Raw genomic sequence first — 144179 nt, 5'->3', positions numbered from 1 at the left:
AATTGATCCTGAAGGCTCTCCCTACCGCTTATCCTCTGGCACTGTGATTGTAAAGTTGGCACATTCTGTAACTCCCCCAATCTTCTAACCACCTCTGCACCGAACTATCATATAGGGATATGTGTAGCAGTATCTCCCTGTGCCTGCTACGTCCTTATCACCCTGCACTGACCTATCATATAGGGTTATATGCAGCAGCATCTCCCTGTGCCTGCTACGTCCTTATCACCCTGCACTGACCTATCATATATGGTTATGTGCTGCATTATCTCCCTGTGCATGCTACGTCCTTATCACCCTGCACTGACCTATCATATATGGTAATGTGCAGCAATATCTCCCTGTACCTGCTACGTCCTTATCACCCTGCACTGACCTATCATATATGGTTATGTGCAGCATTATCTCCCTGTGCCTGCTACGTCCTTATCACCCTGCACTGACCTATCATATAGGGTTATGTGCTGGAGTGGGCTGATACATGCAGGTGTAATATACTGTATAGGTATATGTGGCTGAACTTATGGAGTGAGGGAGTATAGGTACTCACTCCAGGACACAGTGCTACTGCTGCTGCCTGTTACTATAATTGTCCCTCCGCTCAGCTGCTCATATCGGGTGATGATGGCTTTATTGTATCGCTTACCGCTGAAGGAGCCGGGCGGGTCAGCTGCCTGTCACAGCGCCAGTGCTCCGGAAACGCTATCGCAGCATTCTCTGATGTCAGCCACTTAGCCTGACAGCCCAGACTCGGCCTCCACCGCTGTTGTTTTAGTGCTGCTCCACCCCGCTGCTGCAACACTACTCGGACCTCTGCCGCCATAATCTCTCTGCTGTCAGCGTTAAGCTTCCTCCACTGACAGCTGCCGCTAATGCCTCCTCATCGGTTCCGCCCCCCTGCACCCAGCAGCCCACCGCGACTCTGCTGCCTGGGACACAGGGAGGTGGGCACTCAAGGAGGGGAACACCAGCTGACAGCTGTTATATTCCTGTCTATGTACCTGCCCTTCTTTTTCTGACAGGAACCCAACCACTACTGGGCATATCCCTCCACCCCTTCTTCTCCTGTGCATTTGCATCCCACACACTAGGCTCATCCCCACCACAAAGAAAAGAGTACCACATAAACTGTCATATAAATACATGAAACATACACTACCGTTCAAAAGTTTGGGGTCACCAAGACAATTTCGTGTTTTACATGGAAACTGACTTTTATTTATCAAATGAGTTGCAAATGTAATAGAACATATAGTCAAGTCATTGGCAAGGTTAGAATTAATGATTTTTATTTGAAATGATAATTTTGTCCTTCAAACTTTGCTTTCGTTAAAGAATGCTCCTTTTGCAGCAATTACAGCATTGCAGACCTTTGGCATTCTAGCTGTTCATTTGTTGAGGTAATCTGAAGAAATTTCACCACATGCTTCCTGAAGCACCTCCCACAAGTTGGATTGGCTTGATGGGCACTTCTTGCGTACCATACGGTCTAGCTGCTTCCACAACAGCTCAATGGGGTTGAGATCTGGTGACTGCACTGGCCACTCCATTACAGACAGAATACCAGCTGCCTCCTTCTTCCCTAAATAGTTCTTGCATAATTTGGAGGTGTGCTTTAAGTCATTGTCCTGTTAGAGGAGGAAATTGCATACCTCCCAACTGTGCCACATCCATTGGGACAGCCCCGTTTTTCTGGGACTGTCCCACCCACAGGCCTCAGTGTCCCGCGGTGGGGGGGAGTTGGGGAGCACAAACCGCTGCTCAGGAGGATAACAGATGCTGTGCGCATGTGCACGCCATCTGTTCGCATGTGTACGGACTGCCTGGGGGCTGCCCAGCATCTTGGAGAATGCTAGGCAAAGTGACAAAAACGGGGAAGCCGCGAGGCTCCGCCCTAGTTTCAGTAGGAACCGCCCCTTTTGCGTAAGCCACACTCCCTTTTCAGTCACGCGCGACCTGTCCCTCCTTGGGAGGTTAAAATGTTGGGAGGTATGAAATTGGCTCCAATCAAGCGCTGTCCACAGGGTATGGCATGGCATTGCAAAATGGAGTGATAGCCTTCCTTATTAAAAATCCCTTTTACCTTGTACAAATCTCCCACTTTACCAGCACCAAAGCAGCCCCAGACCATCACATTACCTCCACCATGCTTGACAAATGGTGTCAGGCACTCTTCCAGCATCTTTTCACTTATTCTGCGTCTTACAAATGTTCTTCTGTGTGATCCAAACACCTCAAACTTCAATTCGTCTGTCCATAACACTTTTTTCCAATCTTCCTCTGTCCAGTGTCTATGTTCTTTTGCCCATATTAATCTTTTCCTTTTATTGGCCAATCTCAGATATGGCTTTTTCTTGGTCACTCTGTCTAGAAGGCCAGCATCCCGGAGTCGCCTCTTCACTGTAGACGCTGACACTGGCATTTTGGGGGTACCATTTAATGAAGCTGCCAGTTGAGGATTGTGAGGCATCTATTTCTCAAACTAGAGACCATAATATACTTGTCTTCTTGCACAGTTGTGCACCGGGGCCTCCCACTTCTCTTTCTACTCTGGTTAGAGTCTGTTTGTTCAGTTTCTTGACAATTTCTCGCATGGAATAGTCTTCATTTCTAAGGACAAGAATACATGTTTCACATGAAAGTTCTCTTTTTCTGGCCATTTGGAGAGTATAGTCGAACCCACAAATGTGATGCTCCAGATACTCAACTAGCTCAAAGGAAGGCCAGTTTTATAGCTTCTCTAACGAGCAAACCCATTTTCAGCAGTGCTAACATAATTGCACAAGGGTTTTCTAATTATCCATTAGTCTTCTAACGCGCTTAGCAAACACAATGTACCATTAGAACACTGGAGTGATGGTTGCTGGAAATGGACCTCTGTACACCTATGTAGATATTCCTTTAAAAACCAGATGTTTGCAGCTAGTATAGTCATTTACCATATTAACAATGTATAGAGTGTATTTCTGATTCATTTAATGTTATCTTCATTGAAAAAAAATAGTGCTTTTCTTTCAAAAATAAGGAAATTTGTAAGTGACCCCAAACTTTTGAATGGTAGTGTATATGCTTTTTTATTTCATAAATTGTACATACATATCCTTTACTAAAGGCATTTCTTAAAGAATGAATAAATTAGGCATGTTTTACCTCAATATTCTACTATATATATGTTATATATAACATTTGTCAACCCATGTACACATATTACCTCAGAATGGGCCTCATTTACTAATGAGTTTTATCACCAAAACCAGTGCTAAATTTCACTGTGTATGATAAATGGTGCTCCAACCAATCAGCTTCCAACTGTCAACTGTTAGAAAAATGACAGTTGGGAGCTGATTGGCTGGAGCACCATTTATCATACACAGTGAAATTAATCACTTGTTTTGGTGATAAAACTCGTTTGTAAATGGGGGCCTATATATGTTTATTAATACTGTAGTTCTTTTAACCCTTAACCAGGGTTACAAAAGAAACATTTGGAAGGTGCCAGGGAGACTGGTTTAGTAGCGGAGGATGACGGGGTGCTGGCAGCAAAGGACTGGGGCTTTAACTTCGGTGTGCCCTGCAAGCCCCCCTTCTGTATCCCCTGCCAGCTCCCCCTTTCTGTGTACCATGCCAGCACCCCCCTTCTGTGTCCCCTGCCAGCCCCTCCCTTCTGTGTCACCTGCCAGCTCCCCCCTTCTGTGTCCCCTGCCAGCTCCCCTCTTCTGTGTCCCCTGCCAGCCCCTCCATGCTGTGTCCCCTGCCAGCTCCTCCTTCTGTGTCCCCTGCCAACCCCTCCCTTCTGTGTTCCCTGCCAGCCCCTCCCTTCTGTGTTCCCTGCCAGCCCCTCCCTTCTGTGTACCCTGCCAGCCCTCTTCCTTGTGCCCTGCCAGCCCCCCCTTCTGTGTCCCCTGCCAGCTTCCCCCTTCTGTGTCCCCTGCCAGCTCCCCCATTATGGGTCCCCTGCCAGCCCCTCCCTTCTGTGTCCCCTGCCAGCTCCCCTCTTCTGTGTCCCCTGCCAGCCCCTCCATTCTGTGTCCCCTGCCAGCTCCCCCTTCTGTGTCCCCTGCCAGCTCCCCCCTTCTGTGTCCCCTGCCAATCCCTCCCTTCTGTGTGCCATGCCAGCCCCCTTCTGTGTCCCCTGCCAGCTTCCCCCTTCTGTGTCCCCTGCCAACCCCCTTCTGTGTCCCATGCCAGCACCTCCCTTCTGTGTGCACTGCCAGCCCCCCTTCCTTGTGCCCCTCTTCTGTGTCCCCTGCCAGCTTCCCCCTTCTGTGTCCCCTGCCAGCTCCCCCTCCTGTGTCCCCTGCCAGCTCCCCCTCCTGTGTCCTCTGCCAGCCCCAATTCTGTGTTCCAGCCCCCACACTTACCTTCTTGTTATTGCTCCTAATGCGACAGCTACACGGCTTCTCTTGACGGCGTGACGTCATGTGTGCCGGGCCAAGTCTCCAAATGAAAAAACTTTATTGCATGGCATCCAGCAGCACACAAGCGCCGAGCAGCAGGACACGATGGTATGTAGGCGGACGGGCAGGATGGTTAGCGAGTGGGTGATCAGTGGGATGGATTGTGGGGCCCGGGACTCCAGTCGTGCCAGTCCCCCCCTGACGGTGGCCCTGCTGGTGGCTCTGGCAAGTCTGTGCTGAGGTGGCAATGAAGCTGGCTGGAGGCTGGGTGGTGGGCCGTAGACAATGACCCTCCTTCCCTCCTATACACAGTCTTTGACAGACAGTGCAGACAGCGGTACTGCAACGGGACTTTGGGGGAGTGGACGGATCCGCGGTACTTGCGCACTGCTTCTCTGGGAGAGTTGTAACCGGACAGATTTTTTAGGGCAAAGGGGCCCGTCCACGGGCCAGTTGGGACCCACCGGGCCCTAGGCGAGCGCCTAGGTTGCCTTATGGGAAATCCGGCCCCGATGTATGGGAGCAAATGACAGTCCTCCGTTTGCTCCAAAATGCTGGAAAACATAAAAAAATGTCGTTAGTCAAATCCGTTTAATTTAATCAAATTGTTGGAATTACCATTTTCTGGCATTTGTGAGCAAAATATGGGTGTGGCAAAAACTGTATTGGTGTACATTTCCTAAACATTTGGGAGTATTTTTTTTTGCTTTGGAAGCCACGAGTATGCAGGTACTTGTAGTTGTACACGCACCCACATACTCAAACAGTGTAGGGATGCCAGAGCTTGCTAAGATCAGGAGTGTTGGGAGGAGTCCAAGAAGAAGTTCACACAGGGGTGGTTTCAAAATACTTTGAAACCCCCTCTGACTTACCATAATCGGAGCTCCGCCCCCTTGTGACAACATTCTGTGATTCGTTAGTGTAAATATTGCACCGTCCCCTCCAATACACCATAGAGTCTGCATTATGCCACGAGAGGGCTTGGCCCTGCCCCTAACAAGAGCTTTTGCATGTTGCATTGCATATGTATATATATATATATATATATATATATATATATATATACACACACACATGAAGGTGATTCAATAAATGAGGTAACAAGACCTCTTATTGCGCAAATTTATTCAACTGGTACATATATACGTATAATTAATAGTATGGCCTTGATACAGATTATTTTTCCACATAGTCCCCATGCTTGACTAAGCATTTGTTACAACAGTACTCCAAGGCATCTATCCCAGCATAGAAAAAATCATTGTCAAGCTCCTGAAGCTAGGACATGATGGCTTGGTTGCGAATCGCCTTCCACCCAGGTGCTTCTTTAATGGTCCAAAGAGATGGAAATCACTGGTCCACTACTTCCCAATGGTATAACAACTCACGCATGCGGTTAGCTGAGTGTGGCCGGGTGTTATTGTACAGCAATACAATGCCTGTTAGCAGCAACACAGGTTGTTTTTCGATAAATTGCCCTCAATGTGTCACAATGGCAGACAGCATTCACAGTATCTCCCTTGGGGCTCTATTTATTAACATTATTTTTACTAAAATAAAGTGAAAAAGGGTGTTTTCACACCCTTTTCACATTATTTTAGTATCACCTGTAGTTATTACAGGGCAATTGGAGTAGAATTAGTAAAATTCTACTCCAACCCCCAGTATCACTTATTTTTAGTAAAGCAGATCGCATTTCCCATAATTGTAATGGGAAATGTGATCCGACCACAGTTACTAAAAATAAATTGTAAAAAAATACCGGGGGAAGCCCTGTGATAATAACGCCACCTGGAGGTGGCGTTATCCAGGGTCTCCCCCGGTTACCGGGCTCCCACTCTGCTCTAACGGGGAGAGCAGAGGCGGGAGCCAGTACCAGTAATCAGCTATGTGGTCTAAGCAGACCGCAAGCTGATTACTGTAAAAAAAAGCAAAAAAAAATTAAACATTTTTTTTTTACTTACCTGAATCCAGGGACCGGTGATCGGGCCTCCGGTGATGGCTCCTCTCCGGTCAGCTGGTCTCCCATCGTACACTGGGGCCCGGTCATCAGCTGATCGGGCCCCAGTGCAGTATGGGAGATCACCTGATCGGGAAGCCCGGAGAAGATCACTGGAGGCCAGGAGGATGCAGGTAAGTGTAATGAAGGGAGGGGGGGTCGCGGGGGTCCGCGATCGTGGGGGCGGGGCTTAGTGCCAGGGGCGGGGCTTAGCATCGGTGGGGGGGTAGCAGCGGTCGTCGGTCGGCGCATGTGCAGGCTCTTAGTCGCGGTATTTTTCCGAAAATACCGCGACTAGAGTGCGGATGGGATCTGCAGGGACAGAGCTTTATCGCAAGCTCTGTCCCTGCAAGTGATTTATAGTAAATCCCTGTGATATTGCCTGAATTCGCAATGCGAATTCACTCGGTAATATCACACTACAATCCGCATTCAATATGCGTATTGTAGTAAATAGAGCCCATGGTGAGTAAACAAGAAGCTTGTCCTTGTGGTCCCAAAGCACAGTCGCCAGGACCTTCTTTGCTGATGGAGTTGTTTTGAATTTCTTTGAACGTGGGAGCAATGCGTATTTCCATGTCATGCTTAGTCTCTGGTGTAACATGATACACCCACGTTTCATCGCCTATATCAATACACTGCAGGAACTGCACTCCCTCCTCATGGTACTGTGTCAAGTGCAAGAGACCCTTTCCCATCCTATTGGTTTTGTGAACTTCTGTGAGTGGCTTTGGTACCCAGCGTGGATACTTTTTCCTGTACCCCAGTTGCTCATGAGCGATATTGTGCACAGCACCCACTGAGATGTTCAATTCATCAGCAATATCACTAACTGGAATGTGTCTGTCCTTCTGAATCAGACCTTCAATGCAGCACAAATTGTCATCTGTAGTGGACGTGCCTGGCCGGCCAGAATCACCGCTCATCTAGAACGTCTGTCCCGCCGTTATCAAAGGCAGTGCACCAAACCTGTTTCCGTGACATGACGTTATCACCCTACACCAAGTTGGTGAAAATATCAGCTGCTGATGGGCCCTTTTAGATGCAGAAATCTGATCACACTACGCACCTCAATGTATGACCATGTTGATGTATGGAACACTGTGTTATTTTATTTATTTATAAGCGATTGTATATTTGTCCTAACTCATGGTGCGGTGTGAAACGGCTGTGACCTGATGCAGAATGCTCCATGTTCCGGATAAACAGAACAGCGCAGTATTCCAGGAAGGCTTCCCTTTTCTCACAGAAGTGATTCTAATGAATCTTGTGCTCATGGGTATTTATATAGTAATTGCTTAATTGATTCCCTTGATTGGGTAATTGTGGAAAAGGGTGGTTCCTCGTAGTTTAATCAGTTTTGTAATTGGATAGTAAATGGCTTCCTAACTGCTTCTCTGTTTTATTACAGCAGCTATGGCTTAATCGTCTCGTTATAGCAAATACATATATTTTGGGCCCATACAGTCACATACTGTAGCCCTCTTCCTAGTAAAATAGTAAAGTGGCCACTATGGGAAGGATAATGCTGTGAATCATGGGTAGATGGGAAGGGTGCAGGGCCAATATGACATTTCTGTAGGAAAATCACAAATTATTTGCCCCACCCCCTATAGATCGACCATGCGATTTGCAGAATTCCCCATGAGGGGACAGTGCCTAGTGCCGGGCCATGCTTACATCTCCAGCTAGCTGCATCTCACCACCTAAGGAAAGCAGGTGAGCGCAATTTTCTTATTTTGATACTTTTTGCTAATTACCTCAATAAGAAACTTTTGGCCTAGTGATGCCGTTAAAGAAATGCTGAGGTGCCGTGATTCGAGAAAGTTTGGGATCCATTAAGCTACAATATTATTCCTACACATTTTTTTCATTAAAACGAGCTAAAAATACATACTTTATCATTTTTAATTGCAGATTTTATTATGAAAACCTTATCTCTAATATCTTACATTTGGCTATTTTGAAAATGCTGATTAATACCGAAGCAAGCTTTAAAGTATTTTTTGGTGGTGAGTAGGAAAAAGAACATTTTCAGCTCACATTCTTAGAATTTCAATAATTATTAAAAAAAAAACAACACTATGGGCCAAATGTAATAGGATCTGAGTTTACAAATGTGCAAGTATTGAGCTATACTTGCACATTTTTAGAACACACCCTATGTAAAAGAGTCAGAGCCGGATTTAGAGCCTGATTCAGACCCGCTCGTGAGCGCATTGCGCTTGCAAGCGGGTAGATTTTTCCCCCACTGCGCATTCGCCGCCTTCGGCGTGCGCATGTGCGAGCCCCAGCGAGCGACGGCAGCTCCTCGCTCCGGGACTCACTACAAGACAGGGCGGCTGTCGATGTTGATTGACAGCTCGCCCCGTTTTGTAGGCGGGGAGGGGGGAGGCTGCACAAACGCAGGCATTCCCTTAAGAACGCCTGCCATTTGTGGGCGGCCCTACTGACATCACTCGTGATGTCAGTAGTGGACTTCATGCTCTTTTAGAGTAGGAAGTCCACTCCGGCTTGCGGGAGCCGAGATCCTCCTGCAGGGTCTCGACGCAAGCCCGATGGTCGCGATTATCGCCAGGCCGCTCGCACTAGCTGTGGGTGGTACCCACAGCTTTGCAAGCAGCCTGGAGGCCGAATCCAAGAAAAAAACAAAACACCCTGATTCAGAGCGAGCGCTCGCAAACAGCGAGCGCCTCTGAATCAGGCCGTTAGACCTCACAGGGCCCTAGGCAAGATATCAGTTTGGGGCCCCTCTCCCTTAAACAATCCTGTGCATATATGGCAGTAGGTTTTGCTGGAGCAAGATGCACACATCATATTATACACATCGTAATGTTTATAAATATATATGTGTATTATATATATATATTCACACACAGTAATATGATTTGTGTACTGTACCTTGCTCCAGTGACACCTACTGTAATATATGCACAGTTATTATTACAGTAGGTGTTACTAGATCACATTACATTATGTATATATTTATATATACATGGGACATGGGGACAAAGAGGGAGACAGGAGGAAAGGGGGAAAAATAGGGCGAGACGGGAAGAAAGGGGGAAGAACAGAGGGAGATGGGAGGAAAGGGGGAAGAACAGAGGGAGATGGGAGGAAAGGGGGAAGAACAGAGGGAGATGGAAGGAAAGGGGGAAGAACAGAGGGAGATGGGAGGAAATGGGAATGGACAGAGGGAAATGGGAGGAAATGGGAAGAACAGAGGGAGATGGGAGGAAAGGGGGAAGAACAGAGGGAGATGGGAGGAAAGGGGGAAGAACAGAGGGAGATGGGAGGAAATGGGGAAGAACAGAGGGAGATGTGAGGAAAGGGGGAAGAACAGAGGGAGACGGGAGGAAAGGGGGAAGAACAGCGGTAGACGGGAGGAAATGGGAATGGACAGAGGGAGATGGGAGGAAAGGAGGAAGAACAGAGGGAGACGGGAAGAAAGGGGGAAGAACAGAGGGAGACGGGAGGAAAGGGGGAAGAACAGAGGGAGACGGGAGGAAAGGGGGACGAACAGAGGGAGACGGGAGGAAATGGGGACGAACAGAGGGAGATGGGAGGAAAGGGGGACGAACAGAGGGAGATGGGAGGAAATGGGGAAGAACAGAGGGAGATGGGAGGAAAGGGGGACAGACAGAGGGAGATGGGAGGAAAGGGGGAAAGACAGAGGGAGATGGGAGGAAAGGGGGAAGAACAGAGGGAGACGGGAGGAAATGGGAATGGACAGAGGGAGATGGGAGGAAAGGGGGAAGAACAGAGGGAGACGGAAGGAAAGGGGGAAGAACAGAGGGAGACGGGAGGAAAGGGGGGAAGAACAGAGGGAGACGGGAGGAAAGGGGGAAAGACAGAGGGAGATGGGAGGAAAGGGGGAAAGACAGAGGGAGATGGAAGGAAAGGGGGGAAGAACAGAGGGAGACGGGAGGAAATGGGAATGGACAGAGGGAGATGGGAGGAAATGGGGACGAACAGAGGGAGATGGGAGGAAATGGGAATGGACAGAGGGAGATGGGAGGAAATGGGGACGAACAGAGGGAGATGGGAGGAAATGGGAATGGACAGAGGGGACAGGAGGAAGTGGGGAGGAACAGAGGGAACGGGAGGAAAAGGGGGACGGGATGAAGAGGGGAAGAATATGGTGAGACAGAAGGAAAGAGGGAATAACAGGGAGGCAAGAGAAGGTGGAGAAACAGGAAAATAAACACATACACAATAGCTAGTGACTTGGCTTATATATATATATATATATATATATATATATATACACACACATACTATTACACACATACAGTAAATACCAGGTAGAGCTGTGTTAGAATTTTTTTTCAGGTAAACTTACCCAGAGTGCCATGTTTCTGTCTATGCTGGGTCATGTTGTCTTCATAAGCAGAAGACCAGTGTCCAGCATAATCACCCCAATGAAGCTCATTTGGGGGGTGAACCAGTTAGGTGAGTGGAAGTTACCTGCGGTCCCCAGTACAGTTGAAGGCTGGCTGCAATGCACACTGCGGAGAGGGAGGAGGGGCTGCACACACTGTGACTGCGGGAGGGGGGGGGTGATTGGCCATAGCAGTGTAGGCTGCAGTGGAGGTTGATTGGACAGGGCTGCCTGCAATGCACACTGCGGAGAGGGAGGAAGAGCTGCACACACTGTGACTGCGGGAGGGGGGCCATAGAAGGCTGGCTAGCAACAGCAGCGCAGGCTACGACAGTCGAGATTCCGTTGCTTAGAATGCCGACTCCGGAATCTCGACACCTGATAGAGTCCCGGGCCAGGATGTACTAATCGCATATGTACTAACATATGCGATTAGTATCGCAAAGTACAGCTCTTGCGATAAGAGCTGCCCTTTGCGAAGTACCCGACGCGGGGTGACGGGGTCTCCGTGGGACCCCGCCCCCTCCGAGCCCCGGGAGCTTCCTGCTGGTCACATGTGCAGGAAGCCCCGGGCTCCTCCTCCTCCTTCCTGCACCCGGAAGAAGCTTAGGAGGAGGAGGAGGCGGAGGACCCAGGAGGAGCGCAGGCTGGCAACCCTGGACCGCAGGTGAGTGAGGCTAGCGCTGGGCGACGGCGGGGCGGCGAAGCAGCGGCAAACCGGTGGGAGCAAGGTGCGGTAAGAAGCCCATAGGCTACTATAGGGTAACGCCAGGTTTTTCTGGCGTTACCCTATGCACCGATAAAAGTGCGTCCGGGCCTTAGTACATATGGAAATGCGGTAAAAACACAGTTTTCGGGGTTTTTACGGCATTTTGCCTTTAGTACATCCCGGCCCCAGCGTCCAAACCGCGGGTATCCCGACGGTAAGTAGTGGGGATAGGGGGTAGGCACTAGGGGGAGGATTAGGAGGTAGGCACTAGGGGGAGGACTAGGGGGTAGGCACTAGGGGGAGGGTTAAGCCCTGGGGGGAGGTTTAGGCTGTGGGGGGGGGTTAAGTTTCTCACAATACAATCGATTCAAGAATACATATTTACAATAACATTTTATATATATATATTACACACTAACGATAATATAACTTTCACTGTCAAACGTATTGGTCTATTTCCTATTTCTATTGCTGCAGCCTAGTAGTAACCATTACAATCTAACACTTAAGACAAACATTACAATAAGTCACTGAAGGGAGCTTACACTCTTTGGCGAAGTCCCCTTTCGTTGGTGCACATATGTTTTATCCCTTTGCTGAACACTCTAACTGTCCCCGGCAGTCTAATAAATGGGGGACAGTATTTATGCTGTTGGTAAAGGCAATGGGTAATTAATTGTCATTAGTTAGCACAATAACTGCTGTCACTTGGGTGAAAATGGAGACAGGCTGTTAGCATGATGCTCCGTGAAAGTATACACTTTAATGGTGCAAGCCCGGGTCTGATAGTAGCTTATTTTCAGGACATCCTTGAGCATTGAATAGGTGAAGAATATGACCTTTCCAATCTACTTGTAGCAATGACATGGAGGTTTAGGCAATTTTTAAATACACTCGACTACATTATTAAATTAGCTTCAAAGAGAGGCAGATTAAGGGAATATCAGTCACTTGCAGCTGTAGATCTGAACTAATCAGAATTATCTCTCAACCCTCTCAGTCTGACTTGAAGAGAGTAATACCCCTTTTACACCAGAGCAAAAACCTGGGTTATTGCTGGGTCTACCCGGGTCGCAGCTCAGTGTAAAAGGTTCCCTGAAATATAACCCGGGTCAAGTGATCCTGCAATCCAACCCAGGTAGCTACCAGGGTCAGACCCAGGATGGACCTGGGTAATGGTGCAGTGTAAACGGTGCAACCCGGGTTATAGGACCTGGGTCATGCCTAAAATGAGCTGATTGGTGGTTGTGGAGCAGTCACCTAAAACTTTTTATGACCTCACAAGCTTAGCAGGGCAGACCCAGGATCAGTGTAAACGGGCTAACCTGAAAATAACCCAGATCGATGGTGCTGTGTAAATGGGGTCTGACCTGGGTTTTTGGTGGAAAATAATTACTAGTGTACCACTTTGTCTATTTATGTGGGACAGGGTATTGGTGTAGGTATCACTTACCTACTTATTACTTATTATCACTTATTACCTACTTCTGCAATCTAGTTTGAGGGAGATTACAGACTTTAGCAGAATACGCAGAGCGGTGGGGGGTGAGGGGGTGGCATAGAGGGGGCGTGGCCAGCTCCAACCGAAGGGCATGTCTAGCTTCACTTAAGGGGGTATCTATTCCCACTAAGTGGGGTGTACTGCAATGGCAGGTGTGACCTGCTTGTGAGAGAGCTCACAATTTAATGGGAAACAGAACTGGCACAAGAGAAGTGTAACTTTTGCTGGGGACAGTAACAAGGGTGCACCAGTGTCAGTATAGGTGGGAGTATTGTAGACTGTTGTAAAAGGGTGGGCTAGTGAATGTAAGAGAGTTAAGTGTGAGGCTGGGACTGTCTGTACCAACTGAACTGCGTTATCTTGCAGGGATATGATCTCATTGGACAGCTCTCTGGAATGACAGGCAGTCTGCCCTCCCAGTGGGGACTGGCAGAGTGCAGACTGCCTGTCATTCCAGATAACTGTACACAGAGATCACAACCTTGTAATATAAGGTAATCCCAACCTTATCTTATCCCTCGATCCTTTCACCCACAACCATATGCACAGAGCAAAGCATGTAAACAGAGCTGCTTAGTGAAGCTCTGTCATATAGTAAACACAAGTCCCGAGTCCCTGGCTCCCTGCTACTCACAGTTACCTTTTTCTAAGACAGCAGTTTAGAGCTATCGGGAAGGATGAACTGCTGCTGCCTCCAGTCACTGCCATGAGACTCCGGGTGGGAAGTCACTGCAGAGAGTCTGTGTCTGATTATGAGCTAGGCACTGCAGCCTACTCACAAACACCGCGGTGGCCAGTCTGTAGCACTGGAGCAACAAAGACATGCTGTTACATCCTCCAGCCCCGTCCCATCCGGACTCGCGCATGCGCAGTCCGGATTTTTAACTACACAGTGAGGTAACCGGGAGGTTCTTATCACTTTCCGGGGTAGCGGGATCTCCCATCATAAAACGGGAGGCTCCCGCGGAAATCGGGAGGGTAGGCAAGTCTGTATCACTAACCTCACACTGGCCCTCATTCAGAGGCAGTCGGAGGATGCAAGCGGTCGCTCAGAAACTGGGCGGCCGCTTGCATCCTGACCGGCCGCCTCTGTTTCGGTCGTTAGGCTGTGGATTTACACCCACAGCTCTAACGACCGCTAGGGTGATGGTCGCGATGGTCATAGACCATCGCGACCATCAGGGCTTACGACGAGACCCTAGGGTAGGGTCTCACTTGTCGTGAGCCCCGGAGAGCTTCTGGCTCTGTCAGAGCCGGAAGCTCTCCACTGACATCACTAGTGATGTCAGTGGGGCCTCCCCCAAACGGTAGGCGTTCCCATGGGAACGCCTCCGTTTGGGCTGCAACCCCCCCCTGGCCCGCCTTCCAAACGGGGCGAGCTGTCAATCAACATCGACAGCTCGCCCCCTTTGGAAAGAGACCCGCTACGACCGGCGCTGTCGGTCGTAGCGGGTCTCACGCATGCGCACGAGGAAGCCGGCTCCCTCGTGTGCATGCGCACTGGCAAAACATCGAGGTGGCCGTGCGGTCGTAGACCGTACGGCCGCCTCTGAATAAGGTCCTGAGTCTCATCTTGCATCGGCCCAAAGTAGTTATCATGAGCCTTCTTGTTCTGACATCTCAATTCAGTTTATCGTTCAGACAACACAGACTTCACCTTAACCCTCGTCAGACAGACCGCTGGGCATGGGTGTTGCTAAGCTGAAACATCAATGATGCAAAGTAGCAATATTCAGCTTCTCATTACTCTTCCTAGTCAATGAAACCGACTTTCTCAAAATTATGACTTTTTTTTATTTAGTTCAAAACTTTTAAATCTCTAAATGCTGCTGGATAATCCGGTCTCTTATCCCTTAAAGCTGGAAGCGGTCATTGCCCTTGATTTAAAATATCTTTGCCTACTGTAGCTGACAGTATTAAACATAGGGTCCAAAATCCATTATTATTGGACTTAGGGCCTGATTGAGAGTTGTACGGTAACCCGATCTATGCTAAGCACACCTCCGTTTGTTAGAGGGCTGCGCATACGCAGGGGTGCACTCTGCGTGTGCAGCCCTCCATCTGCGAGTCCGCTCGCAGTGTCTCCCAGCCACAGCCTGATTGACCGGCTGCGGCGTTTGGGTGGAGGAAAGGGGGCGTTCCAGGAAACACGCTTCCGTGCAGCTGTGCAATATCGTCCATCTCTGAAACAGGCCTTTAGTTCATCATTTTACTTCTTAAAGTGCTCGGATTCCTGCTGAACCCTTCTTCTAAGCAAGGGTGCACTACTAGTAGCAGAAGACATGCAGTAGGCTTGTAGGAAAGTAATTTGCTTAAATAGCAATAGTACAGTATTAATGCTATAAGTGTAATGTAGTATACAGTAATAATGTTCATATATCCTGACACATCCACTTTAATAAAAAGATAAGTGTCTTTCTATAAGCAAATATGTCCATGGTTTACGATATATCAGTACTTGAATTTGGAGTACAGTAAAAAATCGTCTCTGGCATTAAACGCTTGTAGAGTAGAAACGGTATGAAGTCGGAATGCCGACAGTCTGAATGCCGACCGTCGTCATCCCGACTGTCTAATCCCAGCAAGGGTCTAATGACAGGCGTCAAAACCCAGACGCCAGTCATTTTACCTAAGCCGGGAGCCCGGCACCCGGCATTCCGATCGAAGGTAAGCCTGGCGCCGACAGCCGCAGGGGGGGTGGAGGGTTAGGGGAAGGGTGGGTTAGGCACCCCCGGGGGGAGGTTAGGGTTAGGCACCCCCCCGGGAGGGTTAGGTTCAGGCAGCGGGGAAGGGGGGGCTAGGTTTAGGCACTTAGAGGGGGGGGTAGAGTTGGGCACCCCTAAGGGAAGGTTAGGGGGGGGGTTAGGTTAGTTTATACTTACCTTTAGCATTGTCGGGATCTTCACTGGTGCCAGTCTTATGATGAGTCCTAGTGATGTCAGTGGGGCCTCCCCCAAACGGTAGGCGTTCCCATGGGAACGCCTCCGTTTGGGCTGCCACCCCCCCGGCCCGCCTTCCAAACAGGGCGAGCTGTCAATCAACATCGATAGCTCGCCCCCTTTGGAAAGAGACCCGCTACGACCGGCGCTGTCGGTCGTAGCGGGTCTCACGCATGCGCACGAAGGAGCCGGCTCCCTCGTGCACATGCGCACTGGACAAACATCGAGGCGGCCATGCGGTCATAGACCGTACGGCCGCCTCTGAATGAAGCCCACTGTCCTTCTGTGCTGCACCTAAGCCCCATGGACAGCTCCTGTTTATCCACCCCCTGATATGACACCAGCCTCCCAGGTGCTGCAATCAGCTGCAGCCACTGTCAGTAACAATAACCACAAATAAAATTCAGGCGCTAAAAAGCATATAAAAAAATATGCAACAATAATTAAAATTTTAGGTAGTTAATTTAATTAGTTGCTGCCCCTACTGAGTACCTCTAGAGTACTCTAAATCCAATATGCGAATAAATAGTTTCAAACAAAGAGCGCAATCATTTCTAAAAATTAATTACAATTTTAATTACATGCAATATATAAATTTCATTCAAAAACACACAATACACACAAAAAAACCAATATAGAACATACTAAGGCCCGTGTGACGGAATCGGTATGAAATTCCCGGCAGTGACAGCCCGACAACAGCAGAGTTCCCGGCAGCAGAAGCCCGACAGCGCTGGAAATCCTGATCGTGGATAGATAAGTATATACTAACCTAACCCTAACCCTCCTTAGGGGTGCCTAACCCTAACCTCCTCCCCAAATACTTAAGCCTAATCCCCCCTCTAAGTGCCTAACCCTAACCCCCCCCTTCCCCGCTGCCTAAACCTAAGTCCCCCCGGGGGGGTGCCTATCCCTAAGTCCCCCCCGGGGGTGCCTAACCCTAACCCTCCCTACCCCTAGCCTAACCCTAACCCTCCCGGGGAGGTGCCTAACCCTAAGTCCCCCCTGGGAGCCCTAAACCTAACCCTCCCCCCGGCGGCTGTCCACTCGCGGCGCCCGGCATCCCTTCGATCGGGATGCCGGGCGCCGGTCTCCCGGCGTCGGGGAAATGTCAGGCGTCTACATCTAGATGCCCGGCATTTCATCCCTCGCCGGGATATGACAGTGGGGAAGCCGGCTGCCGGTATTAAGGGAGCCGGCTTCCCGATTGTATACCCAGTATTCAATTTGAGGCGAAAGCTGTTTTCGCGTGTGTTTTGGCGGAAACTTTTCGCCGATGACGTAATTTTCGCCTGTTTTGATTTTACTCCGTATTGAATTTGGAAGACTTTTCGCCTAGGCGGAAAGTCAATGCAATGTAATAGGCGGAAAAGTTTCGCCTATGAATAGCAGGCGGAAAAAAGTACAGAATTGGGGTTTTGGGGTGCAATGTTGCGGGAACCCTCGTGTAGCCTTCAGACAGTCCCCCAGAGGTAAACTGTGTCAAAAAATTTTGAAAAAGACTTAAGATCAGCCCAAAAAATCACTTTGAAATAGGAGGCGGAAAAAAAAATGTTGAGGGACAAAGTTAAAAACTAGCGAACTTGACTCTGGGGGGTCCCCAAGTATGCCCCAGGTGCTTTTTTTCATTGAAGGGGCTTGCGGAAGGTGGATATTTCACGTTTTTTTAAACTTTACTTTAGCAACTTTTAAATATGCTGGCCCCCATTTTCAAGTACCCCAAAGGATAAGTTGTTTTTTTTTTTAAAAACTCCTGAATACTATTCTGCACCACTTAGGGAACCCCCATGTCAGAGCATCTTTTGGGGGGTGTCAGGCTGATTTCCCCAAATCTGACAGTACTTTCCGCTTGTTTAAGTTTCACCGGGTCCCGTTTTCGCGTACTATCAAATTGAATACGGCGATACGCGGGCACACGCGCGATACTTTTCCGCCTGCAAAACAGGCGAAGTAGGCGAAAAGTCCGGGAGGCGAAAAAGTATTGCGGGTCCGCTCAAATTGAATACAGCTCTAAGTATGCATACTTGTTGTTCCAACATCAAAAAAATAAAAAAAATATATATATGTATATATATATAGATCCAAGCGTCCCCGGCACTACAATTGTATTAAACGCTCCGGTGCCCTCCAGGGTCAGAAACAGCCCAATAAATTAACATCCATCAGCGGAGGTACTCATGAGACTGAGCAATTGAAATAGAAAGTTCTTTAATCCTACGTTTCGGGATCAAACTCCCGTCATCAGGGACATACAGCAACATTAAAATCACCCACAACGCACATACATATACCCACAGAGCTACCCCAATCAACTTTAAAATTTGACACACCTGTTGTGGAGTGGGCCAGAGAAGACCTCATCAGCGCGGCCCGACAGTCCAACGCCGAGTGGTGACGTCACTCACCAGCGCCCGCCCCACGTGGTCACCGTCTGACTTTGCTAAGCAACCAGACAACAAACCACACGGCATTAGATATAAATGAATCTGTGCAGTGTGACACGCCACACACCAGTACAACAATAATACTACACATTTAAAAACCTAAACAAACAAAACATGACACCATTTATATTTTTCCCTCAAATTGTCTACAGAAACAGGAACTGGAGGCAGCGTGCATAAACTACACACAATTTATCACAGCAGATTTGTTCCTTCTTTCTTATTATTAGGTAAATGATTAATCTCCATCATAAATCCATCTAGCTTCTACTATATTGTTTCAGCCAGGGACCAGTGGCGACTTAGAACAAGCGTCATCAGAGGATTTGTTTCATTTACTCCTCAAGTGGAGAAAAAGAGAAACTGACTACCTGCTCCATGGATCCTCATTATCAGATTATCACAGGGCCAGAATGATCCCTAGAGGTTTTAGGATCAGAAACACTCCCACCATTGGCCGCAACAGTGCTGAATTTTGTCGTCAGTGGATTGCTATACTTAATAAGTGTAGCTTTGATTTAATGCTATTAGTCATCCAGCAATCAAGTAAAGAACTCTCTGCTACACGGACCAAATTAGTTGAATACCATGCTATGCATAAAACCAGTTTAGAGGATAAAAAATTGAAAGCACTGTGGGACAAACTAGAACCACAATGTGAACAGTATAAACAAGATCTGCTCAAATTTAAAAAGAAAAAATAGATCACTGTGCAAGCAGATTATGAGGACCATAGAGTGTACAATTGGCTAACAGGATCTAGCTCCAGGAACACTAATTGGCCTCGTACCACATGGAGGAACAAATCCTATAAGCGAGACGCATACAAAACCACAAGCAACAGTGATTTCGCTGTGGATGATTCAGACGATCAGGAGCCCACTCGAGTAGTCCCTTTAGGCAGAATCACAAGAGCCAGGCAAGAAAGTCCTGGACCAAGCCCACGAGGAGGGGCAAACAAAACCAAAGACAGCACCAAACCCCCCACCAACAAGAAAAAGATTTAATTTTTAATCTATCTAGTCGTCCATTGTCTGAACCAGAAAGGTCATTACTCAATAAAGGCTTATCTTTTATTCCCACAAATTTACATCATGACCTTTCATGGAAAATCGATTTACATAGATTCAACCGTACACTACGTAGAAAATAATTTTTGTAACATAAATCTGCGCCCACATCTGTTGATAAATTTGCTAATTTCCATCAGACGCATTCTTCTTCAACCTTTGATCCTCCATCGTCTAACGCTTCACTTAAAACGTTTTCTCGATTATTGGATACAGCAGTGACAGAAAGTAACAACATTAATAACAACAAAAAATTTTTCCACAATTTAAATAAAGCAGAAAAAACAGCGTTACGTGATCTGCGCAATGACCCCAATATAGTGATCCGCCCCGCGGACAAAGGGGGAGCATTAGTGGTGATGGACACAAGCTATTACCTTCAGGAGATTGATCAACAGCTATCAGAGCCCAGTACTTACAAACTGCTTTCTCATGATCCAACTGTGGAGTTTATACAAGAATTGGAGATTGTGTTGAATATGGCATGTGAACAGGGGTTGATTAATCAAAAATTGAAAGATTCTTTACTTCAGAAATTTCCTATAATTCCCATCATCTATACCGAAACTGCACAAAAATCCTGTACATCCACCTGGACGTCCCATTATATCCGCAAGAGGGTCACTTTATCAAGTTGTCTCTCAGTTTTTAGACTTTTTAGTTCAGCCTTTGATTATGGGACAGAGCACATTCCTCAAAGATACCACCCAATTTTTACTCAAGTTAAATAATCTAGAAGCTCTTCCAACTGAGATTATTTTGTGCACACTCGATGTGAGGAATTTGTACACAGTTATTCCCCATCAGGAGGGTTTAGCTGTTATGCGTAGATTTTTGGTTAATAACCAATTTAGTCGGTTGGACATTGATTTATACATGAAGTTACTTGAGCTTACGCTCATTAGAAATTATTTTCTGCACAATGGACGATTCTATATACAACAAACGGGCTGCGCAATGGGGTCCTGCGTGGCCCCGTCCTTTGCAAACATTTTCATGTTTGAATGTGAGGCTAAGTACTTCTTTTCAGACGCTAACATAAGCAGTCAAATCAAAATGTACACCAGGTATATAGATGACCTCTTTTTGATTTGGTCAGGAACCGAGAATGACTTATGCAGTTTTGTGTCATCTATTAATTCACTAGACGGCCCTATCAAGTTCACTCTTGAATACAGCAGGAGAGAGATACATTATCTGGATGTTGCAGTGTCAGTGTTTAATGGCATCATCACTACTAATTTGTACAACAAACCCACGGACCGGAATACGATTTTGCACCATAGCAGTTGTCATCCCTCATCCTTGAAGAAGTCTTTGCCTCGTTCTCAATTTATGCGGGCCGCCAGAATTACTAGTGAGTCTTCAGCATTAGATGGCTGTCTTAATGAGCTAGTGAATAAGTTCACAAGCCGTGGTTATCCAAAGAAAGAATTATTGGCTAGCAAACAGGAAGTTTTGCAAATTCCTAGAACAGAGTTGTTAAAATCTGCTCCTAAACATAGAGCGGCCAATAAAATTCCTTTTATTTCTGAATTTTCAACTACTAGCTCTGTTATTAAACAGTCCTCTAAGAAACTATGGCCGATGGTGACAAGTGACAATGACCTTTCCACATTTAAACATACCACTCTCATGCCTGCGTATTCAAGAGGTAAAAACCTCAAAGATCTACTCATGAGAACGTACATTGTTTCTCCACCTCCTGCTTTAGACATCACAATTCAGAAGAAAAAAACAGAATGTTACAGGTGCATTTCCTGCACCACTTGTAGATATTTGGAACCAGGACAATATTTCAAGCATCCACACAGTGGTCGCAAATTTCCTATACGACACGTCCTCACATGTACATCTACGTTTATTATTTATATTATTATTTGCCCCTGTGGGCTCTATTACGTTGGCCAAACCACCCGTACATTCAGAGAACGAGCAGTTTTACATCGATCATCCATCAGAGCGGCCCTGGGTGGTAAAGAGATAGAGCAACCAGTAGCCCGTCATTTTCGGTTGGCTAATCATACTTTAGCCAGCCTCAAATATAAAATTGTGGATCATGTACCCATCGATGTTAGAGGTGGTGATAGGGCCAAACGACTTAATCAGTGTGAGGTCCGTTGGATTCACCATTTAGATACCGTTGCCCCGAGGGGGCTTAATGAGAAAAATATGCTTAATGTGTTTCTATAATTCTAGTTGCTGCTAGGACATTTAGATCTTATGTTTCTATTGATGGCTTGCTTTTTTCTTCATTCCGTTGATCTGCTGTTGTTCTGTTTTGTTCAGCATTAGCTTACTCATCATGTCTATTTATTAAGATAGCATGTTATCAATATTATTAATATTTGCATATTTTGTATTAGTTGGTAACTGATATTTTTTTCACATAGACATATTTTTGTATGTGAATTTTATATGTATACGTTCTTATACACACATGGTTTTATGTTCACATTTCCATCACTTTTGCTGTGTTTTTTTCCTTCTTATCATGGTTTTAGGTATCTGCTTCATCTCCTTTCTTTAAGCACATTTTCCTTTCTATCTTTATCTTAGGGGCCGATGATGCAGCGTACTGCCGGTTGCTTGGTAACCACAGAAACACGTCGCGTCTGAGGAACACTGGCATCCCTGGCGCAAATTCCATAGTGGCCATTTCAGGAAGTGCAGTCTGCCCGAGAGTCCCACAGGAGGCTGCGTCTTCAGTTGCCAGGTAACCACATGGCGGTGTGTCGGAAGGAAGAGTTCCCCACTTCCGGTAGACGCTTGCATCGCGTGGCTCCACACACGGAGAGGAGATCCTTTTCAGCACTTTTCCTTTCTCTACTTAAGGTAGGACAGTTTCACCTTTTCTGCTTCCTTTATATGTCCTGATGAAAAGGCTCTTAGCCTTGAAACGTTGACACATGGATGTTGATATGTCGTTGGATTATTAATACACGTTGATTTGTATCATCTATTGGAGTGCCGCCTTCCTTTGTTGTGTGCTGGGTATATACCCATGCCAGAAGGATCCCGTTGTATATTTCTTTAGGAGGGCACCCATATTGTTTCTTTTATTGTCCTGAGTGCCGGGCTCATTCCTGCATATATATATATATATATATATATATGTATATAAAGCAAATCCTCCTACAAGTGATGAATAGTTCCAATTAGGAGAGATCCTTATAGTAAAATGTCATAAAGTCCATTTATAAATTACTTGCAATGTTTTATATAGCACTGAATTCCGCCTTGCATAAACCCACTGTTGGAAGTAAGTGCAGTATCCTTTATATAATGGCAGATTTAGGTGTTACAGCGATATCACTTCAACCTCCCTCTGTTAAAGTCTTTGATTTATTGACTATCAGCCCCTACTGGGTACAGCAGTATTATGTTTAATTAATAGGAGGAATGTGCTTCTCACTCCAAGATCTTACCGCTCCCAGTTTTCTGCTGTTTGGCTGGTCAAACCATCGGGTGAGGGAGGGAGTGCGCTGTTATCAAGGTATGTTGTTGTCCATTCAAAGGATAAATTAAGTGCACAGCAAGCAGGCAGAGGGCCTAATTCAGACCCGCTCGCAAGCGGGCCGATGTTGGCCCAGTGCGCTTGCACACAACGGAGGCGGCTCCGTCGTGCGCATGTGCGAGACCCGGATAGCGACGGCCAAGCCGTCGCTATGGGTCTCGCTACAAAGGGGGCGTGCTGTCGATGGTGAGTGATAGCACGCCCCCTTTGGTGGGCGTGCCGGGGGCATGGGTGGCCAGACGGAGGCGTTCCCATGGGAACGCCTACCTTCTGGGGCCGGCCCCACTGACATCACAAGTGATGTCAGTGGGAGTGCTTTCGGCTCTGATAGAGCCGAAAGCACTCCAGGGCTTGCGGCAACGAGACCCTACCACAAGGGTCTCATCGCAAGCCCGATGGTCGTGATGGTCTTGACCATCGCGACCATCTTCCTGGCCGCTCGCTATAGCTGTGGGTGGTCACCCACAGCTATACGAGCGGCCAGGAGGCCGCTCTAAAAATTCAGAAGGACGGCCGCTCTATCAGAGCGTCCGGCTCTGACTCAGGGCCAGAGTCCCCTGTCAGTAACACACAGGGGGATGGGAGATCTCTTTCACTGCTCATGCTTCATAAACACTCTGGATGCTGCAGTCCTGGAGCTCTGCCACTCTCTCAAACCCCTAAGCCTGGAGGTTTGTGCTGCGCCTCACAGCTCTGATCCCTTGTGCTGGGGGCTCCCGCTCTGACTGTCACCTCAGGGGAAAAGGGCCCGCTGGTACCTCTAGTTCACCTGCAAAAAAAATATTAAAATAAACATAGGGCACGGACAACAAAGGTTTTACTATTTTATTTCACATACACTCACTCATTCACTCACATTTACACTCACACATTATCACCTTGTTCCACTCCTCTTCAGCCTATGTAGGCATCCACCGTCTTTAGAAAACAACAAACTGCCAATACCCAAGCCCATGGGCATGTACCATCGTGTAAGGACAGTACCTTGCAAATGAGGGCTTAGCAACAGCATTTCCCATAGAAATGCATATGATGAGCATTCGTTGGCTAAGAGAGGCGAAGTTACCATCCTTAGAGGACGGAACATGTCCATGGGCTCAGGTATTGGCTGTTTGTTGTTTTCTGAAGATGGTGGATGCCTACATGGACCGAAGACGACCAGGACAAGGGGGAGGTGAGTATGTGTGAACAAATGACCTCGACTTGCCACCCAATCATAGATTATTTTTGATTCCCACTGGATCTTGAGGTATCAGGGATTCCCTCTTACAGTCAGGAACAGCTTGCTACTGACTCCACCCACTGTACCGTGGGCATGTAACATTCCTGCTACCACCAAACTCCTACCATCGGCATTTGATACTGCTTTGATACCCAGGTTCCTACACTGGCACTTGGAACCACTTCCTCCAGGATCCTACCATCGGCACCTGGAACCACCTCTGCTGCCTATCCATAGACAAACTGCGGCCACACCTCCTGATTGGTGTCGGCTGATACTCAAGGACCACTCGCAATTTACCAGGCTCTGCACAGTAGCTGGCAGAGGGCTTGATCTTGGAGACATTGGGCTCAATCCAGAACAGCCGGATAACGGAATAGCGTTTGGCACAATTCTGTTGTCGCAAGATTCGGATGTAAAGGCAAGATGGTTATTGCTCAAATAGTCTTAAAAAAAGACTCTTCCCCTTGCGGTTATCACAGCATACAGATGTTACAGCAGTTCACTCCTTTTTGATGTTCAAAAACATACACATCAAACCAGGCTCACAGGCCTTCTTTTGTGTCACTCCAATGCTCATTACCACAGGGGGTAAGTCCGCCCTGTGTTTTCCTCCCAATCAAATGAATTGCATGTGCCTTGCATGCCCAAGGCATGCTCACCTTTAATATTGTCCCTAATGGACAGTGGAGAGTGGTCACTCCCTTGTGCCTGAGCCCACCCCCATGGCTCAGCGACACCCAAGCTCCGTCACATCTGGAATGAAAAAATGTTCCCTCCAAAACGTACTTCCAGGAATTTGCTAAGGGACCAGCCCTGCCACCTCTAGCCTGAATCTGAGCTCCAGAGGTGGGTACCCAAATTCCCCAGGCAGTGTTTCCTGGCCACGAGGAGGAATCTCTTTGGAGCTCCCTGAAAGCTGGCTGTTTTATGCAGCCTTCCCTCTACCTTCCCATGCCACTTTCAGGCATGAGGCTGCAGAGGAAGGTTTTTAATTCCCCTGGGATGGAGGCTTGGGGGTCAGCAGCCCACAGAGAGCTCTGGATCCCTTTGGACCTCCAAGGACCAAAGGTAAGTGTATTTACACTTTAAATTACACATTTAAAATACATGTAAACCATTCTCAATACATTATGTGAAAATATATGCACTGAGTCTGTGCCCTGCAACAGGGTTTACATAGTGCAGCACTGCAGCTCGGGAACTGCTATGCCGGCTCAGTGCTGCTTTTTATAAATACATTTACAGTGGGGCAAAAAAGTATTTGGACAGCCACCGATTGTGCAAGTTGTTGCACTTTAAAAGATGAGAGAGGTCTGTAATTTCCATCATAGGTACACTTTAACTGTAAGAGACAGAAACAGAACAAAAAATTCCGGAAATCACATTGTATTATTTTTAAACAATTTATTTGTATATTCTTGTGGAAAATAAATATTTGGACACCTACCAACCAGCAAGAATTCTGGCTTTCACAGACCTGTTACTTCTTCTTTAGGAAGCTCATCTATCCTCCATTCGTTACCTGTATTAATGGCACCTGTTTGAACTGGTTAACTGTATAAAAGACACCTGTCCACACCCTCAAACAGTCAGACTGCAACCTCTCCACCATGGCCAAGACCAGAGAGCTGTCTAAGGACACCAGGGACAAAATTGTAGACCTGCAGAAGGCTAGGATGAGCTACTCGACAATAGGCAACCAGCTTGGTGAGAAGAGAACGACTGTTATTAAAAATTATTAAAAAATGGAATAAATACAAGATCACTGACAATCTCCCTCGACCAGGGGCTCCATGCAAGATCTCACCTCGTGGGGTATCAATGATCTTGAGAACGGTGAAAGATTAGCCCAGAACTACACGGGGGACCTGGTCAATGACCTCAAGAGAGCTGGGACCACAGTCACAAAGGCTACCATTAGTAACACACTACGTCGTCATGGATTCAAATCCTGCAGCGCCTGAAAGGTCCCCCTGCTTAAGCCAGCACATGTCCAAGCCCATCTAAAGTTTGCCTGTGACCATCTGGATGATCCAAAGGAGGATTGTGAGAATGTCATGTGGTCACATGAGACCAAAATAGAACTGTTTGGTATAAACTCCACACGCCGTGTTTGGAGGGAGAAGAATGATGAGTGGCATCCCAAAAACACCATACCCACTGTGAAGCATGGGGGTGGAAACATCATGCTTTGGGGATGCTTTTCTGCAAAAGGGACAGGACGACTGATCCGTATTATGGAGAGGATGAATGAGGCCATGTATCGTGACATTTTGGGGAAAAACTTCCTTCCCTCAGTAACAGCAGTGAAGATGCAATGTGGCTGGGTCTTCCAGGATGATAATGACCCCAAACACACCGCCCGGGCAACTAAAGAGTGGCTCCGTAAGAAGCATTTCAAGGTCCTGGATTGGTCTAGCCAGTCTCCAGACCTCAACCCAACAGAAAATCTGTGGAGGGAGTTGAAAGTCCGTGTTGCCCGGCGACAGCCCCAAAACATGACACATCTAGAGAATATCTGCATTGAAGAGTGGGCCAAAATACCTGCTGCAGTGTGTGCAAACCTGGCCAAGAACTACAGGAAACATTTGACCTCTGTAATTGCCAACCGAGGCTACTTTACAAAGTATTGAGTTAAACTTTTTGATTGTCCAAATATTTTTTTTCAGAAAGAATATGCAAATAAATTGTTTAAATATCATACGTGATTTCCGGAATTTTTTGTTCTGTTTCTGTCTCTCACAGTTAAAGTGTACCTATGATGGAAATTACAGACCTCTCTCATCTTTTAAAGTGCAACAACTTGCACAATCGGTGGCTGTCCAAATACTTTTTTGCCCCACTGTATATATTTTATATATATATATTTTTTTTCATTTTATTTTTCACACTGTATGTCCAGCACTCAGCGTTAACTATCCCAGTGCTGCCTGCACCCTTAGATGGCAGCTGGGCCCCCCCTGCTTCCATCTAAGCGCAGAAGCCACGGGACTCAGTCCGGGCTGCAGACGCTGCTCTCTGTGCTTGGGGTATGGTCGAGGGCTTTCTCAGTCCCCCAGAGTATGGCCACTCTGCATCTTGTAGTGCTGGCATGCTGGGAGCTCTTCTCACGATCCCCAGCAATCAGCACACAGCTCTCCTTCTGCCACGCTGCACTGGGTGCCGGCTGCCCTGTTCTCCCAGTGGGTACCACACAGCCCTGCAGTGTCTCCTTGTCTCCCTATGGAGCTGGGGCGCCAGAGCCAGGCTCCCGATCTGCAGTGACGAGCACTTGGCAGCTCCTTACATCTAGACCCCTGGAAAGGGTCCGGGGCCGCGGCACATAAAACACTTAGAACAACATTTTAAAACATATGATGCTTAACGCCGGTTACACATTTAAGAATCGGCACCTAGTGCTGATATTACATTGCAAGGATGGCACCGCAGCATGGGGGGGTTTAACCCCTTCAGTGCCACGGCGGCCATTTTAACCACACCGGCCACAGTATGGATTTGTTTTTACAGTTGTCGTGGATACATGAAGAAGAGGACGTGAATGGTTACAGGGTTGTAGGTGAGAATGTGTGAGTGTGAGTGAGTGAATGTGAAATAAAATGATAAAACCTTCAATGTCCGTGTCCTGTGTTTATTTTAATATTTATTTTGCAGGTGAACTAGAGGTACCAGCGGGCCCTTAATGTCCCGCATGATGGTACTTGTGGTTTTCTAAGTACCAGCATGCTGTGGGAGGCTTGCTGGGACCACAAGTTCTACTGTAAAAGACAATATTATTCAATCTATTTTTTATACAATCAACCCGGCACCCACCGCCCAGGGGTGCTGGGGATAGCCCGGCGCTATCAGCCCAGGCCTGGGGTGCCCTGGAGAGGAGCAAACTCTGTATTGGGGGGTCCACCTCCTCCCCAGGGATCTCCAGCCTGGGCTGACTAGCTGTTCCCGGTGGAACGAGATAAGGTTCTTGGATACAGAAGGTTAATTAAGCCACACAAACCAGTATCTTGAAAAAAGATATAATTTATTACAACAGATAACAAGATATGGAAGAATAATAGTTACTTAGCTTCGGAATATAAATGGTAACATGATCCAGGAGCCTCGTCTCTCAGAATGGAGAGCTGGAATGAACAATATCCTGGCCACCAACTGCAGTCTTGGTCCAGGCTTACGGTCAGGCCACTGGAAGCTTCTTTGTTCTTCGTTTATATAGTATCCTACTTGCATACCCATCTAACTCTTACTAATATGGGCATAAACCTACTTCAAACTACTTTATTGGTTAACTACTGATAAGGACTTCTTAAAATTTAACGCAAGCGTACATCGCAGTAGACAACGCCTTGTGGATTTATGGCCTGTCTGCTTTCCACATTCCTGTACCATTTCATGCCTGATACCACTTGATGTCTGATACACACATAAGAACCATAAATAGAAATGGCTGTCAGTAGCCATTTTGCTATCCCAATACAATCCACCCTTGGGCTTATGGTGTGGAAGACATGTATATCATGTTCTCATAGGAATCTTTCCTCCTAATCGGCATCAATTTAACAGAATCCAGCATGTTACAACATTTCCCTGCACCAAGAAATAATACCTTGACCCCAAGATACATACATATTATAATCATGATTCCCTAAATAAGCATATGCAGTAAACCATTGAACCAACCCCTTATTTCTGAACAGGGTTGAACCACCGCAAACCAACTTTTCTCATAATACTGTTTTAAAGGCCGCACTGCTCTCTTGGTTAACAAATTATGTGGAATCTGCTTGGTATAACTTGATTCCCATCTGTAAAGAATGTGGTGGGTATCATACGTCCCACTGTACAATTACCAAATCCCCCATAGGGCAACCATTTGTATGCCTTTCTCCCACAAAGGTAAAACACATCATCTGGAAAAATATATGAAATATTAGCCACCACAGTGTATACATTGGCCAAAAGATCTCTGCTCTTATCAGGATCAGGAGTTAATTGCATCATTTCTGGGGTATCACTACAATTAAGTGTAATGTTTAACAGAGCCCGCCATTCCCTGGCAACATCAACCAATTGAGCTCCTAAATCCCATATTTGAAATATCGTCCTACCCACCATGTACTCAAACATCCCCTTTTATATGTGAAATTGTGAATACTCTAATACAACAGTGAATAATACATATGATTATGTCAAATATATCAGTTACTTATAAGATAATTAATATCAGTAAAGTAAAGCAAAGTCCAGTTCAATGAAATCTTGAAAAAGTCTTGAGAATATTGGTGAGTGTGGATCCAACCAATATAAGGCACAAGTTCAGTCTTGCACAATGCACATAGATGTATGTAAAGGTTGTGTTGTCAAATATTGTAACTTTTGTCCTCCTGGACTCTCTCCTCTGTATAAGAAATCACTCTCAGGCCATCGTCATCTCAGGCACATCTCCAGCGACGTTCTCTCACCTCCTGCTCCAACCAGCAACCTGTTGGCTTAAACAAATAAACAGTGTGAGATAAACCATAACAACAACACAAAATAAGCATTTACTTATCCTGCTGAAATTATCTATTACACCTGTCTCTATTTCTCTTCCTACTAAACATTTCTTAACAACCTTATCATAAGTGTTTGTGTCTGTGCACCAGATATCTTACTTATAAGTTCAACCTTTTACCACCCTCCGGTTATCAAAATATATATACTGTATACAGTCTGCTCTAAATACCCAACATTGTATATATATGAACATTCCTGTTTCCTAAACAACACATTCACTGATTCAATCATACTGATGTCAGTTTTGTGAATGGTATGAAGCATAGAAAACCCAATATACTCCATGTTGTGTCTGGAATATGGGTGTCTTTGTCTGCTTGAATCCTCTCAGACATCCCATAATATCAACAAGTCAGACTGTCTGTGTCATATCTTCAGGAAAGTCTCTTATCTTGTATCACTCTGCTTGAGACAACTTCACTCCTGAATGACAGTGTTCTGTAGCTGTTCAGTACGGCACTTGTTCTCCATCTTCTTGGTGGCAAACAATGAATTCAAATTACCAGACTTGTGCAGTAATTTCATAGTATATGAGGCCTTTATCAGTAACAAGCAAGGTAGGCCACAATTCCAGCTGTTGGCAAATGTAACAGGTTTTTGCAATGTCTCTGACCATGGTTTGGATGTAAGGAATCCCTTTGATTTGAGCTTGCTCGAATGCAGCGTCAGCTCCGTCATGGCATAACAGTTCTCCGAGCATCATCAGTGCTGTCTTTGCAGTGAATTGCACACCATGTTCTGTGCTCAGATCACTTGTGCACACACCATTGAAGCTGTAGGTGTATGTATTAGCATGTCTCACGTCGATCTTCCAGCTTTGGACAGCAGTCCATAAAGACTTTGTGTCAAATGTCCATTTCTCAGTGTGAAGACTTTCAGGGCATCCAGTCTTATCAGTGACTTGGAAAACAGTCAGAAATGCAACAAGTTCGCTAGCCCCTTCTTCTGTCTGTCGGCTGTCAGCTTGTAAAGATAGCTGCTTTGCTTCAGCACAAATCCACAACAGTCCTGTGTGGGTGCAGATAGCACCATAGTCCATGAACCAATAATGCTCTCTGTCTTGGAAATCTTCCCACCACCGTGGAGCTGTGATCATAGAGAAATCCAGTATGGACAGTTCAAACATTGGTTTAAATTTCACTCGGCCAGCAATTAGTGCTTTGAACTCCTTAATCAGCATCAGAGTTTCTGCCATTGTCATTAGCAACTGTGTGTCTTTCAGCTGCTTCAAAACCTTTGGCTGGTAAGGCTTTGTAAGGAAATACACTGGGATGCGAATTTCATTGCCAAACACAAACTTTGTCACTACACAAACCCACAATCAGTGTGTTTGTACTGCATGTAAGCCCCTTGTGGTTGGTCAGTGTGTACCCACCAACCCCTCCTTCACAATGAGCAAGTAAACCATGAACATCATTGGCAATGGATGTTTCATCAGTAAACACATCTTGTTCACTTTTTGCATTATTAAACTCAACAATGACACGTTGATCATGCCATGTAAATTTAATGTTGTCATGGGGGAAGTCTTCAGTCTCAAGGGCATGGTCATTAACTGAAATCCTGCCCATTTCCCACCCTTTTACTTTGGGCAATGCCCATGTCTCATTGGGCAAGGCAAAAGGCATCATCACCACCCCTTCACTTAGCAACACCCCTCTGAATGGCCATGCAAACACATCTTTTTTTTCAATCAGTTCACAGTGCATAGCAAACGGGACACTCCTAGACAAGTCAGACATACCATCATTCACCTCAAGAGTACCACTAACCAATGGCATGTTATCAGAAACCTCATCTGCATTCAAATTTGATTCTGATTTTTGGACATATTCCCTGCATTCATGGATTTCAACATTTTGTTTGCATTTTGTGAAATCTGAAAATGTAATCACACAATCACTGGTCTGATCAAATACATATTCTGTAGTGTGAATACATTGTTTAATTTCTGTTTCAAGTTCTTTCTGCGTAACTTCACACACTTCTCTTTGTATTTCAAGCTCACAAATTTCTACACTTTCTGTGTGTAATAAATCAGCACTTATTTATGCGCTAGCTGACATCTCAGCTCTTACTTGTGGGGATTCACTCCCCCTCCCTTGGGAATTTCTGGGACACTGTGAATTCAGGCTTACTCTCTGTCTGTGAGACAGGCTTTCTTATCACTGCATTCTTCTCAACAGATTTTACACTTCTTTCAACATATATTGGTCTACGCAAAATGTCACTATTTTTACACTTATCAATACCAGGCAGTGAAAAACCAACATTATGCTTTTTCTGGAAATCAGCCAGCTGAAATCCTAATTCATCTTTCAACATATTTGCAAATTTCTTAAAAATCTTAAAATGCATTATTCTTGTTTGTTTCAGCAACACAAACACAAAGACAGTAAACAGACAACATACAGATATACTGTGACGTACAGTATACACTCTGTGACTGATCAGGTCACACCTCCCTCATTCACTTATGAGACAGAGGATTTTTTTTACATGGGTTTGCACAACCCTGCATTTTCACAACACTACACACTACGTTTGCACAGCAATACTAAAACAATCGACTACACATTCCAAGCAGATTTATGACTATTAACTCTCTGTATCCCACTTCTGACACCACTTAAATGTTCCCGGACGAATGAGATAAAGTTCTTGGATACAGAAGGTTAATTAAGCCACACAAACCAGTATCTTGAAAAAAGATATAATTTATTACAACAGATAACAAGATATGGAAGAATAATAGTTACTTAGCTTCGGAATATAAATGGTAACATGATCCAGGAGCCTCGTCTCTCAGAATGGAGAGCTGGAATGAACAATATCCTGGCCACCAACTGCAGTCTTGGTCCAGGCTTACGGTCAGGCCACTGGAAGCTTCTTTGTTCTTCGTTTATATAGTATCCTACTTGCATACCCATCTAACTCTTACTAATATGGGCATAAACCTACTTCAAACTACTTTATTGATTAACTACTGATAAGGACTTCTTAAAATTTAACGCAAGCATACATCGCAGTAGACAACGCCTTGTGGATTTATGGCCTGTCTGCTTTCCACATTCCTGTACCATTTCATGCCTGATACACCACTTCATGTCTGATACACACATAAGAACCATAAATAGAAATGGCTGTCAGTAGCCATTTTGCTATCCCAATACACTAGCGGTCAGGTGATAATGCATTGGCTGGGGACCTGGTGAAAAGGTCCCCCAGCTGTGGCAATACACCCCCGCTAGAAAGAGTTTGATGCTTGTTGTGGAAAATACAGGGGACCCCTACTCATATTGTCCCCTGTATTTCCACAGCAAGGACTGGCTCACTGAGCCTGGTGCTAGTTGATGAAAATACAAGGGAGCCCTAAGTTTTCCCCCCCTGTATTTTCACAACCAGGACTGGCTCAGAAAAGCCTGGTGCTGGTTTTTCTTGTAGAGGTGGGGGCTGTCATTTTGTTTTTTTATTTGCAACAGTTTACTATTTTTTTTAACAAAGATCCCTTCACGGGTCTCACTGATCTGTGAAGGCTTCTGTGTAACTCTGATCTTGTAATAAAAGTGCATTACAAAGTCTGAGTTTTCACAAGAAAAAACTAAAACGGACTCGCACAATGTAGAAGCAGCAAACTCACAAGTTCGAAGGCTATTACATTTGCTGGGTTGTGGGACAAAATTGGATCTTCCAAATGTGCGAGAAGATCAGAGTTTAAACTCACAAAAAACCTCGCACCCTATTACATTTGGCCCTATGAGTGCATTTTCTTTGCTGTATAAGGACAAATAAACTAAAGGAAATTTTTTTACATTTTAATTCTTCTGCCACAAAAAAAGTTATCATTTGTGTGGGTACTGCTTAAACAAATTACATCAACTGACATTGATTTTGGCTTGTGACCAGCCTGAAAAGTGCCAAGGGGTGAGAAAACCCACAACAATGAAGGGGTTTAAAATAGGGATGTGCAGGCTCGGATAGGTTCGAGTTTGCACGCCGAGTTCGGATTTTTCCTTCCAAAAACGGAACTCTTGTCCAGGAATGATGATGTTTGTCCATGCAAGATGACGTTTTGCCTCTTTCTGAGTTCCGTTTTTTTGGAGGGAAAAATCCGAACTCGGCGTGCAAACTCAAACCTATCCGAGCCTGCACATCCCTAGTTTAAAATTACATTTATTTATATTAAGTGTTCCTCCAAACCTCTTATACTGTAAGCGCAGTTTGGTAGGGCCATCTTTACCTTATGTAAATGTTTTCCCATGTAATGTCTCATGACCCCCCCTTATTGTATAGTCCTACATAATATATAAGCACATTGTAAAAAATATAATAATTAATTTCTATAACACATATCACATTTAGGGACATATTTATCAATTATGTGGTTTTAGATCCGACAGTTGCAAATTCTTATCGTCCATATTTGCATCAATAAGAAATTAATATTCGCCCACATGTATTAGATAACACATCCAGGGACAGGAGCTCTGAACGGAGACCATTGGCGATCACTTCACTTTCCTTTCGGGACCCCACAGCACTACTGCACATGTGCGGTCCACTGAAGACTCATGTGCAGCGGCCATTGGGTTTCTGTGGAGCCCTCTCCGCTAATTTCTGCAGTCAGATAAAACCATTTTAAGATGGCGTTAACTGCTGGGGCCAAGCTCTAGTGTGCACTTGGTAAATCTGACAGCCTAGCAGCCTCCATAGAATCCTATGGGGGCTACATCTGAGGTCAGAAATGGAGGGACCATGGTAGATAACAGCAGGCCCGCCAAGAGCCGTGGCGGGCGGCGGTGATAGGGGGCGTGGCCTAATCACGGTAGGCGTGGCCACGCTCCTTTGCCGAGAAAAAAAAAAAGATTTGCAGCGCCGCTTAGGCTCTGAGCCCCCTCAGCCCGGCGCAAAGCCAGGGGGGGCGCAATCAGTGTGATCTCTCCCCCGCACAGGCATAGGAGAGCCACGAGCAGTCTCCAACTGCAGCTCAGGACACGCTGTGTGCTGGGCTGCTTTGAGGGGGGGAGCGGCTCCAGACCCGGGCCCCCGCCGGGCCCCTCAGGAAGCCCGGGCCCGGGTAATCTGTACCCGCTCCCCCCCCTCTCAGCGCCCCTGGATACCAGACCCACCATACTACAATCGAGGTAAACGTTATATTTGCGGGTATACCCCCAATCCCTCCCTGAAAATGCGTGCTTTCAGGGGATATCCTGCATATATTATTTGATAAATAGACCCTTAAATAACGTAGGCTTTTCCCTTCATCAACTGTACAGACTTTGATTTACTAGGGGTAATGTTTCACTTCCCTATTACAGAGCTTCCATGTATTCAGCCAGAGCAATAATCTCTTAATCCCGATTTCTGACTCATAGACTGAGAATAGAGAATGGCTATATCTGCGTTATATTTGGAAACACTGTAAAATATTAATCTGCTTCTGCCCTGGAATGCTTTTATATCCTTGTAGTAACAGGCAGTGTATAAGCGGCACTGCAGTACCTCAGGCAAGGCTCAGTGAAAAAGCTGTAAGAAGAAAAATAATAACAATACTAGTAGTAATAAATAGTAAATAGTATTAATAATATATGAAAATAAATATAAGCAATAATACTATATATTAATAATATATAGTAATAATAATGGTAATAAACAATATAGTAAATACTGATAATATGTAATAAATAAATACATCTACACCAGGGGACAGAATAAAAGCTTCCAGCTTTTCTCTGGGACGGGTTCTTATTGGAGCCCGTGTCCTGGCAAGAGCTTCTTCCTAAATCCAATGGAAAATTCGAGTGACGGATTTGCGCCACTGCCAGTGGGCATCTCAGTAGGAAGATCATCGGTCGCAGAATTATCATAAAGATGTAGATGAGGCTGCGGCAAAAAGTTAATTATCTGGGTTATCAATATATCTATCTGAAAACAATTATATAATATAATAAGAATATATTTAGTAGTTGTTAGGTACGAATAATAATATTTAAGAACAATATATAGTAATAATAGTAATATGTGGTAATAATGACAATAAACATACTACAAAGAATAAGATAAAGTATTGCTAATAATATACGGTAACAATGTAAAGTAATGACTAATATATATAATACTAGTGCTATATATAATATAGTAATATATATATATATATATATGGGACAATCCAATTAGGTGCAAAATGCAAGTAGTGGGTTTGTTTCATGAAACTCGCAGACTTTGCACTAATGCGCGCTCCTGAGGATTCTCCATCCAATTAAAAATGCCTATTTGCGGTAAAAAGTGGGGAGACCATCCTGGACCCCCCAAAATTGATAATTTCATTAGCAGGATGGTATAGAATTCTGTTTGTGGGCATTAGGAAAGTACTGAAGAGTTTTAAATGGTGTCAAATGGCTGATTTGTGTTTTTTGTTTTTTTTTTTAAATGCAAAAAGAAAAAGATAAAAGCAAACTTTTTAATTTAATCTCAAACAAATTAAATGAAAAATGCAAAATAAAAGTAGGAAAAAAGGAGATTTTGGGATACTTTGAGGGCACTTTGAAAAATTGTAAAAAAAAAATGCTAAAAAAATTATTTTTCATTAAAAAAAATACTGTAATTAAATTTGGGGAGCCTAAACTAACGAAAAAGTTGATTTTAGGGTAATTTTAGGCCATTTGACATGACATGTAATTATTGGGCTAATTAAGCTAATTGGAAACTTCCAATTGCCTAATTAGTCACTGGGGGGTTCCCAAGGGGTTCAGCCCTATATCCTGACATTTTAACCTTAAAATAAGGATTTTCCTTTCCATCTCTCACCCTCAGGGAGGTGCGAATGGAAAAATGCGAATTCACTCTGACTGGTTTAGTGCGAGTTGCTAATTTGATTGCAAAATAAATTTGCCATGAGAATTCAAAGAGAAAACAGCAACTCGCACCTAATTAGATTGACCCCATAATATCTAGTAATACTATATAATAATAATAATAATAATAATAATAATAATAATAATAATAATAATAATAATAACAACATTGCAGCCAACAATTGGCTGTGGGCTGACACAGAAGAGCTAGTGCAGAAGTAGTTACCTCTCAGCTGGCCAATGGGAGCCCGCTGAGTGTCTTTATTGGAACGTTGCCCTAGCCTAGACCCACTGTGGGTGGAATTTGCATCCGGCCAATCAGGGCCCTGGCTACGTGTGTGTTACGTCATCCCTGGAGCTTACAGCAATAACAATAACAAGCCTGGTGGTGAGAGAGAGACAGCTGCTGCAGCTGATGCTGTGTATGTGAGCAGTCTGACTGCAGAGCACAGAGAGCACCATGTCCCACAGTGTGCAGGAAGAGCCCCTGCAGGGTAAGTGCACTCTATTTTCTGATACATGTCTCCATTATGCTGTATACCATTTATTGTGATTTCTTAGCAAACACATTGCCAGCAGCTCCCCCCTGTAGGTCTGTCTTTACCACCACAACTACTGTTGTATCTGCAGACATGAGGACACAGAGGCTTCCATAACACTGTACTGAATGCTCTGTTGTCTGTGTGCTGGGTGAGAGGCACAGTTGTAGTTGTTTTCACATGTCAACAGCGTAGATTTGCTTTTCCCAGTGGTTTGTTTACATGGCTCAACAGTGTAAACCATAGTGTGTGCTCCCTAATAGTCAGCAGACCTGGATTATCCCTGACATCAGCAGCCGGTGACGTGGTCTGTACTAAAGATAAATCGTGGCCAAATGGGACCCTGGTCACTGATTGCTGCATTGTGCAATGTGACAATGACCCAAATGTTCTGTATTCACTTCCAGCTAATGGAAGTAAACAGGGAATCCAGCTCAGATTTGCGGCATATGCTGGATTGGGAAATAATGATTTAGATTTCTGGGGAAATTATGTGAGAGCTGATGAGCAATCCTTTACCAAGCTAAAATGTTTAAAAGCCAGTAGCCATGCTTATAGTCAGACTGGATAATGTCAGCATTATCCAGGTAACTGTCATGTAGACAATAATGTAACCGTTGCATAAATGAAGCATTAAAGAGTCTGGAGACAATTTTTATCACAGATAGACCTCAGCGTGATGGACCGCAGACTTTGAATGGCTGATAGGGGCTTGAATTTGGGTTTATTTAAAGCCACGGAAAATTCTATCGAGACAGTATGGGGTTAACATTTTAGCAGCACTCACAACAATAGGAATTAATATTCTGTTCAAATACCTCCCCAAACCCTTGTCTCTGTTACAGAATTGCTGAAAGGAAAATGAGTAAACCTTTTTCACATTGGATGTCTGAGATCCCATGGATAATCTTGACATTATCCATCACATTTATACAATATATCACCTTAAAAAAAATAATAATCACACATAACGGTACTATAATGTTTTGTGAGAGTCTTGCCCAAAATACAAGAGTATATATGATATATATATATGCACATTTCTGAATTCAGTTTGTCACCCAAATAACGTTTCTCCCTTTAATCATGCAAGTAATTTGCCCATCGCTGCCTCAGTCTTTTTGTGTCTTCCAGTTGATGATACAGTCCATTTATTTCAAGATAAAGTGCACACATTGCATTTCACGTGGATGACTGACACATTTAGAATGGAAACTCGTATATATCCAACGTGTTACTTTTATTAGTCCCGAGATTCTTGCTTAGAGTGTTGCTTAAAAATAGATAATAAAACAAAAATCCTTATTAAATATGTGCAAGTTAATTACATGGTAGCTCTAAATGTTGCAAATGGCTGTTTTTAACAACATACTGTATTCTCTATACCTTTTTTTATTTCCAACAATCAATGTCTAGAAAACGCCTGCAACAGTGTCTGTTTGCCCATATGATGTAAGCTAAACAGTGCAGACAGCTGTTGGTGAGATAAACAAACATTCAGACCATTCATTTACTAGGAACTCAGTCATGAGAAACAAAATACCAATGCTTAGTGGCAAACGCAGGATTTCTAGAGGGGGGTTTCCAAATGCCTGGATATAGAGCGAATGTGGCCAGTCCATGAAGAGGGCAGAATTAGTACTCAACCAGTTTTAATATGCGTCATACAAAGTGTATTGTGTATCATAATTCCAGCATATACAGGACTAGCGATCACAGTAACCCATTATATGTGTCATACATAATGTATTATGTGTAATAATTCCAGCATATACAGGACCAGCGGTCACAGTAACCAATTATATGTGTCATACAAAGTGTATTGTGTGTCACAATTCCAGCATATACAGGACCAGCGATCACAGTAACCCATAATATGCTTCATACAAAGTGTATTGTGTATCATAATTCCAGCATATACAGGACCAGCGATCACAATAACCCATTAGATGCAGCAGTAGGGCCATCCTGCCTGAGCTGAATGTATTTATTTTAGATGTGGGCTCCATTCCAGAGCATGGGAGCAAGTCTGGGAGTCTGGGGGAGCAGCAGAAGAACCTAGCACTGCCCTGGACATATATGTACATATTGGGCTCTATAGCAGTGCATCCCTAATAGTCAGGGCCGGTTCTCCCGTTACGCATGGTACGCAGCTGCGTAAGGCACCACATAGTGAAGGGCGCCTCAGCTGCGTACCATGCGGCGGTGCAGACTGTGTCTCTGTGACACAGCTGCACCGCATGTGTAGCGTTGACCGGACGGAGTTTGGTCAGCGCTACACAGCACAAACACACAGCCGCCGGCTCCGGCAGCGCTGTGTGTTTGCTTTAGCAGCTGATGAGAGTCAGACAGACTCTCATCGGCTGCTGCTCCCCACTGCCAGAGCCGGACATCTTCCGGCTCCCGCAGTGGGTAATGGGAGTGACGTCATGACGTGACGTCACTCCCATAATGCAAAGCGGCGGGCGGAGGAGCTGGTCTCGGCGGCAGGAGCAGGAGCTGGTGTCAGGTAAGTGTTTTTTTATTATGTCTCTACTGCGGGGGCAGGTTAATTACTACTGGGGGCACTACTGCGGGGGGAGGTTAATTACTACTGGGGGCACTTTTGCGGGGGGAGGTTAATTACTACTGGGGGCACTACTGCGGGGGGAGGTTAATTACTACTGGGGGCACTACTGCGGGGGGAGGTTAATTACTACTGGGGGCACTACTGCAGGGGGAGGTTAATTACTACTGGGGGCACTACTGCGGGGGGAGGTTGATTACTACTGGGGGCACTACAATGGGGGGGAATACTGGGAGCACTACAAGGGGGGGGACTACTGGGAGCACTACAAGGGGGGGAATACTGGGGGCACTACAATGGGGGGACTACTGGGAGCACTACAAGGGGGGGAATACTGGGGGCACTACAATGGGGGGGACTACTGGGAGCACTACAAGGGGGGGAATACTGGGGGCACTACAATGGGGGGGACTACTGGGAGCACTACAAGGGGGGACTACTGGGAGCACTACAAGGGGGGGAATACTGGGAGCACTACAAGGGGGGGGACTACTGGGAGCACTACAAGGGGGGAATACTGGGAGCACTACAAGGGGGGGGACTACTGGGAGCACTACAAGGGGGGGACTACTGGGAGCACAACAAGGGGGGGGGCTACTGGGAGCACTACAAGGGGGGGACTACTGGGAGCACTACAAGGGAGGGGGCTACTGGGAGCACTAAAAGAGGGGGCTACTGGGAGCACTAAAAGGGGGGGGGCTACTGGGTGAGCACTACAAGGGAGGGGACTACTTGGAGCACTACAAGGGGGGGACCACTGGGAGCACTACAAGGGGGGGGCCACTGGGAGCACTACAAGGGGGGGCTACTGGGAGCACTACAAGAGGGGGGTCTATTACTAGGGGCACTACATAATGGGCACTGCATAGGGGGGTACCACTACTGGGGGCACTGCATGGGGGGGGAGTACTACTGGGGCACTATATAAGGGGCTTACTACTGGGAGCACAAGGGGCACTGCACTGGGCGGACCACTACCGGGGGCACTGTAAAAGGGGCACTGCATAGAAAAAAAAAAATACTCGCTTACCAAAAAATTTGGGCTAGGGCCGGCCCTGCTAATAGTGCATGTTTTCCAGATCTCCTAGTTGGTACACAGGTTATTTATTACTGTCTGATACACGTTAAAAGATCCACAGGTGGTGCTAATTATTTCATTTGTGATACTGAGAAGAACATGCAACACTAGCAAAATTCTATTATATTACCATTTCTACTGTGGTCATGTGTGTGCTGGGGAAGGGGGTTTCCAGGCAGGTGGAAACCCCCCCTGCGTTTGCCTATGATACTGCATAGCAATTCGATATATATATATATATATATATATATATATTATAACAGTTAAATTGTAAGCTATTAGGAGTAGAGCACTCCCACTTCATCTGGATTCTTGTATTATAGATGTTGCATGTTCTGCAGTACACAGGGGCAAATTTATTATTTTTAATAATAACTACATATTTACTAAGTAGGACAGCTTACAGGGGCTGGTATGATATATATGTTTTGGGATGCAGCAATTATACCTACAGCAAACGTCCGGATGATGAAATCCCGGCGCCGGAATGCCACTACCCGGCCTGAAGACCGGTGCCGGAGCACCAACAGTAGTGGAGATGCCGACGCCGGAATCACGACAGCCGGGATGCCGATCGTAAGTATAGAGGGGCTGAATAGGTCTTAGCCGTAGGGGGGGGTGAGTTAGGTTTAGGTGTCACAGTTAGGGTTAGGCTAGGGGAGGGAAAGGTTATGATAAAGTACCCCACGGGTGGATTAGGATTAGGCACTAAGGGGTGAGGGTTAGGGTAAGGCACTAACGGGGAGGGTTTTTAGTGTTAGGATGCAGGAACAGAGGGTTAGGGTTGGGGGAAGAAAAGGGGAGGGGTACTATACTTTCCGGACCGGAATCCTGAGCATCGGGATACCGCTGTCTGTATATGGACAGCAGGCATCCTGACTGGCGGGATTTCATACCCATTCCATATTTATCAATTTCTGTGAACCAGGTGGGCACTCAGATGTTTGTTTTATCGCCATCACTGACAACTGGTACCTGATAACAAGCTGATACCTGGTAGCAGTATGTCATTCTGAAATTTCCCATTATCTGCAAATTATTTCCACCGTACTGTACTGTAGGCCATCTTGGGAGGAGTGTGGATGGGCTTACTTATCCCGCTGAATCAGTACACCAGTCAGAGACATACCTCTGATTACTGGGCAGGTACCTGCCAGTCCCACCTGCTGATTGGCCAGCCTCTAGGCCTGGGCGCACAGATATTGGTCTATCCATTTCTCAGTAACTACAAAGTGTTTTCACTGTACCGCATCGTACGCCATCTTGAGCGGAGTGTGGATCGGTAGAACAAGCAGAGACCCATCCCCTCTCCATTTAAGATGAGGAACGCTATGGTACTGACAGCAATAAAACATGTGTCCGAGTACTTGGTAATGGATTTGCATTTCTTTAAATTAGGATATATAAACACGAAGAGTTAAACATCTCTGCTGCTGGAACTGAGCATTCCGTCTTAGGGCAGTAATGGAGCCTGTTGGCAGGCAGACGATAGTGGGAGTTGTTATTAGCCTAGAATTTTGCCAACTGTTGCTCATGGCATTTTGCAGTCAAAAACAATGACTACATCTTTTCCTCTCCTGAAGATTATATTCTGTTTTCTTGGTATGAAATTCAGATCACAGGAGGGATTTGATGTTGAAAGTGCATTGAAGCAGCAGCCGTGCACATTGCATCACTCTAATTACACGTGTCTGGGTCAGTAGTGCATCATGCTGTGCCATGCGCATCTGCCTGTGATTTGTTAATCCTCCATACTTACATGTTTATTTATGTGGGGCCGCCTCTTCTCCGCTTCCTCTATCAGTAGAAGTACCGCATGGCTCGTCTCTGGGTCCTCCGCTCTTCTCTGTTGATACCACGTAGCCTGGAAAACTAATACACTTTTTTTGCATTTAAGGGGCATAATTATGCCCCAAATCGCAATGCGAAAATTAATATTTTTGCGTGAATTTACTATTGTTGGGGCAGCGGAACAGAGCTGCAGAAATAGCCTTGTCCCTGCAAAGGGTTCAAGAATAGTGATATCCACGACTATCGCTTTGCTACTGGGATAGGACCCGGGGCACCTACTGACTGTGCATGTCTTAGAGCCGACATGGATCCGGAGAACCCCTCTCCGAAGAAAAATAGGATCAGTGTAGCTATGGGCTGACGCTATCTTTATCTTTGCATTCTGGAGCTTGGTAAATCTGGTAGTTTAGCAGCCCCTATAAAAACCTATGGGGTATGCTCTGCGGTCAGAAATGAACGGACTGCGGCAAATATTGCAGATAACTGCTTTGTCCCCCCCTCTTAGATCTTGAGGATACTTAGATTTAGAGGGTGATTTCCGCCAAAATTACTTTGGCAGATATGCCCCTTACTAACACCTATATGTGGACGTTACCCACATTTATAGATCCTCTCCATATCTCGCCCCATCTGTGCTAATAATAATATGACCATCAGTCAACAGAAGCTATTTTCTGTACCCTGACACCTCTATTTCTGCTGACAACACAACAATGAACTGTACTGCTCAGGCCTAGCTGTCCTGGACGGTGGACTGTCCCGTTGTTTCTCACATCCAATCTGCATCCAGATCTTGTTACATACATCTAGGAACCACTTCAGGATATGTATATAGCTCACAGGAGACTATGCAAAGCTCTAACTCATGCACCCATTGGTCCTGATTCAGCTGATGGGATTCTTACAGAGATGCCCACCTGTTGCGGCGCTAATCTGCCACTGCGCACGTTAAGACGCAATTGCACCATCCAACATTGCATTAGCCATATGGAGGTGTAGATTATCCGTCTGAACATGGACGTCGGTGTCAGTGCAACTGCGGCAAAAGATGCCCGCGTCTGGCTAGCCACCTCCCTGTAGCCACCCAGAATTGCCCTCCGAAATTGCCTCTCTCTGCACCCAAATTCGTTCTGCATCTTTCTGCAGTAACCAGCGGGACGCATGCAAGGTGCAGCTCCGACGCTTGCATAGGCTGAAAACCTCGGCCGCTTGCGTCCAACATCACTGCATCCACTTTTGAATCAAGTCCACTATCTCCCAAATGATATACTATGATTCCCCTGACAACGGTGGCCGCTAGATCACAGACAGCCCAATCAAGCACATTTATCAGCGGCCGGTGGCGCCCTCCAGTGGCCGGCACCCCTGGGCAGCTGCCTAAAACTGCCTGATGGTGGTCGCCGGCCCTGACAAAGCCACTAGCAAGACTACCCCAACATAGGGGTTAATGTAGTAGCCTGTGACTTGCAGGCATCGGCGAGTTCCCGGCAAGCCTGCCCAATGTTTTAAAGTAGCAATCATTTAAATGGCAAAACCAGGGAGGTGTTGCTTTTTAAACAATTGCTCCTTTAAAATATCAGGTAGACTCGACAGGAACTTGCTGATGTCTGCCCGTCGCAGGCTGTTTACCCCAAAGCCTTTTACTTTGTCTCAAAATGCATAAATAACAATTGACATCTCCTGTCTTTCCAAGATCTTCACACACGCATTACTTTCTCTTATTCCCAGCTACAGGACTTTTCTCATGATGTACCCGCTCTGGACTTCCCTCCGTTATGCAAATGTTTTTCCTTTTGCCTACAATCGTTCAGGCGTTCCCTGAAAACATACTTCTCCATGCAAGCTCATCAAATTCCCGAACCAGGAAATGCTACCCACTACACAGTTCACACAAAACTTACATGTATTCTCCTTATCAATTACAACAACACTCCTCTGCACCTCAAAACTAATACTGCTGGGTAACTATGTTATAGAGCCTCACTAAGGGGCCGATTTATCAAGTAATATATGTTAGATATTCCCTGAAAACAGACATTTTCGAGGGATATCTGCAAATATTAAGAATCTCTTTTAATGCATAACTCCTACCTCTGCTGTGGTCCCTCAATTTCCATGTAGGTTTCTAGGGAGGCTGCAAAGCTGTCAGATTTACCTTGCCAGACCTTGGCCCTGATAGGATAACGCCTTTGCCATTTGGCCTGCTATTTTGCAAAAATTACCGGGAAATTGTTCCTCCGGAAACCCTCCCAGGCAATGGGCGTCATACATGCGTGGTCTGCTGACTGCGCATGCACTGAACGGCCCCGGCTCATGATATAGAAGCGAAAAGATTGCTTTTGCAATCATTTCAATTCTTTACACATCCTATGGGAGTCCCTGTCCCTGCCTGAGATTTTTAGTCAATTTTGGCAAATGTGTATTTGTTATTGCAGCAAATAGCGGCAATAAGAATTTCTAATTATCAGGTCTGAAACCCTATTATTAGTAAATATGCCCCTAAGCACTTTTTTCCTATTGCAGTTTGGCAAGAATAACATGTAAATATGGCCCTTAACCTCATGTATCAAAGTCCTGTTTACCTATGTATTGTGCCATCTTACCTCTTTGTATGTTAATACAGTCTCGTTGTATTACTGATTTTTCTTCCAGGTTGTAAAGCACTGCAGAGTATGAGGTGTTATGTAAATAATCATTAATAATACCAATGTATCAAACACTAATCCTTTTGAATAGTGTTTACTCTGACAATATCACATATTTATAGTTTTATACTTCCTACAACTGTAGACATTCCCTTACATCTACAAGCAGAAAACAAAAGCAACATTTTAAAACACTTGACTTCCATAGAACACATCAACACAGATGATGACAGCAATTTAGTTACACTGCAGCGACTCAGCTTCCTGCTTGCTGGCAGCATTAGACCATGACACAGTGTTAAGGTCAATGCAAACCTGGATTTTATTATGCTCCCTTTCGCTCTTGCGGAGTTAGCCTTCATGAGAAACAGCCATACCCAAAACGTAGACTTGTTTTACCATCAGTCTCCAGGTCCTTTCTACTTAAAAGCTCATTCTACCAACCAGGATCACAGTTGCCCAAATAGATGAACTTGGTAGCTAGTAAAACTCTGCACAATAAGCTTATTATTACTTTCATACATACCCCTTTTCTCAATCCGCATGTGATCCGTGCTTAAGTGTAGCAGCCACCTAGTGCGAGAACAGCTGTCTGGCTAATAGGAGAGTGTTATAGAATTTTGGCTGTATTCAGCTTTTCGGTCTTGCATTGGGGACTTGGCACTTGGTAATCATAGAGGTCTGAAAATAAGCAAAATTCAATATTGCATCTAAAATGGATTTCAATAGCTAAATGACTGTTTACCCAGCAGATGGCAATCGGGCTGAGCTGAGGCAGGTAGGTTTGGGTGGAGCAGAGAGGTACTGCATATAACCCTCTACCAGCAAGCGGATCAGTGTTTAGAATGTTTTTTTTATTTGTTTCTATTTTTTTTTTTTTTTATTAACTTTACTTTAGAATTTTTGTAGAATCTGGTACTGAAAGCTCAAGTCTGGGCTTCCAGTTCCATTGAACATGCAGGAGCCAGTAACTCCTCTGGCAGTTGGTAAGACTGCTCAGCGCTGCCGGCCAGCTGCCACAGTGATATTTTTGTTTAATAAATTGGCCTGAATAAAAAGAAAAATCTTAAAATCTGCGTTTTTCTCAATGAATGTGTCTGTCATCTCTAAAATCTACAAAATTTCACATTCAAATATGCAACAAGGCAAATATATTATTGCGGAACGTCTTTGAAAAATATATTTTTTTCTTTAACATAACCACTCTGGTTCCCTGTGAGAAGACTTAGAGTTACTTTTTTCCTTTTCATGTTTTGATTCAAGCTGCTATAAAAGATTTTTAATATGCTAAGCGTATAGCGATTGCCATAGCAACAACAGTCATATGACATTATCTAGAGGCTTTGAAATGTCCATCGTAATCTCCTCCTTCCTCTGCCATTACGTAACCATCAAAGAGCTTGGTGACTGATTGGCTCAAACAAAGCAAAGTTTCAGTAAAGACACTTTCGTTGCAGTGGTTGCCAAATAAATCATACTTAAGCTCCCGAAAAGTTTGGGGAATTCCCCAATTTTGGGAAGTTCCCATGGACCCAGAAGGAGAATGGATTACCTTCCTGAATCCTTCCCATTTCTCTAGGAATAGTGTCATTTTCGCCCCACACCCTCTCCTCATAATCCTGTGATTTGCGGCATTGTGCAATTTTGCAAAGGGTTAGCTAAGTTTTAGTTCATCCTCCAGGAAAAGCCACTGAATTACTTTCAGCTTCATGTTCAAGAGGCACAAAACTTGCAGTTTAAAAAAATCACAACACAATAACATCATGATTGCACTATTAATCATAATTACCTACTTTTGAAAAAGCATTTCAGGGAGATTGTGAAAGCAGCACCTACAGTATGAGCGCGGCGGTAAATTGGACATGTACTGTTACATCTGAGGGGCATGTCATAAAACTGATTTACATCCAAATGTAGACGATCCCCCAAAGCAGTTAGTAAAATCTTTTTGTTGATGAAAACACACTGATACTCTTCAGGGCTTGCTCATGTATTGTGTTTTACAAGGTCAGTAGTTTACTTCCACATAAGTGGGCATGAGAAACCTTATATGAAAATGCATTTAGCCATAGGGATCTTTGTGCCTCATAACCAATGCAGGGAAATGGCACTGATAATCCCATTTGAATGCATATAGCTCTGATTCCCCCCCCCCCCAAGTGTATAACAGTTACATAATGGGGGTAAGGTGCAATCAGGGATATTGGTAGACTCTTCAGGGAGTCAGGGAGATTGCTACTATTTCAGGGAGTCTCCCTGACAATTAGGAAGAGTTGGTAAGTATGCTATTAATTTGATACTTAATACCAGCGAGTGAGCAAGCGATGAAGAGCCCTGAAAAGGTAGAACTCAATACAACTGACCTGACATTCTCTTTGAGACGAGTTTGACCTTTATTTGCCTCCATGCTATTCACAAATCGGTTTCTAATTAGAATCTGTTGCCTAGCAGTGTCCCTTTAAATGCCTTGTATGTACCATTGTAATGTATAATTGTTATTTACTGTGTGGTGAGTGAAAGATTAGAAAACCATCTGCAAATACTTCTCACCCACATTTTGTTCTGTTTATATTCCTTTTCCATGACCGGTGACAGGAATGGAGCCGCCCGCCCCCATAGGTCTCTTTTTTTCATCTGAACTTATTTCCTTTTATTTACTTGCATGAAATACTTGTGTTACTGTTTTATCTTGTCAAACATTAGTTATTAGAATTCTTATTCCTTCACAGGGAAACTAAACATATAAATGAAATGCCACATAAAGTCATAAAAGATAAGAGGGAACAACAGTTACTAGTTTATTATAGTTTATTTATATGTCACATTATAGTTAAGACTAATCATTACGTTTTACTTTTCCCCTCAGCAATTTGGCACTGAAATGCATGGGGTGAGAAGCGCTCTGTAGGTAATCCAGGGGTGTAGTCATTAGGTCGACAATGACATTCATAATGTGCACAGTTATGATGCCAACATGGCTAAAAAGATGACAGGCAACATGTGAAATGCCGACATTGTCAGAATATTGACATTAGGGTTAGGCTGCAGGACAGGAGGAATAGGGTTATGCGCTAAGGGTGGGTTAGGGTTATGCTACAGCAGGGCCGGATTAAGGGGGGGACGACAGGGGAGATCGTCCCTGGGCCCCCACACACGGAGGGGCCCCCACACAGCGTCAGTGTGACCCTGCCAAAAACGGGTATCTGGTGACCTGTTCCCAGATTGAGGCTCACTGCCGCGATTCGCTATTAATGTATGCAGCGGCAGAGTCAGTGCCGTTGCATACAGCGCAGAGCGGCTCCCGAATCTACTCACCGGAGCCACGTGACACATTAAGCAGCTCTGCCAGGAGGAGGTCATGCCTGCACGCCGGCACTCAGGTAAGTCAGCGGTGGATGCTTTGGGGGCGGGAGGGCAGAAGGCTTAGGGGGAAGGGGGGAAGCTCCGTGTGGCTTGAAGGGGCCCCCGCAATTTAGTTGACCTGGCGCCCCCACAAGCCTTAATCCGACCCTGTGCTCCAGAGTGGGGAAGGTTAGGGTTAGACAATGGAGGGAGGGTTAGGGATTAGGCTAGGCATATGGCCAGTATAAGCACCGAAACACACATTGGGTATGCGATCCCGGCGCACACAATGCCAGCGATCAGAATCCTGGCAGCGTAATCCCGGCGGTGGAAATCCTGATGCATGCAGGTAAGTATCCTAACTCTTCCCCTAACCCACCTTTCCCGCAGCCAAACCTTAACTCCCCCTCCCCTGCAGCCTGACTCTAACCCCCCTTCCCACAACCTAAGCCTCCCCCTAGTGCCTAACCCTAACTCCTAACCTTAAACCTAACCCTAATACTTACCGTCGGTTTTCTGGAGACGGGGTGGTGACAGCTGTTGATTGTGGCGCTAGGATTTTGACCGTTGGCATTGTGTGCACCAGGGCGCCTATGCTAGAAGTGAGACTCACATGACTGCCGGGACCCGGAAGATGCAGCCATAGGGAACAGGAAAGTGACCGCTGAGCCGCCAGGGACGACATGTTGACATTCTATCATGTTGACATTTCATCACTGTCTACAGGGAATGTCAACTGAACATGGTAAATATCGACATTATGACCATGTTGGCATCCACATGTCGAAAAATATGAGTGTCGACATATACCTAACCCATTCAGGCATTACAGTCTGACCTTGCTCTTGCTGTGTGATGAATCGCGTCAATGCTCACAGAATGGGGGGGGGGGGGGCATGAGGATGTGGACAATGTGGACAGAGGAAAAGGTCCAAGAAGTATGAATGCAATGCTATGTGGAAGGCAACTTTTTTCATAGTTTAGCAAACCCTAACCCTAAAGATAACCCAAACATGTACTGTCGGCATTCTGGTGTTGACATGTTAAATGGCGACATTATGAATATGTCGGCATTTTAACCATGTTGACTTTTCCGACCTTATGTCCATAACGGTATTCTCTCTGTCGACAGTCAAAACCTGTCGACAATATGGTGTCGACATCGTGACTGTCAACAATCTGACCGGATAGCGCTACTAGTGCACTTTCCTTGACAAAACACCTGGACGGATGTCATAGCTTTGATCTCTAGTACGCAGTATATTTTATTCATAAATAGTATATGTATAATAGCCTGATACCTGAATAGCAGCTGCTGTAAACAAGGAAATACTAGAGTTGGCTCTCGCTGTGCTTCCTTAGTGTAAACAAATCTGATTGCCAATATATTCATTATTACCAGTTGTTATTATATAACATTGATGTATCTAGGATCGTCTCCCAGCCAGTGGTTCCCCTGCATGTTTACTATGCAATAATCTTACTCCACTTCATATAATGAAGAGGTATTTCTATCCAAAGAGAATTGTATCCTATCTGCAATTCAACATAATGGCAAACTGGCTTATGATGTCCAAAAGTCAATACAAATGCAGGGCCGCATTGTATTAACAAAGGCATCATGTTTTATATTAGATATTAAAACTGTATAGTATACCCCTACATGTTACCAGTTAAATAATCTTTACATGGATTATTTATATAATTACAAATACACAACAATACAGCAATGTGCCAGGATTCATGCTGACAGGAAATCTATTCCCATTCCCGCTGTGAGAATCGGGTCACTACCCAAATTAGATGGCCTCTGAAAACACCTGTGCACCCGTCCTCAAGTACTCTCTAAGGAGAACAGAAACTACTTCCCTACCAGTCTAGTCAGGACAGTCCCTTACCCACATAAGTCAGGACAGAGGGGAGATATGATATAACGACAACATATTATGCAGCACTTTACAGGGAATGTTTAACTGTTTAATTATGCAGCACTTTACAGGGAATGTTTAACTGTTTACGTCAGTCCCTGTCCCCAGGGCAGCTCGTAATCTAAATTCTGCCACACAAACACGTACACAGGACACTGCCTCCAACAATGGATCAGGCAAACACTACAATCTCTTTCATTAGCTAATGAGTTAATTATTTCTAGATCTGTTGTTGTTGTGTGGCGGCACCTTTCTAGTAACAGATCATATTGTATTATAGCTATTTTTAACTGAACTTTTGTTCCCTTGCCTCCAGTGTGAGGTGAAAACAAGTGCCGTGTGACTGCCAGTCACTTGATTTCCACATAGAGTACAATATACATTCACCCTGAGTGGAAAGATGGCCGTGATAACATAAAGTATGTGCTCTGGTGACGTGACCCATGTTCTTTTTGTTCCAGGTAAATATCGTATTGGTTAATAATAAAACTGGCGATGCTTGTCCTGAAGCTTGAACCTAAGTAACCTTTTAGGGTCACCGTCTGTTATTGTTTTGCACTTAACGTTTACTTGCATCCTGCGCATGGTGTAACGCAGTCGTTGTGTGGGCTGTGTGTACCGGTATTCCTCAAACTACCTGCCAACTTCTGCTTGCCAACATTCAACAAAGTACAGGGAAACTTTTTTGCTGAGTTCCACCAGCTTGAGTTGTCTCAAGCTGAGGAACTTGGAGCACTACAATTCCCATCATCTCCTATTGACAGAATGTGAATATCATGCACTTTTTAAAAGTTTAAGTACTCCTCTTCAATATGTCATACTCGCCACCAGGGCCAGTTTAATAATGGGGCGGATGGAGCCACAGTCATGACAGCGTGTTGTTGACTGGCCATCTGCCATAAATCATAAGTAGTAAAATTGTATTTCTATTTAACACAAAATTAAGCTTTTTTATCTCTTACATATTTAGGGAGGCATGGGGCTAAGAGAATAGGGGTGTACACGTCCACATGGCATTGGCCACACCCACACAGCAATGGTAACACCTCCCTGCTTTTCATAATAGGCCCTTGATAATTTTCTGCTCCAGGTCCATGTAGCCCTCAAATCTGGCCCTGTTCGCTACGCCAACTCTCCTGGACCATCCGGAAGACTCCCTCCCACATCCTACCTGGGTGGGGCGATGATGACACAAAGCGACCATTTGAAACTGCCCCCTGGGATCTCACGCAGGGATCTCAATTGGCATTTTGCTAAATAAATAATCTAAATCTGGGATGACAATGGTTGATTCATTCTGCGGTGTGGTGAGCCTGGGGAAGGAGTGGGAACAGTTACGGACAAATTCTACCAGTAGAAATTTGACACAGCAGTTTTGAAAATGTATCTACTCCTACTTGTCTGATAATTTGCCTTCAGGAGTTTCAGTTATGGTAAAAAAAAGAGAGAACATTTTATTTAGGCATAGCAGAACACAATACAGTGAAGAATGAACAGTAAAGACTATCAAATGGACTACCGCAAAAAGGAGGATTATGTTGGGAAAAGTGGGACACAGTGGAAAGCGCATCCTAAGCGTGTTTTGCCTCAGTGATGTCACAGGTTAATAGGCTGCATTTGAATAAGCATTGGTTAAGCATACAAAATGGCTGTTTCCATCATGTGTAGACGACGGGTAGGCTGACACTTTAAGAAACTGCTGTATGTTTATATTTGATTCAACTACTTTGTTTTGTGCAATATTCAGAATAATGTTATTGTTTTGTTTTATATTCAACTTTAACAATGCCCTCTCTTCCGGCCAGCAGGTTCCTGGGTAGAGTTGCATTTTACCAACAATGGTAATGGTGGCAGCATGGCGCCACTTGTGGGCCAAGAGCAAGTCCCCGCCTCAGTCTCCAATTACAACGGTGATATGGAAAAGATACTGTTGGACGCCCAGCATGAGTCTGGAAGAAGTAGTTCCAGGGAGAGCTCCCACTGCGATAGGTACGTGTATCACACAGTAGCTACTGGAATTACTGGTCTATGATATAGGATTTAGAGGTAAATGATCATTATACCACAGTGACAGATATCCCTGTTTATTGAAGCTGCATGACGTTCAAGAAGTCTTACAACTCGTCACTGGGAGGTGTCCTGAAGGGTTCGCAAAAAAATCTGTCACATGGGAGTGTTATGGGAGTGTCCCGACCTGTCAATGCTCGGCGCGATGGTGCGCTGATGATAGACTGTCTAGTTCCACCAGTGGTGTTACTGCATACAGGGCCGTAGAAAACGGGCGTCTCAGGGCTTGCAAACTTTGGCGCACGCTACTGCACAAGGGGAAAGCTGAAACTAGCATTTGTATATTGTCACAGCCGAGAGTCTGGCGAAGGGCCTTAGAGCTGACGCAGCGGCATCCATTATTGAATAAGGCCCAGAGTGACCTAGACAAGTAATTAGGACCACACATCATTATTCTTAATCTGCTACTTTAAACCAATTCCTTTGTGACAAAAATACTAATCCTAACTACAGGAGGGCTGGTTTCTGTATCTTGATTTGTAGTTATTGCTGGTAAGCATACTATAAGACGGTAATTGCATACTACATTTCACGTACCAGGATATTTGCCTACTTTCCTGGAATGTAGGGGAGACTCCCGAGTTTCGGGAAAGTCTTCTCACACTTCCAACAGAGTAGGTAGGCCCCCCTCCCGGATTTGTCTACGATCCTCTATTCTGGGGCAATGCTGAATTGTAAAACTGAGTGAGGTTTGCAGTCTCATTGGTAACAATAATGTGCTATACAGATTGGTGGATTCTCTTAAGGAACCGTTCACTCAGTGTATCTGTCGATTCAGGGAATCCCTCATTGCATCTCTCTATGCAGGCTGCTCACCTGTTCAGCAGGATGATGGGTATGAGAAGTTCATGGATGTATGACTTTGAAGGGTTGTTGGAATTTTCGGTGGAATTTGCTTTTAATCTTCATATAAAGATTTTTTTTTTCGGTTTACTTTAAAATGAAAAGTCTTCCGGAATGTATTGATCTCCTTGCGCTTATTCTGTGCACAGTGCCAGCTCCTGTTATAACCTTTTGTCTTCTGTCTCTTTCTTGCCTTTAGAAAGAGCCAGAAATACCCGCACTGATAGAAGTATAAATAATATTTAGAAGGTCCTTCCTTATAATAACCACATCACTCACATATTTTGTAATGTTCTGAAAGGAGGTGCACCCTGGAATAATAAAGTCATACAATACTTCATTCTTTGTTGCTATTTGTATGTCTTTCTTCCCTTTCACAGTCCACCGCGATCTCAAACTCCGCAGAGCATTCAAAGACTGAGTGACAGCGATACTCATGGCAGCAAAGAGAAAAGCAGTTCTCAGGTATTTTACACTGTATATTATTATTTATTGTTGTATCTCATACTTGATATCATTTATATAGAGTACAGATTTTAGACTGTCAATGCTCTGTCACATACATATATATATATAGCCCATATTGGTGATACACAAATGGAGAATACCTGAATTGCCCACTGAGGCTTGGGATCCACTTGTAACTTTTTAATGTCCTGTTTGGGGTTAGGTACGGGATGCCGGTGCTCAGGATCAAGGCGGCCAAAATCCTGATGCCGGCATCCCGACAGGGTTAGGATACCGACATTTGCAGGTAAGTATCCTAACCCTCCCTCCATGCAGCCTAACCAGAACCCTCCCCCCTGAAGCCTAAACCTAACCGTCTAACCCTAACCCTCTCCCTGTTGCCTAACCCTAACCCCAATACTTACCGTCAGGATGCTTGCACCTGGATTCTGACTGGTGTTGGGATTTTGGTGCCGGCATTCTGAGCGCTTTTATCCCGACAGTCAGGATATAAACTACATCCCCTTGTTTGCGGTAACTGTAGGGTTTTTGGAGTGTGGGCGGAACCCGGATCACATGAAGGAAACCCACGCAGACACATGGAACATATACAAGCTCCACATGACTGGGATTTAAACTCAGGACACCTTGAATTTCTAGGACTTGTTTCAAAAACTTGGCCTTCAGCTTGTATATTCTATATACAGTAATAGAACCTTTCTATGGGGGAGAAGTGTCAAACCTTCCTAAAGGTGAGTACACACTAGACGATTAAAGTGAGTGAGTGAACGATTACGACATTGTTATCGTTCAATCGCTCATAAATCGTCCAGTAAAATGTAGAAAACGATCAGCGGTGCGCACTCCCACTGGTCGATTTTCACATCTATGATCACCTGAACATGCAGGCCAACCTGCCGATAACGACAGGTTGGGCATGTTCGGGGATGAGAGAGGGTGCCTGCACTGAACGACATATCATTCAGTGCAGGCACAGTATCCCACTGCACAGGAAGATGAACGATTGTACAATTACAATGTCATAATTGTACGGTTGTTCCTCTATCACAGGGTTCAGGGAACTTTTTTACCTTTTACCCCAAAATATATTTAGATATGCCGACGTTACCCCCTTGATTTGAAAGGAAGGAAATCCTATAGTAGTGCCCCCATATAATGCCCCTGTAGTAGTGCCCCCATAGTTATGCCCCTGTAGCAATGCCCCCATAGTTATGCCCCTGTAGCAGTGCCCTCATAGTTATGCCCCTGTAGCAGTGCCATAGTTATGCCCCTGTAGCAGTACCCCCATAGTTATGCCCCTGTAGCAGTGCCATAGTTATGCCCCTGTAGCAGTGCCCCCATAGTTATGCCCCTGTAGTAGTGCCCTCATAGTTATGCCCCTGTAGCAGTACCCCCATAGTTATGCACCTGTAGCAGTGCCATAGTTATGCCCCTATAGCAGTGCCATAGTTATGCCACTGTAGCAGTGCCCCCATAGTTATGCCCCTGTAGCAGTGCCATAGTTATGCCACTGTAGCAGTGCCCCCATAGTTATGCCCCTGTAGTAGTGCCTTCATAGTTATGCCCCTGTAGCAGTGCCCCCATGGTTATGCCCCTGTGGCAGTGCCCTCATAGTTATGCCCCTGTAGCAGTACACCCATAGTTATGCGCCTGTAGCAGTGCCATAGTTATGCCCCTATAGCAGTGCCATAGTTATGCCACTGTAGCAGTGCCCCCATAGTTATGCCCCTGTAGCAGTGCCATAGTTATGCCACTGTAGCAGTGCCCCCATAGTTATGCCCCTGTAGTAGTGCCCTCATAGTTATGCCCCTGTAGCAATGCCCCCATAGTTATGCCCCTGTAGTAGTGCCCTCATAGTTATGCCCCTGTAGCAGTGCCCCCATGGTTATGCCCCTGTAGCAGTGCCCCCATGGTTATGCCCCTGTAGCAGTACCCCCATAGTTATGTCCCTGTAGCAGTACCCCCATAGTTATGTCCCTGTAGCAGTACCCCCATAGTTATGTCCCTGTAGCAGTGCCCCCATAGTTATGCCCCTGTAGTGCCGCTTGTACAAAAAAAAAAAAAACACTTACCTTAAACCCCGCTCCGCATCCGCCTCCTTCCTGTCAGCCCGGCTGCTCCTCGGAACTATGGGAGAGACGTCATGACGTTTCTACCATAGTGCGCATGGAGAGAGGCGGAAGCTGGAATTCAGAAGAGAACTCCAGCCTCTGGCTAACGCGGTGCTGCAGGGAAGGAGCTGGGGCGCCTGCTGGTAATAACATCTCAGCGGGCGTCTGGCTTAGAGCCTCCTTGCGGCGCCAGGCTGGAGGTCACTGGCGCTGGGTGCAGCGGCACACCCGGTTCACATGTACCTCCAGCCCTGCATCCATTACCCCCAGGAATTTCAGTTTTACCCCATGTGGGGTAATTTACCCCTGTTCCCCCGACCACTGCCCATCTAGTGTGTACGCACCATTACAGGACAGGTGGAGGAGCAACCAATCAGCTTATAGCTATCATTTTATAGAATGTACCTGATAAATGATAGCTACAGTAGATATTGGTTGCTATGAGCAACTGCATTATCCCATGTATCTTTCATACATTGCACTGGCAGTAACTTAATAGATACCCACATATATTAATAAAGGATCTTCAAAGTACAGCTACACAAAATACTGGAGAAATAAAGCAATTGAACACTTATTTAATCAGAAATGTATTTATTTGTATTTAAGCAAATATCTGATTGATTGCCACATAGCACCGTAGCTGTATATAAGCCTGTCATTAGCAAAATACTGCATCTTCATACTACAGAATAATGGCTCATGGGTCTGATTCAGAGCCGGACGCTATTTGCGCTCGCTCGTTCAGAAAAAGGGGGTGGCTATTTAAATGAATCGTTCGCTCTTTGCGGTCTGTTCAGGCCTCTATGTCTGAACGAGCGAACAAAACATGCGTTTGTATTTTTGAAAAAGACGCCCCCTGGCCGCTCGCATCATACGTCATGTCCGCTATTTAATAGATTAATCGAGTACATCGAACAGTGTATGAACTGCTCGCTATTCTTGTGGTTGGTTTTTCCTACCGCAATCATGCGAGCAGTTCTGACTATAAAACAACCAAGTGACGTGGTCGCTGACGCTGCTTTATTAATTATGCACACCCATAAAACGCCCGTTTTGACCTTTAAGCACGCCTGTGTTCTGATCTCCACTCCCCGTTTTCAAGCACCTTCCCCTGTTACCACCCACATATGCCTCCTCCTGTCACTCAAATTAGCAGGCATTCGCTATTTAGCGAGCACACGATTTTCGGCCGCACTGACTGGTTCGCGCATGCGTATTACAATCCGTACGCAGTTGTGCGAACATCGCTTGGAACGAACGAGCGGCCGCTTACGAGCGGGTCTGAATGAAGCCCCATATCACCCTGATAGCTGAAGGACTATTGAACATTTGTGATACACAATCTGTGCTTAAGGTGACAAGACTAATATGAATAATGAACATATTATAGAATGTAAGCGCTTTCAGTAGGGCTAACTGTTTCATGGTTATCTAAATGTTAACATCATGTATCTGTTAGTGTTTTGTACGTTGCTAACTCTGGCCCTGATTCAGAGGCGCTCGCAAAAAGCGAGCGCTCGCTCTGAATCAGGGCGGGCGCTTGTTTTTTTAGTTGCGGCCTCTTGGCCGCTCGCATAGCTGTGGGTTACTACCCACAGCTTATGCGAGCGGCCAGGTGATGGTCGCGATGATCAAGACCATCGCGACCATCGGGCTTGCGATGAGACCCTTGTGGTAGGGTCTCGTGGCCGCAAGCCCCAGTGGACTTCCTGCTCTAATAGAGCAGGAAGTCCACCTACTGACATCACGAGTGATGTCAGTAGGGCCGCCCACAACGCGAACGCCTCCGTTTGCCCAGCCACTCCACCTCCCCGCCCTCCAAACGGGGCAAGCTGTCGCTCAACATCGACAGCCGCCCCTTTTGGATGCGAGCGACAGAGCGAGTGCTTTTTGTGCTCGCTCCGGGGCTCGCGCACGCACAGTGCACTGGCACACCATCGACCCGCTTGCGAGCTCTATGCGCTTGCGAGCGGGTCTGAATCAGGGCCTCTGTGCAGAAGATTTTGGAACTTCATAAATACATGCTAATAATTAAAAAAAAATAAGTGCCCAAGGTTTTGGCAATATGGTAACTGTGGGTCTTCAGGCTCCACTAAAACGATTAGCTGAGTGTTTATTGTCCTGCGCTTGCGGAATAGTTAAAGTAAACCTGGGGGAAAAAATAAAATCACCAAAAATAATACAACTGAAAAATGGTGATCATTGGGATAATAATCATTGGTTCCTGCCTGAAAGTATATTTATAATATATGCATGTTTGTAGTGTATATTGCCATGTTATAAATGGAGGAAATAGGTGCTCACGCACATTTTTGTGTACCCATCACAGTACCCACTCTCCCTCTATTTCTGCTGTCTCCTTCTCCAGCTCTCTAATCTTGTACAGGAGGATTTAATATAGAATCTACACTTGACTCTCTCTGTTCATAGACTTATTTTCTCAAGGAGGAAGTGAAGTGGCCTCTTGTTTCCCCTCAAATCTCAAAATAGACACTTCTCTATGTGGGTTCCTGCACGGTCTGCTGATTGAAGAGTATGAGATTCCAGCTCTTCATTAGTTGGGAATGTCAGTGACGCAGCACAGGGCAATGCCACATAGATGGATAAACAACTGCCCATTAATATCTCCGCAGGGGGAGATGTATCAAACCTTCGAGGGAGATGAAATGGAGACATTGCTTGCCCATAGCAACCAATCAGCTGCTATTTATCATTTATCTAGCACAGTCTATAAAATGACAGGCAGAAGCTGATTGGTTGCCAGGGGACACATTTACATAACTGCAATTTACATAACTGCAAAAAACAATTCTCTTTTTCTTAATTTATGTGACTAAAAAAGCATTTACAGTAAATGTAATATATATGCTAAACCAAAGCAACCAATCAGGGACTTCTCTTCATTGTCTAACCTGCAGATAAAAGCTAGTGGCTGATTGGTTGATGTTGTTTCCTGCAAACTTTGCAGCTACGTTAGTGATCCTATGGGCCTTTATGTTTATTTACATGATCTCTCTCACGCAGTCAGAAGAGGATTACATTGAACGTAGGAAAGAGCTGGAAAACTTATTAAAGAAGAATTCCGACTGGATCTGGGACTGGTCTAGCAGACCTGAAAATATTCCACCTAAGTAAGATGTTTTGCGTTTTTTTCATCCATTTCAGGGCAGTTATTAATGAACAATTGCAATGTGGACAAACTCTTAATATGGAATTAACCACCTAAAGCAGCCTGAATGGAGGGGTCCTCTCCCGTGCCATGCCTTCTGCCCAAACATGGGATGTACGAAGGTCTTGTGCCACCAGTTTCTCAATCCAACATTCAATAGTATAAGAAGGGATGCAGTAAATATATAGAAATGAGATTATTCTGGGCAGGGAAGGTGTGACTGACACATAAATCAAAGAACTGATTCACGGCAATTTGACTGTCATAACGACATGCAGATTAGCGTAACCTATAAATGGATGTTGGTGATTTGCCAGCTGTATGATGCTGGTTAGCTCGCTGGCAGACCTTTGTTAATGAATTGTCATTTGTGTAGCCTCAACAATGATATTATTATGCCAGCACATACATAGTAAGGCAGGGACCTTTGTAGTTACACTATTGGTCTCAGGGCTTCATTCAGAGATGGAGGCGCTGCTGACGTTATGCAGTTGAGTGATATTTTGCTACTGCGCATGCGTGAAAAGTCTGGGAAACCCTTACTGCAGACAGGTGTACCCAAGTGTCCGAAGGCGTTAGTGTTTGCAAGTGGCGCGACCGATGTTATGTTGATATTGGAGCATTGACAATCACCATCGCAAATGCACAGACCGCGCAGCCGGAAAGTGGGCATCTCACCGCTCATGCACTGTGTCGCACCATGGAGCACAAGGGGAAGGCTGAGATTAGTATTTGCATATTCCCGCAACCGCTATTGCGAGAGCGCCGGCGAGCGCGGCTGCATTATCAACCATCTCTGAATCAGGCCCTCAGTCCGTAAATGCGGGTTACATTGGAGTACATAGAGTTATAGAAATGTAGCTGTGGCTATACGTGCCAGGCATCCAATATTTCTAATCGCTGAGATAGAGGGGCATAGCGGCGATGGGGGCAATGACAGGTGTACATTACATCGGGATTTCATTTCTCTTTATGTGTTTTATCCCTGTTTTATTTTTTTGTACTCTCTATCTTTCCCATAAAGGGAATTTGCCTTCAGGCATCCAAAGCGCAGCTCGGCTCTCAGTATGAGGAACACCAGCGTTATGAAAAAGGGCGGAATTTTCTCAGCTGAATTTCTAAAGGTTTTCCTTCCTTCGTTACTGCTCTCTCACCTGCTTGCTATCGGACTGGGGTACGTATTATTACACAGTATTGTACAAGCTCTTATTGCCCAATCCCAGCTGTAAATAATATCAGTTTATTATAGGGGTGAGCGGGTTCGGATTTCTGAAATCCGAACCCCCCCGAACCCCCCCCGATCCGAGTCTGATCCGAGTCAGGCTCGACTTTTCCCGCCTGACTCGGATCTGAAATCGAGGCAAAACGTCATCATCCCGCCTTCCGAGTCTCGCGGGTTTTGGATCCTATATAAGGTACCCGCGTCGGCGCCATTTTCTCACTCGGCTGTGGACAGTGAAGAGGGAGGGTGGGAGTTAGGGCTGTGTAGTGTAGTGTAGTGTAGTGCTGCTGTTGTCCACTACTTCAAAGTCCATAGGGGCTGGCTGTGTTGTGCTGTGCTGCTGTTGTTAATAGGGGCTGTGTCCACTACTTCAAAGTCCATAGGGGCTGGCTGGACTGTGTTGTGCAGTCAGTTCTCCATAGGGGCTGTGTCCACTCCAAAGTCCTGTGCAGTGTCCCAGTCCTAAAGGAGTGCTGTAGTGTTGTCCAGGGGGTGCTCTGTCCATCAGGGGTGCTCCCCCCAAGTGCTAAAAAAATAATATATTTTCTGTGTTTGTGAATTGTGTGCGCAGTAGCCGCACGTGCATCAACAAAGTAGTGCCAAGCGTGCGCCTGTGTCATAAGTAAAGGGCCGGCTGGCTTGACCGTTAAAGGGTGCTGTAACCCCCGAAAGTACACTCCAGTCCAAACCAAAAAAAAATTATTTTCTGTGTTTGTGAATTGTGTGCGCAGTAGCCGCACGTGCATCAACAAAGTAGTGCCAAGCGTGCGCCTGTGTCATAAGTAAAGGGCCGGCTGGCTTGACTGTTAAGGGTGCTGTAACCCCCGAAAGTACACTCCAGTCCAAACCAAAAAAAAAATTATTTTCTGTGTTTGGGAATTGTGTGCGCAGTAGCCGCACGTGCATCAACAAAGTAGTGCCAAGCGTGCGCCTGTGTCATAAGTAAAGGGCCGGCTGGCTTGACCGTTAAGGGTGCTGTAACCCCCGAAAGTACACTCCAGTCCAAACCAAAAAAAAAATTATTTTCTGTGTTTGTGAATTGTGTGCGCAGTAGCCGCACGTGCATCAACAAAGTAGTGCCAAGCGTGCGCCTGTGTCATAAGTAAAGGGCCGGCTGGCTTGACCGTTAAGGGTGCTGTAACCCCCGAAAGTACACTCCAGTCCAAACCAAAAAAAAAATTATTTTCTGTGTTTGTGAATTGTGTGCGCAGTAGCCGCACGTGCATCAACAAAGTAGTGCCAAGCGTGCGCCTGTGTCATAAGTAAAGGGCCGGCTGGCTTGACCGTTAAGGGTGCTGTAACCCCCGAAAGTACACTCCAGTCCAAACCAAAAAAAAAATTATTTTCTGTGTTTGTGAATTGTGTGCGCAGTAGCCGCACGTGCATCAACAAAGTAGTGCCAAGCGTGCGCCTGTGTCATAAGTAAAGGGCCGGCTGGCTTGACCGTTAAGGGTGCTGTAACCCCCGAAAGTACACTCCAGTCCAAACCAAAAAAAAAATTATTTTCTGTGTTTGTGAATTGTGTGCGCAGTAGCCGCACGTGCATCAACAAAGTAGTGCCAAGCGTGCGCCTGTGTCATAAGTAAAGGGCCGGCTGGCTTGACCGTTAAGGGTGCTGTAACCCCCGAAAGTACACTCCAGTCCAAACCAAAAAAAAAATTATTTTCTGTGTTTGTGAATTGTGTGCGCAGTAGCCGCACGTGCATCAACAAAGTAGTGCCAAGCGTGCGCCTGTGTCATAAGTAAAGGGCCGGCTGGCTTGACCGTTAAGGGTGCTGTAACCCCCGAAAGTACACTCCAGTCCAAACCAAAAAAAAAATTATTTTCTGTGTTTGTGAATTGTGTGCGCAGTAGCCGCACGTGCATCAACAAAGTAGTGCCAAGCGTGCGCCTGTGTCATAAGTAAAGGGCCGGCTGGCTTGACCGTTAAGGGTGCTGTAACCCCCGAAAGTACACTCCAGTCCAAACCAAAAAAAAAATTATTTTCTGTGTTTGTGAATTGTGTGCGCAGTAGCCGCACGTGCATCAACAAAGTAGTGCCAAGCGTGCGCCTGTGTCATAAGTAAAGGGCCGGCTGGCTTGACCGTTAAGGGTGCTGTAACCCCCGAAAGTACACTCCAGTCCAAACCAAAAAAAAAATTATTTTCTGTGTTTGTGAATTGTGTGCGCAGTAGCCGCACGTGCATCAACAAAGTAGTGCCAAGCGTGCGCCTGTGTCATAAGTAAAGGGCCGGCTGGCTTGACCGTTAAAGGGTGCTGTAACCCCCGAAAGTACACTCCAGTCCAAACCAAAAAAAAATTATTTTCTGTGTTTGTGAATTGTGTGCGCAGTAGCCGCACGTGCATCAACAAAGTAGTGCCAAGCGTGCGCCTGTGTCATAAGTAAAGGGCCGGCTGGCTTGACCGTTAAGGGTGCTGTAACCCCCGAAAGTACACTCCAGTCCAAACCAAAAAAAAAATTATTTTCTGTGTTTGTGAATTGTGTGCGCAGTAGCCGCACGTGCTTCAACAAAGTAGTGCCAAGCGTGCGCCTGTGTCATAAGTAAAGGGCCGGCTGGCTTGAACGTTAAGGGTGCTGTAACCCCCGAAAGTACACTCCAGTCCAAACCAAAAAAAAAATTATTTTCTGTGTTTGGGAATTGTGTGCGCAGTAGCCGCACGTGCATCAACAAAGTAGTGCCAAGCGTGCGCCTGTGTCATAAGTATAGGGCCGGCTGGCTTGACCGTTAAGGGTGCTGTAACCCCCGAAAGTACACTCCAGTCCAAACCAAAAAAAAAATTATTTTCTGTGTTTGTGAATTGTGTGCGCAGTAGCCGCACGTGCATCAACAAAGTAGTGCCAAGCGTGCGCCTGTGTCATAAGTAAAGGGCCGGCTGGCTTGACCGTTAAGGGTGCTGTAACCCCCGAAAGTACACTCCAGTCCAAACCAAAAAAAAAATTATTTTCTGTGTTTGTGAATTGTGTGCGCAGTAGCCGCACGTGCATCAACAAAGTAGTGCCAAGCGTGCGCCTGTGTCATAAGTAAAGGGCCGGCTGGCTTGACTGTTAAGGGTGCTGTAACCCCCGAAAGTACACTCCAGTCCAAACCAAAAAAAAAATTATTTTCTGTGTTTGTGAATTGTGTGCGCAGTAGCCGCACGTGCATCAACAAAGTAGTGCCAAGAGTGCGCCTGTGTCATAAGTAAAGGGCCGGCTGGCTTGACCGTTAAAGGGTGCTGTAACCCCCAAAGTACACTCCAGTCCAAACCAAAAAAAAAATTATTTTCTGTGTTTAGCCGCACGTATATATCAAATCGATATAACATAAATGGAGGACCAAACTTTCTCCGATAAAAATAAAATAGAGAAAGATCAAGAACCACTTCCTCCTAGTGCTGAAGCTGCTGCCACTAGTCATGACATAGACGATAAAATGCCATCAACGTCGTCTGCCAAGGCCGATGCCCAATGTCATAGTAGAGGGCACATACAATCCCAAATGGCAAAGTTCAGGAAAATGACCTTGAAAAAGACATTTAAATCAGCTGAAGAGAAACGTAAACTTGCCAATATGCCATTTACGACACGGAGTGGCAAGGAACGGCTAAGGTCGATCCCTAGTATGTTCATGACTAGTGGTTCAGCTTCACATGACGATGGAAGCCCTCCTCCCACTAAAAAAATCAAAAGAGTTAAGCTGGCAAAAGCACAGCGAAGAACTGTGCTTTCTAAGAAGATATCACAAATCCCCAAGGAGAGTCCAAGTGTGGTGGTGGTTGCGATGCCTGACCTTCCCAGCACTGGACGGGAAGAGGTGGCTCTTTCCACCATTTGCACGCCCCCTGCAAGTGCTGAAAGAAGCACCCACAGTCCACTTGCTGATATGCAAATTGAAGATGTCACTGTTGAAGTACAACAGGATGAGGATACTGGTGTAGCTGGCGCTGAGGAGGAAGTTGGCGAGGAGGATTCTGATGGTGATGTGGTTTGTTTAAATCAGGCTCCGGGGGAGACAGTTGTTGTCCGTGGGATGAAAAAGCCCATCACGGTCATGCCTGGGCAGAAGACCAAACATTCCACCTCTTTGGTCTGGCAATATTTCTATCCAAATCCGGACAACAACTGTCTTGCCATATGTACCATATGTAAAGGTGAAATAAGTAGGGGTAGGGACGTCAACCACCTAGGAACATCCTCCCTTATACGGCACCTGCAGCGCGTTCATAAAAAGTTACTGTCAAGTTCAGAAACTTTGGCTAAGACCGTAAGCAGTCCAGGGACACCTAAATCCCGTTGTCCTGTTGTATCCAAGCGCCTGCAAACCACACCGTCAACTCCCTCCTCGTCAATTTCCTCCTTAGTCAGGATCGGAAGTAGTCCTGCAGGCCATGTCACTGGCATGACTGACTCTCCTATCCGGGATTCCTCTGGAGGATCCTGCATTGCTACGCCTACTGCTGCCGCTGCTGCTGTTGCTACTGCTGGGAGTCGTTCATCATCCCAGAGAGGAAGTAGGAACACCACTACTTTTACTAAACAATTGACCCTCCAACAGTCCTTAGCGAGGAGGATGAAGTACGACAGCAGTCATCCTGAAGCAAAACGTATAACTGAGGCCTTGACTGCTATGTTGGTGTTAGACGTGCGTCCGGTATCCGCCATTAGTGCAGTGGGATTTAGACAATTGATGGAGGTAGTGTGTCCCCGGTTCCAAATCCCGTCTAGATTCCACTTCACTAGGCAGGCGATACCGAGACTGTACAGAAACGTCAGAAAAAGTGTCCTCAGTGTCCTGAAAAATGCCGTTATACACAATGTCCACTTAACCACGGACATGTGGACAAGTGGAACAGGGCAGACTAAGGACTATATGACTGTGACAGCCCACTGGGTAGATGTATCACCTTACGCAGCAACAGCAGCAGCGTCACCAGTAGCAGCATCTCAGAAACGCCAGCTCGTTACAAGGCAGGCTACGCTGTGTATCACCGGTTTCAGTAAGAGGCACACCGCCGACAACCTCTTAGAGAAACTGAGGGAAATCATCGCCCAGTGGCTTACCCCACTTAGACTCTCCTGGGGATTTGTGATATCTGACAACGCCACCAATATTGTGCGGGCATTACATCTGGGCAAATTCCAGCACGTCCCATGTTTTGCTCACACAATAAACTTGGTGGTGCAGAATTTTCTGAAAAGCGACAGGGGCGTGCAGGAGACGCTTTGGGTGGCCCGAAAAATTTCTGGCCACTTTCGCCATTCAGCGACTGCGTGCCGAAGACTGGAGCGCCAGCAAACACTCTTGAACCTGCCCCGCCATCACCTGAAGCAAGAGGTTGTGACGCGGTGGAACTCAACCCTCTATATGCTTCAGAGGATGGAGGAGCAGCAAAAGGCCATACAAGCCTATACATCCACCTATGACATAGGCAAAGGAGGGGGTATGCACCTGACTCAAGCGCAGTGGAGAATGATTTCCGTGTTGTGCAAGGTTCTCCAGCCCTTCGAACTTGCCACACGTGAAGTCAGTTCAGACACAGCCAGCTTGAGTCAGGTCATTCCCCTCATCAGGCTTTTGCAGAAGCAGCTGGAGAAAGTGAAGGAGGAGCTAAGACGGAGCGATTCCGCTCGGCATGTGGGACTTGTGGATGAAGCCCTTCATTCGCTTTGCCAGGATTCCAGGGTGGTCAATCTGTTGAAATCAGACCACTACATTTTGGCCACCGTGCTTGATCCTAGGTTTAAAGCCTATGTGGTGTCTCTCTTTCCGGCCGACACAAGCCTGCAGAGGTGCAAAGACCTGCTGGTGAACACACTGTCAGCTGAAGCGGAACGTGACACGTCAACGGCTCCTTCTTCATTTTCTCCCGCAACTGGGGCTGCCAGGAAAAAACTTAGGTATCCTAAGCAACCCGCTGGCGGTGATGCAGGGCAGGCAGGACCAAGTTTGGACATCTGGTCCGGACTGAAGGACCTGGCAACAATTTCTGACATGTCTACTGTCACTGCATATGATACTGTCACCATTGACAGAATGGTGGAGGATTACATCGGTGACAGCATCCAAGTAGGCATGGCAGACAGTCCATACCTGTACTGGCAGGAAAAAGAGGCAATTTGGAGGCCCCTGTACAAGCTGGCTCTATTTTACCTGAGTTGCCCCCCCTCCAGTGTGTACTCCGAAAGAGTGTTTAGTGCAGCCGGGAACCTTGTCAGCGAAAGGCGTAGGAGGTTGCTTCCACAGAATGTGGAGAAGATGATGTTCATCAAAATGAATTATCAGCTCTTCCAGGGAGACCAGCCTCCAGAAGGTACAGAGGGACCTGTGGTGGTGGATTCAAGTGGGGACGAGTTAATACTTTGTGAGGATGAGGATGTACACACTGAAGAGGGTGAGGAATCGGTGGATGAGGAGGATGAGGATGACATCTTGCCTCCGTAGAGCCAGTTTGTGCAGGGACACATTAATTGCCAGCTTGTTTTGTGGGGGCCCAAACGAACCAATCATTTCAGCCACAGTTGTGTGGCAGACCCTGGCGCTGAAATGATTGATTTGTTAAAGTGTGCATGTCCTGTTTATACAACATAAGGGTGGGTGGGAGAGCCCAAGGACAATTCCATCTTGCACCTCTTTTTTGTCTTTGCATTATGTACAGTTTGGGGCCTAGTTTTTCTAACTGCCATCCTGTCTGCCACTGCAGTGTCACTCCTAGATGGGTCACGTGTTTGTGCTGCCCACTCGTGTCGCTTAGCATAGTCATCCAGCTACCTCGGTGCAACCTTTTGGACATGAAAACACTATTGTGAGGTGTGAGGTGTTCAGAATAGACTGGAAATGAGTGGAAATTAAGGTTATTGAGGTTAATAATAGCATAGGAGCAGAGAAACCAACAAATTCTGTGATTTTAGCTGTTTTTATGCTTTTTAAAAAAAAAATACAGATCCAAAACACAAAACCCAGAACCCAAAACACGGAAGGGTGGTTTTGGCAAAACCAATCCAGATCCAAAACACGAAGAAAGATCCAGATCCAAAACCAAAACACAAAACACGAAAAGTGGCCGGTGCACACCCCTAGTTTATTATAGGAATTGGAGCATCTGCTTAGTAAGGTGTGCACAATAACTACTGACACCGTGATGGGAAGGAGAGCAGGAACTGAAGCACAATGGACCTGATGCAGAGATGAACGTATAGCGGCTATAATTTCTCCCGCATTGCCTTCACGGAACTAAGGGCCTGATTCAGACCCGGACGCTATTCGCGGCCGCTCGTTGGCTAAAAGGGGCCGGCTATTTAAATCATGTGCTCGCACTGCGTCGTGTAAAGCCGCCCACTAAGTAATAGCGAGCGGCCGCACTATGTGCTCGCACCTGTAACTCGCAACACACGTCATCTCCGGCAGTTGTAGGATTAATCGGGAACATCTAGAGCCATCGGAGCTGCTCGCAGCGCTTGTGGTAGCCTTTTCCCACCACAACATTGCGAGCAGTTCAGGCTAAACTACAACCCAGTCACGTGTGTAATGACGCAACTTTGCTAATTATGCACACCCATTAAACGCCGTTCTGGCGGTCGGACACGCCTGCATTCGCACATCCACACCCATGTTTAAAAGCACCTTCCCCTGTTACCACCCACAAACGGCACTATCTGTCACTCAAAATAGCCGGGCTACGGGCGAGCACTTTCCCATCGCAATGACTGGTTCGCGCACGCGTTCTATTCCTAGTGATGACAGCTGCTCTTGCGGAGTGCTGGGGGTGGTGCAATCGCGTATATGCTTACAACTCACAATATGGACGGATAGCACGGTACTTAAAATCACTGTATTCATCCAGAGTTGTGACTGCAGGATCTATTTATCAAGCAGTGAAAAGTGTGGAGAAGTTACCCATGGCGACCAATCAGCTCCTACCTATTATTTTATAGAATGTACTTGATAAATGCAATCTCAAAGCTGATTGGTTGCCATGGGCAACTTCTCCACTGGCACACTTCTCTACACTTTTCACTGCTTCGTACATCTACCCCTTTATTACTTAGTGTTCATTCTAGCACCCTGCATCTTTCTCAACCCGTGCAGTTTCTCTTTCCTGCCTAGGGTGTCGCTCTCTGCTCAGATGCTTCTAGCACACTCGGCTGATGCAACAAACTGCTGAGATACACACCAGATCGCAACACCCCAGGCAAGAAAGAGGAACTGCACAGGTTATGACAGGTGCAGGGTGCTAGAATGAACACTAAAAACGTGTGATTCGGGATTCTGTTGACTGAACTTTTACCTAGGTGAGAACGAACCATTATAAGCCCAGTTGTACCTCCTCAGCTGCAGGTGGACATTTGATCGAAACTTGTGCTACAGCTTGCACAGTGTGAAAACAAGCAAGGCGCATTCTGCAAACGGGTGTACATACACGCCCTAAGCCTCTGCACCAGCTCCATTCCATTTTGGAATACTTCCCTTACTTCTTCTAGTTATTGGATTACTGTAACCAAGCTATGCACTGAATCGAAATAATTTCAATCAGCTCTGTAGCCCCTCATCAAAACGTGTGCGAATTCAGAGAGGTGGGAGTGGGAGTGAACGTCACCCTCCGGCAATTCAGAGCAACAATATCTTGATAATCTTGTCATCTTGAATGGTGCACTATTGTACAGAATAAATAATTTGGCTATAGATACTGTAGTTTTGGATATTGATCAGGGGCGTTTCTAGAGAGGAGGGGGCCCGTGTGCAGTCTCCTACACGGGCCCCCTCCTCTCTGGCCGGCGGCCGGCAGCACACTGAGCTGTGCGCAGCCAGTGCCGGAGTTATAGACTCTGGGCACTAGAGTGCGCTCACAGTCTATAAAGTATGCGCAGGTCAACGGCCGCGCCGCCATTTTCCCTGTACTGTGCATGCGCAAACGATGGGAAAATGGCCGCAGCGGACATTTTCCAGTTGTGTTTACAGCGCCGGACCCCCGCACCGACGTGGGACTCCGGAGAGGTAAGTAATACTATGGGTGCACGGTGTGCGGTGCGGGACCTCCCTGGACCCAGGGGCCCCATTATAGATACGCCCCTGATATTGATGCTGATTGCAGAATATAAAACAGATCTGTAACAAGACAGCACAGATTATCTGCTTAATTCTCTGCCTTGGGGACACTTACAGTAAATTGACTGTAAGCTCCAAGTGGGTTCCAGCAGGTACATATGGTCAATCTCGGCGCCAGAATCCCAAACACCTGCATCCCGATGTTAAGTATTAGTGTACGGGGGAGGGATAGACTTAGGGTTAGGCACTAGGGAGAGGGTTAGGGTTAGGCTGCGGTGGGGGGGAGGGTTGGGGGGGGAAGGTTTTGCTGCCGCGGAGGTAAGGTTTAGGCTGCAGGGGGGGAGGGTTAGGGTTGGGCTGTCTGGGGGAGGGTTAGGGGTTAGGACACTTACCTAGTTGGGTCGGGATTCTGACTGTCAGGATGCCACTGTCAGTATTCTGATCGCCAGCATCCCGTTCCCAACCCGTCAATTATACCTAGAGTTCTGAAAAGTGCATGTGTATACAGTATGTAATGTTTACATGTAATGTATGTGTGTGTATATATAATATAGCTCTCAAGTTGTAATCCAGATTTAGTCAATATTTAGCTTCATGTAAAGCATGTGCGTATGTTGTGTACACATTCTTATCTGTATAGTTGGTTGTGCAATGCACACTGCTTGGGTACGCTGCCGCAATAAAAACCATAATCCGTAAACATCAAGATCTAGACTGACAACATCTTTTAACATTTAAAGTAAATATATAATATATATATATACTGTATATATATAAATAATATATATGTTTCTGGAACCTGGGTTAAAGGCTCACTAGTACCATTTTAAAATTTTCCCCTACGATTTATCTAATGAAGGTACAGTAAGAGGTAATGGGGTGTACTGTAAACTAGTTTGTTTAGAATGTGGTTTTGTTCTATGTTTCTCCCACATACAGGGGGTCATTCAGAGTCGGTCGCAAGCGCTGAGCGCTCGCAGCCGACTCGATGTTGCTGGGCATGCGCACGATGGAGCCGGCTCCGTTGTGCGCATGCACGTGACCCGGCTAGCGACGGACGCTCCGTCGCTAGGGGTCTCGCAGCAGACGGGGCGAGCTGTCGATGGTGAGTGACAGCTCGCCCTGTTTGGGAGGCGGGCAGGCGGCGTGCCTGCCCAAACGGAGGCGTTCCCGCTGGAACGCTTGACGTTTGGGGGCGGCCCCACTGACATCATTGCTGATGTCAGTGGGGAGCTTCCTGCTCGAACAGAGCAGGAAGCTCCCTGGGGCTTACGAGTGCCCAGACCCAACCTTAGGGTCTGGTCGTAAGCTGCGATGGTCTTGACCATCGCAACCATCACCCATGTCGGACGCTAGAGCTGTGGGTGTTAACCCACAGCTTAGCGATCGATAAGGAGGCGGTCGTTCATGATGCAAGCGGCCGCCCTGATTCAGTGCGACCGCTTGCAACTAACGACCGTCTCTGAATTAGGTCCACAGTCCCCAGTGGGACAGTTAGTGCACAGCATCAGTTTGGTACAGGGGCGTTTCTAGAGAGGAGTGGGCCCGTGTGCAGTCTCCAACACGGGCCCCCTCCTCTCCGCCCGGTGGCCGGCAGCGCACTGAGTTGTGTGCGGCCAGTGCCGGAGTTATAGACTCTGGGCACTAGAGTGAGCCCAGAGTCTATAATGAATGCACAGGTCACCGGGAAAATGGGCGCGGCGGCCATTTACCCTGTACTGCGCATGCGCAAACGACGGGAAAATGGCCACGGCTGCCATTTTCCAGTCGTTTTACAGCACCGGACCCCCGCGCCAACGTGGGACTCCGGAGAGGTAAGTAAAATTATGGGATCAGGGTGTGCGGTGTGGGGCCCCTTGGACCCAGGTGCCCGTGTTCCCCGCACCCATTATAGATCCGCCCCTGGTTTGGTAACATGTGCACGTGTAGCACACAGGGATTGTATAATGTTGCTGGGAGCTTCTGATTATGATGGTTTTCAAATTAGCTTTCTGAGAGAGAGAGACACTGGGAATCAAACGACTGTCCTTATGCAAAATCGATTGCAAGTACCTTGTTACATTGTTAGCTTGTTTCTGGGAGAATGGTGTTAGCTCTAGGGTTATCCTAGACAGGATGTAGTCATGTGACAGCGACAGCAGAATGGCGGCTAGGGGTTTTTGATAGACGGCGAAATACCGACGCCTATCATAATCCCGACGCCGGAACGCCGATGACACCATCTCCAATGAAGGTAAGTCTGGGGCGCCCTTAGTGTTAGCTGTGGGGGGAGGGTTAGGATTAGGGAGTCTAGCGGGATTAGGTTTTGGGGGGGGATTAGAGTTATGTACCCCTAGCGGGAAGGGTTAGGGTTAGGCACCCCCAGGGAGAGGTTAGGGTTAGGTACCCCCCTGGGAGGGTTAGGTTTAGGGAGCAGTAATGTGGGTTTAGGGTTAGGCACTAAGAGGGGAGGTTAGGGTTAGGCACCACTAAGGGAGGGTGAGGGTTAGGGGGGTGACAGGGGAGGTTAGGGTACTTATCTGCCCCTGTCAGGATCTCGATCCTGTCAGCATCTGCTGTTGAGATTTGAACAGACGGCCATTCAAACCCATTCCATCCTAGACAACCCTTAGGAAGCATCACCCCCTCCTCTACAGTGCGCTCCCTCTTCCATGGATTAGTTTAGCAGGTAGGAGCGGCATTCTCTCCAACCGGGACTGGAAGCGCTGTGCTCGGCTATGACATCAGAGTGTAACACTGACACAGAGGAGCAGCAACCGGTGGTCTCACATATAAGAAGCTGCCTCTCTATTCTTCATGTCAGCAGCCGGTGCTCGGTGTGGGGGCGTCACTGGCCATTAAAACACTAGATGAGTTACACTCTGTTTAGGCATGGCCAGGCCCTCAGTTCACATTTTGTCAGATCTCCTAGCTTGTGCACAGGTGTATTCATTATTAAGTATGTCATATTTTAAAATATCCACAGGTGGTCTGGAAAACTTGAACTGTTAGGGGGTCCTGAGGACCGAGTTTAAAGAAACACTGGTCCAATGGTAGCACCGGCCCTGGTTAAATTGTTTCTCAGTATTTTGTGCCTCTGCAAATTTGATTGAAAATTATTATAGAATCACAGCTGTTTTACATTGTCTTCTGCAAGGAATTATGGTGTTGTTCCATGTTCCCTGCCTACAGTATCAGAGCATATGTCTATGTAGGCGGGATGTATCATGTATACATCCTACCACCAATCGCATGCATAGCAGTGTTTATTAATGCCGTGTGCCAGATTATAAACGGAAATGATACATAAGAGCCGTCTTCTGCGTTGTAAGGCCTTCTGGGTTTATGTATGACCTGTGATCGTACTGTGCATGCACGGCCATCAGCCTGTGCGTGTGTAAGCCACGGGGGGGATGGAGGAGATGGCTGCTGAGAGAAGCCCATAGGCTTCTATAGGCCTATTGAACACAAGTTACGGAATTGTTCGCTTTCCGTCGCTTGATACATATGGAGAATGCTGTAAACTTTGTATATCCCACTATATAGGGTCTATGGCCCTGATTCAGAGCTGAGTGCAAAAAGCGAGCGGTCGCTCTGAATCAGGGCGGCCACTTTTTTTTTTTTATAAACCGGCCTCCTGGCCGCTCGCTAAGCTGTGGGTGACCACCCACAGCTTTTGCCAGCTGCCAGGTGATGTTCACGATGGCCGTGACCATCACGACGATCGGGCTTGCGACGAGACCCTTGTGGTAGGATCTCGTCTTCCCCAAGCCCCAGTGAGCTGCCGGCTCTAGTAGAGCCGGAAGCTCACTACTGACATCACTAGTGATGTCAGTAGGGCCGCCCTCAAACGGCAGGCGTTCCTTTTGGAATGCCTCCGTTTGGCCAGCCACCCCCCCTCCCCGCCTACAAAACGCAGTGCCCCACCATCGACTCGCTTGCGAGCGGGGCTGAATGAGGCCCTATGTACTAACCTTGGAGAGAGATAAAGTGGATGGAGACAAAGTACCAACCAATCAGCTCCTAACTATCATTTTTCAAACACAGCCTGTAAAGTGATAGGAGCTGATTGGTTGGTACTTCATCTCCATCCACTTTATATATAGCTTGACGGTAGAACAACGTAAATGAGTTATAAAGCTATCTATCTATCTATCTATCTATCTATCTATCTATCTATCTATCTATCTATCTCTCTCTCTCTATCTATCTATCTATCTATCTCTCTCTCTCTCTCTCTCTCTCTCTATCTATCTAATGACGGTGTCATCATGGATAGCACAACATGTACCGTAACGTGTGCCACAAGATGCCACAGAAAACCTGGCACAGAAAAGCGCTGCTTGATGATGTCATAACAAGGCGCTAGTTGCTTAGGTAGCATGGCTAAACCACCGCCCATTGTACATACTGTACACATGTAAATACAACAAATATCTAAATACAAAAGTTACTCATGAACATGCTACAAGTTACATGACAATCGAGAAATTACAATACATACTGTAATTGTAAAAAAAAAAAAAAAAAGCTACTAACAGCACAAATTCCATAGACTAGAAGACCTATACGTATATCAGCAAAGAAAAAAGTCTATTTGCGCTGATAAGACACCATTAATTTATAAAGTAGAATAGAATAATCAAGGGGTCTGATGTTCAATAAAAAAATATATATATTTAATGATATATTCTATATGCAATATATATTTATTCAGACTAGGATATCACTAGCCATATTGTAAACATTTATATTTGAACATTTAACACATACATATGTACCAACAAATACTGCATATAAAAATACATAAAACTAATTCAACAACAATAGAGATCACAATGACTCCATGGAGATCTCCAAGTCTAATCGATAAATGACACTGCTATTAAAAGGACTCAGGGCCTGATTCAGACCTGCTCGCGAGCACTGAGCACTCTCAAGCGGGTTGATGTTGCGCCAGTGCGCATGCGCACAACGGACCCGGCTCCGTCGTGCGCATGCGCATGCGGATAGAGACGGGCAAGCCGCCGCTATGGGTCTCGCTACAAAGGGGCGTGCTGTCGATGGTGAGTGACAGCACGCCCCCTTTGGTGGGCGTGCCGGGGGCGTTGCTGCCCAGACGGAGGCGTTCCCATGGGAACACCTACCGTTTGGTGCCGGCCCCACTGTCATCACAAGTGATGTCAGTGGGAGTGCCTTCGGCTCTGATAGAGCCGAAAGCACTCCAGGGCTTGCGGCAACGAGACCCTACCACAAGGGTCTCGTCGCAAGCCCGATGGTCGCGATGGTCTTGACCATCGCGACCATCATTATGGCCGCTCGCTATAGCTGTGGGTGGTCACCCACAGCTATGCGAGCGGCCAGGAGGCCGCTCTAAAATTAGGAAGGATGGCCCTGATTCAGAGCGAGCGCTCTGTCAGAGCGTCCGGCTCTGAATCAGGGCCTCAGTCCATATATTCATAAAATATCGCTCCTGGTTTTAAGCCACAAATCAGATGCAAATGGAAACATGAAAGCTTGTATAGTCACCACTCCCCACTAATGTTAGTAGCCAGCACTCCGTATGCTGTGCGGGATTAGGCAATCCTGAATATCTCCCGTGCTGTAAAGAGTGGTGCAACGGCTGCGCTTGCACGCCGCCCGTATATCCACCTGCGGGGGTTTGCCTTGGCCACAAATACTGACGATAGAATTGGACGTCAGTAGCCTCTATATTCCAGATGGTATGGAGGATTCCCCAAGTGGACAGCAACAACAATGGAAAGTGTATGGCAACCAGTCCCAGCGATGGCGAAGGGGTGAATGCACTAACGATTGTCCAGTTATGCATTCACATAGGACTTTGGACCCTCTAACCAGTTTTGCTTTTGTATAGAGGGAGCTTTTTCAAAGAGTATACGTATATCAGGCCAAGAATATTAACAGAAAGGCATTCAGACCTAAGGATTCATTCAGCCATTTAGGGGCCATTATATCTCATTTAAGGATCCATCTACATTCAGCTTGCGCCCAGTTACATTGTGACTGACCGCGCCACAAACGTGCGCACGCATCGCTCCATGCGATTCCCCACGCCTGCATTCGCTACGCTATGGCGCGCACTGCGATTACACCATGCATTCCTATGAGGAGCGTGTAAGCAGTGCGCTGATCCGCTCGTGTGCGTCTTGCGCTGTGCGTGGTATTTGCCCTTCTGCTCAACGGGGGGTTTCTGTCCACCCTGAGCTCGCCTTAGGACACCTGCGTTACGGTTTGACAGGTGTACCGCCCCTGTCAAACTCCCCACCTGCCACTGTGCTGTGGCGCGGCAACAATTTAGTTGGGCATATCTGTAGTAATTGTTCTTATACAGAATAGCAATTGGGGCAACGCCACCTTTTTTTTGCCACAAAACCTACTCAACAGGTTTCCATTTCGTCTGTGTAATAAAATGTTTTTCCTATATTATTTTTACCTCGCTTTAATGAAATGGACACAATAATGATACGTATACTTTTTGGTATGATATTGGAAATGAAACCACCAATTGTTATCTCATAATTGTAATACTAATGTGCACTGGTTATTTAGAAAACAATGAGCTGTGTTTCTCTAAGATAAGGTGCTTCGTTTTGTTGAATTTACTTTCCAGTTTTGATTCAAGCTGCTATCAATGATTTACAGTTTTCTCACTGTTATGCTATTACCACGGTAACCACAGTCATATGACATATGATGCAGTGAGCAGCCGATTAACGTCACCATAAACACTGCCATATACCTTTCTGACATGAATGATGTCACCTATCTCCTCTCATACTTCTCCTCCTTGTACAAGGGATGAAAGGTGGGTAGGAGAAGGAGAGTGTGATCATTATGGTGCCTGTACACGGCAGGCCTCGTATACACCGCGCCCTTCTTCCCCTGCTACTTGCTTGTTACAGCACAGTTGTTAAACAGTGAAACAAAAGCGCAAACTAAAAGCACAGTATTCACATGCAAACATTTCCCGTGAAATTTGTCTTTGTTCTTCTAAGTAACATAGGGGCAGAAATATGAAGCTCTGGGAAGTGATAAAGTACAGAGTGATAAACGACCAACCGATCAGCTCCCCACTGTCATTTTTCAAACACAGGGCCGTATTCAATTAGAGGCGAATAGTCCGAATCCGCGGAAAAGTATCGCAGCTGACGTCATTTCGCCAGGCAGAAACTTTTCGCCTGATTCAATTGCAAAGACTTTTGTCGCGTAAGCGGGAAGTCAATGCAGTGTAATAGGCGGACAAGTTTCGCCTATGAATCCCAGGCAGAAAAAAGTGCAGAATTGCGGTTTTGGGGTGCAAAGGTGGGGAAACCACCCTGCACTCTTGGGACAGGTTCCCTAAGGTTAACTGTGGCAAAAAAATCCTTAAAAAAATTGAGGAACACCCCAAAAATTTGAAAAAGGGGGTGAAAAAAAATAAAAGTTGGGGTAAAAACTAGCGAAATAAGCTTTTGGGGGGGTCTGCAAGTATGGGGGAGGTGGTGTTTTTAATTGCAGGTGCTTGCTGAAGGTGCGTTTTTCACAGTTTTTTAATCTTCACTTTTGCGATTTATAACCATGCTTGCACCCATTTATATGTACTCCATATTTGCTGGGACTAGTTATTTTCTCCAAAAAACCTGCTAAGTGCTATTTTTCACAACTTGTGCAAAGACGCTAATTAGCGGCTATTGAGAGCATTTAAGTACCCCAAATAGCTTCAGTAGAGCTATTCGGAGGCAACTACATTGATCCCCAATGTTAGTGCATCTTTTGGGCGGTGTCAGGCTGATTTCCCCAAATCTGACAGCACTTTTCGCCTGTTTGCGTTTCGCCGGGTGCCATTTTCGCGTCCTTTGGTATTAAATAGGGCAAAAAGCGGGGGCGTGCACGAAAAGTGAATTCGCCAAAAACACGCAATGTAGGCAAAAAAGTAAATTTCGCCGATGGCGGCACATTTATCGCGGCTAATTGAATACGGCCCACAGCCTGTAACATTACAGTTACAGTAGGAGCTGGGTGGTTGGTTGTTTATCACTCTGCACTTTATCACTTTCCAGACCTTCATACCATAATGCCCTATGGTACACTATCTAGTTTAAGGTGCCTGCCTGTAGATAGGCATACATGCTGAACACCTGTCTTTAGCAATGTAATATACTTAATACTTAAAGTTATTAGCACAGAGGTAAGAAATGCAGTAAATCTCTTCAAAGTAACCGATAGCCAACACTGTAATATAATTTGCTGCGTAGCAGGTGCACCTATATTGTGTATTGTTGCACCTTTGTGTACCATAATCCCTGTCTTTTACGGAGCCAATAGTAATGGCTACAAGCTCAGTTAAAGGGATTACTCCAAACAAACATGTTTTTTTTTACGTTCATATCCCCTAATTGAAAAGAGATTTGGACATTTTTATTAACTTTTTTGGTTCCTCTTGTAAGATGAATTCAGCCGGCGCAGTAATTCAGTTTGAATCATACCCCTGCTCCCTTTCCTGTTTGCAGCGATACAATTTGTCAGGGCGCCAAGACAGCTGCGCTGGTTTTTTAGTGTGTGTGTTTTTTATTTGCTCTCACTGCAGATTAGTTGGCCCATATTATTGCCCTAAGGAAGCTGCTAACTTCTCACTTTTTCACCATATTGGAACAGAAAAATCCATAACAATGTTTGCAAATCATTTTATACATGAAAGAAGACAACGTTTGTTTCGTTATAATGTAATAATTGTGTACTTCCAATACTCATTGAATAATTTTATAAATCCCAGAGAATAAGAACAATTGGTGAGAATTGCATAGATTATGTACTTATAGATATTGTTCTGTACCAATGGCGTATCTATAATGGGTGCAGGGTGTGCGGTGCACACGTGCCCCTGGGTCCAGGGCCGGGCCGGCGCTGCAGAGCAGCAAAAATTGCAGGGAGAATGGAGGCGTCCATTTTCCCAGCGCGGCCGCCATTTTTCCGGCGATCTGCTCACAGCGCATGCGCAAAACACCGGGAAAATAGGCTACGGCAGCCATTTTCCGGCATTTGAACAGCGCTGGGAGACTCAATGCGGGATTTCGGAGAGGTAAGTATGACAAAGTACGGGTGCAGCCATTATAGATACGCCCCTGCACTTCATGATGAAAATCAACCAATAACATTTTCATAACATTAAAAACCTATAACAGTATAGAAAAAAAGGAAATTGGCCCACAAGAATGTACAGGCCATGTACAGAAAGAAGAAACACTTTTTAGAGGAGAAAAAGAGGGGACGTCTCAAAAAATACAATAGTAAAGATGAAAAGACAAAAGTTAATACCAAGGATAAACTATATAATAAAATCAAGTGCTGATAATAGAAATAGACAGATACAGGGATAAGAGAGATGGAGTAAGAGGGGGAGAGAGAGAAGGAGGAGTAAAAGAGTGTGTGGGGGACGCTGAAGAGAGAGAGGAGAGGAGGAAAGAGCAAGAGAAAAAAATACACCTCTAATGTCGGGGATACAATCTAATATGCAAGTAAAACTGCAGAGTGATAAAAATGATGTCATCACATTAGCATTAACAGTTGGTATGACCTCTGACCCATCCCCCCAGTGTCAGTGATGTCACTTCCAGAGAGCTCTGGCATAACACACATCTACAGTCTCCAGACACTGCTGTTATTTCCCACACTTACGCACACACTACCTCATGAGAAACCACAGACACTCCTGATATCACCTAATAACAACATTACAGCATTATCCACAATCAAAAACATATAACAGTATAGAAGAAAGGAAAAGGCAAACAGAGAAGCTCCAGTGCTCGCTCATTTCTCTCCTGCTGAAACACTTGTTTCTTATAGAGCTGTATAGGGATCTAATCCAGGTGCCTTGTTATTGGAATATTTGCCAGGAGATGCCCCGGTCTTCTGTCTCCTTAGTCATAGCAAAAAATCCCCCACCCTTCAGTTGTCAGGACAGTTTATCTCGTGTTATGCAAGTAAGCTGCCAATCGAGACTGGGTACCACGACGGGCGTATGTATAATGGGTACAGGATGTGCAGCGAACATAGACCCCTGGGGGGCACACACCACACACTCTACACCCATTTAAAATACTTATGAACAGGTCTCACTTACCGCAGGTATCAATGGGAACATATTGCGACTGCCACGTTTCCGGATATCTGCGCCGCAGATATCACCGGAAACATAGCGCAGACGCCATTTTCCCAGAGATGTACGTGCATGGTGAACTCTGGCATTTGTGGAAATCAGCCAGTGAGAGAGAGCGAGAGGGGGGTACACAGAGGATGCACATGTACCCTGCTCTTTTTTGATCTGCCCCTGCTTGGTACATATATCAGTGGAAGAATAGAAATCTAGATAATAACACTGAAACCCATCAGTGATATCCTTTCCCTCTGTATATAATGAACCTCATTGGAGAATTCTCCACGTATACCGTCAAACTTGCCTCTAATTGCTCTCCCCCAGGAGAGATCCCGAAGGGAAGATGCAGGTTCCAGCTGTGGGGAGCAGGGCGAGTGGCGGCATTATGGAGGATTACGTCATCATGGCCTCTGTTCTGTCCAGTACACTAGGGGAATATGTGGGGACTCCCTAAATTTGGTAGAATAGGCAAGTATGAATCACATTAGGTGAAATATTATAACGATTTAAGAGAGAGATAAAACTACTTGTCTCAGTATCCAGGGCATATTGCTCTTATGCACAACAGAGTGGGGTGTCAGGACGGAGAGGTGGGGTGTCAGGACGGAGAGGTGGGGGCCAGGACGGAGAGGTGGGGTGTCAGGACGGAGAGGTGGGGGCCAGGACGGAGAGGTAGGGTGTCAGGACGGAGAGGTGGGGGCCAGGACGGAGAGGTGGGGTGTCAGGACGGAGAGGTGGGGTGTCAGGACGGAGAGGTGGGGGCCAGGACGGAGAGGTAGGGTGTCAGGACGGAGAGGTGGGGGCCAGGACGGAGAGGTGGGGTGTCAGGACGGAGAGGTGGGGGCCAGGACGGAGAGGTGGGGTGTCAGGACGGAGAGGTGGGGGCCAGCCGGCAGAGAAGGTTCGGGGCCAGACACAGTGAAGGTGAGATGGGGGGAGGGAGCTTGGGGGGGAGACTTAAGTGACCCTGCATGTGACGGGTCCAATACACTAGTATAATATAATTATATATATATATATATATATATATATATATGCATATATATATAAAATTGAAGAGGCGAGTAAATGAAGTGTTATATTACATTTATAAGAAAGTGATATATTTAGGTTTAAAAATAAATTATTATCTTTTTACCATCTAAAAACTGACTTAATAATTGGACATAGCACTTTTATGCACAGTAAATAGACTACCAACATTGTTACTATAATCCTTAGGTCACAACACCATCATCCATTTAAAAAAAAAGTATTTTTTCAGAAAGTTGTTACATAACACCTTCATCCACTCCCCTCATCAAATATATTACTGCTTAAAGCCTAGTTAGTACTCTATAAAAATATATATATATAGTATTTCCTGTATGATCCAGTCTTTAAGTAAGGGAGTACACAATAATAGTACTGAAATAGCCTGTGATGTGTTTGCATTATGAATTATTCCTAGCTGATACATTTATTCATGATTATGTAGTATATAATGATACATCATAAAAGGGAATGGACTGTACCCAGCATTCTTCTGTCTTCCTGCTATTTCCCAATGAGACTGCTCTATCTAATATAGCTTTCATGTGGATTCTACATTGAAACCTTAAACCACAAGCTTAGAAAAAGAACAAAGGAAAATGACTTCCTTCTTCCCACTGATTAATGCTGCAACATTTTATTATATAATTACACCTATTATTGTTTTCCTTTGTAATTGTGCAGTAAAACATATGGGTGTAACCAATGTGCTACAGATGTATTCATTTCTACATTTGGTATATTGGACAAAGGGTCTCATTCAGACCCGGTCGCAAGCGCCTATGAGCTCGCAGGCGGGTCGATGTTCAGGCCCTGCACGTGCGCAAGCCCGGGAGCGAGAGAGAAATTCTCTCGCTCTGGGACTCACTACAAAAGGGCGGCTGTCGATGGTGATCGACAGCTCACCTCGTTTTGTAGGCGGGGCGGTGGTTGCACAAACGGAGGCGTTCCCGAAGGAACGCCTGCCGTTTGTGGGCGGCCCTACTGGCATCACAAGTGATGTCAGTGGGGAGCTTCCGGCTCTAATAGAGCCGAAAGCTCACTGGGGCTTGCGGTAGACGAGACCCTACCACAAGGGTCTCGTCGCAAGCCTGATGGTCGCGATGGTCTTGACCATCGCGACCATCAACCTGGCCGCTCGCTAAAGTTGTGGGTGGTCACCCACAGCCTAGCGAGCGGCCAGGAGGCCGGCTCTAAACATGGAAGAGGCCGCCCTCATTCAGAGCGAGTGCTCGCAGTTTGCGAGCGGCTCTGAATGAGGTCCTAAGGCTCCCATGTTTTTTTTATCCTCCTCCTGCAGGTTGCCCCCCATTACCTTTACCGGCCAGTCTAGTTGTGCTGACATTAGTGAGCTATCCCCATGGCAGGATATGTAATTTAATCTGGGTGCACTAAACGAAGTGTGTACCCAGCATTTCGACATGTAACCTCCCACATGGCGACAGGCCAACATAGTGGGTGGCTGGTACACATTAGATGATCCGGTGCCCGTCTGCCTGATATGTCGGCCCCTGCCACATCCCGCTGCATGGGCTCGTCAGCCACACCGTCAGGTTGAGCTGCATGTAGGGCTGACCTGACGAGCAGCTGATGTCCCCATGGGAGCACACACTGCCTAACATATTGGGTACACACTGTTTACCCAGCATTAGAGTTACAGACACTGTGTAGATGTGTGTCAAATGCAGCATCCGATAGGACAGTAGACATCCCCCTCCCCGACCAACCTGTTTAAAAGATAGGATAGGTTATGTTGGTCAGTGGTCTCTCTCATGCAGCAGGGGGACCTTCTACTGAGAGGTTGCATGGGGGGTAAAGGGCCTAACTAACTATGAAAGGTCATTATGCAGGACTGGACAACTCTCAAACTTTTGCTGATACTTCTTTTATTTGTATAAGGGACATACAGTAAGCAGATTATAAAAGGGACACAAATGATGTTTGTAAGGGCACTGTTCCTGGAAGGAATGACCAAAAATTGAAGAGATATCTCTGTATTTGTCTGCAAAATGTTGACTAGCTAGAGTAGCTGTATAGTAGCTGCAGGCAGTGATTTATACTAAGTAGAGAGGGGGACAGCTAAATCTCTCTAATATACACTATGTAGACAAAAGTGATTGGAGACTGACAGCAAATAGCTCAACAAGATTTTATTGATGTCAGTACTTTGTAGATCCACCATGTGCAGTGATTACTGCAGACACCATTCTTGGCAAACTGCCCACAAGTTCCTGGATAACAGCAGGCGGTGTGTTTGCCATTCTGCCTTAAGTACAGAGACCAACTGTCACACTGAAGGTTGATTTGGCCTAGAACACACCAGTCACACCAATTCGTCTCAGAGGTTCTCAATGGGGTTAAGATCTGGACTCTGAGCTGGCCAGTCCATCCAGGTTACCGAATTTTCTGTATACCAGTCCAGCGTCGCCCTGGAAACATGACAGATGTCAGTGTCGTCCTGATAAACACATTTGTTGTTTCCATAGAACTGCCACAATGTAGGGAGCACAGAGTTATCGAGGACATCTCTATACTTCTCAGAGTTAATGTGACCATGCATTTTACAACTAGTGGATCTATACCAAACCAACTGAAACAGGGGGTGTCCAATCACTTTTGTCTACATAGTGTATGTAGGACTTGCACCCATCTGGTATTTTAGAAGAAAGAGCTCCCCCCGCAACAGGATAAATATTCCATTCAAATGTACGCCGAGAACAGTACTTTGTATTCAGTATTAGTGCGAAGAACTTGTAACTGTTCATTGTAATACACATACGTACAATTCAATAAGGAGCGAGTTTGTGAGACCCACATACATCGTGTGAATGTGCGCACCTGAGAAATTCAATTAGAAATGCCAGTTTACGGGATTCGCTGCGAGGTTGCGCAACTTTTATACAAAAATCAACCTGGGAGAAGTGCATGAAAGTGTGACATGTGGCTGCATATTTATTAAATGGTGGAAAAATTATAGGCATCAAGGGCCTCATTCAGATGCCTGCCTCTGTTGCGGTCGTTAGGCTGTGAGTTAACACCGCTCCAGTGATGGTCGCGATGGTCAGAGACTATCGGGGCTTACGACGAGACCCTAGGGTAGGGTCTACCTTGTCGTAAGCCCCGGAGAGCTTCTGGCTCTGTCTGAGCCGGAAGCTCTCCACTGACATCACTAGTGATGTCAGTGGGGCCGCCCCAAAATGGTAGGCGTTCCCATGGGAACACCTCCATTTGGGCTGCCACCACCCCGGCCCGCCTTCCAAACGGGGCGAGCTGTCAATCAACATCGACAGCTCGCCCCCTTTGGATCGAGACCCGCTACGACCGGTGCTGTCGGTCGTAGCGGGTCTCACGCATGCGCACGCCGGCGCCGTCGTGCGCATGCTCTGTGGGGGGCCATCAAACCGGTCCAAGTGCATCGGCGCTAACGACCGGGTCTGAATGACCCCCCAAGTGTTTTTCATCAAAGTTTCCAATGATTTTTTTATGTTTTATACAAGTTTGTAAAAAGTTGGAAATTCTGTATGCAGCTGCGGGTGTATCTGCATGCCAAATGCTACGTTACAGAGTCAGCGGCTAAGACACTGTGATGTAGCATTCGCATGCAGATACACCCGCAGCTGTACACAGAATATAGGCATGCAACATATTATTTTAATCAGCAAAAGCTGATTGTGCTAACAATTCGCATTGTTGTGCACATTTGAAGGTAAAAAGTCACACAATAAGACACTCTGCGCTACCGAGGTTTTGCAACGACTTAAGAAAATTGAATAAGGTCTCTAAATGTGGCTCTTATCCCATGCCATGAGTCGACAGATTATTTGAGAATTTGGGCAAAAGTCATTACCTGACTACAGGGGCGTCTTAAGAGATGAGGGGGCCCGTGTGCACTCCCCGTGCGGGGCCCTCTCCTCTCTTCCCGGTAGCCGGCAGCTGACTGACGCGACTGGCCAGCCACCAGAGCATTAGCAGACTCCGGGCACTAGAGTGTGCCTGGAGTCTACTGCGAATGCGCAGAACACCGGAAAAATGGCCGCTGCTGATGGTGTTCTGAGCAGCGCTGACATCCGCCGCGGGACCACGGACAGGTAAGTTTAAAATAATATGGGTGCAGGGCGTGCGGTGCGGGGCCCCCCTGGACCTGCCCCCATCATAGATACGCCACTGCCTGACTACCTTAGACCTACCCAAGGGTTATTGGCAAATTCCCTTAACAGAGTCAGCTAAGGCTAGAAGGATTATTCCAATATAGGATGACTTACATGGGCCCCTGCGACCTTTCAAAGAGCCATGAATAAGCTGTGAAGACCACATCAAGAGTATGCAGCTGCATACTTGGACGATACTGTGTTCTTTAGTCCAGACTGGGATTCACACCTCTCAAAAGTAGAAGCCGTGATAAGCTCCTTACTGGTTCATGGGTTTACTGCTAATCCTGAGAAATGTGCCATTGTTATGACAGAGGCTAAGTACCCTGGGTATGTAGTTGGCCAGGGGCAGGTAAAGCCTCAGATGAATAAAGTGGAGGCTGTATCTTCATGGACCGAACCAGAGAGGGAAACGCAGCTCAGAACCTTTTTGGGGTTACTATTGCTTGCATCCTATTTGCACCGATAGGAAAAAGTTGCACGAAGACGCTCAGTGCTACCGAGGCACGTCACGGCATGGCGCGACTAGTGCTGTTTAACGTGCAAGGAGGCTAGATGTATGAGGACACATCTGTGGTACTTTTGTTTTTTAATGCATAATATCCTAAAAGCAAATGAATGGCATGGCTCATATATTTATTAAGTTCTAGTTCAGGCCTGGAAAGGATTTGTGAAGCTCCAAGTCCCAGCATACCCTGCTAGGGAAGCGGTATGAAATGCCGCCGGCCGCAATGGCAGGGAGTTCGAATCCCGGCAGCGTCAGGCAGACAAATGAAGAGATTGCGGCAGCAGGAGCCTGACAGCGCTGGAAATCACAATCGTCCGTAGGTGAGTACTTACTAACCTAACCTAACCCCCCTAACCCTAACCCTCCTTAGGGGTGCCTAACCCTAACCTCCCCCCTGTGCCTAACCCTAATCCCCCCTCTAAGTGCCTAAACCTAACCCCCCCTTCCCCGCTTCCTAAACTTAAGTCCCCCGGGGAGGTGCCTAACCCTAACCCCCCCCCGGGGGAGCCCAACCCTAACCCTCCCTCACCCTAGCCTGACCCTAACCCTCCCGGGGGGGTGCCTAACCCTAAGTCCCCCCCGGGAGCCCCTAACCGAACTCTCAATCCCCCGCGCGGCGCGCGGCATCCCTTCGATCGGGATGCCGGGCGCCGGTCTCCCGGCGTCTGAAAAATGTCAGGCGTCTAGATTTAGACGCCTGTCATTTAACCCTTGCCGGGATAAAGCAGTCGGGAAGTCGGCTGTCGGTTTACGTCAGCCGGCTTCCCGATTGCATCCCCCTGCTAGCTATCAGTGATTTGCGGCATTGTGCAGTATAGTGCAGAGCCACAATGGTGCGATTCGCTGCAAGTTGCGTCAAGTCCCTGGTCCGCCCACTTCACTGGGGAAGTGAGTGGGATCCGGAAGGCTACTCTACTCTGCCATGTAGAGAGCTGACAAATATTTCTGAGTCTCCTAGACACTGTACATAACTTTTATAATAACTTACTTTTGTAACTACAATAATTAACTACAATAATTGATTATTTCAGAAATAATTATATTTATTTTTCTTTTTGAAGGGTATACATTGGAAGGCGTCTGACAACTTCTACAGGCACGTTCTAGAGTGGAGAAACAGCAACTCTATAGTCCAGCATGAAAGGAGACCGACAATTGGTCCTTTTGTAAATGAATGTTGTATAGAAAGCTCATATTGCTTAGTGCGGGGCCCGTAGCCTCTATATCTAAGGTAACCTATTTTATTCAGATCAGTGGGCATGCTTTAGGTTTCCATCAACTGTGAATTGTACTGTAGCTGTAGAGATGATTGTCACTTTATTTTGTACCGAGTTATAAATTCCTAGTGCCTACATTCACTGTGTGTTTGCAAATTCCTCTTACCCAAATGGTTGACCGTATAAAAGAAAATAATTTAAATGCCGTATAAATGTTTCTGTATCTGTGTCTGAGAATAGTCTACACGCCTCCCTACAGAGGAATTATCTTTTGAACTGAAGATAAAACTCTAGCTCCTTATTTATCAAGGCTCCTCCTGTTTCTGACGCAAACTGTGCGCCGTTAAGAAAATATTGCCGATCTTGAGCAATAAAAGATTTCTTCCATTTACAGATTAAACCCTAGCTTTATATTTTTTACCCATTGTATTAATCTAATGTCAGTGCAGGTAGTGACACTGCACAGAAAGTTGCATCTAGGTGGATAGGGTTGGGGGTGAGTAAATAGATTATTGGGGTCAGAGAAAAAGTAAGTAGCCTAAAGACTGGAAAAATAAAACCATTGCTTGTTGGCTTACCACACAATAACGTTGGGATTTTGAAAGATGCTGACCTGTCAAAAAGATCATTAAAGAAAAACAGAAATAGGTTAGAGTGCCTTTCTGCTATTTAGCCTGATAAATGGTTTAAGGCCCTGATTCAGAGCCGGATGCTCTGACAGAGCGCTTACTCTGAATCAGGGCTGGGCTATTTTTTTTTTAGAACGGCCTCCTGGCCGCTTGCGCAGCTGTGGGTGACCACCCACAGCTATAGCGAGCGGCCAGGAAGATGGTCGCGATGGTCAAGACCATCACGACCATCGGGCTTGCGACGAGACCCTTGTGGTAGGGTCTCGTTGCCGCAAGCCCCAGAGAGATTTCGGCTCTAACAGAGCCGAAATCTCTCCCACTGACATCACTCGTGATGTCAGTGAGGTCGCCCCCAAACGGAGGCGTTCACATGGGAGCGCCTCCGTTTGGGCATTGACTCCCCCGGCCCGCCCACCAAAGGGGGCGTGCTGTCACTCAACATCGAAAGCACGCCCCCTTTGGTACGAGACTCGGAGCGACGGATTGCCCGTTGCTATCCAGGTCTCGTGCATGCGCATGACGGAGCCGGCTCTGTCGTGTGCATTCGCACTGGCCCACCATCGACCCGGTTGCGAGCCACAGCGATTGCGACTGGGTCAGAATCAGGCCCTAAGTGCCAAGTCCGTAGCAGAGGGAGTGACTGGTTATTATAAGTAGAACTTGTGTATCATTGTCACATACCCTGACTCCCTCAGTTGCTCCTAGTGAGGGACCATTGACAAAAATACGCTTGCAGATACCATAATAAGTGACTCAGAGTAAGGAACTCAAAGAGGAAAATGTATTATACCTTCTAAAGAGTGACAACCAAATCAGCTTCTAGCTAGCACATACATGCCTACCCTCCCAGTTTTCGCGGGAGGCTCCCGATTTTTCGGGTAACCCCCCGCACCCCCGGAAGGGTAGGCATTTCTCCCGCTTTCTGCCTACTTCCTAGTGAAGTGGGAAGAATGAGGAGAATACCCGCGGCGATTGCGGGTCTCCGTGAAGGGGGCGGGGCTTAAGATGTGATTCTGAATGAATCACATAATTTGGCCCCGCCCCTATGTAAATTTCACCCAATCGCTGCAGTTTTGCCGCGAGGGGGCGGGGCTTAATGACACAATTCGTTAGGCCCCGCCCCCATCGGCCCCCTGCTGCTTCTCTTACCCGGGCTTCTCTCGGGACGAGATTCTGAAAGGTAGGCAAGTATGAGCTAGCATTGATCAAGTCCATTCTATAAAATGATAGGTAAAGGCTGATTGGTTGCTATGAGAAACTTCTCCACTCGTCTTCTTCTTCACTCGTTAGAGAGTTTGAGTAAAGAAACTTTTCTGAGTGTGGACTCATTAGAACAACTACTGTACCTCCACGGCAGCTGGTGAACTACTGAGTCATGTCAGCCAGAAACAATAACGTAATGACCAAGGTGGAAATCTGTGTCCTCTCCATATCCTCAATGAGCATATTCTCTATTATATAAAAAGGCTTGCTGATAACAATTTTTAATTGAGGTTGCTCCTGTTGTTTTGCTTCGTAAGGTGTATTTATGGGGTCTACATATTAAGCCTTAGAGAGATATAAAGTTGACGGTGATGAAGTACTAACCAATCAGCTCCTAATTGTCAGTTATCAAATACAGCCTATAATATAACATTTAGGAGCTGGTACTTTATTTCCGTACAAGTTATCTCTCTCTCCAAGGCTTAGTACATAGACACCTACTGTATATCTCTTATCATTTGATTTTAAGTCCCTTTTTCATATTATTAAAAAAAAAAATGTAAGGTATTCTCTATTTAGAAGTAGGGAATAATTACACTATAGCGTTCTATACACTTGCAGTAAACCACAGGGACATCTTACTGATGAGAGAACCAAACTCCTTTGCTCATTGACATTTTAAGACCTGACTGTGAACGGTCATACGGGTCAGGCAGTGACATGAAACATGTACATAGGCAGTGCAATAGTTCCTCTAGTGGCCAACATATCATAAGGACGTTTATAGTTGTTTAACCGACGCTGTTCTCCAATAAGTCATGCTTTGGAAACGTATCCCTTTTTTAATACTCTTTTAAATTACAACTCGTGGCGTTTAAAACAGACATAAGCGTCCCAAAGTCTTTCCGCTTGTGGTGTAACGACACACTGAAGTAACTAAAAACATTTTGCTTAGAGTTCCCATTTTCCTGGCTTTATCTTTTTACATTTTGAGATCTTTTAATGTATTAAGCCTCCTTGTGAGGCCTTTTAAAGTTGTTTTAATAAGGGTTAAATATCTTATTTCTAGAAGCCCCTGCTTTTATTGACCATTATATGACGTCCTTTACCTTTGAACTCTTACGGGTACATGTACTAGCCTGCGAGATGCAGATATTGATGCAATTCCTACGACTCTGCATCATGTTTTAGAGTGGCAATAATTTAAACGGCAAAACCACCTGGTTTGCCTTTTAAATGTATTGCTGCTTTTAAACATCGGGTAGACTTGCATCTCGCAGGCTATTACATTCCCACCTTAGGATGCAATATATTTTTCTGCAACGTCTGGCTGTGCACATTACCACTGATCACTGTTAAGAGACATCGCTTGGGATTGGGTACGGGAAGAAGGCGCTTGGGATCCTGGCAGTCAGAATCCCAATGCCAGCATCCCAACAGGGTTAGTATACCGATATAAGGGGATAGCAGACCGGCGGACAGCATGCTGTTGGTCTGAATCCCGACGCCTACCTTAATCCTGACGCCGGAATACAGACAGACGCCAGCCCAAACGAGGTAAGTCGGGGGCGTCTTAGCTGTTAGGCATCGGGGGAGGGGGTTGTTAGGTTTACGGGGTTAGCGTTAGGTTTTGGGGGGCAGTTAGGCACCACTGGGGGGTTTGTTAGGCACTTAGGGGGGACAGTTAGGTTGTTAGGTTTAGGCACGAAGGGGGGAGACTTAGGTTTAGGCACTAACGGGGATGCGGGTGCGGAGGGTTAGGGTTAGGCTACAAGAAGGGAGGGTTAGAAGGGGGGAGGGTAAGAATACTTGCCCGACCCGTCGGGATACCGACCATTGGGATACTGCTGTTGGTAAGAATCCTAACCCTACACCTCCCTCCCCGCTGCCTAAAGTTACCCCCACCTAGTGACTAACCCTAAACCACCCCCTAGTTCCTAACCCTCCCCCTAAACCCACTGCTTACCGTCGAGATGCCAGTGCCGGGATTCTGACTGGTGTCGGGATTACGGCACTGGTATTCTGAGCGCCGGCATCCCAGCAGCCAGGATTAAAACTACATCCCGTCTTGGATTATTGTCCAAACCCTCACCAGGAATACGCAATTGAATTACCCTCTAAAAATGCCAAATCTATTGTAGAATGCCAAATGACTAGTGGACTGGAGAGTGCTAGAGCAGGACTGACGTTCTCATTGTCATGTACACATAGAGGAGCACCTGGATGTCTAGGGAGAAAATGATCCTGCACCTTGTAAAAATAGATTAGTGACAACCATTGTGATCACATCCTGTAGCTGTCGATCTCTGTATATATGCTGTAAATGAGTGTAGAAAGTGTTCAGATGACAACAGGTTAAATTTTATTTTTTCAAACCAAAGTCATTTTAAAGGTGTGTGTTGAATGTGCTTACTGTATTTAATAATTGCTCTTACTTTTCTATTTGTGAATGTATAAAATACCCTGCTCATGTGCACTGCATATGAATACATCCGACACACGTAGCGTCATTTCTATATTAACTGCTAAAAGGACAATTCAGTCTGGTATCTGGAATTACTAACTTCATTATTCTACTAACAAACTTCTTTGCTTAGTGACTTGCCAGCAATGAACAACTGTGCATTTCTCATGTAAACTGTGAATGTTCTTCAAGTTATGGAATAAAATTGTTAGTGCCACAAGTGACAATATTTCGTGCTGTCTTTCTTGGTGCCTGATCAGCCTGTAGGCTTCAGCCAAGGGTGCGAGGATTTGGGGGAGACGGTAGGCTTCAGCCAAGGGTGCGAGGATTTGGGGGAGACGGTAGGCTTCAGCCAAGGGTGCGAGGATTTGGGGGAGACGTTGAGGGAGGTTTTTAAATGGATTTCCAGATGCCTGTGGCGAAGGGACCTTTTAACTTACTGCTAAACCCTCTATGTACGATTAGCTACAGCCCCATCTGCGTAGCCTGAAGAGCTGCGTGAAGTTATCATTGGAGTCTTTTTTTCACATTCCTCAGAAGCCAAATTCAACTTTACACTACAGACACAATTACTTGCCGAGTTCAAACATGTCAGTTGTATAAACGGGGATCCGGGTGAAAGGTCGACAGTAAGAAGTTCGACAATGAATAGGTCAACACCAAATGGTCGACATGCAATAGGTCGACAGGGACAAAGTGTCGACTGGTTTCAAAGGTCGACAAGTTCGAATGGTCAACACATCATTGCTCGCCACAAAAAAATTATAAACGTTTTGTTGCTTTTTCAACTTTTTAAAGGTTAGGGGGAGAATTAGGCACTTGGGGGAGGGTTAGGCTGCTGATGGGGATGGTTAGGCATTAGAGGGAGGGTTAGGCTACGATTGGGTTTAGACACTAGAGGTAGGGTTAAGGTTAGACACTAGGAAAAGGGTTAAAGTTGGGCACTAAGGGGAAGGTTAGGATTAGAAAAAAAAACTGTGTCAACCATATGAACCTGTCGAGCTTTTTACTGTTTATACCACACCAATGCATACGCACTGTGCTCTCTGTTTCAAAGCATTACAGGGGGCATTATAAGTGCATAAATGTAGGGCAAGGTACACTAACAGTCCAAGTTTTAAGGATATCCATACTTCCATGCATTTAACCCAGGATCTACAAGAGTGCAGGAAATGACACTGGTAATTAAAGTCAGACCATTGTATATGAATATGGGTTTTCACACAAAAAAAGTCCCAACAAATGCAAAGGTTTTATTATAGTCACTGTTTACATAAAAAAGAAACCGTGACTATGAGAAAAGAACTTTCCACCCTGAAGCATCTGCCAGGTTACTGAGAGCCACAGACGCCATGACCAAAGAGGAAGTATTGCTGCAACTTTTTTCTTTGTCTAGATTTTCCTCAGTATGTAAGAATGTAGAGTAAGTGGAGGAAATGCACAGGCTAACTGAGACCTTGGAGTATGTGGGTGTGGATTAACAGATAGACAGTAAAAAATGAATTACCACAAATAAAATTCAGGCACTAAAAAGCATATGAAAATATGCAACAATAATTTACATTTAAGGTAGTTGATTCAATTAGTTGCTGCTCCTACTGAGTACCTCTGGAGTACTCTAAATCCAATAGGCAAATAAATTGTTTCAAAGAACAAAGAGCGCAATAATTTCTAAAAATTTATTACAATTTTAATTATATGCAATATATCAATTTTATTCAAAAACACATAATACACGCAAAAAAATATATAGAACATACTAAGTATGCATACCCGTTGATCCAACATAAAAAAAAAAAATTATGTATATAAAAAAGGAAATCCTCCTACAAGTGATGAATAGTCCCAATTAGGAGATATCCTTATAGTAAAACGTCATAAAGTCCATTAACAAATGATTTGCAGTGTTTTATATAGCACTGAATTCCGCCTTGCATAAACCCCCTGTTGGAAGTAAGTGCAGGTGAGTATCCTTTATATAATGGCAAATTTGGTTGTTGCAGCGATACCACTTCAACCTCCCTCTATTAAAGTCTTTGTTTTTTTGACTATCAGCCCCTACTGGCTACAGCGGTATTGTGTGTAATAGGAGGAATGTGCTTCTCACTCCAAGATCTTACCACTCCCAGTTTTCCACTGTTTGGGCTGGTCAAACCATCTGGTGAGGGAGTGCACTGGTATCAAGGTATGTTGCGTTCTTTGTTGTTTGAAGCTATTTGCATATTAGACAGTAAAAAGGTAGACAATGTCTAGATTGACGGTCTAACTTCTGGTGTCTATAGGTTGACTGGGACAAAAGGTCGACACACTAAAGGTCGACCTGTAAGAAGGTTGACTGGTCGAAAGATCAACATGAAAATGGTCGACACATTGTTTTTTTTTTCCCCTAATCTTCAACCTAACCCTTCCCTTGGTGCCTAACCCTAACCATCAGGGTAAGTGCCTAACCTTTAAAAAAAAGTGTCAACCATTCGTACCAGTCAACTTTTAGTGTGTCAACCTTTTGTCCCAGTCTACCTATTGACTGTCTAACATCTGGTGTCTATCTAGACATTGTCTACTTTTTTACTGTCTATCTATAGTCCGGCACACGGAATATCTTTACTAATGATTGATTTTTATGTAGAATTAATTAGACTGTATAAATCGCTGGCCAAAGCTCTCATTTACTAACACTCAATTTTGAAATGGATTTGAAAATTGAATGTGATGTGGGTCAGTTTTCAAGAGTGTAAAAATGGTCGATCTGGAATGAGCACTTGAAAATCACCTACAAAATCGACAAACCCTTCCTTATGTATGCCTAATGGGCAAAACATACCACATGCACCGTAAGTCCCTAGAAACTCATTATAACAAGGCTGGCACACACCCAAGCAAATTGAAAGGGAGTTTTGTGGAGAGAAAGAGGAATGAATGTTCAGCAGGAGCGTGGCGATTTCATATAGGTGCTTAAAATGTGATTTCTGAGAGTTTTGTCCTGTCAATTTCTTATTGTTATTGTCATTTTGAAGTCTGTCTTATTTTTTTTGTCTAGTTTAATATATTTTTTGGTCTTTGTCAGTGTTTCTGTGTATGTGCCTATAGAGTTTGTGTTTATAGGCATCATAATTAAGTTCCTATCAATAGAATGGTGTTTAGAACCTAAAATCGCCTTTTTGTTTGAGGACTTTTCCAGTCGATTTGTAGTCAATTTTCAATAAAATTGTTAGTAAATGAGAGACTTCTGAAGTGGTCTATGGCAAAGTATCGATGTCTGGTCGATTTTATAGTCAGTTTTGTAAATCACAAATGAAATCACCTATAAATACATCAAAAAGCCAACATCAACATTTAGTAAATATACCCCCTCTTGTGTTAAGGGAAGAATCTTGGTACTTTTGCATTTTTAACAGTTGCCATAATGCCCAAATGTGAGAGGCGAGACCATTTACCCAGAATTACCTGCGATCAAAGAGTCTGACTCTCACTTCTCCGTGCCTGCCGTGTGAAATGATGAGTTTTTTTTCTTCCTTCACTCAAGTTAAGTTTAGTTACTTTCACCATCATAACTCTGCTGCTGGTGCCACCCTAATGATATATAAAGACCTGTCCTGTTGTCAGAGAATATTCCAACATGCTTTCCATACTGCTCTCATTTCCTGTATATATTTATGCAGGAGGTCTTTTCTTTCCTTTACTATGGGGCATATTCAATTGGGTGCATGAATTGCAAAAATCCCGTACCTGCGAGGTTTTTCCTGTAGGTGTGGGATTTTTGCAATTCAATTAGGTGCAGGGCTTTTTCTTTTTTGACTGTCGGGAGGTTTTTTCTTAATGCGACCCCAGAGCAAGTGTGATTTTTCCTAAAATCTTTATTTTTAGGAAAAATCAGTGGGACTTGCTCTGGGACCTCGGCGGCACCCCCCCTTAGGACTAATTAAGCAATTGGAAGTTTCCAATTAGCTTAATTAGTCCTTACTTACCTTCTGCAGCGCTGTCTTCTGCATCTTCTTCTGTATCCAGCATCGGAAGCCGAGTCCTCTGCTGCAGGGTGATTATGCCAGTGTGTGTATATGAGTGTTGTGTGTGTGGCCCCCCAATGTCCGTGTGCTACCCCCCGGTATGGGCACTGGGAGAACTACATCTCCCACCAGCCCCCTCTCTAGTAAGAAGATAGAGGGGAGGCCACCGGGAGCCGCGAAGACCACAGGGCAGGTAAGTGCTTTTTTTTTTTTTTTTTTTTTTACGCGGAGCTAAAAACCCTGTGACCACTATTTTTTTTAAATGGATACCGCAGGTATCAGGAGCGCGCATACCTACAGTATTCCAAAATTGGACTCAAGGTTTTTTCCCTCGCTAAACCTCGCACCCAATTGAATATGCCCCTATGTTCCCTGTGCCATCTTTGAGAGGTTAGCTCCCTATCCCATAACACTGCAGTCTGTTGTGATTACTAACCAATCTGGAACTGAGACATCTCTTGTGTCTATCATTTTGTTTAAAAAAACAAACAAAACAGAGCACTTGGTGTTTCTTGATGACCCGAAGTTGTGATCTAGTGAAATCTGCTGGTGATTCCACAGTGTTAGGTCTAACCAAAAATTAGGCATGAGGCCCCAGGGAATGACTTCTGTGGTGGAAAAGAACATTCCCAACAATTTGAGGCTTAACTTAATTATTTACAGTTTTAAATTGATAGGTCTGTACTTGAGACATCTTTCCAGTGACAAAGTTACTAGTTTTCAATGATATTCATTGTTACTCCTAGACATTATATTGGATGTAATGTCCTTGCTTTTACGGTCTCTTCTGACTTCCCTAGCTACAAGAAGCTGTCCATATATGGCTACAACATAACATCCGATTTTATTAATTCCACTGTTAATATTACTACAAGGATGGCTCAATAAAGTAAGGTAACAAGACCTCTCACTAGTGTAATCTTCTCTATTACATTCTAATTTCCTGCCAGGCTAGAGCAGGTAGACCACGGCTTCCCCTCACGGCCATTAGACAGCATCTTATAACAGTCAAACTGTCCCAACATCAGCTATAAGATGGCAGGGCTGGCGGAAACATAGTCATGCATTGAGGTGCGTAGCGTGATCAGACTTCTGCGTCTAAAGGGCACATCAGCAGCTGAAATTCATCACCAACTTTATGAGGTGTACGGTGATAACGTCATGTCACGGAAACAGGCTTGGTGCACTGCCTTTGATAACGGCAGGACAGATGTTCAAGATGAGCAGCGATCAGTCCCGTCAACCATGTCCACCATAGATGGTGATTTGTGCCGCATTGAAGGTTTGATTCAGTAGGACAGATGCATTAGACTTAGTGATATTTCTGATGAATTGAACATCTCAGTGGGTACTGTGCGCAACATCGTTCATGAGCAACTAGGGTACGGGAAAAAGTATCCACGCTGGGTACCAAAGCCACTCACTGAACACAAAACTAAAAGGATGGGAATACTTCTTGTGCACTTTACGCGTTACAATGAGGGAGTGCAGTTCCTGCAGCGTTACAGGCAATGAAACATGGGTGCATCATAAGACACCGGAGACAAAGCAAGCATCCACGACATAGAAAATTATGGTAGACTTCCCCTTGATAACTCATTTTCTTCGAGGTCCATAGGGTCCACAGGGATAATGTGGTTGGAGAGATCCAGACACCAAACAGTTAAAGCCTTCAGCTCCCAGAATGCCTTGGGTCCTCCTCCATATACACCCCACCCCTAGCCACAGGCTAAGGATGGAGAACTCATTGCCCAAAGGAAGCATCCTGAGACACGAAAGTATCAAAGGCATAGAATCTCAGAAAAGTGTGGACAATAGACACGCGGCTGCCTTGCACAACTGTTCAGCAGAGGCACCACAATTAAATGTCCACACAGAGTAGAATGTGCTGTCACTATGTTTGGGACAGCGAGATCAGCCTGTGTGTTCACCTGAGGGATAGTCATGCGTAGCCATCTCGCCAGATTCTGCTTGTTAGAAAATTAGATGCTAACAGAGTTAGTACGCTCCACATCGATACGGAGAGCACGAACTACATCCAGGGAGGCTTCACCTACAGAAAGATCTGGAGCCTTAAAGGCTGGAACTACAATTTCTTCATTTACATGAAAACGGGACACTAGCTTAGTAACATAACACCTCCCTTGTATGAAGAACTGCTCAATCTTGGTGAAAAATCAAAAATGGGGAGCGACAAGAGAGCGCTGCCAAATTAGAGACTCTGCGTGCAGAAGAGATAGCGAGGAGAAAAAACGCTGTTAACCATTTCAAGTCTACAGAATCCAGAGGTTAAAATGGGGGAACTTGTAGCCCCTTAAACACCAAAGACAAATCCCATGGTGTTACTGGTGGAGGAAAAGGAGGCTGAACTCTCAGAACTCCTTGAAAAAAAATTCTAACATCTGGTAATGAGGCAATCTTCCTCTGGAACCAGACTGCTAGTGCAGAAATCTGCACTCTCAAAGTGGCCAGGCATAGACCCGGTCTAAACCTGCCTAGCGAAAAGCCAGTACCCTGGAAATCCTAAACACCTTAGGATCACATTTTCTGTGGGAACACCATTGACCAAAAAAAATGCCAAACCCTGTAATAGATGCAGGCAGTGGCAAGCTTCCGTGCCCTAAGCATCGTCTGAATTACAGAACTTGAAAAACCCTTTGCTCTTAAGATAGAAGATTCAAGAGTCACGCCGTCAAAGCCAGACGAGGTATGTCCGGATGCCGACCGGGACCATGCATTAGCAGATCCTGCCATGGAGGAAGAGGATACAGACTATCTATGGATAGATTCTGTATGTCGATGAACCAATGACGTCTGGGCCAAGCCGGAGCCACCAGTATTACTGTTCCGCCTTCCTGCTTGAATTTTCTGAGTACTCTTGGGAGTGAAATTGGAGGAAAGCTTGAAGTCCCATCTTACTGCCAGTGCGTCCACAAAGGTTGCTGATGGGTCTCTGGACCTGGACACGTACCTGGGGACCTTGTGGTTGTGACGTAAGGCCATGAGATCTATTTCTGGTAGACTCCATTTGCTTACCAGGAGCTGAAACACTCCCTGATGGAGAGACCACTCTCCGGCGTTCATTTCCTGGCGACTTAAGAAGTCTGCTTCCCAATTGAGTACTCCCAGTATGAATATAGATGTCGTTCTACCCAAATCAGAACCATTGTCACTTCTTTCATGGCTGCATAACTTCTTGTGCCTCACTGATGGATGAGATAGGCCACTGTAGACTCGTTGTCAGACTAGACCTGGACTGGCCTGCCCTGGAGGAGGTCCTGTGCCATGATAAGTGCTTTGTTTACTGCTCGCAGTTCCAGAATGTTTATTGGCAGATGACTTTCCTGATTCGTCCATCTTCCTTGAAAGTTGTTATGACCTATCACTGCCCCCCATCCGCGAAGACTGGCGTCCGTGGTGAGAAGCACCTAATTTGGAATCCAGAGTGGACACCCTTTGTTCAGATGGTCCTTTCTCAGCCACCACAGGAACCTCTGGAGAGAGAAGGATTCTCTGGGACCTTATTAGATGATACTGTCCGTTCCACCTGGAAAGAATCAATCTTTGCAAAGGCCTGGAATGAAACTGAGCGTACCCCACCATGTCAAATATGGACCTGCATCGCTAACAGAATGGATACCCTTCGCTTGTGTATCAGCTTCCGTATTCGCAACGATACGGCCGCAATCCTGTCTTCTGGCAGAAACACCCTTTGTGCACGAGAATCCAGAAGAGCTCCCAGATGTACCATCTGCTGATTTGGAGAAAGCAATGATTTCTTCCAATTGATGATCCAGCCGTGCTTTTGTAGGCAGGCTATGGTCAGATGAAGATGGTTTTGTAAAACCATCGGAGTCTGCGCCAATATCAGAAGGTCATACAGATATGGTAGTATTCTGACTCCCTGATGCCTGAGATAGGCCGTCATGACCACCATTATTTTGGTAAATACCCGGGGAGCCGCAGATAGGCCAAAGGGTAGTGCCTGAAATTGGTAATGTTGCTGAAGGTCAGCAAATTGTAAAAATTGTTGGTGGGATGGCATAATAGGAACATGCAGATATGCACCCTGAATGTCCAGGGAAACCATATAATCCCCAGGCTCCATTGACAAAATAATTGACTGGAGAGTTTCCATACGAAACTTGGGTACATGGATAAACCTGTTGAGTATTTTTAGATTTAGAATAGGGCGATGAGCCCCATTCAGTTTCTGAACAAAGAATAGATTGAAATAATAACCCCTTTCTTGTTGCGACACAGGAACCTGGATTATTACCCCCGACTGCAGCAGGGAGTGAATGGCTTCCTGAAGGACCAAGGCCTTGATCGCATCTGATGGAGGATCTGTGCAAAAAAAAACAACTTCTGGGGAGGACGCCTCCTGAAAGTGAAAGCATACCCCTGAGAGACCTCTTCTTGGACCCAAGCATGTTGTTGTCAGATGCCAGGAATCCGCAAACTGAAGTATTCGGCCCCCCACCCTGGGATCCCCCAGGAGGATTTGTCGTCCAGTTTAGAAGCTGGACGTCTTTCTGGCCCAGACCTTAGTTTGTCACATTGTTGTCTTGCACAAAGAGACGGCTTAAAGGAACTGTTGCCTTGCTCGTCCCTGAGGATGGAAGGACCGAAAAGAAACCGGTCTAGACTTAATTGTAGCCGTAGATGGCAGACCTGCTGACTTTGATGCCGCCAGAGTAGTTATTATTTTATCCTTCCCTGCTTCAAAAAGTACCTTTCCATAGAAAGGTAAGACTTCTAGAACCTGTATCAGCATTCCAGGATCAAGAGCTCTGCGTGCCACTATTGAACCTGCTGTTGCCTTAGAAGCTAAAATTCCAGCATCTACTGCAGCTCCTCCCAGATTGGAAGCTGCATCCGTAAATAGGAGATATACATCATCTGTTCTCTGGTAGCATCTGGTAGAGATTCTTCCAATACCCCCATCCATTCTTCAACAGCTTTGGCTACCCAAGCTCCAGCCATATAGCTAGACGAGTAACAGCTCCAGATGATGAAAATATCGTCTTAGGACATGCTTCAATTTTCTATTTGTGGAATCCTTCAGATAAGATGCTGACGGAATAGGCAATGTAGCATTTCTGATAAAATTCATCCACAGTAGGAGGTACCTCCCAATTAGACATACAGAAGCTGGGAAAGGAAACAACAAGGTTATTCTTTTATTCACATAAAATCGTTTGACCGGGTTACCCCATGCCTCTTCCATAAGCTCAGTGAGCTGTTCAGATATAGGAAACTCCATTTTGGCCACCTTCCGATGGTGCTTAGACACTGGAGCCATTCTTACTATAAGCTGGTTCATCTAATCCTGAATATCTAGGATTGATTTAACCGCCCTCACCAAAGGCGGCACATCCACTGTGAACAGATGGTCCTTCTTCCCCGAGCTAGACCCAGGAGAGAAAACCTGCGCATCATCCGATTCCTCCGATGATGTGTCTGAACCAATATGTTGGGCAGACTGATAAAAAGATAACTTGCGCTTAGGCGCCTTAGTTACTACCGGTATACTTTCAACATTAGATGGTGCCATACTCTGACTAGAATGGCCATAAACATCCTTCCAGGAAGGATGCATAGGAGGTGCAAACATGGCATGCTGTGGACACTCCATCCAAGAAGGCAGTGTGGGAGCAGCCATACGATTCATTACCGGAGACAAGGAAGACACCCAAGATGGCTCTTGTACAGGGACTGGTATAATTGACTGGTGAGGTGGCTCTTTATAGCAGACAGCACACAAACCGTCCTGAGAGGTCAAACCCGCTTTACATGAAATCAGTACAGGGGCCTCCTAATTGGGTTTACTTTTGGCCATATCAAATTTTAAAAGGTAACAATGCAAAGCGACAACCTTTACAAATAACAATTAAATGTGAAGTAGAAGAAAAAACCCACACACCTGTAACAGAGGGATGAGAAAAACAGTGATAGTTATAACAGTCAGAAATAAATGGAAGTATAAACACAGCAGCTAGCAAAGTCGCATACAAGGCATATGCAATTTAGGGCCATATTCAATTTGAGGGGAAAAGTCCGAGGTCAAGGTGACAATTATGATCTGCTCTACCTCATTTGCATAAACTCTGCCCTCGATTTTCCCTATCAGCTCTATGATAGGTGTATCTTTTCCAGCTGGTGCTTTGGGATATGTGGACTATACTGTCAATCAGGGTAATTGTCCAATCACAGAATAGCTGGGTGTATTTACATCCAGCTTGCATACCAACATGTGAGCCTCCTTGAAAAATCCTCCAGGTAAAACGCACGTCGGCCATGTCTCCATTGGAGTCTCTGGGCCCGATTCAGACCCGGTCGCAAGCGCTAGGCGCTCGCAATCGGGTCGATGGTGGCCCACAGCGCATGCGCACGACGGAGCCGGCTCCGTCTTGCACCAAAGGGGGCGAGCTGTCGATTTTCAGTGACAGCTCGCCCCCGTTGGTGGGCGGGCCGGGGTGGCTGCCCAAACGGAGGCATTCCCATGATAACGCCTCCGTTTGGGGGGCGGCCCCACTGACATCACAAGTGATGTCATTGGAGAGTTTCCGGCTGTTAGAGCCGAAAGCTCTCTGGGGCTTGCGATGAACGAAACCCTACCACAAGGGTCTCGTCGCAAGCCCAATGGTCTTGACCATCACGACCATCATCATGGCCGCTCGCTATAGCTGTGGGTGGTCACCCACAGCTATGCGAGTGTCCAAGGGGCCGCTCCAAAAAAAAAAAAAAAGCCCGGCTCTGAATCAGGCCCACTGTGCGTACAGGGAATCAATTTACCACGGACTTAATCAAAACAGCAGACTTTCTCCCTGTTGACTGGTATGTATTACTTTCGCTCTTCACTACTCATCAGTTGCCGCCTATGTAGTTTCACCCAGCAATGCTGAGGTAACAGAGTGACTACACTGTACGCACTGACAGCAGAGAAAGTATGTTTTGTTCTTTCACTGTGCCACAGGACAGGTACTCTCATACCCAGTCCTATAAAATAGTAAGACTGGCAACCCTGTACTGTGTTTCATCTTCAGCTATACTTTAGGGGACATGAAAACTGAAATGTCTGCATAATGAGGGCTGCCTCAAACTTATTTTTCAATTGAGACAGATTTATCAAATCCGTAGTATTTCTCCATTTAATTACAGAACATTTATGCAGTGACATACTGTATATGAATCAATGACAAATTTTGACAATACATGTAATATTTTCACCATTGATCTATATTTGTCTTACATCAATATAGGAGACCGAATTATCAGATTTACCTGAAATATTTATTCCAACTTTTTATTGTTATTCTTGATTGCACTACAAACATATGTTTTGATGCATGAATTCCTTTACATTTTTTTATAAATTTCTTTAGCACTTTGAATTTTTTTAGTTTTGAGTAATCAATTTTGAGGATTCTGCTTACATTTATATTTAATCACATGGACACCTTTTATGTGTTATAAAGAATCGTGAAACCGTTTAGATGCATCAGAGTGATACTATGCACTGCAACTTCTGAACTGTGGATGCTGCAAATGCCATATATACTGGTAAGACATCTATGTCTTGATTCATATTCTGACAGTATTGGCATCACATTAAGATTTGTATAAATACTTTCCACCAATGTCAATTTTGTCAAATTGCTGCATTTATTTGCATGTAGCACCTTTAGTGGGTTTCTGTTAAATCATCCATATGTGTATATATCACGTGTTAACTGTACAGCTATATGTAATTGTTATCCATTATTTTTTGAGCAACACAGTGCTATTTGGGAACAATTGGCATAATTACATAGGTAAATTCTATTAGGAGATTTATACTACAAAATTATAGTTCTACATATTTTTGAATATTAATTATGTGCTGTATCTATGCAGTTTCTTTATGCCATCTTGTTTGCACCCTTTGAATTTTTTTTAAATCAATAAAAGCAAATTTTTAATAATCTTTTGATGACAGTGTGCCCCCACCTATGAGAGTTTGCTCTTTTTCTCTCTTTCTTTACCCATATAGTAGAACTACTAATTTTCACAAATATTTACATAAAAGCTTCTATATCTTAGCAGAGCTTGCAAGGTTTCATAACGTACAATTGCCTTTCTATGCGCAGCAAACAATCTTTAAGAAGTCTATTCATGATCAATTTTATCCTCTATATAATCAGCTCTGATAAGCGCTTATATCTTAATTATAACAGTCAAACAAACAAAAAAAAAACCAGTAAGACATCAAAATACACAATTCAAATTCAGGTAAACATTTAAAATTTATTAAACTTTTTGGTCAAAATAATTGAACAAATATATACAATCCTGTTGTATAGGTCTGCTTGATATTTAATGAACGTGGTCAGATTTAATGGCCCAAAAAGTTCCACCAGTTAGCATTTGGAAATAGTGTCACAATCAATATACAATATAGGAAGTTTTTTTTTTTCTTTTTTTCTTGTTTCATATATATTTTTAGCTCAGTTTTTAGTTTTACCTATGCCTAATGTGAAGAGTGGCACTCTTGTCATTAAGAATGAGGTACATATTTTGTTCTTGCATATTACTGTCAAAATCATCATTATTGACCATTCATACTATTCAAAACAGAGTAAAAGGTCAACACATCTGGTCACCGAGGCACAAAATTTTTGCACTTAGTACTGGTCTGTTTCCTACTACTAAACGCATTAGGAAACTGATCAAATCTTAAGTGGCTGTTTATAGTTAAACCTATTTGTTCATTGTGGCAATTTTTGTACGGTAAAAAGAGAAGAAAAAAAAAAAAGTTTGGCATTTGCAAATTAAATCTAACTTGGGTTGAAGAACAATTGAAGATACATGAAAAAAAAAAAAAAAAAATCTAGCAAAAAAAATAAAATAATGCACATTAGGTATACTTTTGTCAATTTCTGTTCACATGTAGGAACTAATCTGCATAATACTGTGCAAAATTTCTGTATTTTTATTGTCATTCGTTGAGGCCTACCAGTTACAAGAATAACCGTTCTAGTGTCTCCAGAATAATCGCTAAGAAAAAAACTGATCTTTGATCATGCTCATGGGCAATTTCTTCTGTGTGTGATCTGGGGTGTTCTGCACTCAGATGTAGAACAGAAAAATCATTAGTGCATGCAATCTATGAAACAGAAAGTGGAGTAAAATCATGTATGTACAATTTTTCTCCATGTCAGTGCCACGGCTGTTCCTCCATCCACCAGCAAACGTAGGGAGATTTCTCCTGTTCTGGGTCCACAGCAGATCACACATTTAAGAGAAATGCCGGTGTTAATAAACCATTAAAAGGATGTTGTACTACATGGATGTTAACATTTTTAGTTCATCTTGGGATAATAAAGGAACATGCAATAAAAAGAAAGACTGAATACATAAAGTTCAAATTTAAAAACACTTTGTTTATAAGTTCTTATTTTTTATTAAGTGGTTTCCACGAGGTGGTGTGGTTACAGTGAACAAATATACATGGGAAGAGGGGGGAAAAAAATAAAAACCTTACTGACCTGAAATCAGGTTCTAACTAAGTGCTCAAATGTAAAAAATATGGAAGCCTAGAGAGAGAGGCCAGAGGAGGAATGTTACCGGCAAAAACACAATGCATGTTCTTAAGAAGGCCTAATTATATAGTTCTAAGGTATGGAAAGTAAAATCCTTGTAATATTTTATTTTTCCTCTGCAAGAATTATTTTGGTCTATGAAATGGAAAAAAAAAGGCTAAGAATTAAATACATGTTGAGCACCGGCCTCAATCAGTTCTGCTTCTAGTGGGTTTGCATTTGGGGGATGTGCGCACTGGGCCTTCCACCTTGTTGAAGACAGAGGGAGCGCTGCAGTAAAATTAAATCCAGGCCAGCTCTCCATTAAATTTCTACAAAAGGGAAGTGTATCCATGTTCTTTACTGGAAGGACAACGCGGTCTGATCTCTTACAGATAAACAACTAGGTTTAACTATGCAAGAACACCATTTTGTCCTCAAAAAATAAAAAATAAAATGGCAAAAAAAAAAAAAAAAAAATATGGAGCCGAGAAAAAAAAAAAAAAAAAGAAAAAAAAAAAAAAGGAATCTTTAATTAACTTTGTCCTGAAATATATACAAATTATTGGTGGCAGCAACAGCGATAATATTCTCTTTAGGGTGCCATGCAGTGTGTAGAATCTTTTTGTTGAAATCTAAGCTGTCAACGTTGATCTCGTCTTTCTTCCTCTTACCACCTGTACAGACTTTTCTTGGCTTTAAAATGGCACGAGGCTTGCTGCTCTCCCTAGACGCTTCCAAGGTAATATCCCGGCGCGTGTTTCTGTCAAACATTCTGAAGAAGTTGTTGTAAGAACCAGTCATGATAGCACTGCAAAAACACAAATACACATTCTTTATAAAACTCTTCTGGTCTACACAAAGTGTATTATAAAGTAATTACCACCATTACTGGTGTTAGTTACTTTAGTTCTTATTCAGATAGTCAGTAAAAATAATGTAAGGGCATAAAAAGCTGGTGCTTTGAGTTTTAATAATATTTAAAAAATGCATGTGGTGGCTCAACGTCTTGTGCAGGTAGGCTATATATCCAAGGTCTATACAGGACACCTTTACTGCAAACATTTTGTAACCAGCCCATGCATTGATTAAGTTATTTTAATCCCCTCACTTCCTAAAGGCAGCCACACACTGTGCAATTATCGGCCTGATCATCAGATCTTTTGATGGGTAGAGTCCCCCTTGGACCACTGTCAGTAATTTAGTACTTCCATTATCATTGAGTTCCGAAGAATTGGACATAAGGCTATAAAATATCTGTCTGGCTTCCAATCAGGAACCAGCTGTTATATCAACCCCTGGACAGCTTCTTACCATAGTTCTCAATGCATTCTTTGAGCAAATAGGTATTACGCCAGTTTCAAGTGGTAAAGCTTTAAGATTATGGGACAGTAGAATATTAATTTATATAATGCTAAAGAAACCTACAGGGGACTAATTTTAAGCCATCTAAACACAATCTGATTAAACAAAAGAATGGGCTGGTCAATTTTAGAGCCTTTAAAGTGCTGGGGCTCTTAGCTACATGTCCCTTCTAAAGGTATTCTCCCACAGGTGGTAAACAGACTTAGGGGTCTAGTTACTAAGCAATGTTAGGAGACAGAGTGAAAAGTGATAAGGTGCCAGCCAATCAGCTCCCAACTGTCATCTCACAGGCTGTGTTTGAAAAATGACAGTTGGGAGCTGATTGGCTGGCGACTTATCACTGACTTATCACTGACTGCGCAGCTGTTTGCCAGCTTAGCACGGCGCCAACAGCATTGCGGCCGGCACTATAGTCTGAGAATGCAAGATCTCACGACTAAACACCCAGGTTAAGTTGCTAGAACCACCATTCTCCGACTTAACAGCGCGCTGAATTGAATAGCTCCGGGAACTCAACCCCCTCCCCCGGGGCTATTCAGCATCGCTTTGAATTGAACCGCGGCCATTGTCTTTCGTGATCCTTGAAGTATTGTAAAAATAAAAAGGGGAATGAAGGGGAATATATATTTATTTTCAATTTTGTTGTTGCCCTCAACGGCTCTTGTGTTACCCTGGACTAACTTGTACTGGTGACAGGGCCGAAGCAGGGCCTGCTAAAGATGAGCGGTTTGGTTTTACTTGCCAATCTTCGGATCTCAAAAACGGCATCTTATTGGCTATCCGGCTCTCGCGTGTTTTGGATAGCCAATAGGATAGATCGAAATTGCACTAATGTGGTGAAAGGAGCAGTCTCAAAACCAAAACGTTCATCTGTAGTGCCTGCACCTGCTCAGTACACGCTACCCTCTAGTATTACCCACCCGAAAACCACCCGTGCTCCTTACCTGTCAGATCCATTCCAGCAGCATTCAAACTTGTCAAAGATGCAGTCGTTTTCATACAATGAACAAAGTTTACTTCGAAGATATTCATGGACCTGCAGATTGTACAATTAAACAGAAAATATAAACAAATTAAGAATGCATATAGTTAAAAGTTCGCAAAAGAACAAAAACAAAAAAACCCCCAAGATGGAAATATCTTCCGCACCTGATATGTTTCTACTGGCCTATTCTCCATGTTGAGGTCCCACACTTTGACAGACAGGTAATCTCTTGTCATCATGTAGCGACCACTATTACTGAACTGGACGTCTGATATTGAAGAGATGATTTCAGAGAAAAACGACCTGCTGCTGGGGTCTTCAGGTTCTTCAAAAACTGAAATATGTGAAGAGAATGAGAAGGGCAAAGACCAACGACCACAGGACAATACCAGAGCTGCACACTGCTCCCTAGTTCGCAATCTAAGCAGAAACAATAGCATTATATTTGTTTTTACTAGTTGGTTATAAAACATCGAACTAGACCATGCCCATATTTTCAGAACAAGCACTGTTAAACCTGATCTGTTGTTAAAAGGGAGAAATCCTGAATATTTTTGAAAAAAAATGGGAATCTGGTCTTAAAATACTACACCAGTATACTTGCCTTTGAAAACCTCTACATAGAAAAAAAAAAAAAAAGCAGATTGTTGGCTTACATTTTGAATGTCTATCGCAGAGGGCTGAATCCCGCATGTCACAGAGTCTAATCGTTCCTTTGCTACTGCTGTAGACGAACACGTTACATTGATGAGGATGGAATTCAGCAGCTGTGATAACTTCCGTCAATTCCTCCATGTTAGCAGGCTTAATATCTACAATGTCTGGCAACGCTGTTAAGGGTCTTTTCAGATTTCAGTGGAAACTCCTAAATTTATTTAACTCCAATCGATAACACGGCAGATGCTCTAATGACACAAACACTATACACCGCTGTAATGAATGTCCAGCTGACTGATTGGTGGGATGATGGCTCTGTACCCATTAACTTGTTTATACACAAGACATACAATATTAAGGATAGATAAGAGGAAAATAACCATACACTATAGTTTGCAGGCCTGTCCACCACAGATCACTTTTCTCAACCATTTTAAGACGTGTTTTTTCTACTTTATTTCTCCCCCAGGTTTTATATATCAAAAATCCATTTAATTGTGCATACACTTTATTGGGTTGTACATGCCTTTCTGCAAGGAACAGCACTGCTCCATCATTCTCACTGGATTCAGAGGTTTTCAGCCAAGTGCTTATAGCATCAGGCAGTTTTACGCATTTTCATTGTTCATTCTGCCATGACCTCTGCAGCAGATACAACTGTATACCGGCAGTAACTCTCAGCTGCTCCCTAAAGCAAAGACAATGAAAATCCCTGCTTCTTCCCATAAAAGCTATAGAGAAAAATAACAGATGGAAGCCAGGAAGAGTAAGCAGTATAGTTAAAGTTGCTGGATGGCTTGAACAAGTCTATAAATGAGTGTCGTCTACAGGTGGAAAAATTTATTTAACAGATTTCCATTCAAGCCAAGTTCCCTTCAAAAACCTCAGTTCCCATGCGGTTATGTCAGGTGAAACAGAAGTCAACTTTGGGACCTACATAGCTGGAGACATACTCCTCCCCCCCATCTATCAACCCATAAATGGCATCTTTTAAATGTGTGCCCTGTAGAGAAGACCCCATTGTTTAAAATAGTTGGATAAACGGGTCCCATCCACAGATTAGGTACAGAGTTGTATTGGTGGATCTGTTGCATTTAGTTTGTTTAGGAGAGATATGGTGCATACATGGTCAGATGTGTCAGGTTAAAAAAAAAAAAAAAAAAAAAAACACCTGTAGAAAGTAAACAAACCCCACAGATAAAAATATGGTAGACAGACATATCCTCATAATTGATATTGTCACAAGAAAAGGATACTAAAACTTCTATCTGTGATTTCTAAATGCCATAAATTAATTCTCAGGTCATCTGCAGAGAGGTATGTTTCATGATCACTATTTACTGAAATAGAGTTTATGTGATATGTATGTGCGTTTGCAAATATTCTCCTTGGACTTGCTTCAACCATTAGGTCCATGGGCTTCAATATTGGCACCTGAGGAGGAGAAATGAAGGGGATGAAACGCACGTATAGGAAGATTTATAGCCAATTCAGTGAATGTGCATAGAAGCTGCTCCAAACAAATATTTGGCTGTATGGCTTTTGGCACATTTAGGTTGTATGGCCTACATTAAAAACATCTTGCTATTGGTTACTCCACTGCTGGAAAGCAATAGAAGGACTGGACGAGTCCTGGCCGCTGTCCAATCAGCTTTATCATGTAAGCTGAACATATTTGCTTATGAACGTTGGTTGGAACTTTTGTGCAGAAAGGACTCGTTCCCCATTTGATTACTATATGGAGGTGGGTAGGGAACAGTCATCTCTACCTTCGTTTATCTGGGAGCGAGCTGGATAAGAAGAGTACTCTGTATTGCAACAACTTATTAAGCAGTATTCAAGGGGATATGAACCAAGAGGCGCTTTACAGAGTGGACTAGTGCAGAAGATGATCATAGCAACCAAACAGCTTGGAGGTAGCATTCTACAAAATGATGGGTAGAAACGGATTACTTGCTATGGCCAGCTTCCCCACCTGACACATCTCCCCCTTAGCCACTACCATACTGCCTTCTTCACTACAACATCTTGCTACACTAGTCTGCTAACGTACAGGAGGACCAGGCAGGACAAGCTTGCCTGAGACTGGCATGGACATCAGGCAGTTTCAGCTGATGTGAATGGCCAAATATTCTCTGTAAAAGCGCTGCGGTATTTGCGCGCTATACAAATAACTGCTAATAAATAATAGATGGTATAATCAGCAGTATAACCAAGCCTTTTATATTCCAATTGCCTAATTTAGTAGTTCCTCTCCCATGCAATCCCAGGGAACCATTAGAGCTACTAACACAGATTACACTTAGGAGTCAATTTACTAAAGTGAGAGTTTTTAGAAGTGATGTTGCCCATAGCAACCAAGCAGATTCTACTTCACATTTAACTAGCACCTTCTAGAAGATAATAGCTAGAATCTGATTGGTTGCTATGAGCAACACTTTTAAAACTCACTTTAGTAAATTTACCCCTTATATACTGCATAGGTCCTGGGTGCTTAGAGCTGATGCTACCACCAATATGGCCTACATAAAGGTTTTTTTTATAGTCCATAAAACCACTGCATGACTTGTTAGCCCAATATAGCAGATTCCAGAATAACTTACAATGAGACCGCCATTTCACTTTCATATAATTAATCAGAAAAAATGAACACAAGTTTTCTTTTTTTTCCCACTAAAAATACTGCAAAGTCTTCAGCGATTCCCACTAAAGTCTATAAAACAATGTAAGGTCACACACCCGTAATGACGTGATTCTAAAGGGGTCGCGTAGTCTGCCGTCCTCATCCTTTAGGTTGTAACCTTCCGCTCTTTTATCACGTTCACTTATTTTCCACAACTTTATAGTTTTGTCTACAAAGAAACAATAGGGTAATGTTAAGGAAGGCAAACACGTGTAAACCGTTCCAGTTCAAAGAACTACGGAATTTGTGCTACGGTGGATTAAGCACTTTAAGTTTTCATTTTACTACAGTACACTGGCTTTGTCAATTTTTGTATACAATCCTGTAATGGAGCATACACACAGTCAGATTTGTCAGATGAACGATCTGAACAATCGAACGATTTGAACTATGAACGATTTTTGACTCCATTAAAATGAATGGAATCGTCCAAATCTGACTTCTCAGCAGCACTAAATTAATTAACTGAGAAACAAATTAGTAAGTCTGTCAGAGACTTAAAAAACCCCCCAAAACTCAAAATATACAAAATGCTCTAAAGCTGGGTACACACTAAATGATTGTGTACCCAGCGATGTCTCCCACCATCCCAGGGCCTACGGGCCGACATATCGGACGGTCCGTACACGCTGGGCGACCCGGTGCCCAACATGCCCCCCACCTCCGCATAGCGCTGCATGGAATCTTCAGCTGCATTGCTCGATTTTACTGCATGTACACAATATCAGGCGATGAGGCTAATGACCCCACGGGAGTGGGCACTACATTACCCAGGTAAAAAGGACATTCACAGGTAGGCAATTCAAGCTGCAGGTGGTGACGCTGGTGTAAACAGGGTGTTACTGTAGTGTGGCTTTGGCTGCAGTGACAGGTCAGTATGCAAGTCTGTTTTTTCAGAATACTAATTGCCAGGAACATGTCAATTGTTCCCAGAAGTATGTACACAGGGGAAGGAGCTAAATAACAGGTCACTGGCAACTGATATCTTGGTACAAGGCCGAGCAGCGCTTGGTGATGGGGGCATAGGCTGCTAATATGTGGTAATACTGATTCGCAGACTGGTAAAATTTTTTATGTATAATATTTAAATTTGACACTCCTTATGCTGGCCATACACACTACAATTATCGGGGCGATCCGCCTGATATCGGCGGATCGCCCCGATAATTGTAGTGTGTGGGGGGGGCCACCGAGGGTTAAATATTGCTTGGTCGGGCATGCCGGATTGTCCAGCATGCCCGTCCGATGCGATATTTCCTATGGAAGGAACAGGGAAATGTCTCCTCCCCCGGGGGCGGAGTGCAGATGTCTGTCGAATACACTGAGAGAAATCTCACAGTGTATGCCGGCAACATCTGTGGCTGGCAGACGGCCAGATAAAATGTCTGTCGGACTGACAGGCATTTTATCTCGCCGTGTATGCCCAGCATTAGACAAGTTACCCATCAACTTACAGCAACACACCTCAAAAGAATTGTTGCACTGAATGACTAACTGGCCACCCATGATTCTGCTCTCAAATTGGCACACTTGTCACCTTTGGTCTTGCTGAAAAACCACAACCTTGTGCTTCGTATGAGAAATGTAGACAGCATAGATCACTCATGGTTTAAAAGCGATAAGTGTTTCCGAGCAGGGAGACACCAGCTAATTTGCAATAAGAGGACAGAAAAACATGTGCAGAATTCACAACATTTTGTAGCCAGTTACATTTGTCCTGAATGGAGTTAGGGAAACAACCATCCAGAGATGCCAGGAATATCCTCAAAAGACAAAAGGTGATTATTATTATGCCTTATTAAAGTCAAAAGGGAGCACCCTAACAATGCAGAACTGGGACAGAGACAACTTATGGTTAAAGACAAGCATTATAGTTACTGACTTACCATTGGTAGAAAGTAAGCAGTGGGCAGCATTTTGTTGGGGCAACCACCTAATTTTGTTAATTTTTTCTTCAATTTCTAAACTTTTTAAGTAGTCAAATTCAGGTTCATGGCTCTGAAAGGTGCTGTAAACATTGTATTCACCCCTAGAATGAGGACGGTTTTTACTCTGTGGAGAAAAAGAATGCACAGATGTAATAATTTGCCAGTGTGGTCAATTAGATAAATCATCAAAATCAATTACAATATACAGGATATCAAAACTGCAGCAAGTGTGAAAGCAGAAGCGACAAACTAATCTCACACAATCACAAGAGGCAAAAAGGCCATCGCCTAACTGACATATCCTATGCCTGTCCAGCACATCTCTGCTTGTGGTATTCTATATAGCTCGCAACGGAACATGGGGCTCAGTCAATGCAGATCACTGCAGTCTGCTGGGTGCCATTGTGCCTCTAATCGCTCTAGTTTTTCTCAACTACAAATAAAGACGAAAATATCGATTCATTGGATGTAGGCAGTGTAATTTACTTACAATATTACATGGCTACAAATGTGGCTGCGATCATATTTCACCCTGTGAAAACTTCATGCAGAGTACCTAGAATATGTAATGCAGGCTGTTGGGATGCCCACTGTCAAAATACCGACAGCAACATCCCGATGGTTGGCATCCCGACAGGGATACTTACCCTCCCTTCTTGTAGCCTAACCCTCCCAGTTAGTGCCTGAGCCTAAGTATCCCCCCTTCGTTCCTAAACCTAACCCTCCCCCCTTAGTGCCCAAGCCAGATTATAAGCATTCTTTAGAAGATGTCAGGGCAGTCCTGGATAACCAGTTTTGATGAGGTCAGAGACCAGAGATTAGGCTACAATTCTGTAGTATACATGTAACATGCTCATACAGAATGTAACTTTGCATGGTACAACACAGTAGCCCAACATCGCTAATCATCCTGTGCACCTCTATGGGGGGAAAAACTAGCAGTGTCACTGGCTGCAAAGTGTCGTCTGAACGATTTGGCGGACACTTATTGGCCATCACGAGAGGATACCAAATGCTACTGGTAAAGGCGCTGAGATGAGTGGTTAGACCAAGCTGCTACTATAACAAAGGGATAGTCACTCCCTACCACATAAGAATCACCAATCACAAGTAGTAGCGCTAGAGATATGCGGCATATGCAACATTCAAGTGTCAATTAAAATTCATGTATGGCATGAATTCAAATAAAAGATTTATTTAATGTATATTAAAGAGTCACTTTACTGGATGAGACATGTAAAAAATAAAAAAGTGTGTTGAAGTGACATAATAAACATGTAAAAAACAAGGATCTCACCCACAACCCTAATAGTCCATGGTCTGCCTGTTCCTTTGTCTTGGATACTGGGAATTTTGAAACAAATTATGTGACTGTCCACTTGCTGAACATCTGGCCACCGACAGAGGAATGTCCCTTTTTAAATGATCAAGTTGATCCACAATGACGGGTCCTCGGATTGCACGGTGCCGGCATCGGAAAGTGCACACACACTTGTCGATGCCTGCAGCGACGTCGGGGCTCAAGCTGTATTCGGCACCATGGCATTGCTAGCGACATCCTCAGATCTTTCTGCATGTGCAAAAGATCTGAGGATGCGATGGACGGCCAGCGGGAGTGTACCCACTATCACGATTTGTCGTACCGATGTACATGTAGTGTGTACCCATCTTTAGAGTTACTTACACTGTCCCTTTAGGACACGTTCACTGTATAAAATCTACTGGGCAAGGAAAACTTACTTAGTACGTAAAATCATATTCTAGATGTTTTTTTCTAGGGAAACTAAATCTAATAAAAAAATGTCAGATCCCGGTTTCTTACAGATTTCTGAACTTCGTAAAAACACTTAACCAAGAGATTAACTAAAGATTGTATACATGCAGTTGCTCTACATATGCACAAGCACTGCAGCTCGAAACTAGTGAAAAAAGTATAAATCTACATACAGCAATCATATGAACTGTAATACTACATGGATTGCTGATGTATGTGGTCTAGGGTACGTAGGAAAGACTAAAAATTAAACAGGTTTCAGGAGCATAAGCATAACATTGTTTAGTAATTACATGTTTTGATAAAGCATGTCGTATTCAATTTGCAACATTCCCCCCCAGCCCCTCCCCCCCCCTCCCCCCTTAGCTTGTCCTTTTATGACACTGATATTTTTCCATGCCCAATTCCCTTTCTACGATTTATATGCGCCACTTTGATTACTTAGTGCATCCCTTTTATCTACGCTCACACTGCGCCATCAAAAAGTTGCCTCTTTACTTACCGCCTTCCTCTATATACAGCCTCAATAAACCACACTGCGCGACTTGCCTGGCATGAGTGAGCCACCAGGTCCCATGCTACTCTGCTAGCGTCGGGTGTCTGTTTTTTGCCGAAAACGTGTCTAAGTCGCAATGCGACTATGACATACCAGCAGGCTGTGCCGAATAATGTGATATGCGACACTTGTATATCTGTTTGCACCAGTCTGTATATGAAACACAAATGAACTTGGAATGAAAAAAGCTGCAGCCGCTACACTGTTTCAGAGCCTCCGTCGCACACAGATATAAAAGTGTTGCATATTATATTAAACAGCACAGCCTCCTGGTGCAAACTAGTCGCATTGTGACTTTGAGACGCATTTCCGTCAAAGATGCCAAGCGCTAACAGTCCCACGGGACCTGGCGCCACTGCAGCAAAGACGTGTAAGGACACATCTGTTCCAACGTCTCTCTACGCCATCATTTTCCTTCCCATCAATCTACTCTGACTGCGGGTTGCTTATCTCAAAAACGTGTAATCCTCTGTATTTTATCCTGCAATTTTAGCTATCAATATAATGGTTTTTAATGCACCTGAAAGTAGATCTTTTAAGTACAGCATTATTTGCACATTAGGTATCTACGCCCTTTCTTGATCCTGCTCACTAAGGACCCTGGCAAGCGAGGACTTGTCATGTCAGCCAAGAGACACAGCACTGAGGAGTAGGATCATCATGTTCATCTTACCTTTGACAAGTAAACTACTGCAACCCTGTACCACCAGAACATAACAGGCATCCTGCTCAGCTTATTCCTGACTCTCGGCAAGAAGTTTTGTAGCGCAGAATATTAACCACCATGCTTCCATAATCTAATAATTGTATATAAATTATACCAGCTACACACCTGGCCGACCGAGAGACCAATTTGGTAATACACACACTTCTCATCAGTCACTCTATATGTCTGGCCAGATATCACAACCGGGTGGGCATTTAATTTTAGGTGGTTCCTGCGTCCGGTGTGATTCACAGGCATATATCGTGTACACACAAGGCCAGGTGCACTGTACAATATATCGTTCGTCGTACAGTTGTGTACCCAACACAAGACACTAAAGGTACTACTTTTACTCTGCAGAGCCCCTCAAAAAAAGGAGCTTAGGGCCGGATTCAGACTTGTACGGAAACCCAATGGTTTACGTACAAGTACAATGTTTAATGTCATGCGCAGAATCTGTACTGCGTATGTGCCGATCACTGGCTGGTGAGGCGGAGGCAATCCCCAAGCTGCTGCATGATTGACTTGCTGCGGCCATTTGGAGGAGGCAGCAGAGAGCGTTCTTGGCGTGATGAGGCCAGTGGCTGCCTCCTCCGTCACAGCTTTACTGGCCCCGACATATTGAAAACACTTGCCACCCTGAGGGTTACTCAGATGGCCGATGTTTTCACAGATGATCCGATGGCTGTGACAATGGACGCAGCGGAGGATCCCAGAAGCATGCAGGAGTCGTCTATTTACACAAGAGCCCTTCCTGCCGCATTAGTATATTTTAGCATCGCAGCTGTATCCTTGCTATTAGCGTACAACTCTGAATCCCTCCCCTTAGCGCAGTAGCTGTGGAGCTTGTAACTTTCCACAACGAGAGCATCGACCACAGCACTTCCCGATCACATCAAACCAAAAGCAATCTAAGAATATATAACAAATCCATGAATCTGAGTAAAATACAAATTAGGTAATTAGTTCATAATAAACTGTAAATAATATGGACCGTACCAAATATTATTGCTGGAATGCACTTATAAGATATATATATGCTGCCAAGATAGAATAATATCACAGTACAGTTGCCAAACTATTAAAAAAATTACATGACCTATGCACTCATTTTCTAGGTTTGCAACATTTCCTGAATTCCATTTGGTTCAGTGCGGTCTACTGGCGAACACCACATTTCAAGTCACTTTTACAGATTCTCTATGGATAGAACTATGGTGCCCATATAGAACAGGCTGCAATTTGGGTGAGCAGGCACGATTCTGCCAAGATAGCCATTAGATTTAAAGCACCAATTAGTTTAAGTTAAATACAAGACCAGGTTGGTTTTGCCATTAAACTAAGTGCCGCTTTACATCAAATGACTATCTTGATGGAATTGCGCTGGCTCCGGCTTTTATATTTGGCCATGATCTCTGACAGGGCCACTCCAAAGACAGATTTATTTTGTATTGTATTAACTGTATCGAATCCTCTTGCCATAATACTTTATGTTCGGAAAAGTGTCCATGGCGGGTAGTGCTAGGCTTTCACCAAACAGCGCTCAGGCCAACCTTGGTCGCATTCATCATAGAATCGCTCTACTTGTTATTTAGTTCTCTGGCAGGTGATGTATGGCATGTACAATAATTTACACTCCATTACATTGTGGCCTAGTGGATATTGAAAGTCTCTAAAATCTTCAGATAATCCTCCTTTGGTTTGGCGCTTTTCAGTAACCTTTTTACAGATTTACTTTGGGTAATTCTTTGAACGTCACGATAAAGCTCTTGTTTTGAATAGCACCAAGTGTTGGACCTTAAAAATGTGTTTTATGGTTTTAAATAATTTCAAACCACCAATTGAACAGCTCTGCCCAATATAACCTATGTAGCCAACCAGTTACACTATAGCATATTTAGGTTTTACCTGGAAAGAATGGTTATTAATGTAACTGAACTCTGTACTGTAAGATACATGTATGCAATATAAAACATCATGCGTTATCAGTAACACTGTCAGTACAACATTTTTAGAAAGCAAAAACTAACCTCTTGTTCCCTTTGAAATATAACCACCCTTCCTCCTTTGTCTCCGGTAGCTAACAAGTCACCAGTAAAGTTGAACTCGACAGTTGAAATTATATCCGCTAGAAGGAGAGGAAAAAACAAAACATTGTATATTTTGTCATGGTTTAAAACAAAAAATGATATTCAGACGAATAAATAAAACAACTTTATGCTCTGCTGCTTATGTGGGTGTTATGGTCGCTAATGTAGCAATGTATATTATCCATGTCCTTGTCCTGCCCCTTTCAGACTGGCAGCACGACCCGGCTTATTGCCGGGTCGATAACATCACTTATATCTGGTGCCAAGCCGGCACTTGGAGAGGAGAACATCTCCAAAGTGCCAGCTCTTCCTATGTTGTGAACGGGACCCTGGTAGCATCGACTTGGATTACCCGTTCACACTACATCACTAGCCGGGTTGAACCAGTTTTCAACCCTGCTCGTTACCAGGGTTGAAATGCCGGCTCAACACGGCTTATGTCAACCTGGCCCTTTCACAGTGCAAAGTTGCTGCGCGTTCACGTGTAATAACCCGGGTATTTGCTGAAAGTGTGAAAGGGGTATTAAAGAGGACACTAACAATTCTTTACTATGGGTCAATCCATATTAAATTCCTATAAAAAAAAAAAAAAAAAAAAAATTTACATTTGGACAACCTCTTCCCTACATTTAACTTTTATGGCCTTGTATAATTTAGCATTCCCCACCTTCCTCTAACTATCTTAAGAAAGAACAGAAGATTATGCTGCCGCCGCCACAATGTTAGGAGCCCAAACTACACCTATGTAATAGAGAGTAATTGAATTGGTACAATTAGCTTCTTACACCACTGGTGAGGGAAGAGATTCAGATGAGAATTGCTAACAGGCTCAACTAAAGATGGGATTGTCCAAGAGTTTTAAACGTAGTGAACTTTATATGAGGTCGAAATGTTAATGGAGAGGGGGAAAACCTGGTTTAAATTTTCATGAATAGCCCACATTGTTCTAGAGCACAATGGGCCCGATTCAGTACGGATCGCAATTGTGATCACAGCTGCGTAATCGCAAGCAATGCTGCTGCGAAAATGTTCTAATGTCTGCCACCGCTCAGCCAGCATAGAGACGGACACTGCTGCTTTCTCACATACGTAATACCTCGCAGTCCTGCGTATACATCGGTAACATCTAAGCACATCGGCCTGTCACTGACAATTACAGCAGGTCTGACCAGTCGCAGAAATTGCAAGTATCGTCGCAAGCAGTGAGTACATAAGCTGCTTAGGCAATCGCAGTGGCTAATTTATGCACGCCCACGCAACGGCGTTCAAGTGGACAGGCACGCCTGCTATTCTGCAACCAATCCCCCGTCACCACCCCCAAATGCTCACAGTCCGTCACTCACTCTGCGATGGATTGTGGTCTGCGTGCATAATCGCAGTGCAATCGTCGCACACGCACAGTACACATCAATCGGCCGATCTGCGTACGCGGTTGCAATTGCGATCAGTGCTGAATCAGGCCTAATGTGGATACAGGACCTCATCACTAAATTGAATTTTACCCTTAGCGTTTGTTAATAGACTTCGTAGTAACGCACATTTGAGCTTATTAGGGATGGTCATGATTAGAAAATAAGGTTTCTGTACATAAAAGAAAACATAGCGGCAATTCAATTGTTGACTGGAAGCTATTCAATTGTTTTGGGCCGATTAGCCCAGAGGTTGCACTTATCGCGGTTTTCTGCTCGCACTCTCCTGAGGGAGCGAGCAAAAACCCGTGTAAAAGTAGGGTATTTAGAGATGGTCGAAAATGCCAGAAGTCCCCGATGTGACTAATCCTGTGCATAGGGAGCGAATATGAACCCGTCATGACCAGCACGTGGCTGGCTGCGCGAGCAATCTAACAGATCCTGGGCACTTTAGATAGGAGTGATAAACAATTGCCTAATGTGCAGGTTTAGCTTCCGAATCAAGTTTCACCGCTGTGCTATGCTCTCTCCTAGCTAGACAGTCTCCATTTGTCATAAATATTGAGCTTTACTAGAGCTCTCAGCAGGTGTCTGCCCATAGCAAATGTAAATCAAGGCTGAGATTGGCCTCACAAGCTACTGTTTAACATCACGATAAGACAAATACATCTAGGTTAAACTTAACGTGCGTACACTATGATTTTTATGAACGATAACGATATCATTCGACGATAATTCATTCATATCATTCACTTTTGTGCAGCGAACGGCCAATGATGCGCGTTCCCGTATGGCCTATAACGATATCTATGGTTGTCTGTACATGCAGGTCAACTTGCACAATTTGCATGTTAAGAGATGTGGCAGGATGACTTCACTGAACGATATCAGAGATATCTTCCAGTGTGTACACCCAATATAGTTTGTCCTGCACTACAGAAAAGTTCAAGGGAAATCGTTCAGTGATATCGTTGGTTGTGCAGATCGTACCCTGTGCACCTACCTTGAAAAAGGAACATCCCCCCCCAAAAAACCCACAAAAACAAACCACCCACAAAAGTTGGGCTTAGCAAAAGAATTAATAAAATCACAAGACGTGTGTATACAACTTAGGTTATCGGAGATAAAGGGAATATGAATTTGTAATGTCATCAATATAATTAGTATTTAATTTAAATACTACTAATTTGCTAGTTGTCACCGTCTTGCTGTGTGGTTGGTAAACGGCTCCACCTTGCAAGTGATTTTGTTAAGAATCATATTGCACAATATACTTCGCTTGAAAGCCAAGTAAGATCTACCTGTACAGTGTCTGCAATGGTATAGAGGAGGTAGGATTGGCAGCACTCATATATGGCAATAAGTGCTGGATGTGTACTACATACAAGTATTTTGACAACATTTATAGCAAAGATTTGTACATATCGAAAAAACATTTAGTAAATTGCATTACAATAACAATAGATAATTTGTAGAGTGTGTCTATATAGATACTAACTTACATAGTTAACTTCTTGCCTTTGGCAAAAACACCTAAAACATAAGTTTGATTCAGTGTTGACCAAAGCAGGAATAAGCATAAACAACTTTACTTCATCATTAACTTCCTTTTTCGTTTCTGTAAATTTCAAACTCACATTTAAAAAAATTAAATGAGCATATCACCACACAGTGGTATTAATCGGTGAAAGAATAGCTATATCTCATCCAACAAATGTTACCGTCCCGATGGTGCCAGGTAAGAGGTCAAAAAGTCCCGGAAACTTGTTTCCTCCACACGGTAGCAGATTAGGATGATTCCAGCTAATTCACCACAAGGTACACATTAATTGTATCACCGCAGCTTAAAGCTTTTCGGACCTATAGTCCTTCATCGGAAGCCTGGTGACACAATGAACATATATATACTGGTTCTAATTAGATGATCCTCCCATCTGTGTTGGCGCCATTCGCGGCACATGCCGCGAGCGGAAATGACATCAACGGCGGTTCCTGAGTGCGTACTTCCGGGTGCGGCGGCCTCCGATGATGTCACTTCCGGCGGCCTCCGTTGATGTCATCCTAATCTGCTACCTTGTGGAGGAAACAAGTTTCCGGGACTTTTTGACCTCTTACCTGGCACAATCGGGACGGTAACATTTGTTGGATGAGATATAGCTATTCTTTCACCGATTAATACCACTGTGTGGTGATATGCTCATTTAATTTCTTTAAATGTGAGTTTGAAATCCTAATAAAATTTGTGTATTTCTTTATGTGACAATATCACACTATGTATTTTTGTTTATTTTGAGTGACTGAAGATTATACCCTTGGACAAGTGGATTCCATCCCTACATATGCTTGAGACAGTATAATTGTATATGGAAAAGACTATCCTATTAAAGGAACGGAAAATAACTGGAAAATTATTGATGTAAGGATTTTTTGTGTTTTACCTTATTTATATGGTGAAGCGCCATATTTTGAGGGGATATTTGTATTATTAGTTTCTGACCATTAAGATTTGTGAAGAGTCTTTGTTTTCCCCTCATTGGCTGCATCATCTGGTGTGCGCAGTCGATATCTTTTCTTTGTTATGTTTCTGTAAATTTGCTGTGGTTTTCAAAATGTGTAATTCAGCATACTACTAACTGGCAGATGTTATAGCGCGCCGTATCACTACATGGGTACCAAAATACTAACTGCATATAGGTTTGCATCATTTTGTTCGTAGCCCTAAGTTATACACATCTTGCTAGTACAGGTTGAGTCTCCCATATCCAAATATTTCAAAATACGGAATATTTTTAGCATGACTGAGAAAGTGACACCTTTGCTTTCTGATGGTTCAATGTACACAAACTTTTTTTAAAGCTCAAAATTATTAAAATACAGTATAAAATTACCTTCAGGCTGTGTGTATAAGGTGTATATGAAACAAATGAATTTCATGTACACAAACTTTTTTTGATGAACACAATTAAAAATATTATATAAAATAACCTGCAGGCTGTGTGTATAAGGTGTATATAGAACATAAATGTTTTCTGTGTTTAGATTTCGGTCCTATTCCCAAGATATTTCATTATAGTATGCAAATATTCTAAAATACAGAATATTCCGATATCCAAAGTACCCCTGGTCCCAAGCATTTTGGATATGAGAGACTCAACCTGTAGTAGAACTTACATCTTAGAACAAGAGTACTTATTGAGTTACAGGCCAATACCACTTTCACTCAGGAAGGCCTCAATAACCCGGCTTTTACCCAGGATTTGATGCACAGGTTTTTTTGCCGGTCCCAGCCTGTACCCCCCTTCACACAGAAAAACAAAATTCCCAGGTCAAGCATTTGGACCCATTAATTTGCAGGTTAATCCGGGTATTTCTTCTGTGTGAAAGTGTCAAACCGGGTTGCAATTGCCGAGACTTCAGCTCTCTGGTAAAAACAAGGGTCGAAGTCCTGGGAATTTTGACCCTTTCACACAGAAAAAGGACCCGTGTTAATCTGCAAATTACCGGGTCCAGATGCTTGCCCCGGAATTTGCTTTTCTGTGTGAAAGGGGTGTAAGAGTAACTCTGCAGAATTAGTACCTATTGCTTGAGACCCTACTTACCTTATGTGTATTTACTTTCTTAAGGAGGGGGGGGTTATTTCTTTGGCGTTTGCTAACAGACTTCGTATTATAATAATAATTTTATTTATATAGCGCTTTTCTCCTAAAGGACTCAAAGTGCTTTATTAATGCATAGTTGAGTATATTGAGGGTGTGCACGTAGGTTTTGAAAATAAAAGACTCATGTTCATAACGGCAAGCATATTTGACATATTCTGCTCTCTTATTTGAACTTTATGGCCTGTACCAGATCATTTTAGTCAAGGTCTAAAGATTGTGTAATGTGTCTTTTGAGCGTTGTGATAGGAGAGACAAGGATATACTCCACCACACTTCAATAATACTAAATAAAACATTTTACCAAGACAAATGATCGTCTTTTAGCCCAAGATAGAGTTTAGCGGTTTTTCAGTACAGGACAGTGCTTATCAAACGCAGTTCTCACGGAACCATAACAGAGCATGTTTTAATGGTTTAGGATTAATTAGTACCACCTGTAGATCTATTGTATGAGTCTCAATTAGCACCTATGCTCCAGCAAGATGATCTGGAAAACATGCACTGTGAGGGTTCCATGAGGACTGGGTTAGAGAAACGCTGGTATAGACATCTACAAAAGGTTTGCTAACAGGACTCAGACATTCATAGTCCAAGCGCTTGGGACACTTTTGGGGAATCCAATTGTTTTTATGGTGCAGCTCAGCAATGGGCACCCAACAGAACAATTCAATTGTTGTGGCGATCGGAAGAGAGTGCCTTAGGCGTACATCCCTGCTCGTAGCCACCTGAGAGGGTGAGCAGCAATGTGCGAAAAGTCAGTGGTTTGGGTGCCCTAACCAGGAGTTTAGACGGGCTTAGCCACGTTACTAAAAATGGTGCTTTTGGGCACATGAGAGAAACTCCACGGGAGCCCAAAACAATTGAATATAGCTCCCTGCTCTCCTGTTACTTTATTCTATATAGGTCCCTTCTTTGAAGACATGAACCTACAAAACGTAGGTGAATAAAACACAATTTGCTTTCTATGTCTGTTCTTCAGTGCGTTACTCAAATGGCCTCCAGATAAGAAAAATAAATAAATCAGATGGCGATCATTGTTAGGATATATTTACTTTCTACAGAAGATTGAGAACATCTGTTTAAGCATACATTGATATAATCTGAACGCTCTTCACTCAGTTTAAGAGGGAATAATATTTGCCACTGATCCGTGTCCCTTATTGGGTCTTGTTCTTACAGGTAGGTGGTGCTCAGGGAGAGAGAGACAGGCACTGTTAGTGCAGCTTTGAGCCTCTATGATGCTGTGACAGGGTAGTGATCGCTGTATGGAGAGGTACCATCTGTACAGGACAAAGCCTCCTGACTGCAGTGACATCTCTGCATCCCATGTCCAATCCTAAGAAATAATTCAGTGTTATAAAAAGTAAACTGGGCCAGCAGCACACTAATTCTAGATGCCTGGATATTTTTCAACTATTTACCAGATTCAATTAGAGGCGAAAAGCGCCATGTTTGCGCCTCTTTTGTGGCGAAGTTATCGCATACTTTCACAATGCGCACTCCCGCTTTCTGCCCTAATCAATTGCAGAAAAGGTGAAAATGCGAATGGCGAAACTAGCGACTGCTTTGTTCGGGAAATCAGTCTGTGCCCCAGAATGCGTAAGTGACCCTTGTAATCAATATAGAAGTGTATTAACAGCTGTAATAAAAGTATTTTGGGCTCCTAAATTGAGTCAAATGGCTGTTATATGTACTTCTGCATTATGGTGCAAAAATGATATAAAGCAATTTCATTGGTGAAAAATAATTGCTGTAGTTAAATTGGGCATACATCAAATGGGTCCTAGTTTATTTTGGAGTTAATAAAGTACATTTTAAAAAAACAGCTGCTGCAGCCCCCCAGCAATCCTAAAAACACCAGTCCCATCCATACAGCCCTCCAAAATACCTGTCCCAGTAGTTTAATAGACACATTCTCACCCCAAAAATGCCATGGCTTTTAGTGGTGCATTTAATTTTTTTGCTTTAAATAGTCATTGGGGGTTGGGGGGGGGGGGGGGGGGGGTTGTCCAAAGGGTTTTGAACCAAGTCCCCACATTTTTAGCCCAGCAAAGATTTTGCACTTTTTTTCACCTGCTTTTGGGTGGAGATTTTTCACCTATTTTAAGTTTAGGTGAAGTCAGCCTTAATATAGTAATCCTAAAAGAAGTCGTTTTTAAATAGCATTTATTGTAATAAAAATGCAAAGACAGAAACAAAAAATAAAAAACGTCATCAAGGAGAGACCACCAGAGCCTTCTTTGCGAGAACCATATTCCTAACAAAACAAAAGGATGGATACCAAACAAGTGTACAGATGGGTCCTCATACATCTAGCCTCCTTGCACGTTAAACAGCCCTTCTAGTCGCATCATGCCGTGGCGGGACTTGGTAGCGCTGAGCGTCTTTTCATGAGCAAGTGCGGGTGTATCTGCATGCAAAATGCTACGTTACAGTGTCAGCGGCTGTAACACTAATGTAGTGCTTAGCATGCAGATACACCCGCAGTCACACACAGAACATAGGCATGCTGCATATCATTTTAATCAAAAGCTCCCTGTGCTATCTATTCGCATCACTGTGCAAATAAGATGCATTTGAAGGTAAAAAGTCACACGGTGCTCCCACGTTATGTGTAGCACAAGGATGATAGATGTATGTGGACACATCTGTATATTGTGGACAGCGATTCCCTAAGCCATTCTCTTTAGAGCTCACATATACCATCATCATATTTTGAACTGAATGGAAAACCTTATTGTCAATTATACAAGGTGGGATAAGGACTCTGAGGGAGGTATTCAATTGTTTTCACGGTCCAGATCTCTCGTCTAAAGTGACGGGAGATTGTGTGCGCTATTCAATTGGAACTGCTTTTCCCGCTGATCGCACCCAAAGTGGTCGGGTTTAGCCGCGTAAATCGGCTACCCCTGACCAAAGTGCTGGGTGCGTTCGCGAAAAACCAAACAGGTCACTTTTCTCCCATTTCAGCTCGAACACCCCTGGGGCTGCGAGCTCAAATGGAGCGCTGGCAGCTGAATTGCTTCGTCAGGTGCAAAGGGGGCTGGAAGCAATTGAATTCCGCCCTGAGAGGGGTCACCAGCAGTGCCATTAATACTTCCAAGTGGGAGAAACATGGACAAGTTCATGTCATCTGTACATGCTGTCATATGAGGCAGCCAGTCATAGGTGACCACAGCTTGCATTAAAAAAACAAAAAAGTATTTCTACTTTGAAACAACCTCTTCTAAATTGGGGAAAAAAATAAAAAAAAAAACTTAAAATGAAGGGTGTCCCATCTGACAGGAATATTGTTCCTTCTAGGGTGGCCAGGGCAGCTATAAGTTAAGGTCACAATACTGCGTGTACAAAAAGGGGGCGTGGTTACGAGTAAAGAGGGCATGTCTTGAGACTTACCCCCTTTTCATCACAGCAGCGGCAGGCCAAGCACTCATGGAGATGCTGGGCTGCCCCCCCAAGCTCTCCTGCTGTGTGAATAGATGCCGTGCAGCATATATTCACTCGCCATGGAAGACATGCAGCTGGGATGAGCCGACAGCCGGAGCGCACTAAGACAGCTCAGCAGGCTGACAACGTGGCAATCCCAGCAGTGCACCTAAAAAGGGGCAGGGCGCTTTTTGACTTTAAAAAAAAAAAAAAAGAGGCCGGGTGCAACACCCTGCAAAAGAGGCCTAGTGGGAACGCTCACGAAGCTCCTGTAATCTGAACCTGGGTGCCAACTAGTCCATTACACAATCTGTACAACAGAGCTCTATTGCAAGTTATGGACAGACTAAAGGCCCCCATACATCAGCAATCATTTGGGGCAATGTATTGTTTTGCAAATTGTGTAAAAATATCTGCAATGTATGGGGTTTACCGACTGCAGATTCAAACCAAAAAGTGATCAGAATCTGTTCCCGCTATGCTCTTAAGTGGCGCGGCGCAGCCTGACCGACTTTAAAAGGCACCCTGCTGAAACAGCCGACTGGGTGCAGTACTCACCCGTGGGCCAATGTTGTTGTTGTGAAACAATCACTGTAGAGCAAGTCTGTTTCCGCTGCAGGGAGAGCTTTAGGGCTACCTAGCATCTCCGCGAGTGCTGGGTAAGCCCCTTACAGTGATAGAAAGAGGGAGAGTCTTGAGACGCCCCCTTTTCAAATGACCACGCCCCCTTTTCAGAGAAGCATGCTGAAGACGCACGCGATAGTGCCCTTTTTACCCACAGGCATCCTGTATATAGAGCATTTACTTTGCTGAAAAACACCTATTGCTTTATCCTTTTTTCAATGTTACTTTTTTTTTTTTTTATGCAAAAAATGAGCAATTTGATAATCTTTATTTTAAGGTACAAATGTCAGGACATAGGCCCTGATTCAGAGCCGCTCGCTCTGAATCAGGGCCCTCCTCCATTAAAATGGAGCGTCCTCCTGGACGCTCGTATAGCTGTGGGTGACCACCCACAGCATATACGAGCGTCCAAAAAGATGGTCGCAATGGTCTTGACCATCGCGACCATCGGAATTGCGACGGAAACCCTGCGGTAGGGTTTCCCAGCCACAAGCCCTGCAGTGATTTTGGCTCTATCAGAGCCAAAATCACTCCCACTGACATCACTAGTGATGTCAGTGGGGCCGGCTTCAGACGGTAGGCGTTCCCATGGGAACGCCTCCGTCGGGCTGCCACGCCCCCGACACGCCCACCAAAGGGGGCGTGCTCTCAGTCACCATCGACAGCACGCCCCCTTTGGTGCAAGACCCGGAGCGACAGCTTGGCTGTCGCATTCCGGGTCTCGCGCATGCGCACGACGGAGCTCCCTCCGTCGTGCGAATGCGCAGTGGGGACCATCGACCCACTTGCGGGCGTACTGCCGCTTGCGAGTGGGTCTGAATGACCCCCATAGTGCAGTACCTCTAGTACACCCTTCTAATAAATAATCATGGACTTCGAGAGTTTTAAAAAGCATCATTTGGCCAATAAAAACAAGGCCCAATATTGGGTTCAATGATGTGGGACAGGTATGTGGAAGTGCTTAGCATTCCCGCCAGGCTGTTTCAGCGGGGCACCGCGCCCTGCCCTATTTCTGAAGGGCAGAAAGCACCCTGCCCTCCAGCGTGGTCCCCTGCTGAAACATCCACAGTGTCCCGCAGGCGGAGAAAATGGCAGAGCAGCAGTCACCATCGGTGAATGGACACCGGACGCATGTGCCCAGCATCCATTCAGTGACCGCGGCGCTTGTTGGCTGCCTGGCATGTCCTTAATTGCCGGACATGCCCCCAAGAGTGGCGAAAAAGGGATGAGTCATAAAAGACACGCCCCCTTTTCATTTGGCCATTTGAGCTAGAAGTGATCTAGGTCTGGTGCCCTGCCTGCCACCGGACCTAGGGCCTGATTCAGAGCCACTCGCTAGTGCACAGCGCTTGCAAGCTGCTCGATGCTTCCCCCTGAAGGTCAGTCGCTGCAGGGCTCGCTACAAAACGGGGCAGCTGTCGATGGTGAGTGACAGCTCGCCCCGTTTTGTAGGCGGGGAGAGTGGGGGTGGCTGCACAAACGCAGGCGTTCCCTTAGGAACGCCTGGCGTTTGTGGGAGGCCCTACTGACATCATTACTGATGTCAGTAGTGGACTTCCTGCTCTATTAGAGCAGGAAGTCCACTCGGCCTTGTGGTAGCCGAGACCCTACCACAGGGTCTCATCGGCTTCCTGCCCGCTCGCACAAGCTGTGGGAGGTCTCCCACAGCTTAGCGAGCGGCCAGAGAGGAAAAAAAAAAGAAAAACAGGCCCATCAGACCCTGCGAGCTGCCTCCGGCAGCAAGAACCAGGGCCCTAGAATTAGCACTAGGTGCTATATAGATGGGATAGGGGCTTTTGTACTGGCAGATGGCAACTAAAAGCATTTGTTCCGACTTTTTACAAACCTGGATAAAAACACTGCAAAATCAAGCATTGTCCTGTACTCCAAAATACACAACTTTTAATTTGATGTAAAAACACATGCCTACGATCATTTTTCAACCATTATTAAAAATTGCAAAAAAAAAAAAAAAGTGATTTGACACCATTTAAGTCATTTCATTATGGCCACTAACAGCTTTCTATATGGTTCCGGTATCTCAGTTGTCACTTTTTTAAGGGCCAGGACAGTGTCCCACTTTTTCATGCTCTTCTCCCAGTTCACTCTTTGTCCAAAATTTGCGCAACATCTCTGCGAGTAGCACAAATTGGCATTTCTAATTGTATTGCGTGTTTCTCAGGTGCGCACATTAGTGTGAAGTGTGCGAGTTCTCATGAAACAAACTCGCACCTAACCGAACTGAACCCCAGTAAGTGCCATCAGTCCTTGCAGCATGTCCAAAAAACACACTCCATCAATTACTGAACTGGTAACACACGGTACGATCTGCACAAACAACGATATCCATTTAACTTTCTGTAGTGCAGGACAAACAATATTGGGTGTACACACTGAAAGATATCTGTTGTGATGAAATCGTCCAAGTTGGCCTGCATGTACTGTCGACCATAGATATCGCTATCGCCCATGCAGGAACGCGCATCGTTGGTCATTCACCACATAAAAATTAACGATATGAACGATTTATCGTTTAACGATATCGTTAATATATATCATACCGTGTGTACGCTGTAGTTAAATATGTGCATGTAACCTCTACTCAATTAGACAAGTACCTACACAAATTATATATATATCTCAAGTGTCAGCCAGTGAGAATCAATGATAACCATGTGGCAAATACAGTGTTTCATACTATTAAAAAAAATTAATGGTAGGTATGTTTAGAAAACTGAAACAAAGAAATGTGTTTAACACACATTTACACAAGATATTGCACACAACATACTTTTATTTTGATTTACAGTGAAAATGTCTGTTACATTATATTAGGCATGACCGGAAAACACACCCTCTAAATAGATATTTGAACATTTTCATTTTAGTTGTCTTAATGATTACCGGAGATGCTTCAATTGTTGGTGTGTATTGTAGCTCTCATCTAAGGAGCCCGGGAGCATTCAATTGTTTTGTCCGACCAATTGAATCACACCTTTAATCCCCACGACAGCCCCTTTCATGCACTGGATCAGACGCATTACGCAGCTTTTCCCGTGCTAAGCACCGGGCGCACTGCGCTCACAGCATGCCCAGCACTCACGCCCAGCACTCCGAAGCCCTGCTTTATTCGGATTTCTGTTCGCACATCAGGAAGGTGCGAGCAGAAATCTGCGATAAGTGCAGCCTCGTGGCTTGTCGCACAAAACCATTCAATAGGGGCTCTTTAGACGGGAGATACAATACACAGAATTAAAATCGCCCCTATTGAAGATGATAGAGAAATCTTTCAACAAGCATCTCTCAGACAGTAGTATCGCTCAACGTTGTAAGCGGAACTCTACAAAATAAACATGGTAGTAAGGGGCCTGATTCACCACGGATCACTATTGCAGCTACGATTTCTCACGGAGGTCTGCTGCATAAAATCTGCTAATGACTGCAATTGCAAACTGGCCCACAGCCAGGATAGACGCCCACTACCGCTATCTCACATCCGTAATACCTTACAGTCCTGCATATACATCGATAACATCGGCCCCTCAGGCAGTCAACAGTTCTGACCTTACTCAGAAATTGCTAACCTCATCGCACGCAGTGAGTACACAAGCTGCGTATACCGTCGCAGTGATTAAATTATTCACGCCCATGCAACAGCGTTCAAAAGGTCAGGCACGCCTGCGTTTCTCCAACCACTCCCTCGTCACCACCCACAAACGCTGACGTCCCGTCCCTCGGTCTGCGATGGCTTTGTAACTACGTAGGTGATCGCAGTGCTATCGCAATGCTAAATCTCGCACACGCACTGTGGTACATACGCAGTACGCACCATCGGACGATCTGCGTACGCTGTTGCGATCCGTAATGAATCAGGCCTGTTTAGCTTCACTCAGTGAAACAGATTATAAAGGAACAGGAGCTTAGTTGGATGGTTACATCAGCTACTTTGCCATTGACACCAAGAGTTCTATGGAGCCAGAAATCGGCAATCTTGAAGAGGAGTAACTTTGATTTACCTTGCTTCTCAGAGATACAAATAACAATAGTGGGAATGTCACCATCGTAACGCACTGTTGAAGAACTAGATGAACATTATTAATATTTTTCAGGCTGAAGAATTTGGACGCAGATCTGAAAATTTTATATCCATGAATACCAATAAAAAATTGCCTTGTTCACTTATACCAACTTATAATAGTGAAAAAAGATGGCAAGGAGTGAAGAGGCTCCGGAAAATGACCGCTCTGCATTACTCACTGAACTCTATCCTCCCAACCATTTTATATCATCATCATCATCTATATGGCGCCACAAGTGTTCCGCAGCGCCTTACAAAGTACATAAACAAATAGTTAACCTGTGACTGTATCTGCTAGTGGTGCGTATCCACTGGCAGATAGAAGGACGACAGTACGATTACAACATTGTAATCGTACAGTCATTCCTCATAATGTGCAGTGCCTACACTGAATGATATGTTGTTCAGTGCAGGCACCCTCCCTCATCCCTGAACATGCTCAATCTGTCGTGATCGGCAGACTGACCGGCATGTTCAGGTGATGATTGAAGTCGAAAACGACCAGTGGGAGCACGCAATGCTGGACATTTGACATTTTTGTGCCAGATTTGTGAACGTCTAATGAGCACTTGAACGATAATGATGTCGTTATCGTTCAATCGTTAATTTTAATCGCCTAGTGAATACGCGGATTTACAGTACAATACAGGATGAGGACAAGGATAATATACATTACTACATTAGCGACCATAACACCCACATAAGCAACAGAGGAAAGCAATCAAATGTTTAGGTGCTCTAGTGGGGAGTAATAAGTAGAAGAAAGAAAATTGTGGTACAATGGGCTCGATTCAATTAAACGCGAAGTTAATAGTGCCGGAGATGAGCTCACGACGCTATTCAATTCAGCGCGCTGTTCGGTCAGGGAATGCCCATTCTCGCGCCTTAAATAGGGTGTTTAGTCGCGAGAACGGGCATTCTTCGACTAAACTTCCCAGCGCGATGCTGTTTTCCCGGCGCTAAGGGCAGAAAACAGCATCGCACATGGACCTGTGTCGGATTTCTGCTCGCATCCCAGGAAGGATGAGAGAAGAAATTCTTAGTCGGGCTTAGCAGCGTGATGAATTGAATAGCTCCAGTAGCAGATTCCCGGCGCTAGTAACTTCGCGTTTAATAGAATGGAGCCCTATGACATGGTTCAGCATGTTCAACATTTAGGTTGAAATTATGTACCTGTTAACTAATAAGCTCTGCATTTACATATGCATGGTCATTTTCCAGTTATATAACATTTGAAAAGAAATTGCCTGGATCAATCAAGAAACTTAATGTGGTATATGCTGCACTAAACCTTGAGCTTCCTCCAAATCTAATAAAATAGATTTGACACTAGCATAAGTGGGCATGTCTGGTGTTGCTATAACAGACAATTAAACCCACACATGCACAAAAAAAGCACCCAGTTTTGCAAATACAAGCCATGCAGGTTTCCCAGCATGCACAAACTACCACTTATTTCCCACGTGACATCACTGCCTCATATCAAACAACTACACACCCCATGGTTTCATACTGGAAGTTGTGAATGGACTACAAAGACAAGAGTCATCACTCCATCCATTAACAGTATACAATAGGATTAAGTATGGACACACAGGAAATAAACGAGCTGAGTGGTCACAGTCAGCATATGCTGATAGGACTCAATTTATTTTTTCAGTATATTAGAGAAATTTACAAGGAGATGGTATGTGCACTGTCCAGCCTCCTAGCAATCTAACTAGAAACATAATTAGACCTTCCACCTGCAATACGCCAACTAAACTGGTGGAATCACCAGTAAAACCATAAACCACTATTAAATGTGTGGCACTCCAGCTGCTATGTTAATACATATCCAAGTATGTCATGCCAGTTTTGCTGTTAGGGCAGGCTAAAACTGTGGCAGGGCATGCTGGAATGTGTAGTTCCACACAGAGCCTACTGCTGACAGATTTGTCCTCGTATATCTTTGCTTCAGTCGTGCCAAACAGAGCCCCTCTCGACACGCCATGTGCCGTGCAACTCTGCTAGCGCCAGTTGTCTTTTTGGAGTCTTTTTTTGCCGAAAATGTGTCTACCTCTAAATGCAATGAGACTAGGACGCAGCAGGAGACTATGCGGATTAATTTGACACACAACACTTGTATATCTGTGTGCAACTGAGACTCTAAGGGCACGATTCAATTAAACGCAAAGTGAATAGCGCCGGGAATGAGCTCAAAGCTATTCAATCCATCTCGATGTTAGGTTGGGGGAAAGCTCGTTCTTGCGCCTTAAATAGGGTGTTTAGGCTAGGGTGTTTAGGAGCGAGACCGGGCATTCTCCAACTAAACTTCCCAATGCGATGGTTTTCCAGGTGCTAAGGGTAGAAAACAGCATCGCGCCTGGACTTTTCTCAGATTTCTGCTCGCATGCCCGGAGGGATGCAAGATGAAATCCTTAGTTGGGCTTAGCAGCGTGATGGATTGTTTAGCTCCAGGACCTCATTCCCGGCGCTATTCACTTCACGTTGAATAGAATCGTGCCCTAAATCAGCAGTTTTTTTTCCCTCAAGTTTCATATACAGACTCAGTCACACACAGATATAGAATATACATATCTAATTAATCAATGCAGTCTCCTGTTGCATCCTAGTCGCATCATGACACTCAATTCAGCACAAAAAGACGCCAGACACTTGCACAGGAACTGGCAGCTCACTCACACCAGGCATATCGCGCAGCTGGGAATATTGAGGATAGGTGTAGTACACATCTGTAGACCATGCACTGATTATGTGCCTCATGGACCACTTTTGTGTAGTGATGCTGGATAAGAACTGGCCTGGAGGGATGCTGTAGTACAGCACTCTAGTTGCTGCAGAACTACAAACCCCAGCATGCTTTGCCACAGTTTTGCTGTTAGGGTGTACTGGGATGCGTAGTTCCACATGTTGCCTACCACTGCCATAACATAGACCATGATCTGATGATGCTGCTCAAGGACCTCTGCTCTGTTGAGATGACACTGGATAAGGATTGGCCTGGAGGACTTCTGTAGGTGGGTTCAACTGGCCTAGAGTAGGGATAGTCAACGTGCAGCACACCAGCTGCCATAGAATAACAAATCCCAGCATGACCAGCCAACATTTTGCCAAGTCATGTGAGCGACCACCATACTTTTTGTTTGCAGTTCTGAGAGGCATGAAGGGAGCCAGCATTGGGAGAATGTGCGGGTCCGTATAGTGCCATTTGGAGGTTTTTGGGGTACCTCCTAGGCGAGTCAGCTCTCGGCTTATACATGTGCTGTTATTATGCAGTACATTAATTTGTAATTATATGACCCAGAGTGGGTGCTACTATTAGGTAGCAACAATTATTTTGGGGTGAGCGTTTGGGCGTGGTGCCCCCGGAGTTGCTCTGGCTCGGCCTTTTTCAGGACATCACCACTTGATTCACATAGAAATGTGATGAAAAAGTATCTGTTTATTTATTATTTATGGAATTGTAATTCCCTCTCATTATATTAACACTTATTGATTATCTTTACACAATTATACTTTACACTTCACCATCACTTTTTTTTCCCGTGATGACCTGGGGATGGTCCCTGGCTGGATTTTTTTGGGGTACCCTGCGCCTCGGACGTGAACCCCTTAATGTTAGGGACGGCGGTATAGTGGAGCCTTGACGCTGGCCCGGCGATTATTCATATATTTGCAAATGTATGTAACTAATACCTCTGAATTTCTATTATCATGTAGGATTCAAGTATTTTTGTTGATATTGCTGCAGTGTGCTGGAGGGAATATCCCTTTTTTTTTTTCTACGCTTCAGTGTAAACCCCGCCCTTTACAAGCACCTGTGCTATGTCATTAAGCTGATGTGAGCCACCACCATACTTTTTGTTTGGGATTTATAGTACCACAGCAGCTGGAGTGGCGTGAACCAGGCACCCTCTACCCTCACACCTCTCTGGACATTGGAAAATCAGAGCTTAGGGCCTGATTCAGCAAGGAACGTAGTTGCTAATAAGCACGCAATCGGCCGATTGCTGCGTACTGCGTATGCATCACAGTGCGCGAACTGGCCATTGCGATCACAGCAGCTACGCAGACCCACGACAGGGTGTTTGACAGAAAGTGCCTTTTGTGGGCGGTAACAGGGGGTGGTCGGCCGAACGCAAGCATGCCAGTGCTTTTAAACGCTGCTGCAGGGGCGTGCATAAATTATCTACCGCGATGCCAGAGGTCTCATAGCGTGCGCTGAAGTTAGCAGTTTCTGTGAAAGGTCAGAGCTTGTGCAATTGTGCGTCAGGCTGCGATGGTACTCGATTGCACCGATGGCTTCGCAGTCTTGCTAAACATTACAGATGTGTGTAAGGTAAAGTGGGCGCCCTTGTATAGTGCAGCGGCGGCATATCGATCGCAATGGACTAGCATACTGTATGCGTAATCGCTATTACATTCCCAGTTGTGTTCCTTGTTGAATCAGACCCTTAGTCATTGGCAGCATCACCCGGTCCAACTCCTCCCCACAGCGGGCACAGAGCAATACACATCATAGCCCCCAGGAGTGCCTGCAGCAGCTCACCCAGTGGGTGCCAGGCCCATACCCCCATCCCCATTACAACATGGGGGGAAAGTTGGAAAATCAGAGCTTAGTCACTGTCAGCAGAAAGGCAGCAGCATCACCCGGTCCTCCTCCTCCCCACAGCGGGCGCAGAGCAATACACGTCACGGCCCCCAGGAGTGCCTGCAGCTGCAAAGGCTCACCCAGTGGGTGCCAGGCCCATACCCCCATTACAACAAGGGGAAAAGTTAGAAAATCAGAGTGCCCCGTTCGTATCCATCTAACGCCCCACAGAGATGCGCTATACCAACCTTCTGCCACATCCTCGTCTATGGCACCTTTCACCTGGGAGAAGCACCACTGGAAGTCGTTCCCTCCGCCCGCTCCTGCAAGACAAGAGACACAGCCGGTGAGACGGAGCCCTGGGCCGGCCAGTTCCCCCCCCACACGCCACCCCCAGGCCCCGTGCAGCCGAGCAGGCCGCAGCCTCCTCCCTCCCTCCTCCTGTGCTATGTACCTGCCATGGCTGCTGCCCTCTAGGACCAGGCCTCCCTCTCCGGGCGTCGCTGAGGAGGAGGACGGGGAGGGTTCGCCCTTCACACGCACTCAGTGCCCTCCCCCCCTGGTGTGGAGCTCGGCTGGCGGCTGCTGCTGCCGGTGAGGAGGGAAGGCAGGAAGGAGGGGCCGGGCGCTGCCGTGTTCAGGAGCCGCTCTCGGCTGCTCCGGGATGGGGCTACAAAATGGCGCACATCGCTCGTCGGCATGATTCGGTGACGTCATTTAACCCCCCGGCCGCCGGGCGCGGCACAGTCATGTCACACGGCGGCGGCAGCTTGCCCTCCCCTGGGCGGCACCGAGGGGGTTACACACGCCGGGCTCTGTGAGCAGGGAAGTCAGTGACTGACTGGGGGATATGTTCTGTCAGCGGCCGCTGCTCCTAACCCAGATGCCGGGACATTTCCACTAGTCATTGGCAGTCATGTGTAGGTTCTGTCATGACTACTGTAATACAGACCCATAGGAGAAACAAGCCTCACATACATTCATACATTGAAAAATCGGGACAAACAACACGCCCCGCCTCCAAAGCGCTGACTTTATTGAAACCTCCTCCCACTTTTGTTTCAGCCCCGCCCCTTTTCAAGACCATGATTTCGGGACTGTCCCACATAAATTTATAGCTCTCCAGTGGTGTCAGCTAGCCTGGGGATGGACATAGAGCATCGACGGTTTGCATCCGATGGCAAGGGTTTCGGTAGTCGATGGTGGAAGTTACCATACTTTGCCTGGGCTTCGCCTCCTTCTATCCGCGCGTTTCGCTGTATTAACCGTCGATGGTTTAGGCCCGATGGTCTGACATCATTGACCATTGATGGTTTCATTGTCGATATCCATCCCAAAGCTAGCCTGCCACCGCAGCTGGAGGGCCACATGTTTCGTAGGCTACCTCTGGTATATTATAAAGATGTGTCCTCTTACAGCCTTGCCGATCGCGCGTGCGCAAACATAGCGCCTCGGGATTAGCCAGAACAGCGTACGCTATGGTACACTATGGTGCGCATTGGGATCGCACCAAGCAATCCTATGGAGTCAGTGGTGCGAACACAGGGCGCATATACGCTCGCGGACGCATGCCTCACGCCGTGCGTGGCGCAATTTTCAATATGCAGCAAAGATGTAACAGGACACATCTGTATGCCACTGTTATAATATTAACAGTAGTTTATATAGCGCACACGTATTCCGCAACGCTTTACAGAGAATATTTCAGTCATTCACATCAATTCCTGTTGCAGTGGAGCTTGCAGTCTAAAATTCCTATCACATGATGGACACACGCGGAAACACGCTATGGTTATTTTTTTTTTGTCTGAAGCCAATTAACCTACCACTATTTTTTTGGACTGTGGGAGGACACCCATACAAAACATACAATCTCCACACAGATACTGGCTTGAGGAGAGATTTATCAAAGTTAGGAGAGCTATAGGGGCCTATTCATGATGTTAATTATTGGGGTCCGAACGGACCCCGGTAATTAACATCCTAACTCGCCACGGCTACCGAAGCAATTCATCATTGCTCCGGCGCGATGACAGCTGATGAGAAATCAGCTGTCCCCGCGAGCGGCTCCACTGTTCCTTTTCGGAGTAGTGAATAATTTACTGCTCCTTTCGGAGCTCTGACGGGACTGCACATGCGCGACCTAGAGGTCATGCATGTGCACAAGAGCCCCGACGTCCGGTGGAAGGAGACGGACAGGGGCGGAGGGATCCTAAAGGGAAGGAGCGGGTTGCGAGCCCGGAGCAGTCAAGATCCGAAATTATTATATTTTCGGAGCTTGATGAATTCTGTCCCATACTAGTGTATGGGGACAGCGGGCCATTTCACAAAAGGAAGGTAAGTAGGAGATATCTGTGATATCTCCTGCTTTACCTTCTTGATGAATGGCCCAGTAACTTAAGTTTTGCAATTGCAGGTGAAAATGCGTAGTTTCATCTGCTTTTGTAAAAATTAAGTGATAATGAATAGGCCCCATAAAGTACTAACCAATCAACTTCTGTAATTTTACAGGCTATGGGGTAGATATAACGTGCCTCTATAAAGCTTCCTGCACGAAGCACTACCGATAGATGTAAGAACATCTCATTGGTCGGAGAAGGGGAGCGTTAACTCCCCCCTCCGGTGCTACCCGGTAGAGAACACAGCGCATCACCCTAGTGCTGATGCCCTGTGTCTCTGCCTCGGGCGGCTCCACTGAGCATGCGCGGGATCTCGCAAATATCGCGAGATCCCCGCGTGCAGCTGGCAGCAGCTCCAGCAGGGACAGCGCTGTCCCTGCTGTGGAGATAGGATAGCGCCAGGCTGTAGCTGTCGATAGCTACAGCGGGCCGAACTGTCAGGCGATCTGACCGTTCGTACATGGCCCAGGCTATCGGCGCTGCTATCTTGTAGATAGCAGCGCTGATAATGACAGGGGCGCATAGCGCCCCTTTAATTTACCGCCCAGACCCCTGATCATACATCGGGCAGAAGTGGTATCAGCGCACCTAACGTGCGCTTATACCGCTCTGGGATTCATACATCTCCCCGTGTTTGAAAAATGACAGGAGCTGATTGCTTGGTATTTTCAGTGCTGTAGCTAGCGCGCCCGGTGCAGGCCACGCCACCACCATATGACATCACGTGGAGTGGAGAGGGCGTGGCCTACACCCGGCGCTGGGAGCGGGTGATTACAGCAATGCCTGGAGCAACCTTAGGATGCTCCGGGCTGCTGTAAGGGCAGCTTTGTGTACGTCCTAAGGACGCTCCAGGCGGCATCGTAGCAGAGGTTCTGGCAGGGCACCCTTCTAGCCAGATGCAGGAGCTGTAGGTGAGCGGCTGTGCCACCCACAGAGCGGCCGCATCATTCGCATACCCCTAGTTACAGACGTGGGTATTTTATCTCCCTCCACTTTCTCTCTCCAAGCTTTGATAAATCTCCCCCTTGGTTAAATAAACTCATGACCTTAGAGCTGCCGAGACAGTGATGTCAAACAGATACATGAACACGTACAGTATGTCTCATCTGTAGGGATGGCCATCGAAGTGTTCATCATCTCCACTGTGGGACAAATGACTGCAGGAGGCCAATCAGGGAAAGGGAGTAGAGCTAAATGGCGCAAGAGGAGGCAAGGTCTAGTGCTAAGCATATAGCACTGTGAAAAAAAAAAGCGCCGTATCTCTGCCATCAATGGCGGAAATCCATTGGACCACCACCATCGTTGGTAAAACCATCAATGGGCCTAATTCAAAATTGGAAACAAACCTGATGGCCAATCGGCGCTTGCGCAAGATCTGTACTGCTCATGTGCTGATCAGTGTCTACGAGATCGCTCACAGTGCCCCGTAAGCCGTAGCATGATTGACATGCTGCGGCTGTTTGGGGGCAGCAACAGTGACCATTTTACAAAATGGCAGAGGAGTCCCGGCGGCCATTCTGAGTAAGCTTAGTTTTACTCAGATGGGCGATGGCTGTCCGTTGTTGATCCGATGCTGCATCTTCTGACGCAGCACTCTGATCTACAATGCCGGCAGTGGGTATCTTTAGCCTTCAGATGCTTCCTCCGGCATTAGCATCTTTTGCCATTGCTGCTGCGTCAAAAGAAGCTGCAATGATGCAAACAGTCTACAACTCTGAGTCAGCCTAGTTTGAACGGTGGCACACCATCGATGTCGATGGCCATTCCTACCCAACTGTACAGATTTAGGCAGGACAGTCCCAATTTGAGAACTATGACACTCTGGGTCTGATTCAAAGGTGGACGCAATGTCGATGTTTGCGGTGTTGAGCGATTATTTTTTTAATGAGTCTCACTGCACACGCACCAAATTTCATTACTGCTGACTGACACAGTGAGGACTTGGACACAGTGATTTACAGTGACGAGGGGCATCTTAATACAAATCCCAGTGGCTGCGAAATCTGCCTATTTTCGCACAACCACTGAGTGCGGGATGGCAGCTGAATCAGGCCCTCTGTACTGATTGAGAAAACTTTTGAGTTTTAGGAGGTACAGTATGATCTATTCTTTGCTGCCCTACAGAGCAGTAGTGAACAGGTATCACTATCAGCTGCCGTGGGGCCTGGTTCAGAGGTGCGTGCTAACTGCACTCAATGCCGACATGCAGTTGGCCGATGTTGGTAGTACTGCACATGCGTCCTGGTCGCACTGCGAATTGGACCCAATGGTTACCGCCAGGAAAATTTGGATGCAGAGAGAGGTCATTTCAGTTGGCGTCTCTGGGATGACCCCAGCGGCAATGTTCAGATGGTGCAAACGGTTGTGTATCTTACTACACACAACAGAGGATCAGTGCCTTAGCCTATGGGTCGTCTCAGTGGGATGCCCATCTACCACAGCATTTGAGTAAAGTTGCAGCTGCAACTGAGTTCACCTCTGAATGAGGTCATGGTGTCCTCAACATTAAAAGTATCCTTTTAGAAGAAGAGAACCTATCCAGGGAGTTGGATTTACTGTTACCCCTCCTGTGATGCGTGACCACACCCCCTTCATGTGCATATGGCAGCGCAAATCCATTTGCCCCGCTTCCTAAATAAGAAACATTGGGGGGTATGGAAACATGCAACAACTGATTTATAATAAGAAAAAAATTTCATTCAAACTGAACAGTTATCGCACACATTACTCTGCCAGTTTTGATGTAGAGGTGGGTTTCTCAACTCGCGGTATGTGTACACCGATGGACACCTCAGACAGATTTAAGGGCATAAGACAGGTCATTTAAACCTTGTGCACATGCGCTAGAAAACACTCATGTTAGGTATCATTGGGGCGATTCAATTAAACGCGAATTGAATAGCGCCGGGAGGGAGCTCCCGGAGCTATTCAATTCAATGCGCAGTGTGGTCGGAGAAAGACGGTAACCGGCATTCTCTGACCAAAGTGCAGGGCGCGCGGCTGTTAGCGCCGCGCTAAGCAGAAAAACATCTGCCCCGGGGGGGTGCGAGAAGAAATCCTTAGCCCGCCCAAACAGTGCGGTGTATTGAATATCTTCGGAAGCTCCCTCCCGTGGCTATTCAACATCGCGTGAAATGAATTCCCCCCATTGATCCGGTTAATCTGTATGCATGGCGATCGCTGTGAATGAGCGGTGGTTTTTGTGTTTGTGTTGTGAAGCAATGCTGTTTCTGGCATTCAAAAAGCACCCTACATTCACAGCCTTCGGTGATCACTTGAAAGCGCCCACAATCCCGACATGTCAGCAGCATCCTAATGATATGAGGCCTTTAATGCTAAATTACAGTAGTTAGTATTTGTAAAGAATAAAATGTAGTGTAAACACCTTAGGAGAATGCAAATATGTTTTAGGTACAGTATAAGAGATAAACTGACGCACATTAGTGTAACTGTAAACATTTGCTCCTATGTTGTAAGCAGGGTGGCTGAAGTTCTAGCTGGGGATCGCAAGTGTTCAGTGTATTGTTTCCAAAGAGACAGTTCCCTATAGAATGGGCTGCATATCTCTCCATCAGGGCACCCCAACCCAATCCACAAACTGCACTGATCTGGAGCATGGGCCTGATTTAGAGGAGGACCCAACGCTGATGTTTACACAGCTGAGCGATGATCGATAATCTGTGCATGCGTCTGAGTCACTCTGTGCATGCGTCAAGTTTCATTACCGATGTTACTCGCAGTGCGGCAAAGTGTTTGCCAGGAAGGTACCGTTAATGGGCGGCAACGGGGTTGGGGTGTTGACTCAAATGCAGATGTTTTCCGACTGTTTTCTGTGTGTTTTTCTCAGCCTGCGACTGCGATCCCATATGCAGCAAAAAAAAAATGGCTCCAGAGTCTCAGTTCCCGCGGCCATTCAGCGCCACCATAGAGTTACTCAGAAGGCCGATTATCAACAGATCTGCGGTCGATTCTGCGTCTTTGTACACAGTCGATTGGATTTGCAAAACCACCGGTGGGCATTGCAGTACAAATCCCTAAGGTTGCGACATATTTTGCATATTTTCACACAACTGCTGCGTACAAATGTGCAGCTGCGATGGCGTTTGTGTCCGTCTCTGATGTGGGCCCCATGGCCAGTGTGGTTTGCTTGAGACAATTGATTACATACATATGCTTTACTCCGAATGTTTTGGATGAAAAATTTTCAGCCCAGATGACTGGATATGTGATTGATTTGTCAATCAAGATGTGACTGTACGGAGTTGGATGGACGCTGCTATCATCGTTGCTGCACCTTTGCCATCGCTAACATCTGCTAATGTAGCAGTAAGTGTCTGATGACAAAAGACACATCCTGCCAGCATCGCAGAACCGAGTGCTGCGTCCGAAGACGCAGCATCGGATCACCATTGCAACCATTACTCAGAATGGGCAACTGAACTGCGCAGCCAGGGCAGCGGCGGTAGATACACATACTATGGTCCCGGCAAACCTACAAATTGGGGGCGAAACCTCATTTTGTAAAACGGCGCTTGTTGCCCCTCCACCCTGCCCCCAAACGGCCGTAGCATGTCCGTCATGAGGGCACTGCTACCTATCTCGTAGGACCTGTTTTCAAATTCGCAGAGCGGGTCATGCGCATACGCACTTCCCCCTCCATCAGAGATGTATGGCTTGGATTTGAATTTGGATTTGCCAAAGCGCCGTGACTGGTTTTGGATTTGGATTTGGATTTTTTACAACAAAAAAAAGCTAAAATAACATAATTTGGTATATTTTTTGTTCCTAGAGTATTATTAACCTCAATAACATTAGGCTGCAAAGGCTGCAGTGAGCTGGCTGGTTACTAAGCGACAGAGCAGCGGCACAGACACCACAGTTTAAAGCACATCTATGAAATATTGCCACTTAGCAGTGGCAGAAATGAAAGGTAGTGCAAGATGGAATTATTCTTTGGTCCTCCCACCCACCCAGTGGGATTCGGCCAGCAGAGTCACAGTACTTGTATACACAGTGGGCTACGGCCCAAGGAGTCACAGTGCTTGTATATACAGTGGGCTACGACCCAAGGAGTCACAGTGCTTGTATACACAGTGGGGTACGGCCAACAGAGTCAGTAATTATATACACAGTGGGCTACGGACCAATGAGTCACGGTGCTTGTATACACAGTGGGGTATGGCCCAAGGAGTCACAGTGCTTGGATACACAGTGGGCTATGGCTCAAGGAGTCACAGTGCTTGTATACACAGTGGGGTACGGCCCAAGGAGTCACAGTGCTTGTATACACAGTGGGCTACGGCTCAAGGAGTCACAGTGCTTGTATACACAGTGGGGTACGGCCCAAGGAGTCACAGTGCTTGTATACACAGTATGGTACGGCCAACAGAGTCACAGTGCTTGTATACACAGTGGGGTATGGCCCAAGGAGTCACAGTGCTTGTATATACAGTGGGCTACGGCCCAAGGAGTCACAGTGCTTGTATACACAGTGGGGTACGGCCAACAGAGTCACAGTAATTATATACACAGTGGGCTACGGACCAATGAGTCACAGAGCTTATATACACAGTGGGGTATGGCCCAAGGAGTCACAGTGCTTGTATACACAGTGAACAACAGCTCCCCAAAAAAAGGTGTTTTTTTTTTACTTTTTAAACTTTTTAAAAATATTATTTAACTTTTTTTTTTTTACACTGGAGCAGATGGGCATGAGTACTGCGCAGCATTCATCAGCATGACTTGTACACACAGCCACTTGTGAGTCTGGACTTTAATCAGCAGAGTATAGCGCAGCATACATCAGCGTGCAGTGTGCCCCCTATACACAGTCACTTTACCAGCACAGCCACTTGTGAGTCTGGACACAGCTACTTTAATCAGCAGAGTATAGCGCAGCATACATCAGCATGCAATGTGCCCCCTACAGACACTTTACCAGCAGAGCCACTTATGAGTCTGGATACAGCCACTTTAATGAGCAGAGCAGCGTGCGGGAGAAATGGTGCCGAGTCCCGGTCGCGGCGCCTTATATAGAAACCAACTGTTGCGATAATCCGACTTCCGGAGAATGATGTTCGGCCTCGAAATGTGATCCGAGTCAAGCGGTAACACCCAAGCCGAGGCACAGGTCGACTCGGATCCCTGGCTTTCGGAGCAGTTCGGATTCCACAGAATCCGAACCGCTCATCTCTTATGCAAACCATCAGGTACATCTCTGAATCAGGCCCATAGTACTTTAATGAAGTGTCATATACATAAGACAGTCTGTTTTGACAAGGTTATTAATGTATAATAAATCTTATTCACAAAATATAATACATTTTAATACTGATGCAAATACTGTACAATAGTAAAGTAAAAATTACGTTCAATTAAATACTAATCCATTGTCTTCTCCTTTAAAGTAGGGACTTTGTTTCCTGCCATGGATTGATTGCAAATATCTAGTAAATATGTGATTAGATCACAGGAGCCATAGTAATAGTAACAGTGGGAGTGATCAAGACGCAATCAGCCAATCAGTATGTATTTTGCACAAGGGGTGGAGCCACTGCAAGTGACACGCCTCCTGATAAATGCAAAGTCAACCCTGCTGTGATCTGCACGGGACACATTTGCATGATCATCCCCACGGCCGTAACTAGGGTAGTGCGACCAGTTCATGGCACAGGGCACTGCAGGGCAGGGGGCGCTGTTTGGGCCTGTCAATTTTCCTGTTTATTATCATTCTCACTAGTAGCTTCCTCTTCTTTTATCCCCAGCATCTCCTGGCCTCTGCTATCTCTTCCCTGGCCCTTCCCCATGAGGTCATGGCCCTTTTTCAGGTGCACTGTCTTATGTCCCTATTTAAAAAATGGGGGGTGGGGGGTGCCAGTGCTCTTTCTGGCACAGGGCACCAAAAAGTCTAGTTACGGCTCTGATCATCCCCTTATTGTAATTGGCTAGTGCCTGCGCCCAGG

At 45.2% G+C, this 144179-nt stretch overlaps 2 protein-coding genes across 3 annotated transcripts; one reads left to right on the top strand and one right to left on the bottom strand.

The window, feature by feature from the left end:
* Positions 1-36947: 36947 nt before the first annotated feature.
* BNIP3 (BCL2 interacting protein 3) lies at positions 36948-90946 on the top strand. 2 transcript variants are annotated; one of them, XM_088476874.1, is made up of 6 exons: positions 36948-37080; positions 52284-52464; positions 53766-53850; positions 58992-59098; positions 60161-60310; positions 86266-90946. In XM_088476874.1, the coding sequence occupies exons 1-6, from the start codon at positions 37047-37049 to the stop codon at positions 86309-86311; spliced, it is 603 nt and encodes a 200-aa protein (XP_088333000.1). In that variant the 5' UTR covers positions 36948-37046; the 3' UTR covers positions 86312-90946. The 2 variants fall into 2 exon arrangements, with proteins under 2 accessions (XP_088333000.1, XP_088332999.1); XM_088476873.1 differs by having other exon boundaries at positions 52281-52464.
* A 12044-nt stretch (positions 90947-102990) lies between these two features.
* On the bottom strand, positions 102991-135511 carry PPP2R2D (protein phosphatase 2 regulatory subunit Bdelta). Its single transcript, XM_088476872.1, has 10 exons — positions 135273-135511; positions 135067-135141; positions 116969-117066; positions 111861-112026; positions 110031-110143; positions 108548-108725; positions 107291-107455; positions 106799-106968; positions 106594-106685; positions 102991-105095 (listed from the first exon to the last, which is right to left on the bottom strand). Exons 1-10 carry the CDS (start codon positions 135277-135279, stop codon positions 104816-104818), a joined length of 1344 nt encoding a protein of 447 aa, XP_088332998.1. The 5' UTR covers positions 135280-135511; the 3' UTR covers positions 102991-104815.
* Positions 135512-144179: the final 8668 nt, after the last annotated feature.

Source organism: Taudactylus pleione, unplaced genomic scaffold (assembly GCF_031769625.1).
Source record: "Taudactylus pleione unplaced genomic scaffold, aTauple2 ptg000198l, whole genome shotgun sequence".
NCBI lineage: Eukaryota > Metazoa > Chordata > Amphibia > Anura > Myobatrachidae > Taudactylus > Taudactylus pleione.
This window is presented reverse-complemented; position numbering and strand designations above follow the sequence as displayed.

Excerpts from the sequence above, each read along its gene's own strand:
- BNIP3 (XM_088476873.1), top strand. The coding sequence starts at position 37,047 with ATGTCCCACAGTGTGCAGGAAGAGCCCCTGCAGG. Across the intron at positions 52,465-53,765 it reads GAGAGCTCCCACTGCGATAG|TCCACCGCGATCTCAAACTC; the intron begins GTACGTGTATCA and ends TCCCTTTCACAG. Across the intron at positions 53,851-58,991 it reads AAGAGAAAAGCAGTTCTCAG|TCAGAAGAGGATTACATTGA; the intron begins GTATTTTACACT and ends TCTCTCACGCAG.
- PPP2R2D (XM_088476872.1), bottom strand. Across the intron at positions 107,456-108,547 it reads AATCACAGATAGAAGTTTTA|ACATTGTAGATATTAAGCCT; the intron begins GTATCCTTTTCT and ends CAGCGTTGCCAG. Across the intron at positions 105,096-106,593 it reads TGCTGGAATGGATCTGACAG|TGCTATCATGACTGGTTCTT; the intron begins GTAAGGAGCACG and ends GTGTTTTTGCAG.